At 39.1% G+C, this 144,179-nt stretch overlaps 5 protein-coding genes across 7 annotated transcripts in view; 3 read left to right on the top strand and 2 right to left on the bottom strand.

Moving 5' to 3' along the window:
- The first annotated feature begins 28,146 nt into the window (after positions 1 to 28,146).
- On the top strand, positions 28,147 to 67,044 carry LOC108671635 (plasma membrane calcium-transporting ATPase 2-like). The gene is given in 22 exon segments (XM_047881069.1): positions 28,147 to 28,297; positions 30,978 to 31,052; positions 31,793 to 32,017; positions 32,582 to 32,779; positions 37,197 to 37,546; positions 38,144 to 38,177; positions 38,650 to 38,784; positions 41,541 to 41,600; positions 43,302 to 43,514; positions 44,258 to 44,466; positions 44,932 to 45,092; positions 46,143 to 46,257; positions 46,453 to 46,661; positions 46,857 to 47,301; positions 51,272 to 51,466; positions 52,000 to 52,206; positions 52,968 to 53,186; positions 53,188 to 53,403; positions 53,702 to 53,856; positions 53,981 to 54,116; positions 61,392 to 61,665; positions 66,966 to 67,044. Coding segments are annotated over 20 exon segments (3,702 nt in total). The 5' UTR covers positions 28,147 to 28,297; positions 30,978 to 31,052; positions 31,793 to 31,860; the 3' UTR covers positions 66,980 to 67,044.
- Positions 67,045 to 70,011: 2,967 nt separating this feature from the next.
- Positions 70,012 to 84,387, bottom strand: LOC108671634 (inorganic pyrophosphatase). 2 transcript variants are annotated; one of them, XM_018159203.2, is made up of 7 exons: positions 84,201 to 84,387; positions 72,774 to 72,889; positions 72,207 to 72,326; positions 71,384 to 71,503; positions 70,820 to 71,056; positions 70,414 to 70,594; positions 70,012 to 70,249 (listed from the first exon to the last, which is right to left on the bottom strand). In XM_018159203.2, exons 1-7 carry the CDS (start codon positions 84,379 to 84,381, stop codon positions 70,218 to 70,220), a joined length of 987 nt encoding a protein of 328 aa, XP_018014692.2. In that variant the 5' UTR covers positions 84,382 to 84,387; the 3' UTR covers positions 70,012 to 70,217. The 2 variants fall into 2 exon arrangements, with proteins under 2 accessions (XP_018014692.2, XP_018014691.1); XM_018159202.2 differs by lacking the exon at positions 84,201 to 84,387 and adding an exon at positions 75,488 to 76,353.
- A 4,473-nt stretch (positions 84,388 to 88,860) lies between these two features.
- On the bottom strand, positions 88,861 to 104,259 carry LOC108671639 (serine/threonine-protein kinase Pak). 2 transcript variants are annotated; one of them, XM_018159208.2, is made up of 11 exons: positions 104,115 to 104,259; positions 103,514 to 103,712; positions 98,447 to 98,612; positions 97,611 to 97,741; positions 95,988 to 96,310; positions 95,630 to 95,779; positions 94,492 to 94,767; positions 94,046 to 94,149; positions 93,223 to 93,384; positions 92,649 to 92,821; positions 88,861 to 92,038 (listed from the first exon to the last, which is right to left on the bottom strand). In XM_018159208.2, exons 1-11 carry the CDS (start codon positions 104,192 to 104,194, stop codon positions 91,955 to 91,957), a joined length of 1,848 nt encoding a protein of 615 aa, XP_018014697.1. In that variant the 5' UTR covers positions 104,195 to 104,259; the 3' UTR covers positions 88,861 to 91,954. The 2 variants fall into 2 exon arrangements, with proteins under 2 accessions (XP_018014697.1, XP_047737024.1); XM_047881068.1 differs by having other exon boundaries at positions 103,514 to 103,705; positions 104,138 to 104,259.
- Positions 104,260 to 133,935: 29,676 nt separating this feature from the next.
- LOC108671633 (serine/threonine-protein kinase Pak) lies at positions 133,936 to 140,909 on the top strand. Its single transcript, XM_018159201.2, has 9 exons — positions 133,936 to 133,946; positions 134,932 to 135,007; positions 135,638 to 135,842; positions 136,320 to 136,467; positions 137,514 to 137,704; positions 138,532 to 138,608; positions 138,884 to 139,045; positions 139,581 to 139,773; positions 140,850 to 140,909. The coding sequence occupies exons 2-9, from the start codon at positions 134,946 to 134,948 to the stop codon at positions 140,907 to 140,909; spliced, it is 1,098 nt and encodes a 365-aa protein (XP_018014690.1). The 5' UTR covers positions 133,936 to 133,946; positions 134,932 to 134,945.
- A 631-nt stretch (positions 140,910 to 141,540) lies between these two features.
- Positions 141,541 to 144,179, top strand: part of LOC108671640 (serine/threonine-protein kinase PAK 2) — a 3,650-nt gene continuing 1,011 nt past the window's right edge. Inside the window, exons 1-4 of the mRNA XM_018159209.2 lie at positions 141,541 to 141,664; positions 142,088 to 142,249; positions 142,969 to 143,141; positions 143,716 to 144,179. The exon at positions 143,716 to 144,179 is cut by the window's right edge and continues 1,011 nt beyond it. Of these exons, the coding sequence (XP_018014698.2) occupies positions 141,541 to 141,664; positions 142,088 to 142,249; positions 142,969 to 143,141; positions 143,716 to 143,805 (549 nt within the window). The 3' untranslated portion in view covers positions 143,806 to 144,179. The remainder of the gene's footprint in view (positions 141,665 to 142,087; positions 142,250 to 142,968; positions 143,142 to 143,715) is intronic.

Raw genomic sequence — 144,179 nt, 5'->3', positions numbered from 1 at the left:
GTGAAACCATGAAATTGTGAAAATTTTCTGCAAAGGCTGACATATTTTTTTCTATTTTTGAACATATTCATTGCAAAAATTTGTCAGATACAGATAAATGACTAGTGAATGTAATCGAGGGAGGCGTCATTGATACAGTATTGAAGATCAAACCACGCGCAATATTGGAAGAACAACAGTTTCTGATGAGCTCAGTGCATCAATTGTCAATGCAGTGGTAGGTGTGACAAGGTAGGTTTTTCAATCCATTTTCCTATGTTAATGTGAGGATATNTAACACGTAACTTGAGTATCTTGGCTATGAGAAATATCTTTATATAGCACGCGCGCTGTCAGAGGGAGTTTTTTGGCTGTCCTGAAAACCTCCAACCTATCTCCTCCTTGAAGCTACAGCAATGAGACATATACCATTTGATTTGTAACAAAAAGATCTACAAAGTTGCGCGGGTGTTTTTCTAATTTTGTTATAGTCTGGATTTTATTTTGCAAAAAGAGGAGTTGGAAGGGGGAGGTAAAATTGAAAATTTTTCAAAAAATTTATAAAAATTGCCCCCACACCCACAAAAATGAAAATTTCAAAAAAGGCCTACGCAAATTTGTAAATTTGGCCTTTACGCATCAAATGATATTTGTCTCAATGTAGTAGCTTGAAAATTCTAGGAATAGATTTCTACAATACCCCTTTTTTGGCTGTTTTCTAAGAATTTCATGTTTTCTTTCATTTTTTCGAAAAAATCACATGATCAAAAAAGTCTTAGATTTCCATTTTACATAGATGTATTAAATTTTGAAGCGATCATCTGTAAATAAAAAAGTTTTTTGGACCAAGACGCTCCCCTTAATACAGTTCGCCAACCATTTATTAAGAATCAAGTTCATAGCCTTTGGGATGTCAGGATGACAATTTTACCATTGTACCTCTGATGCTAATTTTTACCGGCTGCAGCTGTAAAATAAAATTAAGAAAAATATTAATTTAAATTTTAATTAAAATTTTTGAATAAAAAATTAAATCTTATTAAATTAATTACATTATTTGTAATTAAATTACATTAATTACCCTCATGGTGCATGAATAAGCACTAAATAGTTTTTTTAATGCAATAATTACCACTTCTAAAGACACAAGATGTTTGAAAACTTGCAATGGGAGACTAAATCATTAAGAATCTGAAGTGAAGTTATTTAGACAATATTGACAAAGAAGGCAAAAAAATGAAAAAATTCATGTCTGGATATGTATCAGTAGGTGTTTTAATTTTGAAAACACTTTCCATCATTTAAATCTCAGTTGGAAAGTGGATCAAATCTATTTATTGTGAAATCAAACTTGACATTACCAAAACAAAGTGTGTGATGCCATCTTGTCAAATGTTCACATGACAGCAATATGTGCTATACGCCATGAAAGATTTGCAATTTATTCTATCATTTCATGTGGTTTTGAAAACTTTATTGGTATAGGTGAAACCATGAAATTGTGAAAATTTTCTGCAAAGGCTGACATATTTTTTTCTATTTTTGAACATATTCATTGCAAAAATTTGTCAGATACAGATAAATGACTAGTGAATGTAATCGAGGGAGGCGTCATTGATACAGTATTGAAGATCAAACCACGCGCAATATTGGAAGAACAACAGTTTCTGATGAGCTCTGTGCATCAATTGTCAATGCAGTGGTAGGTGTAACAAGGTAGGTTTTTCAATCCATTTTCCTATGTTAATGTGAGGATATATTACCTACCCAGAATTCTACACTGAGACCAGGTGCCCTTCACCAAGACTGAAAAGTACTGCAAATTCTAGAATTCCACCATGTCCAGGCTTCAGCCTTCCAAATCTGGTCCTGGTTCCAGTTGGAAGTTGGGCAGTTAGCCAGTTGCTACCATACCAGGGTGCAAAAAGCGGGTGAATATCGAAAGATATTTGGCGACGCATCGGCAGCAAAATTTATGCCTTCAGAAGAACTTGCTGACACATTTGGATTGAAATTGTTGCATTTTAGAATTTTTTTAAATTATTGCAAATCTGAAAGACTGCAAGCACACACAGTAAGGTTTCTGGTATGTTGGATGAATCGGGATGCAGTAAAGCTTGTCCAGAAATCAGTTGCAGTGAGTGTAAGCGTTGCAGTGCCTGAAGAAAAAGCGATATACTTTCAAAAATGTTTGCAGCATTTTCTTATTGAAAATTACCCAGCAAAGCTCCTTGAAAATGGCTGGTGATGCTTTGGGCTAAAAATCCATATCATGGCGTCTGGCGACGCTGCTCGCACGCTGCACCCTCTGCCATAGTGGCAAACCACAGCTTTTTTAGAATCAGTTCATTTTTCATTTCCTCATTTACCCAAGATTTAAATCAATTTCTTATGCATGATACTGCTGGTATCCAGGATATAGTCAGATGGGGTAAGACGGGACCAAAATCACTAACAAGCCTATAGCATCTATACCATGAATAACTAAAAAAACCCTAAACCTATCACAAAGTTTAGTTATGCAATGGGCTTCTAAGCTACAACTCAGACGATTTGCATCTAACATAGTTTTCTGTACAGATTAAAAAAAGTGAGCTGGTCCTATCTTACCCAATTGGGGTAAGATGGGACCAGGCTGGGTAAGACAGGACCAACTGGTAATTCTTATGTTACAAGGTTTTTAATAAAAGTACAAATCTGATATTCAATATTATCCATCTAGAAACACATTATTTGATTAAACAACCACTTGTTACTGTTTTGTGTTGCAGGAAGTCAACTCTAATATTAGGCACATTGAAGTTTTTGTCACAAGAAAACTTTGTCAAGCATAGTAATAGTGGGTTGGCTTTGGTTCATTGTAGAGCACTGCTAAATGCTTTATGTATATTCCATTAGTGTCATTGTCTGAAAAATTTATCAAATTGGTAATAAAACCAATGGATAATAACTTAAGTGTCAGATATCATGTGCTTTCTTGCTAACTGCATTTGTGGTGCACTTCTTCAAACATAGCTCATGCCCTCTCACAGAGTTGTGATCATAATTATTTTTTATGTTTCATACAATGATATTCCCCCCAGCCAATCTTGCACATAGTTCTGCAGCTCACTAATGGGAATAGACATCCCTATTTTTTATATCCCTTTGATGCAATTTAAAATAGTGCACCTACTTTCTCTAATTAAAAAAGCTAACAAGTTATAATAAAGCTTGAGCAAAAGATAACAATTTTGACCAAAATAATCTATGTACTACACAATAATATATTCATTTGAAAACTATTTTTGATAAACTGTAGGGTAATAGAGGACCATTTGTGGGGTAAGATAGGACCACTTGGGTGGTGAAACAGGATCATTTAGTGGTCCCGTCTTACCNATACCCATACCAGAAACCTTACTGTGTGTGTTTGCGGTCTTTCGGATTTTCAGCTATTCTCAAAATAGTTGGCCAAAGAGTCAAACAGTAAAAGATTAGCGAATATCTGAAATGCAATAATTTCAATTCAAATGTTTCAGCAAGATCTTCTGAAGCATAACTTTTGCTGCTGATGTGTCAACAAAGATCTTGTAATGGTTCATTTTGCAAAGATCTTTTTGTGCCCTGGCATTGCTTCATGGGCTCACAGCCATGAAATACAAATCCTCACATTTTTTCCATCGAGTCAATCAAGAAAGCGGTTTTTGTAGTAAATGGTATCTAAATACTTCATGTGTATGACAATAGGCTCATATGCTCATTATAGTTATACTAATACCTTAGTGGGCCTATACTTTAAAAAAAAGTTAAAAGATTGTAAGTTCATCAGCCAGAGCCAATCATTGACTTTGACTGCCTTTCGACTTTGAGTTTGAGCAAAATCCACCAATCATAGACAAGACATAAGAGCGTAAGTACTTATGTTCGCTTAGCGAGTTTTGAAAGTATGACCCCTGATGCGCAAACTTGTACTTAGTCTTAAATTGAGAGATGAGTTTTTAAAAAACTCATCTCTCAACGACCTTCATCGACGGTCAACTGAATTTCAGGGAGCAATAACAACAATTGTCGAAACAGCTGATTTAAACAAAGAGGCCGGGAAGGGGAAACTCCCAATCCACACGCTCGGACATCTTGAGATAAATTTAATTTTGATTTTTAAATTTTGGAATAAATTGTTTGAATGTTTAAAGATTCAATACCAGAGCTGATTGTCGCGAAAAACATGCTTATTATTATTATTCTACGGAGCAGTTATCAAAGTGTCTGGTCCAAACGAACATTGATGGCACGTTACACATAAGTTAAATAACATGCAAAAAATAGACAGACACAAGAAAGGATGAGAACGGATAAAAATGACTAAGCACCTATTTCATAGGCTGTACAAAATAGCTCAGCCTCTAGACGTCGGCGAAACACCTGCAACGAAGGACCCGATGTTAGGGAGGCCGGCAGACTGTTCCAGGCTCTGGCGGCGGCGACCGGGAACGCTTTGTCCCGACGGTAGATAGACGTGTAGATGGAACGTTGATGTCCGCTGTTGATGAAGAGCTCAATCGTTTTCTAGAATTCAGATCCGATAAATGGTGCAGACATTACGTGTGATAAGGAGGCGATAGACAGTGAAGGCATTGGAACGTCAGAACAGCAACCTTGAACTGCGTGCGCTACTGCGTGCGCAGCCAGTGAAGATCACACAATACTGGCGTCACGTGGTCAACTTTTTGCTGCAGCGTTCATTACACCTTGCAGTTATTTAGTACAGTGGTTGGAAATCAATTGAGTGTGGCATTACCATAGTCCAATCAGGTCAGAACGAGCACTTCTACGAGGGCCTCCTGGACCAGCCTCGAGAGACGCTACGTATTTGTCGCACAGCGACAAAACAAGCGGTGGTGACTTTAGCAATGTGATTGTTTATAGAAAATTCCAAGTCCAATAGAATGACCAGGTTACGAACCGAAGACGCAGGCTGCTCGATGACAGACTCGCTGCTCGATGCATTGAGCTGGAGCCGGTTGGAGAACAACAACTTTGAGACGTTGTCCATGCAGACATCCGGTCCTGCAACATTGCAGCATCTGACGGCTCCTTGTAAACACAAATTTGTTGCCGTCGGCGAACATATGCAGATTCAAACCATGTGAATCGATTACGTCTAATACGGCGACAGTATTTAACAGGAAGAGGATCGGGCCGAGAACTGATCCCTGTGGTACACCGCATGTGACCAACGATAGCGTATTGGAGGAGTTCTCGCATCGAACACACTAGAATCTATTGCTGAGATAGGGCTCGAACCAACGCAGCACCCTGCCGTACAGGCGGTATAATACGTCAAGTTGACGCAATAAAATGGCGTTGTCGACAATGCCCAACGCAGTCGACATGTCGAGTAAAGCTAGTGTCCGCGTGTGCCTATCCCAGACGCTCGCAGATGGGTGTCAATGAAGCAGACTTATCATCTTATATTGAGTCCATCTTCACAAGAAGTGCTCTGCAAAACAGAGAAGCATAAGAAGGCAGAACTTATATTAGTCTTAATGGTAATTCCTCTGAACGTAAGTCGGCAACGACTGAGCAATTCAAGACGCTTTAGGATTATTCAGATTTCTATCTAGGCGGCAACGTGAAAATATTTGTCAATGAAAAGTTCCGTTCAGGGTTATACAGTACAAACTGCCTAGTTAAGTTACACGAAAGGAAATTTTAAATAGTGATTGATTCATAAATCATAGACAATTAGATTAATTCGCACAATCATGTTGGTATTGCTGTAAGCTAGAAAATCAGTCTCAGAAAACACAAACACACGTTATAAATGGGGCAAAACTGCTAGGAAATGACGACATATCAGGATCATTCAAGAGAGTTTAACCGGATTCAATGACGCAGCACATAGTTTCCAAGCCGTGCGTTGTGATGAGATATAAGAAAATGTAACAGTAAATAATGCTTGAACATCCTGCTCATATCACTGACAAATCAGGTAAAATTGCACCTAAAATGATGCAAAATCAGGAAGTGACTAACTTACATTCGTGTTATCATGAGAACTTAACACCAGAATTCTTATTAATTACAGGTCACATATGCTAATTCTTAATACTGCATAGGACAAGTTGAGCTACTGGCCAGGAGGATTCTATCAATTTATTGTTAGGTAGAAACGAGTTTGCTGAGTCACATTACAGACAATTTGCTACGAGGACACTTCAAGAACGTAAAAAGGAAGGAACGTAAAAGTCACCATAAAATTACTCGCACTTTACCTTCCCTACGTGTCCCGTTGTCTGTTTATCCCGGTAACAGGGGACCCAGCTTTTTTTCTTCTTTGCAGGGTGTCCACTTGGAGTGGACTTAGAGCCGCAGGTCTGCCGGATTGATGACCGTTGGGCCTGAGAGCTTATAGGTTGGGGTTTTCAGCTTCTTTGTATATGAAATTAATTGCTGCCGTCTTGTGAGGTTGTCTGACATAAGCTCAGTACAGAATTGGGTAGGAGTCTACAGGGAACATATTTCAGTAAATGGAATGAGTTACTGCTAATGTAATTTAGATAAGTAAGGGCTGCTAATGTAACAACCTTGATAAAAAAATACCTAGATGATCTACTTGCTAAATCGAAACATATATCAGAAGTTGCCATGCATTGACAATTCAATCATGCTTGCATATATATAGCATTACAAGGCGCTCATCTAAAGATCACTTAGCCTACCTGACTTTAAAATAAATACATTGAAAAATTGAGAGATTTTCTGTGATACCTTATCACTAAAGTAACCTCCCCCCAGGAGATTAGAAAGATTAAGTTCTACATTGATACTTCTCAAGTTACTCAGTAGCTCCTGTTTTGGTAGTACATGACGCTTACAGTCCATAAAAAAGTGAACAATTGTGTCTGTTGCGTTGCAGGTGGGGCACTGATCAGAATTACTCATTTTGAACCTCTGCAGATAGCTCCTGACACCTGCATGCCCAATTCTAATTCTTGCAGATGCAAATTCTAGCTTGCGGGACTTCAGGCAAAGCCAAGGGCGAAGTCGCGGTTCCAGTTCCTAGTACAGCACTTGTGTAGTTTCTCCCTCAGGACAGCAAGTGGTACCTCTATGCTTAGGGTGCTCATAGCAGAAAATGCATTCTGATGGCTCATGTTAGCTGCCCGGTCTGCAATCTCATTGCCTTCCACCCCTGAGNCCTCAGAACAGCAAGTGGTACCTCTATGCTTAAGGTGCTCATAGCAGAAAATGATGGCCCATGTTAGCTGCCCGGTCTGCAATCTCATTGCCTTCCAACCCTGAGTGGCCTCTCGCCCATTGCAGTACAGTTGGGGCTTGCCTTTCTAGTACAACGTCTTGGATTTTGTGGACGTACTCCTTGTATGAGGGTTTCTGATGGCTTGCAAGGCCGACTGGGAGTCGGTCAACAGTAGGATGTCCCGCGTTCTTAGTCTTGGGTCCAGACAACAAATCTGCAGAGCTTTCGGTATTGCAAAGAGCTCTGCACCAAGAACTGTGTGTGTTGGGTTCAACTTCCATGTCGTGGTGACTTGCAGACTCGGTGCATACATAGCTGCAGCTGTGGAACCGTCGCTGAGTTTTGATCCGTAAGTATACACATGCACATGGGAAGGTTAGTTATTATGGCAGAACTCCTTGAACAACCCCCTATTTTTGCCAGGGGGGCAACCCGGCTACATGTGCATCGGGTGGAGAGTTGGATATGAGATTCAAATTGTAATAAGGTGGAACAGGTGAAATGTTGTGCGTTGGGATTCTTTTAAAGCCAGGAATGGCCACGTCGGATAGGAGAATTCTGCCTCTTGTAGAGAAGAAGCTCGAGCCAAAGTTGCACACAGAGACACCAGTCTCATGGCAAATTTCTAGTCTGGATTGGCTTTTATTGCAGCGCAGGGTTTTCAGGTACCATTTTAAAAAAAGGTAGTCAAACCTGATCTCTAAGGGAGGTATATGGGTTTCAATCTCCAGTGATGTAATAGGGAAAGTGTTACGGGTGTTAAGTTTTCACTTGTGACGGCATGATAGTCTTACGGTTGTGGGATTGAATGAAAGCTAAGTCTTCTGCTAAGGTTTACTTCAACACCGAAAGAGAGAGCAACCTGCTCGAGCCGAAGACCAGAAGCTAGAGAGCGATAGGAGAAGCAGGTGCTTCCTCTTACAAGGAAATAAGGCAAGAGACATAAAAGGTACGCTAGAATCCGACAACTCGCAGTACATGTTGCAGGTAGGTGATACGTTTATTCTAACAACGGGCACCAAGGATAATTCTAAGTGCACCTGACTGTATTACTCTAAGTTTCTGAGTGTATTTTGTAGAAATGTCGCTAAGTTTGAATAGAATGCTGCCATACTCAAGTTTTCTGCGAATGAAGCAAATGTATAATTGTCTGAGCAGACATCAGGAAGCACCCCAGCTGCTGCCAGAGAGTGCCCGAAGTGGTGCCAGTTTGCGGAGCCCATAACTCTTTAGATGAGAAATGGGTGCATGAAATTTATGTTTTGGGGCGTAAAAAATGACACCCGAAGCCCTTTGCACAGGCACGCTTCTGATTGGTTGATCTGCGACAAGCACACTAGCTGGAGGTATGTTACGTTTCCGCGTAAAGAGTTGGAGTGAGCACTTTAGTGGGTTGATGGTGAACTGCCACTTCTCAAGCCAATTGCCCAGCCAGTTGAGATATAATTGCATCAACTCCTCAAAAGCTGCCATAGAGCTAGAGACAAAAGCCAAAGTTATATCATCGGCATATGAGAGGACCTTTACTTGAGGAGTTCTTGTTAGATCACTTAGCATTACATTGAAAAGAGTTGGGGATAGTACAGCACCCTGGGGGAGCCCTCTGCCTAGGTACTGGCCTCCGGAGTTCCTGTCGCCTATCTGCACTGAGGTTGTCCTGTCTTTTAGATAATGATATGACCACTTGATCACTTGCGAGTCCAGCTGCATATTAATCATCTTGCACAGAAGTCCATGGTGCCATACACAGTCAAAAGCCTCCTGAATGTCCAGATAGATCATCAAAGCGTAACTGCCATCCATAGCTGCTTGTCTAATAGTCTGAGTCAGTGTGGCCAAAAGGTCAATGGTGCTCCTGCCATGACGATATCCAGTTTGAGTGGGAGGTAATGCATGGTTGGCCTCGATGTGATATTCAATTCTTTTTAACACGTTTTTCTTTACTCAGATTCGCGTTTGTTTGTTTGTTTGTTGTTAACATTGACAACAAAAATTAGCCCACTTCTGATTGCTCTAGAGATCTGAAATTCGGCATGCAGGCTAATTTCGCCTATCAATTTCAGATACAATAATAAAAACTAGCAATTAGAGACCTAAATTAGCTTAATTGAGTAAAGTATATATATTATATATATATATAGTATGGCGTGCGGGCGATCACGTTATAGACGAGCAGGCGCTGACGCTGCGTATCATCGATATACGTACGTCAATTAAAGTAAATTGGCTCGCAACAACGTTTTTCATGTGTAGCAACGGACTAAAAAGGAGAAAATAAAATACTAAAAAAAACTTTAAAAAAAAACACGTTTTTCTTGTGGACTAAAAAGTAGAAAATAAATTATGGCTCGCCCCAAAAAACGTGTGTCGGGCAGATTTATGATTAAAGCGAAAAGCACACAACACACGAATTTTGGAAATTTGATGGTGAATGTGCAGCCCGACCCACGTTTTTGGGGCGAGCCATAATTTATTTTCTACTTTTTAGTCCACAAGAAAAACGTGTTTTTTTAAAAAGTTTTTTTTTTAAGTATTTTATTTTCTACTTTTTAGTCCACAAGAAAAACGTGGTTTTTTAAAAAGTTTTTTTAAGTATTTTATTTGAATAATTCTTTCCATTAGTTTGCCAATACAGGACAGCAAGGTTATGGGCCTATAAGACTTGACCTCTGTTGGATCTTTCCCAGGATTTAGTATTGGGCATATGACCCTATGCTTCCAAGCCATTGGGACTGTTCCACAGAAGAAGCTGGTATTGTATAGGTTGAGGAGCTCCATCTTTATGTGATCCGGGCTCCTGGTAAGGAAGACATTAACAATGAGATCACTTCCAGGTGATTTGTTCTTTGGCATCTGCATGCACTTTTGGAGCTCATGAAAACTATATTAGGCATTGTGGCTTAATATCTTGTGGCACAAAACTCTCAACTCTATCCCCTCCTGGTCTTTTCCTGGTCTCTGGATGAGACCATGTTGCCAGTGAAGTGTTTGAGAAAAAGGTCAGCAATTTTATGATTTGGGGTGTTGTGGTTACCTATTGGGAAATTCCTGTCACAATGTTTCCCACCAATGCTTTCTATTGTGCGCCAAACCTTAGAAGTGGTTGTTGTGCTGCTAAGTGACTCAGTAAACTTGATCCAGTTTTCCCTTTTCTTTTTCAGTGCCAGGTATTTTGCTACTGCAACACATCTTTTATAGTTAATCAGATTTGAGAAGCTGGATGGCTCCAGAGTTTGTTTTTTGCCTTTTTCTGTTTTCTGCAGCATCTTTGCACTCTTGATCCCACCATGAAGTAGTTCGGTTACATTGTGTGATGCCAGATGTTTTTGGGATGCATTCTTTTGCTATTTCAGTGATTTTTTGGTGATACAATGATTGTGGGTTTCAACATCAAGAGGAAAGTACATGTCAGTCAATGGTTCATTGTTTTGCTGGAACAGGGTAGTCCATTTGCCAGTTGGCTCGTTTTAAGTCCCATTTTTTTCGAGGTCCAATGCTCCGCTTAGCGCACCCAAAGCCAAATGTTGCCTCAATGGGGAAGTGATAACTGCCCATGTCACCACCCCACTTCAGCTCTCCAAGGATACCCAAGCTATGAGTTGCCATGCATAGGTCAAGACATGAAGCTGAACCGGTACGGTTATCTATGTAGGTTGGGGTGTCCGAGCCATTAAGCAGTATAAGATTGCGAGTTTCTATCAACTTCTCTATGCTCTGACCAGTGTGGTTGTGCCTTTTTCGGGGGTCCCACAGAGGTGAGTGTCCTTTCAGATCACCAATGACAATAAAACTATTTGCAAGTTGGTCAGTGTAATGCTGAAGTTCTTCTATTTTTGCATGAGTTATATACATTTAAAATGCTAATACTGCAATAGTTGGTATACATTTCAATGGATTGGTACTCTAGGAAGCCAGCTGGGAATGGGATCACCTGTTTTTGTTTAAAAGCAACATCCTCCCTCACCAAAAATCCCAATCCCTCTCTCTCACCAGGTCTGTGCATCCACAAGGACTGATATCCGAGGAATTTGGGTTCATTTTTCTTTATCTAGGTTTCACATAAGCGCATTATTTCAGGTTTTTTAGTGTAGACATAAATGTTAAGCTCAGATACTTTGCCCATAAGACCATTGCACTTTAACTGATATATTTCTAGCTGAGACTCTAGTGCAGTGGGTCGCTGAATGGGATTCAAGTTTGAGTAGGCCATTAATTATTTCTTTTTGGAGGTCCTTGCTGTTGTTTGTCTCTTTTTGAGGGTTTAGATTTGTTCCAGGTCAGTTGGTCCCTTTGTGCGCATCTCCAGTTCTGGGCAGCTACTGTTTTTGTTGCTCACATCCACAGTCGTGGCGGTGGGGCCAGGGCAATTGGGTGTGCAAGCAATGGCAGTCTCTGTATGCAGCTCCCCCAGCAATGCTTCAGCAACCTCACTACCAAAGTGTTTCCTGGTTGCACTAATGGTCAGTAAATCTTTCCCTTTTTTATTTTCTTTTGACAAGTCTGTGAGGACAATTTATTTTAGAAACTTGCAAATTGATATGCTGAGCTTCTGAATTTCTTTTCTGATAAAGTTTTTAAGTGTGGCATTAGCATCTTTCATTGAGTGATTTTCTGAGGTTGCAGTGGTGGGCTCCTGATTTGATATTTGTGTCAGAGTTTACTTGGTCACTTGACTGTAGGTATTTCCAGTAGTTGGTATGATGTTTATGCTGGGTGAACTGCTTAGGTAGGAACCTTGTGACCTATGTACTTCTGCTTCAGTGGTATTGATCTTATGATTGCTTTCCTTTGGTTTTCCAAGCATGTTTTGTAGTTGATCAGTGGCCTGGCAGCTTTGATTTATTTGTGGATCTCTTCCTGGATGAGGACTGGCATATGAAAGGTTGGTTTGCTTTTGGGCTAGGTCGTAGACTATTCCACCTCTTTTCAGTGCTTCTATGGCCTTTGCTTGAGCATTGTACCGGCAGTCTCAGTTGCTGGCAATATGTTGTCCTTCGCAATTAGCACATTTGAGTTTGGCTGACCTGCATACGTCTTTGGAGTGATTTCCAGCACATCGAAGGCAACGTTCAGGAGCAGTGCATACACTAGAGAGGTATCCTGGTCGCTGACATTTGTAGCGTCTGAGAGGTGGTGGATTGTAGGTTCTCACTCTGTATGAGAGAAAGCCATAAATTGCTTTTTCTGGTATCTGATTACCTTGGAAGTCTAATTTAAGGACCAGGGAGTCTTCTTTTGAGGCTCCAGAAAATTTTGGGAGCCTAGAGATATTGACAATTTTGCAGGCTTGTCTTTGCATATTCAGTAGATCATTAAGGTCAACTTCGTGTCCAACTGATCCAATGACCCCTGAGCATATGTTTCCATGGTCAGGTGCTGGCATGTGGCATTCAATTTGCCATTTCGCATGTGTAGAGCTAGAGAGTAAGGTTTTCATTGCCTCTTCTTCATTGGCTTTGAATTCTACAGCTACAAGGTTTCGCCTTCTATTGATGCGCACATCTTTGATTGAAGATTCTTTAATTATGTTGTTTAGTTCCTTTGCCACCAAGATTGGGTTTGGAGAAATCTTGTTGATGTCTAGGGACAGTTGTTTGATTAGTATGGTGTTTTCTTGCCCAGATGACTGAATAGTAGCATTTAAAGGAAAAAGTTTGTGCGGTTTATGATTTGCAGATGTTCTGACAAGTTTGGGTTTGGCTGCTGCTGCAGGGCTGGTTGTATCATTTAGCTCTTCTTCGGATTCCGTGCTTTTCTGTCGCTTACGGCTGGTCAAGTTTTTGGACTTTGTCACCTGGTCTGTGCCAGATCTGGCAATGATGTTCTCATTAGGTCCGGTCGATTGTAATTAATTGGTTTCCATATCTCTCATTAGTGGAAGGCTAGGCTGAAGGGGCACATTGACGTCGCTGTTTTGTGATAGCGTTTCTGGGATTATGTCCTCGTCATCCTCGGCATGTCAGAGTCAGTTTCTGACATAGTCTTGGTGCAGGTAGGGTAGTGGTAGTGGCCACAATCCAGGACAGGAAAGACTCTTAGTAGATTATAGAAGTGACACAGCTATTAAGTTATATTGACAAGAGTTTTGAACATACAAATAAAAACATGATGACAAAGATAATGAACACGCACACACAATAACTTTTCAACAAAAAGGGACACAGTTAATNGTTTTTTGTAAACAATACGTACATGTTTACTGTTAACAATACGTACATGTTTACTGTTAACAATACGTACATGTTTACTGTTAAAAATACGTACATGTTACTCCGACTGTCACCACGTAACTTAAGTTTCGTTTTATGTTGATAAATTTTTGAACATATATTCTTTTAACAGATATCATAGATATATGTTCAACTTTTTCTTTAAAGATCTGAATGATCTTGTGATAATTTTCAACCACAGCTCATTTTGAATCTCAATTGTAATTGTTTATTTTGAACTCCACTTTTGTGATTGATGGAAAATTCTACAAACAAAAATACGGTTTGGGCATCGCTGCTCTCCTCGATCCTCCTAAGTCTGGGAATATTTTCACTTGTTTCCATGACTTTAAGCTCACATATTGCAAATAAATTCCTAGGACCATACTTTCAAAACTCGTTAAGTGAACGTAAGTACTTACGCTCTAATTTCTTGTCTATGATTGGTGGATTTTGCTTGAAAGGCCGTCAATGATTGGCTGATGAACTTAAGATCTCTTAACTTTTTTTTGAAAGTATGGGCCCTAATCTGTAAGTATTTCGCTTATGTGGACCTTTTCTTCGGTAATCTTAACTTGAAACACAACTCGTTCAAATTTATTATAGAGCTGGAAGCTAATAGTTTGTCGTTTGAGACAGAAATTTCATTAAATCCAATTTTTATCGCACTTTCTCATTTATGAAAAAATATAACTCAGTACTCACTGCAGTGAGTGACAGAGAGCGCATTTTCTCGTCGACGCAAATTTTTTATAGAGCTGGAAGCTAATAGTTTGTCGTTTGAGACAGAAATTTCATTAAATCCAATTTTTATCGCACTTTCTCATTTATGAAAAAATATAATTCAGTACTCACTGCAGTGAGTGACAGAGAGCGCATTTTCTCGTCGACGAAAACTTGAGGTCACGGACAGACGGACAGACAGACGGACGGACGGACATGGCGAGCACAATAGTGCATTTTTTCCATAAATGAGAAAATGCGCTAAAAAGAGGCGCTATTGTGCTCGCTATGTCCGTCCGTCCGTCCGTCTGTCCGTCCGTGACTTCAGTAGGTAGGATACCTTACATTAATTAATTTATTATGTAGGTAGGATACCTTACATTAAGTTATTACGTAGGTAGGTTTCCTTACATTAAGTTATTATGTAAGTAGGATTCCTTACATTAAGTTATTACGTAGGTAGGATTCCTTACATTAAGTTATTATGTAAGTAGGATTCCTTGCATCAAGTTATTATGTAGGTAGCTTTTCTTACATTAAGGTATTATGTAGGTAGGATTCCTTACATTAAGTTATTACGTATGTAGGTAAGATTCCTTACATCAAGTTATTATGTAGGTAGGGTTCCTTACATTAAGTTATTATGTAGGTATCTGTCCCTCCTTGTCACCTGTCCCTCCTTGTCACCTGTCCCTCCTTGCCACCTGTCCCTCTTTGTCACCTGTCCCTCCTTGTCACCTGTCCCTCCTTGCCACTTGTTCCTCCTTGTCACTTGTCGCTCCTTGTCACCTGTTCCTCCCTGTCACTTCGTCTCTTTGAGATGCTAACGCTGCTTCCTTCGAGCCAGCTTCATCGGGCTGGACAATTGAGACCTTTCGCCCCTTGTGGGTGATGATTAATAATATGAGATTTTGAATAATTGAGACCTTCCACCTCGCTGTCGATGTTATATTTTGAAATAGCTTGATAGCTGAAGCACTAGAAAACCATTATACTATTACTACTACTTGTGCTAATTATTTTGAGAAGTAAAGACTGTAATCTTAAAATATGTTACTAAGTACCAACGATAATGAGATTGTTGCTGTAGGTTGATAGTAGAAACATTAATATTGCATATTTGTGAAGGTAAGCCTTGCCTTCAAAAAACGTATAGTTCATATTCGTTTTTTTAGCCATCGGATTTTCACGTTACTTCAGTTATAATCACTAATGATATATTCTCTTTTATTTAAATTAAGTCATCAGTTTACCTGTACGTGTGCGTCGCAGCTGATGATAGAGCTACGTCTCCAATTAAGATGTTTTTGCTGCAAATCAAGTGAATTTTAAAATGTCAAGAATAATTTTCAATATGGAAATGAAGTGAATACGAATTTTTATCATTTTATTTCCTTGCCCTTACAATGTCTTCAATTTGAAATATAATTTTACAATTACAAAAAGCTTGGAGACGCTATGAACTGCCTTTTCTGATAGCCCCTTATGACCAGTTTTAAGTGATAATTAATGTATCTTAGATCAAGTAAAAAATCTAGCAAAAAATGCTGGAAAATGAGTCCAAGAAACCGTAACACTCACGATTGTTTAACAAGATTCCACAAGTATCACATCACGGGAATTTGTGTATTCGGACGCTGTTCAAAAAATGCCGAGTTGGCTTGTTGCGTATCCAACATTGTACTGAAAAACGGTACGGGACTGTTGTCGAGCGGTTTTTCAGACGGCAATATTGCATATCTGTGACAAATATTTCCGTAATACAAACTGATCAAACCTCATAAACAGGATAGATTGCAAGTGAAAAAAGGAAAGCTGAGCTACAACTTTTTTATTTTCCGAGGTCAGCATCTACGAAAGAGCTGAGAGACGCTTACGACGTTTATACTAATAATATATAATAGCGGTTTCAGCGTTTATTAGGCCGTAGGCCTGTCGCCAATTCTAAGCATCGCATAATATTCACAGCTTGTTGCGGTCTCGAACTCGCAACTCAGTGCTACAATTCTGCTATGCTTAACCGCCCGGCCTCCTCGCCGATTCTGACCAGAAACTGGCGCACAGAGCTGGGATCGAACCCGCGCCTCTCTGCGCCAATCTTGGTACTCTGAACTGTAACCACTGGGCACTGTAAAGATTTATGGGAGAATTAAATCTTGCCCGCTCGACCAAGTGGAAAAACTTTATGTTTCCCGACTCCATTTTCGCCGTAAATTTCATCGAGCCACTGAACAAATGGTATCTTGTGTTGGTTTTGAACGGATAATATGATTTAATGCTGAATTATTTAGCATTTTTAGCAGAAAGCTGCTACGTGTAACTAGGCCGCTACGTGAACAAAAACTTTGATGAACGAGCACTTGGTAAATAAATTCGAAGGCAAGCAAAGTATGATTGAAACCACGGCTGAAGCAATCTTTGATTTACTGAAAAACCACAAGATGACGGATATTGCCATCAGTTTCAATAAATGGCTCTAAACTGCCTGAGTGAAATGAAATTAAGTAGCGGCCCCTCTTCAACGTAGGTGAAGGGGCAACGGAGCCGCAGCTCGCTCACGCGTCTGTTCCACCCGTAAATTCTGAAGAATTAAAAAACGGTGGTCAAGTAAAGCACAAAGTTAGATCGGACGTGGAAAGTTAAAGCTCGATTCGGTAAAAGGTCATTGGAGACAAAATTCGCGAATCTTGGTTCATAAAACGCCGAGCAAGTGCAAATTCTTTCCACACGTTCTATATTTGTCTCTTATACACATCTAGATGTGTATAAGAGACAGGATTAAGGCAATACGCATTTATGAATGCAAAAATTATATATTGAATGACACAATGAAATTATATCAAATTGACTCAAATTTTTGATGCAATTAAAAGGTATTCCAGTCTGATTTGGTCATAGTGTAATTAAGCAAGGAAGCAATATTGGCCCAGATCGGTCTTATCAGAGATTAGTCACAACATGCGATTAGTAATGTTTATTGATGTATTTAAATATTTATTCCTAATCAAATGGGCCAATCTTAAGAAGTATTATATCATGCAATGGCGATATAAATGATTCAATCTAATTAATAGAATNTCCTGCACTTGTAATCCTGCACTTGTAATCCTGCACTTGTAATCCTGCACTTGTAATCCTGCTCTTGTAATCCTGCACTTGTAATCCTGCACTTGTAATCCTGCACTTGTTTACGTCAGGCAGCTGCAGTTATGTCAACATTTGATAATGTTATTCACTATTCATATTGTTTCATGTAATGTCATATAACGGTTGAATGTTTTTTAATGTTAGACGTAATTTTATTGAATCACATTTAAGCACCTTTTGATTTAGCTTATGTGATATGTGCGTGAATTTAGACCGAATGAAAATGTATGGTTTCTATGAACGTTTTTGCTACTGACCTGAAATTTGGTGGATGAACTTATACCTACCTGAGCAAACGCTGAAAGATAATGGGGTTTATTTTTTATCATAAACAAACTGAAAATATGAAGAAGTATTCTAAATAAGTAATCTAATCAGCACAAGACGACGAACATATGAAAATATGATAAAGTAATATAAATATGAAACCTAAATCAAATGCAGGACAACGAACATGTTAAAAATATGAAGAAATAATCTAAATAAGTAATTTAAATCAATACAGGAAGACGAACATATTAAAATATGAAAAAAGTAATCACATCGAAGACAACAAAATGCGCATTAGAGAATGTTATGCTAACATGCAGCTATGTGATGAGGGCATGTATATATACACATCAACATTTTCCGACCTTGTAAGATAACATCGTCGTATGAGTGCCGGAGCAGCGCTGCGTGAAGGCAAACTCTAACAAAATTGTCACGAGCTAAACATCAGCGTTAGGAGGTTAGGTTTGTGTTTTCAAAATTTCGTTCAAATCTGTTTAATTGTTTGGAAGAAATTTAGTACCAATGCCCTCTACCGCCTGACATGAGTAACCGGAAGAATATTAGTAAAATAATAATATTACTAATATTATTATTATAAATTATAATACTATTACTAATATATAATAAAATTAGTAACCGGAATTAGAGTGACATACGGCGGTAGAGGGTTAACTTTAAAGTTATGTTCCCGGAGAGAGACATACGGCGGTCGAGGGTTAAGTGCAGTAATCCGTATTGATATACAACTATATAATAATACTGTGGTGGCGTCACTGACATTTATTAAATAATGATATAGGTAATTATAAGGTATACAATATCATAATTATTCTTCATAAATTTGCACCCTGCTGTACCTTATATACAATAAATGTGCTCTATGTTTAACTAAAACTTGAAGTGTATGAAGTGTTGAGTCGAAAAGTAATTCTTTTTACTCTAATTTGAAGTCATTAGCCGCGAACTTGGTATGAACGGTGATTAGGGGCAGAAAACAGGATGTTATTGCAGCACACAACATCCGTTACACGTAGTAACGGATGCTGACCAGCCTGCACTTGGAAAACAAACATCGCAGTTTCAACACNATGTCCTTTTGAATTATTTATTGTGCCACTGACGAATCATTAACTCTGTCAACTGGATGAAACATTCCAATATTGTAGTGAGAGTTGAATTTCGGTGGCCCTGACGCACGTAAAACAATGCAAGTCTCCACGTAATGGGGCTCTTGAAATTAAGTTGTGATGGCGGTGGATGAACAGAAGCCAGTAAATCTGCCTCGGCGCTAATAATAAATAATATTCCTGTGCGAGTTTTTTATACTAGCGTATAACTTTTTATTTTTAGTATAACTTTTTATACTCGCGTCGTGACACAACTTCGTGCGTGAGCACAGCGAGCGAGCTGTACGCTTGTTATCCGCATGCTGCGCACCAGGAAATTGGTTAAGGCTGTAGTGAGAAAAGTCAATAGTACGCTTTTATTTGACGTTCGATGATGCCTGTTGAGTAGCTCGTAAACTGAATATTTACGTTGCATTTATTTCTTGCTATCGAGAAGTTCCTTCGTCGCTGTACATCCCCGCTCCCACTCCGGCTGTGATGGCTTGTCGCTGAGCATATGGCTAATGGCATATGGCATGACCCTCTGCTAATGGCTAATGGCATATGGTATGACCCTCTGCCAATGGCTAATGGCATATGGGATGACCCTCTACTAATGGCTAATGGCATATGGGATGACCCTCTGCTAATGGCTAATGGCATATGGGATGACCCTCTGCTAATGGCTAATGGCATATGGGAGACCCTCTACCAATGGCTAATGGCAGCCTGCTGATCAAGCTAGGGGGTAACTCCATGAAGCTGACCTGAATTATACTGTCTTAAACCTTTGAAATTTGTCTAATCTAACTGGTAATTGAACAACGCTTCTCCATTGACTAATGACATCGTACCTCGCTAATGGTAATGGCACCGCGCTCCATTAATGAGTAATGTCAGCTCGCTAATGGTACAAATGTCAGCACGCTAATGGTACAAATGTCAGCTTCCCCTCATTCAGCCCTCCTTTCCCCTCGTTCAGCCCTCCGTTCCCCTCATTCAGCCCCCTGTCCCTCGTTGCGCGTGGTGTGCCAATCGATGAGCTCGTGTGTACCGATACGTCGCGCCGAGGGCATCCTTCCCTGACGAGGCATCAGTACAAACCTCGTCGCATCGTCCCTATACCATTATCTTTTTTTTTAATCGTAGTTTTTGACTCCGTTTCCCTCTATTGCCTTGATCGCCCCATTCTTTAATTGCTCTTCATCTTGATTGCACTACTCTTCACCTGGCAGTTTAATAATGAAATCTTCTAATTACACCTTTTTCTCCTGTCTCTTAATCGCCCAGTTTGACCTCTTCTTTCCTGCCTTTCCGTAAACTAGAACTTTTTCACCCTACTTCACTATTCGTGAGACAACTCAACATCTTCCAGCTCACAACTCGACCGCTCGCATTGCTATGACTCTTTACGTTCAAAAATAATTTGTCTTAGTGCATATCTCCGTCGGCCAGTAACTGACAGCTTTTCAAGCTAGACCCGCCAATCACAGACGAGAAATTGGCCGCTACCTGTGCTTGGGTCGTTACGTGTACTTAGGCCGCTACCTGTTCTTGGGTCGGTACGTGTACTTAGGCCGCTACGTGTACTTGGGTCGTTACGTATACTTGCGCTGTCACGTGTGCTCCGGACGTTACTTGTACTTATGTCGCAGCAGTAACGCATTGTCTAAGCATTCTTATATCCTCGAAGACGAAGGGAGCTTTTAAGTGTTGTGTATAGCGTTGCTGTTGGCGGCACAACAGCAGCAGCAGCAGCGGTAAGTGACACTCTGGCCAGAAGCCAGCAGCTGTCGCGAGGGCGCACGAGGGGAGGAGGCGTCTTCTCTCTCTCTCCCCTCTCAAGGATGAGCTTCTTTTGATCTCTAATTCACGATCTTGAGTCATAAGACTTTTCGCTGAGCCGCTCTCAAAACGCCCGCTCTTTTTTCTCGCCATTTATAGCCTTTACGATCGCCATTAATTCATTTATTCACATGCACGATTTTTTTTAACCTACACAATGGTCTTTTTTATGAACCTTGCTACAGCTTACCATGTTTAGGACTTTCTATTTGGGGCTTGAAATTGATCGTTCTAGTCAACTATCCTTAGACAAACTGATCGTCCGTGGATAGTTTATTAATTCATTAGGTCTCCAATTTACAATCTTTTGAACCGTTATTCAAGCAGTTTCATTTATTGCACGTATTCCATAAATCAAGCTATGTTAAACCCACAAATGTTATTATTTCAGATTAATAGCGCTTATCTACGTCATTAATTTCGTCTTGCCATTCATTTCCCTTGATCATTAAACTAACGGTAAGTTAAAATGAGTTTGCCAAAGTGGATAACCGCGAGATAATCGAATGCCGGGTGACAGTTTAGATGACGTATCAGCCACACGTGTGCACGTGTGTTGTGTGGAGCATTTAGTGCCTCAGTGGCAGCTGAATGCAGCTGTTGCTGCCAGTTAGCCGCCTGCAGCTGCAGCGAATGCAGCTGTTGCTGCCAGTCAGCCGCCTGCAGCTGCAGCGAATGCAGCTGTTGCTGCCAGTCAGTCGCCTGCAGCTGCAGCTGAATGCAGCTGTTGCTGCCAGTCAGCCGCCTGCAGCTGCAGTGAATGCAGCTGTTGCTGCCAGTCAGTCGCCTGCAGCTGCAGCTGAATGCAGCTGTTGCTGCCAGCCACCTACCTGCAGCTGTAGCGAATGCAGCTGAGCTGTTGCTGCCCTTTAGCTGCAGCGAATGCAGCTGTTGCTGCCAGTCACTACCTGCTGCTGCAGCGAATGCAGCTGTTGCTCCTCGTTAACTGCAGCCAAAGCAGCTGTTGTCCCTACATTTAACCTGACAGATTTAGATGCTATTTGATTTTTTCGGGCAACCGCGCTCGTCGCCAGGTAATCTTTATTGGGTCCATTACTTCGTCTTCATAGCAATACTCTTCTGAAGATTATTTGACGGTACGTAACGTAACGTAAATTTTCATCGTCATGGTAATTTACTAACGATTATGCAAAGTTTCTCACTTTTTTTTCTTGGTAAAATATCAGCAAATATCTATTTTGAAATCTTTTCCACTTCCAGATAAATAAGGGTTTCAACGTGTTTTTCAGATAAATTTTCCTACAATTGCTGACTTTAACTATTTTTTTCTTATATTTGCATTTTTTTATCTTAATCTTTTTAAATAATTGAATGATATTTTCGTTAAACTAAGGTTACATAACAACAAATTTTCCAGGATAACATCTTTTCAAACAATTTAAATGAATTGGAAAACAAATTTCTTCATGAAATGCTACACGCAGTTTCGCAATTTAGTTACTAATAAGATCATTATTGAGACCACAGACGCCGACAATAAATTCTAAGCGACCCCTGTACACGCACTCGCATAGCGCTGGTGCTGCGTAAAGCTGTGCCAGTGACGCTACAACTAATACATGTGTCAGGCTTACTTTAGCCTTGTCGCATTGCATATAGGTACAAGTGTACCTATACTCAGTGTCATTATGATAGAGTTTAATTATGCAGTCTGACAATGAGCATAGGTACAACTGTACCTTAACTCGGTATCATTATAATGGAGTTTAATTATGCAGTCTGACAATGAGCATAGGTACAACTGTACCTATGCTCGGTATCATTATAATGGACTTAAATTATGCAGTCTGACAATGAGCATAGGTACAACTGTACCTATGCTCGGTATCATTATAATGGAGTTTAAGTATGCAGTCTGACAATAATTAAGCCAACTTGTAGCTATGATCCCTTGCAATCATTTGAATAATTATATTCAAAAAATTTATCTCTATTGCTACCGCCAATCTTAAACGGCATTAGAATGTGCGCCCTCTATTTATTGATGATTTTATTTTCAGGGGTAAAATGTTGTCCATTTATAACGCGCGTCGTGTTTGTGCAGTACATATGAAAATGTATGGAAACTTCCGAAAACATTCTGTTTAAAGTACATCGAAATGTTATTTGAAGTTGAATTGTTATTGTCATGTTAATTTGAGGTTAAAGTGAGTCGGGGTTAACTGGGCTTGCACATATTATTGCAGCACCATTTCCATGTGGTAATTTTTATCGAGTTGCCATTTGTGTGCGCGAATTATTGCATTTTTCTTGACGACTGTAAACTTATAAACAATTCAAAGTAAGCAACATATGCTCGCATTACAGTCTTTTTATAGTCTATTGTAGCATGAGGAACTCAATGCCAATGTGCATATACTGCTGGAAAATATTTGAGGTAATAACTGTCCAGCGATATTAAAACAGAATTAAACTGCTCCCGTGTCTCATATGTCTCGAAGCTCCCTCTCCATATATAGTTATATTTATGAATGTTAATTAATGGGCAGTTAGTTCAAGAGTATCGAGGTACTGTACTGTTCGCTCTGCAGTTTTATTGTCGGGAAATTGCGCCGAGCTTTTGGCTCTATCAGCCTGTACATTTCACTGTGATCGAGTTAGTGCTATTTGAAGCCGTGAGTGCGTGGGTATTTGAGGTTTGTTGTCCAGGGCCTATACTTTCAAAAAGGTTAAGAGAGCGCAAGTTCATGAGCCAATCATTGACGGCCTTCCAAGCAAAATCCACCAATCATAGACAAGAATATAGAACGTAAGTACTTACGTTCACTTAGCGAGTTTTGAAAGTATGGCCCCAGTGACGCAATAATATCAAAACCTGGAGCTACTTAAAATTATGTTAGAAATTTCCCCTTCGATATGATGTCCTTCTGTCGAGAAAATGTTAAGTGATCCGAAATACTAATAAAGTGATATACTTCTGTTAAGAAAAATGTAAGCCACTCAAAACATTATTTAATGGCTTGTTCTTCTTAATGATGTACCTACTTTCTGTTTAGAAATATTTAAGCGATATAAATAATAATTGAGGGCTGTCTGCTCTATATGATAATCTCCTCGACTAGTTGTACTTCTATCAACCATAGTAAAGGTTGTATCAACCTCAGTAAAATACTAATTAAGAGCGGTCTGATAAATGATAAGCGTCTCGACAGGTGTCGCAATGACTGTTTTTTCTTCACCATGACTCGCGAGTTAAGCATCACTGAATGACGGCATAATGTGCCGCCTCTCTCGTCTGTCTACTAATGGCCTTTTTTAAATTCAATTTTTTTTTCTAAATTATTGAAGATTTTTACCGGGCCGTCAATATTTCTCGCATAGCTGCGCTTTCTTGTGCACTTTTAGCCAAAATTGTAGCCGTGCTGTGGTTTTTCTTTTTTCGCCGTTTCATGTTTTATTTCAAGGCTCACACCGAGGTTATTTTCTCTCAATTCTCATACTTTACTTTTAAACTCAATACATTTTACTCATTACTAAATTATGCTTTAAATATGCTTTTATTATAAACTCACTGATTATTATTGTTGCTTCATTAGCATTCTACCTTGGATAACTGATTTGCGAATGAGACGTGTATTTTGCTTTCGGGGCATAAAAATTAAGTGCTCTAGGCTGTTGAAATTTGACAGGAGTTTCCTCTACTTTTTCCGGCTCCGCTATTGCGCTAAAGTTGTGTGCTAGTCTGGCAATTTCTTCAGCCTTCTGGCGCTGCCAGTCATGTCGTCGGTCACTGACACCCTAGCTGCCGGAGCCTCAAGAATAACGTTCAGAAAAGTCTCGATATCGACACAATAAAAATTCTTAGGAGAAAGTTTGCGATGCCTTTAATGTCGCCTCTGTTCGGCAGCTATGGATTTATTCAATTTTGAAGAGGTTTATTGATCAACGTTCATTTCTGGGTAACCTACGCAAGCCGTGCAATGCCAAAGCTAGGTTTGGCAAATGTTCGTCATAGTCTAATAATAATTACAAATTATGTCCTGAGTATTCAGGTGCAATATTGCATTGAAAAGTGTGACACTGATTTCCCTTAACAGGTATAGTGTACTTTTTCTTATTACACTTCCGATTGTTTAGCGGTTAATAGCTATTCTGGTTCCTTCCTGTTCAATGGTTTAAATATTCAACGTCTGTATGAGGAGTCATTTCCTTCGAATTTAGGTTCGATGCTTCCTTAATATTAAGCTATTTTAGAAACTGACTGAACTCACCTCACCCAACTTCCATACATGATCTCATGTTTGAGTCAACAGATATGGTTTGTTTGACAACTGTATTCCTGTGAGTGCCCAATATCTACGTTGTTATTCATGAACCTTTATATTACGTGTGTGAATTACTTAGTTAATAAGATTATTTCACGTCATACAGGCATAACTAAATGCTTCGTGCGCTTGACTGTAGTGACTTGAACAATATCTACGTTGTTATTCGTGAACCTTCATATTACGTGTGTGTATTACTTAGTTAATTAATTATTTCACGTCATACAGGCATAAATGCTTCGTACGTATGACTGTAAGTGACTTGAATACCATTTGATAGCTGAGACTTCTTGGAAGGCTCGTGACACACGTATACCTCCGTCACATGGATGTCAATGATGACGTACACAAGACGTCACTTCCTGCACTCTGCGGATGCCAGCTTACCATGCGCTGTCTCTCAGTGACGGACCGAGTGTCAGCAAGACTGTGTTGTATAACGTCTCGTGCGCGATATAGCGTCCATATGTTGGCGTTATGATGCTGTGTGTCAGTGTCTTTGTTTCAGTACATTTTAGATTAAGTGCGTGATTATCCAAGGACTATTTATTTATTGTTTGTTTATGTAGTTTGGTTTATGTCAGTGTCTTTGTTTGGCTACTGTTGGAATTCAGCGTGCGATTCTTTTGTATATGAGAGTGAGAGTCACTTTATCACTGTTTGTTAACATAACGAGATGCGTGTCATATGGTATAAGCGTCAGTGTTTAGTTATAGATTGCAATGGACGGTTTCCTGTAAATTTGAATGAGACTCAGTATATGTTTAAGTTGGTTTACACACCGGAAATCACAACGCTTTTAAGTTGCTAAAACAATGCAAATATTATAATACTTTGTTAACGCTTTGGTTTAAGCTTAATATTGTGTAAACGTTTACAGTTGAGTTAAAGAAGAGACGAAATCTTGTTGGAATCTAAAATTGCGTAACAACCCGCACATCTGTGATTTGCTCGTAATTATAGTAATTTTCAGCTCAGTTCTTTACTTTCGTACAATGGTGAGTTGGATTCTATCAAACCAATGTTTTATGAAAAACAACGTTTCATGCTTTTACTCTATGGTTATGAATGAACCTGTACTGTCCTGTAGCGTTGGGTTCGTTTTAGCTCGGATCATTTCAATGGAGTTGTAACGTTTTAATAATCTTGAAAGCTGGGCTACTCATGAATTTGTATTCACTCAACATCAGCTATCATTGCGAATCATGACATTAATCTATGGTGAGTGTTGCTCGCGTCATTTCGGTGCAGCATATAATGAAGCCATCAATCTCGATGCATGTCTCCCATCCATGAATCTACGTACGAATGATTTAGCTCGTATAATAAATCTCGTTGTAGCTCGGTGAAAAAATCTGCACCATAAATCGGCCGGCAGCAATGCAAGCTACGTGCTGCTGCCATCAGTTTCGCTCCACGGCCGCAAGTTGCGAGAGTCTTCGCGCCGTCTTGCAACATGTAACCTAGATAGCTATTAAAAATTCGACGATTTTTTTTATAAATTCAACGAATATTTAAATTCAACGGGCTAATACATCGCCGCAACTCGGCGCTCTGCGCGTCACAAAGCGTCGTTTGCGTTACCATTTTTTCTCGCACGTGTGCACAGGCGAAAAATTTGCTGGGAATTCAAAATATTCTCGATTTTAAATGGCAGAATTATTATTTCTCGTCTATGATGAATTTTGCCAGGCGTCCCTGAGCGATGTATTTGTATCTGTTATGTCGTGATGGCTTGAAACTTCGTGGCTTAATACTCTTCAGAGATGTGTCTCCATGAACACGAGTTTGTTGCATCGGCTGAAAATTACTAGAAATCGTATTGCTTCCCTAACCTCCTGTTTATTACAACCCCCTTAGATGGTTTACAATGCAACAATATAATATCAATAAATTCAATACTGGTATTCTTCTTAAAACATTTACGGGTAACTGCTTGCCTATAGTAACTGTCATCTGTTGGGGCATTTCTTTTAATTTAAAATTTCTGCTCATTATCTTCAATAATCATAGGATATTTTAGATTGTTTATTGATTTATACATCGTATACACACTTAGAATATTTCCCATTCGTCGCGATGTCGATTACTCGTGTAATTTATGTTATGGTATGTAACTGAATAGAATTCGAAAAAGATGTCAGTTATTAGAGCACGTTCTAATGTTAGTTTTCCACTTGCTTTTAATTGGTGTACTCGATTTGATCGCTAAAGAATCGCTGGAAGTTGATCCGCATGCATTTTGAACTGCCTCAAAACTGGCATATGACTAACGTTTTTAATCCTCGGCCATAACTTGTTAGGCTTATCCAGGCCTGTTACTCAACAGCACTCAGGACGCCCACTTACACCGACGCAGTTCTGGTGCCTGACAAAAAAAAACTCATGTCCCACACCCGCCGTGGCGTTCAACATACCACTCGAAACTGCGATCGATGTGCGCATGAAATCGCTTTTTTTAAGAGCGGAGGGAAAGTGCGAAGTGAGCGCTTTTTTATAATGTGGGAAATTTTAAGATCTCTAAGCAGCAAATGTTTTTCATCTTATTTTCATGACGAGAAAACGAATAGTGTCATTTCTTTGGTAGAAATAGCGACGTTTCTATTTCGTCCATATTTGCTCTAAGCTCGTATAACTGGCTTGATTATTTGAGGTTGTACCTGGGACCAGTGCGCCGGATTTCCGCTAAACAGTGTCCCTTCTCCAATAATAAAACGATTATGGGAGCTTAGAGTTGAACTAAACAGGGTGATTAATTATTCTATAATAATTGTAATACATATAATATGAACTGCTTCGACATTACGGCTGTTGTGGTGTTGCTAATTACCATGCAAAAATTATTCATTGCTGCGTAGTGCGCTCCGACGGTTTTCTTTAAATTTTTGCCTTTTAAATGACTTCGACTTTTCAACGCCGCCTTACCATTATAGCACCGACGTAGATAGCCGTATACCATGGCATGTTCGCATGCTGAGTGCCATCAACATAGCTTGTTGTCTGAGTGTCTTCGAAATGACGTGTTGCGTGTTTCATCACGTTAGTGTATCACGACACACTAAAATGAAATTGTCGTATTTCCATTACCCGATTATTTACAGGTCTCCTGCCGTAATTGTGTCACGATTATATTTTGCTGAAGTACGGTTCTCGCCTCATAACTAATGTGGAAAACTCCTCTGCAGTAGTCCCAATAATAACAGTTTTTTCAAAAGTACGAGACTAAAATTTGTTCAAATGTTGCGAGGAAACCTACCGTGCTGACATGGTTCTATTTAATTATAATTTTGTGTTTTTTTTGTAAATTTTTTAATTTTCTTTTAAAAGTTGCAATGGAGCTGATGAATTAACTAGTGGAACCCTAACGTACAGCCATGGTTAATTGTAATCTTGATTTTGTGTTGTTGCAGAGCACGGTACCAGGATACATGTATGAGCGATAACACCTGGTGTGAGGGTGAGTATATACGCAACTGCATGACGAGAGTGAGTATAGTAGATTTATCCGTAATTTTCATGTTATTTTCACATGCCGTTCATGTTATTTTCACATGCCGTGCAATAATTGTTTTGTTAATATAGATTATTGATTATTGTATAGCTACATGTGGTGGTTACAAAAATCATCATATTGAATTTAAATGATATGGACATTATTGAATTCATTGATTTGTTCTCAGGATTTATGACGTACATACAATCTGTCTATTATGCTATCCAAATTTCTCTCAAAAGTTTTGATTGTCAATAGTTTAATTGTTACTTGCTATGCCTGTTGAAACTTCTAAGTTCTCATTAGGTAGGATGTTATGAAATAGGTTTTTATGATAAACTGCTACGTGTATTAAATTCCATTCGTATACTTATTAATATTAACATTTGAGATGAAGGGCACGGTGAATTCATTCTGTGTTGGACGCGACCTCTGCTCATTAAGTAGCAAGCGACCTCTGCTCATTAAGTAGCAAGCGACCTCAGCTCATTAAGTAGCAAGCGACCTCTGCTCATTCATTAAGTAGCAATGAGGGTTAAGTGCAGTAATCCGTATTGATATACAACTATATAATTATACTGTGGTGGCGTCACTGACATTTATTAAATAATGATATAAGTAATTATAAGATATACAATATCATAATTATTCTTCATAAATTTGCACCCTGCTGTACCTTATATACAATAAATGTGCTCTATGTTTAACTAAAACTTGAAGTGTTTGAAGTGTTGAGTCGAAAAGTAATTCTTTTTACTCTAATTTGAAGTCATTAGCCGCGAACTTGGTATGAACGGTGATTAGGGGCAGCATACAGGATGTTATTGCAGAACACAACATCCGTTATACGTAGAAACGGATGCTCACCAGCCTGCACTTGGAAAACAAACATCGCAGTTTCAACACATCTCAGTTAGAGTTCATAAAGTTTAAAATTCGTTATAAGAATTCTTTCTCTAACATATCGCATGAACGAAATATTCGACTGTCTATTTAAACCGGCAAGTAAACATAATCGGATTTGTTCTGTTGCACTAATGACCTCTTCTTTATCAGAAGAGCAGAAAACAAAGGAAGCTGGAAGCTGTTTTCACTTGCAGTTTTGCTACCAGTGCTACGGTTGCTGGTGTAAGGTTCTGAATGTTCTCAACACAAGCTTGTGAGTAGTGTAATGTTTACTGCTGTATAGGTTTTTATTTCATCTATAATCATAATGCAATAATTCCACTTGCCGCTCATTCTTCATTTTCGACTTTGGTGTGTCTTGTGTTTTGAGTCAAAAATGAAGAGTTTAGAACAAATGAACGCTGCTTTCTCTCAGCGCTATACTCCCGTGACGCGATGGTCTTCTCACGTAGTTGACATTTCGCGATATGTGAAAATTTCAATTATTTGCAGTTACCCTGGTCAATTTAACATTATCCGTTAAACTGATTTTTATGAGCTAGTTCACTGAAAACCAAAAACTAATTTTGGTTCTAGCGCCATCTTGGGCAAGAGCACATTTGTTCAAAATGAATCTCTAAATTTAGCCGTCATATTAATGTCTGTCGGAACATTTATTTATGAACGTGGAGGCTCAGTTAAGGAAACTCCATGCTAGTTCTAATCATGTGATCTGCATTTTAAATTAGACTTAATTTAATAATAATAATTTAATAATTTGTCATTGGGGATTCTAAGCGCCTAGACTATTGATCAATACATTGAACGAAACTCGCTAATATCCCTGATAGTTTTGACCGTGGGATGTGCTCGAGGAAGGAGGTTTCTTAGAGATTATAAGACTGGAATTCACTTAGTTTAAAATTCATTCCTCAATACGATCTTTAATAGTGGTCTTTTGAGCTTCAATTATGAAAGAACCTTTGCATCATGTCCTTTTGAATTATTTATTGTGCCACTGACGAATCATTAACTCTGTCAACTGGATGAAACATTCCAATATTGTAGTGAGAGTTGAATTTCTGTGGCCCTGACGCACGTTAAGCAATTCAAGTCTCCACGTAATGGGGCTCTTGAAATTAAGTTGTGATGGCGGTGGATGAACAGAAGCCAGTAAATCTGCCTCGGCGCTAATAATAAATAATATTCCTGTGCGAGTTTTTTATACTAGCGTATAACTTTTTATTTTTAGTATAACTTTTTATACTCGCGTCGTGACACAACTTCGTGCGTGAGCACAGCGAGCGAGCTGTACGCTTGTTATCCGCATGCTGCGCACCAGGAAATTGGTTAAGGCTGTAGTGAGAAAAGTCAATAGTACGCTTATATTTGACGTTCGATGATGCCTGTTGAGTAGCTAGTAAACTGAATATTTACGTTGCATTTATTTCTTGCTATCGAGAAGTTCCTTCGTCGCTGTACATCCCCGCGCCCACTCCGGCTGTGATGGCTTGTCGCTGAGCATATGGCTAATGGCATATGGCATGACCCTCTGCTAATGGCTAATGGCATATGGTGCTAGTGGCACCGCGCCCCGCTAGTGGCACCGCGCCCCGCTAGTGGCACCGCGCCCCGCTAGTGGCACCGCGCCTCGCTAGTGGCACCGCGCCCCATTAATGGCAATGTCAGCACGCTATAATGGCAATAATGGCACCGCGCTAATGGCAATAATGTCATCGCGCTAATGGTATAAATGGCACCGCGCTAATGGGATGTTGCGTGCTGCAGGCGAGCTCCCCCAGCGAGCGGCGGTCGGGCAGGCGTCGGTAGCTCCGGCGGCGACGCGCGGGGGCGCCGTACAGCGTGAGTCCTGGGGCGCCATACATGATGAATGTCTTGAATGAATTGTATTGCGGGAGCCCTGTTGTGTGTCATTCATGATGGCTACACAGGTGTTTGAAGGGCAGAATTACGGACAAGTGGGGTTTTTAGGTTTCAACCATGGGCCCTTTAGGGTTGAACAATTAGGTTTCAGCCATGGGCCCATTGGGCAATTAATTTTTGTATAGTTTTTTTTTAATTCTGTGTGAGGGCCGTTATCTTTGTTGTTTCGTGCGTAACTCATTTATGTGCGCACAATGAATTCCTTTATGAAAGACCGGTCCTGCTTATAATTAATCAAAATTAAAAGAAACGTTAGTAAATACATTATATATTCCGCTAGCCAAATCGTGCCGGAGGCTATAGCTGCATCATCAGCTCAAAAATATAGGTAATACAAGTACAATATTTTCCTGAGCTGATGATGGGGCTGGACTTCTTCGGTTAAGATATGATGAATTTGCTGGGCGGTGGCTTTGCTTCATATTCTTTGTGAAGAACGAATGATACAAGTAGTGATGATTAAATTACGTCCAGGGATTTAAGTTCAAGAGGCAATGAAAGCGTAGAAAAAAGATGGGGCTAAATCATGCTGTATTGATATGAATTCATTCCTTGCAAATTAGTGTCTATCACAGGAAAATACATTTGCCACGATGCGACACTAAGATAATAATTTAAATATTTTCATTTATTTGACTGGTTGTTTTAATTATTTACAGGAAGAGGTGAAGGAGAAGGAGCGTGAAGAAGTAGAAGAAGAAGAAGAAGAGTTGACACTATCTCGATAATGGCGACGATAGACGGCAGACCAGCTCTCTACGAGCTCTCTCTCAAGCAGCTCAGAGAGCTCATGGAAGAGAGAGGGCCCACTGCCGTAGAAATGGTCAAGGAATATGGCGGCTGCGCTGAAATATGTAGGAAATTACACTCGAACCCACAGAGAGGTGAGACTAGTACAACATTATCATATAACATTGTTTTGTTAGGCTGTGGTCAGTCTTGCTCAACATCATCCCATTGCATCACTTGAACAATTATGTTATTTTATGTCTTTGAAAGAACTCTTTTGTTTGCCTACGCTATATGGATGGTCTCGCTTTAAGCAGTGCAGGAAATAAGGTTTCTTCAATACTTCAACAACATTAATAGTGAAGTTATTCGTCTTTGGCCGGTGACATGCCTCGCGCCGTGCTTACATCGCATCAATATGCATATTTATTCGTTGATCAATATTGCATGGCAGAATTTTTCCGTTGAAACAAGTTAGATTGAAGACCAGAGAATAAATTCATTAATATATGATGCTTACAGTATTGATATTAATTCGAAGTTCTATGAACGGATTTTTTTCACTTAAAACATTCAAACTAACGTATATCATTGATGCACCATTCATCAGACGATTGTATTTCTTGCTTGATAATTTATCGCTGACTTGATGATTGTTGTTATGGTTTCATCCTAAACATAAAGCCATGCATTTTCCTAACGCATGACATGTTGTGCAGGCTTGAGCGGTGACTCCGCTGATATTCAACATCGTCGCGAAGTATTTGGTTCTAACGTGATCCCGCCCAAGGCTGCGAAAACCTTCCTTATGTTAGTGTGGGAGGCGCTACAAGACGCTACCCTCATCATTCTGCAAGTCGCTGCTCTCATCTCATTAGGATTATCATTCTATAAGCCCCCAGAAAGCGATGATGCAGGTTTGTACATAGAATTAACCTGTAACTTGCTTCCTAATCTCAATTCTTTTCTAACTTACTTCTTAATCTCAATTAACTTGGCTGCTTCCGTTTTGTTTGTTTACAGATGTCGTTGCAGCGAACGTCTCATCTTGGGGTTGGGGCTGTAGTTAATCAAATTAACTCGCATTGAGCTTAATTTTATGACAATGCACTTGTGTAATGCGTGTAAAATTCCTTCGTCTTGTCGTCTCCAGGAATATATATTCCTTATATACGTTTATGCAGAATACCGGTGACAGCATTGTTGCGTACTTCCGTCCTAATAATATCAATCATCTGAACCTTAAATGGCCTGTGTTTTGATGAGAAAAAGAATTGCGTTCAAATTCATCCTTAATTTGCGGTTTGAACTATGGCCGTGGTGCACGAAGTATATGCTGGCTTGTCGCAGAATTCAATTTTGCGTTGTGTGCCTGGAATAAGTTCCTCTCATTTAGGCCGTCGGTGTGTCCTTGCATTTATGTCCACACTCGCAGTCCCTATAGTCGAGACATTGTTCACTCTACTATTACTGATCTATTTCTTCTTCCGTTGAGTTCACTCTGTACAAGTGGGCTATAAAGTCGACTCGAAATTTGTTTTGAACTCGACAGAAGCTTTTTTTTACGTCAGATTAGCGAAATAAATAGCTCGAATATAATAATTTTATGAATCTATTTTCGCTGTTTACAACTAAAAGAAACGGATTTTTGTGGAGCTCCGGGAACAGTAGGTTTGCTTACGTTAGAGTTGTGATCTGTTCTTGAAGATTTACTCACGTTACTAAGAGCGTTATGCGCGATTAACTCGTTATAACGCTCGCCGGTCTCGCCATTCTCTAAGGTTGGAATACGAAGAGCCACACAAGTTCGATATATCCTTTGTCTGATGATTGATGTTGTTTGTTATTGCCATCTGCCGGGACCACAGACGAAGGTGAGGCATAATCACCTCTAACAACTCACCCGCTCTTTCTCTTCCAAATTCTCTAAAGTATTTATCATGTGTAACGTTCTTCCCGTTCACTCAAACGTTCGTTTGCTGTCGTTGCTCAGATCTCAGTAGTTCTAAACTCTAAAGTGCGAATGAGTTATCTAACATCAACTGTACATATTAATTGAAGTACGATTCATTTGAGTTAAAATGTCTTCGTCCTAAATGAAAAATATTAAACGTGCATTGCGCATGTCGTTAATGTACCTACATTGTTTAATCAATGACTTAGGAAGGCTTGAGGATACAGTTTCATTTAATTGCGGGTTTTTTTGAACATTGCATAATGCGCTTTTTTCTAGCTTAGTAGGAAGGCCATAGTAGGAAGTAGCTCGTATACTAGCCATACGAGTTACGGAAAAACTCATTTTTCAAAATAGCACTATAATTTGAACAACTTCAATTATTATAGTTCAGTTCAAATCTGAACAAAGTTGGATGCCGAAGCTTCGTAATGTTAAAAAGTAAATTAAGAATAATGATGAGCTGGTCTCTTAGCGAATTTTTTTTTTTTTTTTTTTTTTTAAATTTCGCCGCGATTTCTCGCTAAATAGCGAATTGTCTTTTTCTGGGGAACTCTCTAGAATTGAAGGCATTTGTCTGTCAAGATTGTGATTAATTTAGTCAAGTTCAATAATGACTGAATTATTTACTGCTGTATTCTGCAGCGATTAGGATTTCATCCATGCTCAATTAAATTATTAAAATGTATTCATTCATGCTAAATTAAAATGTACGCGAATGATGGATATTATCCAAATCGATCCGTAAATAAGAAGTGCTAATGAGAAATTCTAAAGATCTGTGCAGTGTATTATTCCTGATCTATGTGGACTGTTTTATGTTTAACTTTATGTAGAACTTAGACTCGATCTTGTGGTTGTTTTTGCACTTTCTCTTGCTGTACGGTGTTTACAATGAATCTTATAAATCAATAACCTCATTGGAGTTGACATTTATGTTCGTTACCGATCGAACGATTTCGGTTTGTCAAGCCAAAGGTTTCGTAAGAAAACCAGTTTTTCAAATTTAGTGCTAAGTGGTTTCTTTAACCGTTTATAACCAGTATTCTGCAGTATTGAGAGACATTGTAAATATTTTAACGTTTTAACTGTGAAAGTATCTTTCGGTTATAAGTGATAAATTTCGAAGTGAATAAATTTATTGCCAAAAATATATATATTTTCACTTGTATACATTACTATAAATATTACTATCTCACAAGTCTGAAGGCGTGAATAAATATATTGCGAGAGAGGTTCCAATTGCTTGGAATGCCACGCTGCTCACATCATCCAACGTATCATGTTTCCCGCTATAAGTTATATACAGAACAATGAATGGGTCATCTTGTCCTAATATTTACACACCTTCGGCACACGCAGCACTCACACGCCCTTTCTCCAAACTTTTCTGCCAAAATGAGTCAGGCTGACCCACATAAGAACGAAAAGTTAATCGGTATTTTAAGCACCAAGTCCCATATCGATTAAATAGTCCCATAACATCGCAACGGTCTTCGTATAGACGGTGGAATTTTGCTCTGCAGAAAATTTTTTATTTTGTGTTTCTGCGAAAATTTTCGAAAATCTGCAATTTTTTCCTTGTAAAAATGAAACTCGCATTCTTTTAATATTGAACATTCTCATAATGTTGAGCATTCTCGTAATGTTCAACATAAAGTGGCATATAAATTCATAGCCTCGAATAAAACTGTCGTATATAAAGTTGCTAAAATTACAATTTACCGAATCTTATATCATCACGATTCTCTATATAATTACTATTGCTTACTCTTCGCGGTATGCACAGGATATTATATTAATACTTTAGTCGTCTGCTCATGTTGTAGGGATACGTTGATCCTCTTAAATTTCTGTGTGTTTGCTCTGTTTCGTGATGTGCAAATAACGCTTCTAATTAAAAGTTTATTATTTTTAGTTAGTGCAAAATCTAACAAATAATAGTCCAGTGTATAATGTCTCTAGAGATCAAAATATTCGCTTAACGAACACTCATCTTATCTATGAACATATTTTCCCCGGGCACCTAGTGAGTTAATGAACCAGGGGCCATACTTTCAAAAAAAGTTAGGAGGTCGTAAGTTCATCAGCCAATCATTGACGGCCTTCAAAGGAAAATCCACCAATCATAGACAAGAAAATAGAGCGTAAGTACTTACGTTCACTTAGTGAATTTTGAAAGTATGGCCCCAGTGTTTTAGGCTGAAGTGTTACTTGCTGGTGCTTTTAATTCCATCTATAGGATTAGAATTACCGGATATTTTTTATTGATAGAATAACATGATCACTGTATCTAATGCACAACTTAGTTCGTAACCACGCACTATTATTAAATGGATCACTTATCTATTATGTCAGTGGGACTTGTGTGAGTTTGTTAACACTTATTGTCTTATCTGGAAGCGTTCTGCACTAGGCAGTCACAACTCGGGTTAAAATCCTCCCATAACACCTGTATTGTTCGTGCAATTTTTTCAATGTGTTCAACATTTCGCTCCTGTACATTGTACCGTATTCCCTTAAATAACTTTTCCTAACGGCCTTGACAAAATCAATATTTTAGTATTAACCTAATTTTATTCAGATATTAAAAAATAAACCCTAACAAAATTAACAAAGCTTTCCACGTGTTTCACGTAAAATTATATACAATATTATATCGTCGTCCGTTATTAATGTTCATGTTATGTTTTGGACATGAGCTTCATTAAAGGTCATGTATATTAAGTTTTGTGTTTTTGTGGATCTATCATCGGTGCTCCATATCCATATCATATCTATCATTGGTGCTCCGACACGCGATAAATTATCTTTTCTTATATATCAACACTACACAAATCATCGATGAGAATCTGATCCTATTTTCCAAAAAAAAAACGGTCAATTTCATTCAAATGAAAAATTTCCATTGTTTCTGAGCGGCTTCAAAATGTTCTCTGGATTTCCGATTTTCAAATGGTTTTGTTTACGGTTGATCATGGTTGACTGCACACACGACTAGACTGTGACGTGTTGTCATTACGTTACTACGATAATTTCATCGACGTGACCATTAACCATGACATGTTTACCACGTTATAATATTACTATCTCTAATTGCAGACGAGACTAACATCCACCGAGACGTTTATTGTTACACTTGTTTCTATATTATTATCATAATTACAGACGCCACCAAGTGACCATTAACAATGACATGTTATTACCACGTTATAATATTATTATCATAATTACACGCGTGACGATGGACCGTGACGTGCTACGTCACTATATTGATTATTGTATTACCATTACAGATATAACGGTTCTGTTATACAATTGCAGATATAACTGTTCTGTTATACCATTGCAGATATAACTGTTCTGTTATACCATTGCAGATATAACGGTTCACCACGACCCGGGCGAGGAGAAGGCAGGCTGGATAGAAGGCGTGGCGATCTACGTGTCTGTGGTGGTGGTTGTGCTGGTCACGGCCTTCAGTGACTACACCAAAGAGCGGCAGTTCCGCGGCCTGCAAAACAGGATAGAAGGCGAACACAAGTTTGCTGTCATCCGCAACGGCGAAGTGCAGCAGATCAACGTGGGCGATATCGTCGTGGGTGACATTTGTCAGGTGAGTGACTCTGATGGTGGGTGAATGTTTTGGTTAGTTACTGGTTGTGGGTTAACGAGTCAGACTAGTGCGTGTAACAACGAGTCAGGCTAGTGACATGTGACAACTAGTCAGGCTAGTGCGTGTAACAACGAGTCAGGCTAGTGNAGGCTAGTGACATATTAGGTTAAAGACATGTTTCAGATAAGTGCGGTAGTGTTCAGCGTGTCAGGAAATTTGTGACAAATGAGACGTTAGATGCGTCCTTTTAGTGACATATGTATGTTAAATTAGTTAAATATGTCTTGCTAGTGACATATTTCACTAGGTTTACCGGTAGCGGATCGTTCCAGGTACCGGTAGCGTAGTAAAAAAATTGTTCCATTAGTAGTGATACGTACAGAACTGAGTTCAATAGCGTATATTATTGCATGTTCTTCAATTTACACAGACTTGCTGCGGAAATTTGTGTTGAAACGTGCCGAGTGAAGTCTACTCCTGATCTTTGCAAACTGATCTAAGAACTTTACTTCGCCTATTTATTCAAATGAAAATGTTCCTTTACTGCTGGATACGTTGCTAGTGTTTCAAATGCGTGGACTTAAATTTTTATTTCATTTCAGGAATATCATCTCCGTATTTTGTTGACGTTGCTAGTGTTTCAAATGCGTGGACTTAAAATTTTATTTCATTTCATAAATTTCATCTCCGTATTTTTGTTGACGTTGCTAGTGNTATTTCATTTGTGACCCTATGCTGCTCTCCGGTGCGTCTTTCTCTTGCGTGCTAGAATATTAATATTTCTGATATATAAGCTTCATCTTTCTTCCATTTGCTTTATTTCATTTGTGACCCTATGCTGCTCTCCGGTGCGTCTCTCTCTTGCTACTTTCGCTCTCAGAGTATAATTCAAAATCAAAATACTCTCTAAACTTTCTCGCATCAAAACCTCACTGAACTTAGGCTGCTCTTAAGTTGCAAATGAACACGAATTGCATTTTATGAGATGTATATGATCTGCGTTCAGTGTTCGTGTGTTGGTGATGATCTTGCAGTCAGCATTTGCATTGACGACTGCAGGCACGTACGTCATGGAAAATTCAGGCTTTGGTTATGCTTGTATACTCATGTCATTTATCGTGCGTATAGAATACTATTATTAATGAATAAATAAGATGATTATCAAGTTGAGATTATCAAAATTATCATTTAGGTACTAATAAGACTAACGACTGCAGGCACGCACGTTATGGAAGGCTCCGGCAAGGTGCTCGTGACGGCTGTAGGCATCAACTCTCAGGCTGGCATCATCTTCACTCTGCTCGGTGCTGCCGTGGATGAGGAGGCTGCAGAGGCTAAGAAGAAGAGGAAGGGTGAGTCTATCTTTACCATCATCTTTTATTATTTACTTATTATTTGTGCATTGCCCGCTCCTCTGTACCTGTCAGAGTCCGTACCCTTCCAGGTCAATCGTTACCGAGCAAACAGAGCTCGATTCCTTTCACCAATACCCAAGAAATAGAATGCAATACCCTATCACGTCCGTAATTTTTATGCAAAATAGATCATCATTCCCTTCCCAAAGTAAATTGTTTGACAGTGATATTATTATTTCAGAGTCGATCGATAATGAGCAAATATTATTGCTTTCGTCTCAAATTTTTGTGGTGTGAAACGTTTTTTTCAGTCCCTTACTTAACACGAACAAAAACGTTGCACCAAAACGTTTTGGTCTTTGGGCTTAAAAATGATTGTTTTTGGAAGAGGGCAATGCAGTTAAGGAGCTACAGCCCTACAATTTTTATTATAACGCAGCCAATAGATTTTTGTGTGACACCAAGACTCCGCGTGACGCTTCTCTCTGAAGACTCCACTCAAAGAAATATAAACGGTAACGTTATGATTGCTACGCTACAGTACTTTTTATCTCGTTTAAATATCAAGCTCCACGGCATTCGCATTCTAAGACCTAGCGTAGACTAGTCTGAGCCGCACTCTTAATACTCAACATTACGAGAAACTAAATAGTTATTACCGCCATGCACTTACTTAAAGACGAGCGTGGCCTGGGACTGCTACGTCCGATACGCTTACCAATGTTAAAAATATAGGCGCGCCTTGGGCGGCCAGTGCTCATAAATAGCCTAGTGCATCCGCTAGTGAAGATGCTGTTCTTTTTATTGTTTTGCGCTATGTCATAGTGCTAGATTTTGATGCTGAATGCAAGTCTATACATTGTTTTTACCCTCCTTTAATGCATGATTCTTCACTGGCCCTGTAAATAATCTCATATCCTCCCCAATGGGTTAACTTATCTTTCTCCCAAAGCGTTTTTTTATCTCGTTCATCCAATTATCCCAGTTCTTGTCTTGATCGCCTTAGTGTTTATATAATATTCCGATAAGCAAATATTTCTATTTCATTTCCATGTGGTGTTGTGTCTTTAAGGTTTATTCTAAATCATTTTTAAAATCAATGATTGAAGTGTTATTATTCATCCGTGAGTTAATACCGGCCCGAATGAAATCTAGGTTGTCTCAAACCAAGATTTTGTGGTGTTTTGAGTTTGAAATTCATGATTTCAGTACTATTCCAATTAATTTATTTATATTTAGTGTTTTTTTTCGACCGTCATTTTACTAACACTTGTAATTTTCAAATTTTGTGACCAAAAGTTGATCATTTTTATTTCTTGTGACGCATAATATCTTGGATCTCCATACCGACAAAAATCGGAATCACAACATATTTTCAGTTCAATGTTTGTTGGTACGTTTATAAATGGTCAACATTATCACCATTACAGCATATTTTACTAATATTTATACCAGTGACTAATTTTATGGTTCTCTCCCCATGGTATTTTATGTTTGTTCTCTTACAATATAATCTATCTAAAACTTCCCCTGAATTTGAAAATAACGAAATTATCGCACGGTCTAGTCTCCCCAGGATTAAATTATGCTGAATAATATATTATCTTGCCATGATATTAATTACAATAATATAATATTCCCCCAACCCAATTCGAATATCCTTTTTCATCGCTAAACTTGTTTGAATGCCTGCAGGAATTGAGGGTTTAGTGAACTAAAATATTCCTATATTCCTCGCCAAGCGTGGCTACGCCGCTACATGAAGCAGTGATCTCGCTTGCGCTTTATAAAACTAATTCGTAAAACAATGTTCAGAAATTAATTTCATTGGACAATATGAGCTCCTAAAATATTAGTTCATTTCTTAGCTTCATGCTAGTAATTAAATATTTTTGGCTCTTTATTACTTTTTTTAAAGCGACTGTTGCAGTGAAACAAACTAGACATTTGCCACTCACCACTGTGAAGTCATTGCCACTAGCCTACATCAGCGATGTTCACTGCTTCATGGGAGCCACGCTAAAGATGTTTGGTCTTGGATGTGGCGTGTCCGTGGCCACATGATGCTGGTGATCATGCCATGTCACTTGAAATTGGCCGCTTGCAGCACCCGAAAATGTATCTTCTTTAATGAGTAAAATTTTCACGAATAAGGAACATTTGGATTAATGATGACAGTATTTATCAATGCTATGACATATTCTCAGAGCTCATTATTAAATGCTTATAAATTAAAGGATGGTAATTTAATTGAGTTCTTAACACGGCATATTTTCCAGCATTGCTTGGCTTGACATTTTGGCTTGAGTTACTGAGCGCGGGCAACCTCGCTATCACACCCAGAGATATGAGTGAGACATTGTCCAAATAGCCGTGCACTTTTTGCCTTTGTGTGGGTTTGTCCAAGTTTGGCCCGGCAAAAGGGCGTATCAGTGAGTGCTGCGTGCAGAAAGTGTGTCACTATTTGAACAAGATGACCCACTCGTTTGTCTGAGTGCAGGGCAGCAGCGGTAAAAGAAATTCTTGCTTGGCTCTCTAGACTAGCTCGGTAGAGCCTCTTTTAAAGTTTCATTGTTTTGAGTGTTTGGTCTTTTTTTGCATGTGTCCTGTCTGTTGTTCCTCCACTGGTGCTGCAACCTTCCACCATCACCACCACAATCCCTCTACCACCATCACCATAAATGATGATGGTGATCACCACCGCCCGTCCGCTGCCGCCATTATTTCCTCGCTAAAAAAAATCGGCGCTGCAGAAGCTAAAAAGCAACGTAAGAAGCAACAGAAAGCTGCTGCTGCTGCCGCCGCTGATCAAGGTGATATAATTTACTGTTATACCTCGTGTCTCTATTCTATTCTTTCTGGTGTTATTCAATGTTATTCATTTATCCATTCTATTTTGAACTGTATTCTCTAACTCCATTTATTTCTTCTGTTCCGTGAACTACGGTCGCCGTATTATGTTCATGTCAAATTGTAATGGTATTTTTTGGTGCCAATTAGTTGTTCGTCTCAGGGCTATATTCCTGCATTCCGTAAGTTTATACAACATTTTTAATTGTCAAAATATTCCTGGTACATATATTAAATTTATTTCGTGATGTGCAACATTTACGTTTATATTTTACATAAACGTCTCCTAGTTACACGTCTAATTAAACTTCCAATGGTCGTTCTGGTAGTAAATATATTTTTTCCGGTGACTTTGAATGTTCGTGGTATGTTCCGTGCTGTAGTCTTTGTTCATTGCTTCGTGTCGTTAGAGCTTCTTATAATATTATTGCCTTAGATATTTACTTTTAATATTCTCAAGTCCCGCACTCGGAGCTTGCGGGATTACCTCGGCACTTTATAAGTTTATTCATAAACTTATTTATAATTAAATATAAATCATACAGCAAGTGTAATTTAATGGAAGCAAATTTGTAGCCACTAAACTCTGGTTCGGCAGTCATGATCTGTAAAGCAGTTGACATTATTTATGTTTATTCCGTACCAATATTTCATGAACTTGTCATAATCTTCGTATTGGGCTGGAAGCTATTTTCCACCTACTTTGTCCACAAAATTTTTTTTATTTACATTAACTTCTACCTTAAACTGGTTTTACATTTCATTCTGCTCGTAATATAACTAGACGAAAAATTTTTTTATTTACATTGACTTCTACCATAAACTGGTTTTACATTTCATTCTGCTCGTAATATAACTAGACGAGATCGCGGTGCAAGTTCACCTTTTTTTGGTAAGACCAAGAAATTGTTGCCACAGAAATGCTCAAGTGCACGTTGTTGCTTAAGTGCGCATATCGTCCTCAGTAGCGGCAGATTTCTCGTCTGTGATTGGTGAGTTTAGCTTGTAAAGCCGTCATTGATTGGTTTATAGTTATGACCTCGTAAATATTTTTGATTGTATGGTTCCAGGCTAGGATGCACACTTTAAAACTTTGAAGCCTTGCATCTTCTTGCGTGTGAGATTCAAAGGAAGTTTGTAAATCATCTCAACGAGTGACTTGGTCTATTTTGTTTTCCATTTTTTCCCTCCTAATTTTATTGACTTACTTGTGTTCTCCATCATCACAAATACGGGACTAGCGATAAAATGTTCTGATATCAATACGTTATTATTTATTCTGTAGAATTACTTAAGCTAATTAGCCTGGGGAATATGTAAACTAATTCCGTTGTATCCAAATTAAACTTTAAATTACCTTTTACATTGTTTTCAAACTAAAAGCTTGAAAGGTCACAGAACGCAAACTAGAGTCGTTAAGTAAGATAAGTTCTCATATAATTGAACTCCTTCTGTTAATACTCGTATTTTTTGCATTAATTTACAATACGAACTTTGCTTCTTTTGAGGACATTTAGTGAACGCAAAAAATAAAATACGTTTCTCTAGCGCGTTCACCTTGCATCTTTTTGAGGACATTCAGTGAGGTGAAGGACCTATATAAATTTTTTGAGGACAATCCTAATTTTTTTGGTGACATTTCCTGATCGTGATGATGCCACCAGGTGCCGCGGCTACCGCTACTGCCGCCGATGCCACTGGCAACTCGCATGCGAACTCTGCCGGCGTCGCCGACGGTGACATGAAGCACAAGAGCGACGACGGCAAGGCTCCTTCAGAGGAGAGAGAAGGCGCTAGCAGCGGCGGTGGTGGCATGGGCGAGAAGAGTGTTCTGCAGGCCAAACTCACCAAACTCGCCATACAAATCGGTTACACTGGTTAGTGCAATTAGTATGAAGATCTAGTATTAGTATGAAGATCATACAATTAGTATGAAGATCAATTAGTATGAAGATTTTCAATCAAGATCTTCAAGCTCACTAAACTCGCCATACAAATTGGTTACGCTGGTTAGTGAAATTAGGATGTGAACTTGTTTTGTACCATTAATATGAGCTTATCGAGATAATGAAGAGATAATAATAATATTGAGGGAGAAGGGAAATATTTCGAGATAATACTTGAGACTTTTTCGGATTGCTTGTGGAAAAAAAAGATTATTTAACGTACTTAAGATTATTCAAATTATGATATTCTCAGTGAAAGCTGCTTATGCTCTAATATGTTTATTTACAAAGTGTTAACTTAGTTCAACAAAATGATAAATTTCACTTCTCCCGTTTTGGGTTGGCGCCGGAAACACTTCAGTGTTCAATATCGATATTATTATCTGTTTATTCCAATTAGCGAACATGCTGACAAATTTTCCTATAAAACTACTTGGCAAACTGTCCAAACAACTGACTGCAATGTTCGTCCTTTATATGAGCCCTCGTTACCGATATTTTATTGCTTAGCACTAGTCAATTTTTGGCGCATTTTCTCATTTATGGAAAATGCGCTATTGTGCTCGCGATGTCCGTCCGTCTGTCTGTCCATCCGTGACTTCACGTTTTCGTCGATGAGAAAATGCGCTCTCTGTCACTCACTGCAGTGAGTACTGAGTTACATTTTTTCGCAGGTTCCCTTATCGCCATCCTGACGGTTCTTATCCTGGTGCTGCGCTTCTGCATCCAGACGTTCGTTATAGACAAGAAGGAGTGGAGCGGCTACTACGCTAACCATCTCGTGCAGTACTTCATCATCGGCGTCACGGTGCTGGTCGTGGCTGTGGCTGTGTGGTGCAGCGTGCTTCTTGCCGTCACGCTCTCACTGGCATACTCTGTTAAGGTCTGGTGCTCTGCTCGTGCTCTCTGTTGTTCATATGTTGCTTGTCTGTTGCTCTTCTGTTGCTCTTCAGTTGTTCATATGGTGCTCTTCTCGTGCTTTTCTTTTGTTCATATGTTTCTCATCTGGTGCTCTTCTGTTGCTCATCTGTTGCTCAGCAATCGTCTGTTTTTCATCAAACTCCTATTGACCAACGCTCTTTTCCTCACTATCGTTGCTAGGCTTTCTGATACGAATAACATAAAGCACGGTTAATTTATCTGCAGCAAAAGCGTTAAACAAACTGTTTATCATTGGTAACTTTCAGATAACATTAGTATTAATTAAGATTATTGCGTCCGTATATAAATCATATACCTACTGCTCTGCATCTTTGCGCGTGTTCTGGTTGCTTAAGTATTACTGGAAAGTTGTTGTAGTGATGAGACATTGTAGATTTTTATTAAGTTTCGGTGTTTTAATTTACAGAAAATGATGAAGGATAACAACCTGGTGCGTCACTTGGATGCCTGCGAGACAATGGGCAACGCGACGTCCATTTGCTCCGACAAGACAGGCACGCTCACCACCAACCGCATGACGGTCGTGCAGAGCTACGTGGGTGGTGTCCACCACAAGACCACACCGCGGTAGGTCATACTCCGGTCCAAGCCGTACTCATAATTCATGATGTATGCAGAAATTCATTCATGATTTATGCAGAAATTCATTCATGATTTATGCAGAAATTCATTCATGATTTATGCAGAAATTCATTCATGATTTATGTAGAAATTCACAACGATTTATGCAGAAATTAACTCAGGATTTATGCAGAAATTAATTCAAGATTTATGCAGAAATTCATCATGATTTATGCAGAAATTCATTCATGATTTATGCAGAAATTCACAACGATTTATGCAGAAATTCATTCAGGATTTATGCAGAAATTCATTCAATATCTTTGCGCCTGTTCTTGTTGCTGAAGTATTACTTAATTTACAGAAAATGATGAAGGATAACAACCTGGTGCGTCACTTGGATGCCTGCGAGACGATGGGCAACGCGACTTCCATTTGCTGCGACAAGACGGGCACGCTCACCACCAACCGCATGACGGTCGTGCAGAGCTACGTCGGGGGCACCCACCACAAGACCACCCCACGGTCAGTCCTGCTCCGGTCAAAACCGTACTCATAATTCATGATTTACATCGAAATTCAATCACGCTACTCTTTTTTAATATATGCTTTACTTGTAGATTTACATACGAAATCACCACGTGAGAAGTTTCTTGGTAGATATAAGTTTATTTGAAGCTTCTTGCAGTTGCGGAAGAGGTTAACGCTTTGTTGCTGATGTAAGCGTGAGCATCGAGAGTGTAACTTGTTGCTCCATGTCTGATATCTCCAGTACTCGTACGCTATTCATTTGAAAGAGTAATGTTTTTTTCTACACCAAGTTAAGAACACAGTGTGTAGCAACATAGAAACACTATGTGTTTACCTCATCAGTATTATTATAATCTCAGTTACATTTTTTCTCATCACTAGCAGTATCACGAAGTTCCTGTATTCAACTTCACATTTTTTGTATTCTCCAACTGACATATGGAGATTTTATGTCTTATCTACTCCCTTATATGATCATGTTTATAATACCGTCTTTTTGAATGTATTGCCAACTGGTGCTCGCAGTTACGACGACCTGAACCGCAACCTGGCCGAGGTTCTGGTGACGGCGATCTCGATCAACTCCGCGTACACGTCGCGTGTGCTGCCCGGCGACAACCCTGGCGACCTGCCCAAGCAGGTACGCTCAACTACAATTGATTTTTTTCAGCCGCATTCGCCATGATGTAAGTAACAACATTTCAGAAAGATTCACATTTGTATGCTGGCATATTTAGTGGAGTATAAAGTTTAAAATCACTGACCTGTGTATTTTGTGACTATATTTTAAGCTGTTTATTTGGTATATTTTGTAATGACTGTGTATTTTGAGCAGCTCGGCAATAAAACGGAGTGCGCGCTGCTTGGCTTCGTGCTGGCGCTGGGTAAAAGCTATCAAGTTTACCGCGACGAGCTTCCTGAAGAATGCATCCATAAAGTCTACACTTTCAACTCCATACGCAAGTCAATGAGCACAGTCATCCCGCGCAAAGAAGGCGGATTTAGGATCTACACTAAGGGCGCTTCCGAGATGGTTATGAAAAAGTAAGTTACATTTCAAATTAAAACATACGGTTTTAAACGTTACCTGTTTGATGCAACATTTGATCTAAATTTGTTACTCATGTCGAAAGTCAATCTTGTGGAACTCGTTTTTCTGCTGCCAGTTTTCTTTTAACCTAGACATCCAGCATGAAGTTCACCGTAAAAATGTTTTAACCATGAATATTTCTGCTGCAGATGTTCCTTCATCTACGGCAAGAACGGCAAGCTTGAGAACTTCACGAAGCAGATGCAGGAACGTCTCATCAAAGACATTATTGAGCCAATGGCATGCGACGGCCTTCGTACAATTTCGGTGGCGTACAAAGACTTTGTCCCTGGCCACGCTGAAATCAACCAGGTCCATTTCGACACGGAACCAAACTGGGACGATGAAGACCGCATTATCAGCAACCTGACGTGTATCTGCGTCGTTGGTATCGAGGACCCAGTACGTCCAGAAGTGCCCGATGCCATCAAGAAATGCCAGAGAGCAGGCATTACCGTGCGCATGGTAACAGGCGACAACGTCAACACGGCACGATCCATTGCCTCTAAATGTGGCATCCTCAAACCCGGTGACAACTCCCTCGTTATTGAGGGCAAAGAGTTCAACAGTAGAATCAAAGACAACAATGGAAAGGTTAGCTCTTTTTTTATACTTGTGTATAAATGTTATTGCAAAGGGATTTCTTTCATACACGGCGGGAGATATGTATTTCATTAGCTTGGATTGTTGAAAAAAAATCACTAGAAAATATTTCAGCTGACTTAGATATCAGCTTGAGATCCATCCTCTTTTTTCTATAGCTTGAGTTCATACATTTTCCTTTGGAATCACAATAGGTATGCATTTTCGTCAGGTGCTTCATTCAGTTAACCTCTGTAGTCTTGTTAACATGCGTTTTCTCATGTTCATGCGCTTCATTCGCATGTATCTTGGTATCTTCGTATTTGTTTTGGACGTAGCAGTCCCAGTCCGCGATGGATCGCCGCCTCTGATTATCGTTCATCCGCCCTCATTTGGGCCACCTGATGCACGATGCTGTTGCTTGCTTCTCGCCGCTGGTAGTGTTGCAGGGGAGGTTGATCTGGGATTGTGCCCAGGAACACGTCCAGTTGTCTCTTGAAGGTCTCCAGGGGGAACTACCCCTCTCTTAGATCCCTTGTTGAACAGCCTTGGCCCTGCCACGGAAAGTGATCCTTCCCGCAGGGATTGAAATCTGACTGTGGATCTGTTACGTAGAGAGGGGAATCTTCCACAGTCTCTCCCTTCTCTCGTTGTGATATGTCTCAATCATGAAGGTCTCGCTCTCGAAGTTTGGCACCATTCCGGTTTTCATTTTCCATGTGTACAGAATGACATACCTCTCCCGTCTCCTCTGCAGTGAGTACAGACCCAGGCGCCTCAACCTCTCGCAGTAGTTCAACTCTTCCATCCCTCTGATCCTGGAAGTGAAGATTCGCTGGACACCTTCCAGTTGCCGCACTGCGCCGAGAGTGAACGGGGTCCAGAGCTGGCAGCAGTATTCAAGAATTGGTATTACAAGGGCTTTAAAGAGTGTGATCATCGGTTCCGCTTCTCTGGTTCTGAACGTTCGCCAGATCCACCCCATCTGTCGCCTACCTCTTGCGGTTATTGCCGTTATGTGATCACCAAAATTGACCTAACCTTCTGTATTTGACCCTCTGTATCTCAGAACCTCAAACTTGGTCCCGTTGAACTGCATGTTGTTCACTTGGGCCCAGTCATATATTGCAGAGAGATCTTTTTGCAACCTCTCGCAGTCCCTCCAGTCCGTTATGGTCATTAGTATCCTGGTGTCGTCCGCGAATGACGATGCAGAGGCGTGGTTCACCGGCACATCTACGTCGGCGATGTGAATGAGGAAGAGGATTGGGCCGAGTACCGTTCCCAGTGGTACTCCACTCTTCACCCTAGCCTCGCTCGATCTCGAGCCTCCTACAACGACAGCTTGTAGTCTTTCTGTTAGGAAGCTGTGGATCCATGCCAGCAATTCACCTCCGACTCCCAGCAGTCATAATTTTCTGAAAAGCACTCCATGGTCAACTTTGTCAAACGCTTTCGCGAAGTCCAAATACACCACGTCCATCCCGGCCCCCTCCTCTAGCATGACCAGGATTTGGATGTGATGCTCCTGTAACTGAGACAAACAGGAATGATTTCGTGTAAAACCATGTCGCCTTCTGTTGAAAAGGTCAGCGTTTTCCATGTACTGCACCAACCTTCTGGCAACAACCTTCTCAAATACTTTGATTATTCGCACATGCCCTGGTCGTCTCCAACAAGGACATCGTTATTTTTCAGAGGCCCCACTGAGGCTCTGATTTTGGCCTTTGACTGGGCATATTTGTAGAAATATTTGGGATTCTCTCGAATGGCAGACACTGCTTGCGCCTCTGCAATTTGTTGCTCGGCCTCGTGTGAGTCCTGCAACTGTCGTTCAGTTTCCTTAATATTCTCCTTTAGATGTTCCAGCCTCCGCCTCTCCATATTCCTGGAGGCGGCCGTTATCTGATTGTTCAAGCTCGCTCGTTTTCTCATGAGGATCCGTCTGTCCCTCGGATTATGTGGCGTTTCGTTTGGGGGTCGTTTTTCCCGGCGTGTGACGCACGCATACCTGCAGTAATACCTCGCACAGCTTGTTGTACATTGTTTCGGCGTTCAATTCCAGGAATTCAGATCTCTAGTCAATTTCGAAGAGTTCGTTCCCAATGGCCTACCAGTCTGTTCTTCGATGATGAAAATTTAGCCCAGCTAGCCCCTCTAGAGGTGTAGGTCTTGGCCTGGTTCCCCTCTCAATTGTTGTCTTGACCGCCGCTAGTCGATGATCTGACAGTGTGGTCTCCTCAACACGAATATCAGTAACCAGTTCTTCATTTCCGGTGAAGAATAGATCCAGGATATTATGTTCTCTTTTTGGCATCAGAACCTGTTGACTTAGCAAGTGCTCCGTTGCGAATCGAGGTAGTTGTGTTGCCTGGTTTCTGGCCTGATTTCTGCGCCGTTCTAAACAGTCCAAGTTTGGCCATCGTATGAGTGGTAGGTTTAAATCTCCCGCAACCACAATATTTGAGGAAGGTTCACCTAAGTTGGCCACCTCTGTTTCTATTCTATCGAGAGTTTCATTGAATTTTTCAGGCGGGCAGTCAGGCGGTCGGTATACGATAGAGATGGAGATGGGGTATGTATCATGTATGGCATAACATGTTCCACATATCCATTCGAGCCTAAATGCAGGGGAACTGTTTTTGCCGCTAGGAAGTTTCAGAGGTAGACTATAACGCCTCCTTTTCTTCTCCCTTCTTTTCGGCCTGCTTGGTAATGTTGAAAGCCTTCCATCTCGATTTCTCCATCTTGGATATCCTCTCATAGGTGTGACTCGGTTAAGGCAAGCATGATTATTCCTTCTGTCTCAGCAATTTCTTTAATTACGCCAATCTTGTGGCGTTTCTTCTTGGGAAGAGCCCCTCTATGTTGGCTATCATGATGCCAGACTCTTCCTTTCCTTGTGTTCTTAGTTGCTGTAACACTGCACTGCCAGGGGTCTCTGGCTCAGCAGTTGTTGCATTTGTTGCTGTGATTTCTGATGTTGTTCGTGCAATGTCAACAGCTGCCGCATTTTTTGTTGAATCTGATCTACTTGCTCTGTAGGTCTAAAAATTTGCTGCGCTCGATATCGAGTCGCTGTAGGAGCTGTAGGAGCCACTCGATATCGAATGTAGGAGCTGTTTGTTCTTCTTCACTCCGGTAGGTTGTGTTGGCCGGTGCGTAAATTTTTGGGACTGCCCTGTTCCTTTGATTACGATAGATTCGCCCTTCCCAGAACTGATTTTTTTTACCGTGTAATTCCTTTCTGATGTTTTGAGTTTGGCAGTAGAATCTATCCTGTGTTCCGAGAAGAAACTCAGGTCCCGTCACTCTTCGGCATTACCTCTCAACTGCAGGTTGAGTTTAAGGTGGTGAAACCGACAGGAATCTCGTTTGCAAGCTACATTTTTAATAGTATTCCAGCACAAGAATGGATCGTAATATTGACAGTCTCTCCTGTTTTTGCATCCGCGTTGGTTTTTGCTTCCAAAATGTTGCAAATTTGTGACAGATCTTAGGGTGAGAATAGTTACAGTTAATTTCTTCATTCTCCCAATCGCACTTGCCCTGAAGATATCTCCAGCAAACGCGTTTCTTAACAGTTAAATGCCTCTTGTTCGAGGCATTTAAAGAGGAGAGGGGAGGGGTAACGCTCCGGTCATGAGTTGGGTAGGCGGAGTACAATGTCGGGCAGCAGTGAGGGATGCGGGGGGTTAGTAGAGAGAGTGAAGGGAGTTGAGGGAGTGAGGGGAGTTGAAGGTAATTGCGTCTTAGTCGAACAGAGAGACCCATACATGGTAGGCCTTGTTCTCTCGAACGCTTGAACTGCTTGCACAATCTCTATGCTTCCTTTCGCCCACCCTTCGTTTATAACGCATTTTCTACACATGAATGACGTCCTCGTTTTTAAATATCTTGCAAGTTGATAATCTGGAAGTAGTGAACATTCGAAGTGACATGTCCTTTGGAGTCTTGTCAATAATCGTTGTCTTTTGTTCAGGTGCAACAACACCTGCTCGACAAGGTGTGGCCCAGCCTGCGCGTACTGGCGCGCTCATCACCCACGGACAAGTGCACGTTAGTCAAGGGAATTATTGAGAGTAAAGTGAACGCCAACAGGGAGGTGGTCGCCGTCACAGGGGACGGCACCAACGATGGGCTTGCTCTCAAGATGGCTGATGTTGGCTTTGCTATGGTGAGATCCAATCAAAAACTTGATACGAATAGCACCATGAGATAATAAAATCGCCATGGTAAGCTTTAATCAATGATTCCATACAAATAACACAATGAAATAATTGATGAATACATTCTTATATTTCACAAAGATGCCTCAAGTTCTAAATGTAGGAGCTATGGTGAGCTCCAGATTTATTTGATACAAATAAAACCATGCGGGAATCGATTAATACATTCTTATATTTTACCAATAAGTCTTGATGTCACATTTCACAAAGTAGGAGTTTATCAATAGAAACGTTTGAACTGCAACAACTTTCTTCATTTCGGAAAAATTCTAAACATTGAGTTACTACTTTTGCTACAGCTCGTGTTCTTTCATCCACGGCACAAAATTATCATGTTATTATTAGGCTACCTAATAGCAAGTTCACCAGATCTTTGAACGTTTTCATCAAAGATGTGGTCACCTTGCTCGGCGTTTTCTCGGTCTTTAAATTTTTGGATGATCTTTTTTGTTGTTTTTTTAAACGATGTGGTTTTGGCCAGGGCATCGCTGGCACGGACGTCGCTAAGGAAGCCTCTGACATCATCCTGACGGAGGACAACTTCTCCTCGATCGTGAAGGCCGTGATGTGGGGGCGCAACGTGTACGATTCCATCGCCAAGTTCCTGCAGTTCCAACTCACCGTCAACGTCGTGGCCGTGGTCGTCGCCTTCGTAGGGGCTTGTGCCATCAACGACAGTCCATTGAAGGCGAGTGCTGTTATGCAACTCCGAATATTACCACCAAGAAGCTCTTATTTCTGTGTCTGAAGGCGAGTCCTGTTATTGCATTGCAAATATTCCCCCAAAAATCTTTTATTTGTATTACTGAAGGCGAGTTTTGATATACATTTGCGAATATTCACTCCTTCTAGTCCTGAATTATAGATATTCGCAGTGCAAAAATTCACTGATTTTTTGATGTCAATTTTTCTCGATATTGCTTCATTATTGTTTCGAAATTGATGGTTTCTTCTAACAAGACTGTTAAGAGCTGGAATTATTCTCTAATTATCCTGCATTACTTGTTTTATAAATTGGTTCAGGAATTTTTTTTATTTATTCGCCAGAGGTAATTTCTGAAATTGTGTTTTCCTCAGCAACGTTCTCAACGAAAGTTATTATAATGGCTTTATTCATTTACAATTTTTTTTTGTAACATCGGCTACTTTAGTGTATGTGTTGCGTCGTGGCCTCATAAAACTATGCGTTGAGCATTTGACTATTGTAATGTTAGCTCCTATCTTCTATTCTATTTTATTTTCTGTACACTTATAAACTTTTCATCAATTTTCTCAATATTTATAATACTGTCGAAGTTTTGCTGTGCCAGACATTATGATTATCTCTTTGTACAATAAATGAACAAAATAATCGTCGTCACGAAAATCTTAGTGCAATAAAATAATATTATGTTTGCAGACAAGAAATCACGATAATCTTCATAAAATAAAAGGAATGAATATTTGCAGGCTGTTCAAATGTTGTGGGTGAATTTGATCATGGACACGCTGGCGTCGTTGGCGCTGGCCACGGAGCCCCCAACTCCTGACCTGCTGCTCCGTAAGCCTTATGGTCGCACAAAGCCTCTCATTTCCAGGACCATGATGAAGAACATCCTAGGACAAGCTGTTTACATCATCTCCACTATCTTCATACTGCTCTTCTATGGTGAGCTTATTTACTACCGTTGCAGGAGACGTGCTTTTGGACATTGACAGCGGTCGCTGGGCTGATATCAGAGATCCGCCCTCGGTTCACTTCACGGTCATTTTCAACACATTTGTCATGATGACACTCTTCAACGAAATCAACGCCCGCATGATCCACGGCCAGCGAAACATTTTCCGTGGTATCTTCTCAAACCCCATCTTCTGTTGCATCTGGATCAGCACCTTTGTCGCTCAGGTAACACAAGTTCATAGTTCATTGAAGTCTACTGTTCGATACCGTCCACTCTTTCTTTTATGCCATTTTGATCATGTTAATGATTATTACCATGTTATTTATCGTACAACTCTTCAACCCTTTCTCATCAACATATTTTTACTCTTCAACACTCTAGACTCGACAGTATTGGTCCAAGGCTTCACATTGGTTGTACAAATATTCCTTGTACAATTTGGTGCTTTTTTCCTTATACCAGAAATATGATTCGATCATTTTATTGAACTTACGAGACTTTAAATTGGGCTTGTTTGTGCAGATCTTGATCGTACAAGTGGGCGGTGTGGCGTTCTCGACGGCCCCCTTGTCCCTGGAGCTGTGGTTCTGGTGCATCTTGTTTGGTGCCGCGACGCTCCTGTGGGGCCAGGTCATCACTAGCATCCCCACACACTCCCTGCCCAAAAATGTCTTCTCGTGAGTCTATTTTAATATACAACAAACATATGTATATATATATAAGTTGATATAATATAAGTTGATATGTATAATTGTTGATAAAATTTGCCATTTGTGGGCCTACAAAACGAACTTTCTCCAGATGGGGATCAGGAGAACCTGCCAGTGACCCCATCGCTGATCTCAACAACGACGACAAGACAGATTTTGACAACAAAGACAACAAGCGCACGGGACAAATTCTTTGGATCCGAGGCTTGACTCGTCTTCAAACTCAGGTACGATTATTATTATTATCGCAGCCGAGCATCCACCTATTCTATATGCGATCAATCGGCCTGTCGTTCATCTATTTCCTTGCCAACCCATTAGTAATTTTTACTATCTTGTTCTGATCTACTTTTAGTTTGATATCCTCACTGATTATTCTTTAGCTCGACATCTGACTGGTCTATTAACTGGTCAGGATAAATATCTTCTATTGATTCAACTTCTGGTCAAAGGGCAAACTGGTAGTTTAGCATTTAAATTATATTATTCAATCTCCAGAGTCAGCTGCTAATTTATTCTTTATTACAAATTGCTGATACATATTTGTACAACTTTATCAGTTCATCAGCACCTTATTAAACTCTATATCTAAGTTAGTGCATATCCACCCCTGGAAATGAGTTCATATTTTTCTTGAACTACGTTTGCACATCCAGCCAAAGTTCACTTATTCTAGTCCCGAGTCAGCCACGATCTGCTAAATTTACATATTTCTGCTTGAGGTTGAAACCTCTCCACGTGCTCCTTCAATTTCAGATTTCCTCTTTCAGTGCTCGACGATGTTGGTTTTGCTGCATCTCCTGAGTTTTTGAACAGATTTACAGCTCCAGTTCTGAGCTCGCTTCAAACTTTTCTTTTAGTTTCTCCCAATCGTAAATTTTCGCAATGCAGTTTCTCGCATATTTTTCGACTCGTTTATGGCCATATGAAAAATGGTCCGAGTATTTCTGATTTTATTGTCCCAGTTGAAAATTCTGGCGAAAATAATACAGGTCAGTTAAAGTCGATACATCATTTGATGAATCATAGCAAATCTTGCGCGAAGCACGAATTGGGATGAATATCATTCGCTTGGTACAGTACTTGACATTTTATTAATACATAGATTATATCGGTACCAATTTTTTGTTTACGAGCTCATCTCAAGTCTTCAATACACTTGCGTATAAATACGCTGTAGCTTAGCGTTCAGCGCGAAGGAACGATGCAGCGCGCCTGCCTAGCATCAAACAGTAAATGTTCACGAGAATTTCAATCGAGTTGCAGAAGCTCTACCTGGGATCCGGCGTCTCATTTGTGTTATTTCTTCAGCTCCCTCTTCCCTCAAAGGAATGTGATATTCTTTATTTAATATATTCGATGCTCGTTCCCTGACTATGTTTCGCTATCTGAATTAGTCTTCCTTGCTTGTTCTGTTCACGATCAACCCTTTAATTTGGATCTAATAATCCATTCACTGCCCCCTTTTGAAGATAATATTATTGAACATTTTGATGAACATGTTATTGAATGATTTTGACATGATAGTTTTTGTGATTCATAAACGTGATAAGTTTTGCGTAGGCAAATGTTCTAACACTGTCTTTTCCAGGGAAAAATTTTCAAAAATAATTTTTTGCCCGATTATTACGTTTTTATTTTTCGTAATTGCTGATTTTTCTTTTTCTGATTCAGTTTCGTTACCAGTTTTTCGCACCGTTCCTATATTTTTAGGAGGAAGTCTTACTCCTTCACGGGCATTTATCCTAAAAATTACACAAATTTTCCGTACATTTGTGCCAGGCTGTCTCTCCTCTCCTTACTCGTGACCACCAAACGACCGACTGACGAATCCAAACTTTGATAACCCAACCACAGACACTTTTTCGTCGCGGTGTTACGCATGTAAAAGAATTTGTCGTTACCTGAACCTAACCTCAGGTTTGTGAACTATCGTGAGTGTAATCATTTGCACACACTTGAACCACTAAACTGGGGCTAGGAGCGAATAACGACGATTTTTTTATTGTGCGAACACTGCAAACAAGCGCCAGACGCACGGCATCTGCATCAACAAAAACATTTAAAGCGGTCAATTAAGCAATGTTTTTTTATAGACGCTGCCGTGAGGCCTGTCTTTGGCAGCATTTTTGCTTATCCAGGCTTTTTTCGCTTTTGCGATGGACTGTGATCATTTGACGTCAGTTCCATGCTGGAAATATCTGCTAGAAGTTGCTAGTAGACAAAAAGCAATGCCTGAGAATATGAATGTTTTATTAATCAGATTTTTGCAAACAGTTTTTAATTTTCCATTCATGCGTCATTAAGTTCCAGGAAAAGCTACATTAATTTTTGATCCGATTCATTAATTTCTATAGCTCCACCACTTCATCGGATGCGTTTCAAAAACTTCCTTCTAATTCTATGTTAACTTGCCATTGGTGTAAAGTTGCCCAATTCAATTTCGATATCTTCATTAATTTTGAAGTTAATTTAACATTCAAAGTAATTCACACGAATCCTTTTGACTTCATTTCACGTTGTATTTTCTGCAATTATGAAAGGCCCTTCCGTGAAATTTTTTGATACCCATCGACCACAAACTATAATTTTGAAAATCCAGCCCAAAGGAAGGGAGCCCTGTGTATTTTTTGTATTTTATTTTCGTCACTAACTGTGGCAAAGGGATGGTCCCATTCAACTTCCCCTTCACGTTTGCCGCTACGGTACGTCTTCATCATCTGAATTAATAATTAATTCCCTAGAACTTTGCGGAAGATCTTCCAATCATTTCACGCTTGCCTCGTTCAGCCATATTATTGTTGTGCTACTGAATCTAATTTATTAGACTACGTTCTTCTGCATCAACTTCATATGGATTTCTTATGGATCATAGTGGATTAGTCTTGGGCAAATTTTTCTGTTATTATGAATGTTGCGTATCGTTACCTGATTTATGGATCATAAAAGAATGCTATTAGCTAGGCTACGAGGCAAGATGCAGGCTACGATGTTAGCTAATTTTGTACTTTAAGTCTATTTAAAATTAGTATATCTGTAAGCAAGAAATAGTGTTTATTTAATCATCACAGAAATGGTTGGGAATGAAAGGTCGTCAATTTTAATTAAATTCGAAAATGCACAGGTTCAAATGCAGTTTTATGTAACTTTTTTACTATAAACTCGGTGCCAATTCTATCAGTGAATTTAGAACATTTGCAGCTAATACGAGTGGGATGACTAGCTACTGCTTACAGTGTGATCACACTGTTACCATCGCCACAGTTTTTTTGGGGGAGGGGGGTAATTTTGGGCACGATTTTGACTGTTATCGATGTCCTAAAAATGTAATGCGGGCCTCTAATGCCACAAAGAAACGGCTCTTCAACGCGCGTCATCTTCTCATTCCCTGAAACGGCCAGAAGCGCAACACTTGACCGATCGTGAGCGTAGACTGAAGCTTATGCGTGATTCTAATAGATATTATTAGATTATTAATAAGTAAAATTTTTATTGTATTATATATAATCTTTTATATAATGCTTAGTTTTGCTTCAGCTCTTCTTTTTTAGTTTAAAAGTTATTTTGAGCCAATACGTTTGGTATCTCGTGAGAGTGTCGTAGATTAAACTAAGAGTGTTATAGATCATAGCTGCCGCGTGAGCCACTACACATGTTAGGTAAACTTGTGACGAACGACTGACTGCAGACTTAACAATGACCCGTACAGCCACATTAAAAATATTTCATCTTGATAATTATGTTATTCATAACACCTATCTTCCTGAGAGTAATCTGTGCAGATACCTTACCACTGTATTTTTCGTTCTTTACATCACCTAACACTCGTACAAAATTGCTAGTTTCTTCACAATAAGTTGAATGCCACTTGTCTATATAGAGTCGAAACCGTGTTTCAGACACCGTAGATTTACTATCAAATATTCGCAATAGGTTTTTTGACACAATCTTAGCATTTGAAGCTATGTAACTCCCACTAACTATGCTACAATCATCCTTCGACCCGCAATTCATGCAGATGTAACGAAGCGAATATCGTTACTTAAATAAGTGCAATGTCAGCAGCAGCGTTAACTCGTAGCATTGGCTTACGCAATAGCAACAATTTTGAAGACTCTATTTAATTCCTTGGCTTCGTCTCAGTTTCTGCGACCACGTTTTTGTAGAACGTACATTCTGAGTCATTGTGCCGTACGTCGGACACTATATAGCTGCTCAGACACTTAAATCGCATTGAACCGAGTTCCATTTCCTTCACTTGATGACAAGATCAAGTTTTTAGCTGTGATATTTCAGTACATGCTTTTAGTTGCTGTTTCTCACGTATCACGTAACATAAATTTGTGCACCAGTGTTGCGGAAATTGTAGGTAACTATGTTGAGTAATTTTTATCACGTCCTTACAAGAGCAGCTTTTACGGGTCTGTGAAGTCAGAAACGCCCAATGGCATAAAGCTTTTGTAAATTCTGTCATGACAACTGAACAGAAAGCATATCCCAGAGTTTTCCTAACGATACGAAGTCAATCATCTTCGCATTCTTTCAAGCTGGGGATGCAACTGCTTCAAGATCGTCCTCTCATAAGCCTTACACTGTTCTAACGTAGAGTTCTCCTTTCTCTTAAGCCTGAAGTTATAAAGGTCCTACAGATTTGAACCAGATTTTAAGTTCGTGCGGTGCCCGACTAACATCCCCGGAAATTTTTACGGTTCCAGTCAGATTTTTTGCGTCAGAAATACCAACGCTTGAAATGATTAGTAACCACTGTATGGGATACTCAAATAGAAGTAGCCTTTGATTTTGCCCTCTCCTTCTAATTTCTCTCCGTCAGTGATTCGTATAAATAATTTCCCTTTTCATTGATAAATAGATTTTGCTTCCACCTTTCCATATCTGCCTTCGGCTCGCTCTCGCTTACCAACCAGTACTCAATAGCCGCCATTTCCCCGAGTCTGCCTAGCACCATCTTTACTTTATTGAACTAAATTTGCTGTCTACACAATTCACTGTCACTTCATTCATCATTTCGCATCTCTTATTAAACAGCGTAAAGATAAAATTCATCTGTAGTCATTGGTTTGAGTCCGTTAGTTGACCAAGGAGCTGCCGGTTCCCCGACTTATTACCCTTTTTTAACTCGTTTCATCATTTCCGCCCATATATGACCTGCACATTTATACTTCTTCTGCACACACTAGTTAGCCAAGTTATTCAGTTCTTCAGTAATTCCATTGACTCTTTTACGAAACTTCGTAACTTATCACCTTTCGCCCTACAAACCTGAACCTGACATTCAAACACTGCATCGCCTCATCGCCTCTACTCTCACGCCTGCACTGCATGACCGTCTGCTCTGAAAGATAGTCAATTTTTAGATTTAGTCGAAGACTTCATCTTTAGTTCGTTATTTTAGTTGACTTTACTGCGCTCTGAGACTTGAGTAAATGGGTGAGTTTTATTTCCTCATTGAATGTCTAATTGCTTTTTTTTTCCGCAGCTACAGTAGTAGTCATAATCAGGCTTCTTCCTATTTTTTTCCTAACTTGACACCTTAGTTTTTCCCATTGTGTAGTGTAGCTGTGATATTTTCTGCGATTATTATTATTATTATAATTTTATCATTTTCTGCATGCTTCACACTTGTAACAGATTGATTTTCTTCGCAGCAGTTAATTAATTAATTGAGAAGTGCATGTACTGCAAGCGGCGCTCACTACAGCAGTGTTACTAGCGCACTCTTTCCCTCTGTTCTACGGGACCAAATACTCTTGATGACAATCCTTTGTGAGGAGCAAGTGTCATCATTTGGAAATTATGATGGGCAAGTGCCATCATCACTTGGAAGTGATGATTGGACCGATGCCATCATTATTTCGCCTCTCGATTCTCTCGTTACCACTCGGCGTTTCAATTACGACCGTGTCATGAAGACGTGACAGGAGGTGAAGGTATAATTTTAGCAAATGTTTCGCTGTTTATTTGCGTTAACGATTTGGTGAGTGAAATGTGTACCACGTGCACCATGACCTGGTTTTAGTCATGTCTTCTTGTGAATGATGGATGTTCTTGCAAAGATCGTGGCTGGATCCGGATGAATGTTTGATTATCGAGTGCAGTTTGGTGAGTGTGTTATCGCTTCTTCAACTTACATTCTTCTACTGATTCATGAATAATAGCAAGAATTTAAGCTTCACTTATCAATTGAAAGTATATTTTTCGATATTTCTTTCGAATTTTTAGTCATGACGTAGATTACTTCATTGAATATCCATGTAGATTGGTCGTAGGAATATACACCCAATGAACTCTGGCGTCATTTGTTTTAACTGTGCTCTATTTATTTCCATGTAATCCTCTCTCTCATCTTGGGTACATTATTCTAACAGGTTGGTACGCGTGTCGTCTCTTCTATTACAGGATCGTATCACTGTTCTTAGAGGACCCCCAATGTTCTATGTTCTTTCTAACTGTCTGTTCCTGTAGCCTTAACTGTACCTTCACGGTCTCTAGACGAGAGATGGTTGATCTGTAATTCCCTTGCCGTGAGTGGGAACTCTAAATCTCTAAGACCTTCATTAGTTACGAGAGCCCAGCTTCTTTCAGTGCACGATAAACTTAATATCTTTCGGAACAGATGAAACTCTTAGGAGCTAGTCGAAAAATAGGATGTTAGACTACGTTTTGATGTAATGTTTTTTTCAATAGTGCTGCTCTCTTAACAACACGAAGGTCCGAGAGAGTTATACCGGTGCGCATCCCGCTCATGGATTCCGCCTTCTCCTCTCCCTTCCTTGCTTTGGTTGGAGATGTTATGTATGTGTTCACCCGCTTAAGTTGTGTGTCTGTGCGCGCTGTTCGAAAGGCGCAATTCTTGTGTAAAAATCTTGACCGAACTTCGGTGGCCTAATTAACGCACTCCTTATAAGAGTCCAGAATTTTAAGTTGATGTCTGCTGCCTGGAGGGGTGGCCAAGATGTTTAAGATTAAGGTGGCCGGATTGCGGTGTTATTCCATTGTCGATGCCATGTTTATGTGTTCCGGCTTCTTTACCGAGGTGGGCTAAGTGTGCGTGATTGGGTGTGTTAGGCGAAACATTACCTGCATGGTAATAAACACGACGGATGTTACGTGGTACGCTAGGGGACTTTGTTGCGCCTGGTCTGTCGCGGCTGCTCCCGTCTTGACGGTTCTATTAAAATAATAATACCGTTCACGATGCTGCTCACGATACTGCTGTACGAGGTAGCTGCAACTGCATTAAATTGGGAGCGCTCAATTTTCCAGATACCCTTTCATATTATTCCATTTAAATTGCCATAACTGCTTTTCTAATGAGTTTGTTAGACTCATTTAACTGATTTTTTTTCTAATGAGTTTGTTTCATTTATTTTGTAACTGTAGGTGTTAGCTCCCGTTTAGTTGTTTGTTTTACTCCCTAACCAGTAATATCTGAACATTCTGTTTGCTCCAAGTTTCATATTAGTTATCCCATCCCATTGCAGTTGAGAGTTATTCGAGCATTCAAGTCGAACCTGGAAGATCTGGAAGAGCGCCGTTCAAGCCACAGTATTCAGGGATTACAGACCATACGCAACTCTCGGAACGCGCTCTACAACAGATCAGACCATCACTACACGAACACTGTGGGGCCCCAAAAATCGCCCTCTGCGGATGCTGGAGCATCTTCCGCTTCTGCAGCAGCTACTGCTGGTGGCGAGACCGAGCTACTAGTTCCACGCTCCCCACCCTCGTCTAATCCCTCTGCTACTACTCAAAGTACTAAACATCACCGACACCGCTATTCTTCCGCTGCTCTCTCTACTGAACACTTCAATAAGCTCGTCTCCCAATCTCTCCACCTCAACATGGCTGTACACTCGAACACACTCGAACCGACCTACCTTCCAGTTTTACCAGATTTTCCAAACATGGTCCAAGAGACCAGCATCTGACGCAACTTTCCACGCTTTGCTACGGGAATTTTGGCTTGTTAACGCACTCCCGCACGCCTTACTTTTTCTGATGTTCAGTTTGCCTTAGATCTCACAGTTATTGGATTTAACTTGGAGTTTGCTTCTTTTTGAATGCCCTTGTTTTAATATTTTCCTTATTTATTACTTTTAATGAATTTATCCAAATTTAAGTGAATTTTTTTTGTCTCCCAAAAAGTTTTTCTGAATTTGCGCCAATACTTCTTTACGTTTTGAGTTTTCTTCGCGTCCCCTATTCTTGTGGATTTTTTTTCAATTAATTTCTATTTCTACTTGTTTTCTCTCATCCTGAAGTATGCTTGTGACAGCTTCCTTCATATCACAACATTCTTGTAAGCTCAACCCGTGGCCCTGCAGACATTTATGCAACTGCTCTTATGACACATAATTGATGTAATATTTTCATGTTACGTGTAAATTTCTTAGGCTAGTTTTAATGTGTTCGTTATAACGTAAGACAAAGTTGTAAGCCAGAAATTTAGACTGGAAGAAACTCGAGCTTAGTGACAAATTTTCGTACGGAGGCTACAGACGTTGCAAATTGTACTGCTGTCGGGTTCGTTCTTGCACGAATATTCCCCAATGAGGCACCAACACAAGACGACTCCACTTCTGAAGCATTTCAAACACCACAACACTTCTTCTTGGAAGTGTTACCGTTGTACACTTCTACTCCAACTTAGCCTTCTCTCCACCTTCACTGCTACTCTACTACCTTCACTACTACTCTACTACCTGTCATTCTTCCTTAACCCGTGGATGTGGTGCGCTCTTCTTGCTAGCCTAGTCATGGTAACTAACACTAGATAATCGAACTTTCAGTTTTAAGACTGATTGTCTTCGTTTCTTTTATATGGTTGCCCGAGGCGTGGATAGCACTGCATGTGACTGCCTCTTTATTTAGATTGCCTCTTCATTTAGATTGCTTCTCTAGTGATGTTAGTTTGCATTCCTCTGTTCTGCTAATACCAAGTTTGAGGACCTGAACTGTGACTGACCTGCTCCACTTGATACTTCCCAACCTTTGCATCTCTGACCGAGTGTGGCTGGACTTGTATTAGGTAGAATTTTAGTGATGAACCGACATATGAGATACCAAGTAGCTCCCCGGGACCCTCCTCCGAGAATCAACTGATCTGAAAATGCGCGTCCCGACCATCCAGACTTGACTTGTCTAGCTGCTTGCGACACTTCCTGTAGAATTTATTGAATGAACCTTCTTTGTGCCAACGCATTCAACACTCTGTCATCGTCATCCACTCCACAAGAAAAACAAAACACGGCAAACACTTGATTTTGTTTACATCATGATTACAAAACATTGTTCCTCATTCTCTCATCAGTTACTTGTATACTTCATTAACTTGTGTGCAATTTATTTGGGCGTTTGAAATTTTCTTTTATTTCTCGTTAATTAACTGCATATCTGTGGTTGTTATTATTTCAAACTTAATTATTTTTGGAGTTTGTGTGTTCACGTCGCCGAGCTCTAAGTTACTTACCTACTTGGTTTCTCCATTGTAGCACACTAACAAAATTGACTTGTATTGCATCATCACGTCAGGTCTTGTGTCGCTGCGCCGCCCCTTTGTTCCTCATGATATTATCTAGCGATATAAATACCTGATGTTTTGTTTTTGGCCACTGCCGTGGTTCTGAGCAAATGCGTTTGTTATTCTCTTCGTTAGGAGGATGAGGAAGGCGTTACCCTTGAGGGTGGTGAGGTATGAAGCCCTGGCAAAACTAGCAGTACTTTCTGTCTCTCTCTCTCTCTCTACTCTTTCTCTGTTCATGAGCCCAAAGTAATCTTCGGATGTGAGTAGTTGTGTCACACCGAGGCGTTAATTTGACCCCGGCTACAGCGCTCCTTTTATAAATAAAAAGGCTTGACATTCCAGGCCCAATAACGGTCAACACCCGCTGCCTTGATATTCAATAAACAGTCGCTAGTCGTCCCACTGTAGCCTTCTACTTGCTGCGCTCATGTTTCCAATGGATTTTATTATTATCTTAGTTGGAGTTTGTGATCCTTGTGCATGAAGATGTGTTTCTTCTCCAACGGTCCTGGAGTCACACATATCGTGAGTCTTCTCCCCTTCACTTGCAGTCTTCTATTTTATTCTAAAACATTGATTGTCATTATTAACAGCTAATGAATGACTGCAATTTCGTGATAAAATAACCACGGAGTGTTCAATGTATAAAGAAAAGGTACTAAGGATACCATGGATTGGTAGTTAAGCGCAGCTTTGACTTCTTCTAAACCAACACCAAATGAAGTTCTGTAGCTAATAAGCGAAGTTCTAAACGCGAGTAGACTTGTTTGAATTATTTCCTATCTCCCCGCGCCCTTATGTAATTACTGCTCTTACTGTCGTCCTTTATTGAGTAGTAATCTATTTGTGACTCTATAAATATTTATAAATAGTTATAAATATAATATACATATTTTGCTTTTACCGCTAATCATTCATCAATTCCACTATCTGCCAATCATTCTAGCTGTGAGACCCTAGCACTTTAATTATTGTAAATACACACACGCACACTACGAGACTACGTCATCGTACCAGACGTAATGCCCTCCTCTCACCCTTTGTCCTCGTCTTCTTTGGTTTCCGCCATGTCGGGTCGGCGTGCCTTCATGTAATGACCTAACATAAGACAAGGAGAACCCGTGTCATATTATCTTCCTTTGAGAGTAAACTTCCTTTTAAACATTCATACAGGAGTTTGTATTTTTTTAAAGACTACTCATTAGAAGACAGACTCCTTATCTTTTGTTAAGTGTGAGTGAGAGAGTGTCATGTTTCAGCGTGCCCACTGTCGCCTCTTAGCTATTCTAACGCGTAGTGGTCAGGGCTCTAATGATTCTCATGGTTCAGGTGATCGGAGGCACGTTGCAGGAGCGTCTCATTCCCGTACCGTATAGCAAGACCTCCACTGACCAGGCTGTAAGCTCCTGTCTTTTATCCCAGGCTGCTTCTAATCTTCTACTCTTCTTTGATTTAGAGGCCAGCCAAGTGACTGCTCGATCACATCGCTGCCTCTCATTTCTCAATTTCATTCTATGCCTCTTGTCTTTTTTACGCCGCCGCTGCTGCTGCTCGTTTCTTTAAATCGTCCTAGCAATCATAGGCTTGCTCACGCCACTCTTTACCCATTTGAATGCCCACAATTTTTCATCTAGTATTGACGCCAAAATGAGGACTTGAGGACCGTCCTAGATCCTCTACCAGGCAGTCTCTTACACAATTATTATATCTCATGGGAAGTCAACTCATTTCCCTCATAAATGATTCATCACTGTTGTATTATTATGTAAAAAATCCCACTCTTATAAATTTTTCCCTCCTGCCCTGATTAATTCATTCGAGTTGAGCATGAGTACTCCCCTTGTACTTGTGTAAGAGGCCCCTAAATAGATGCCATCCTGAGCTTAGTTAGTATTGTTGCATGATTGGTTAGTTCAACTGTGTAACTCCAGTCGACTAGCCTATTATTAAGGAAATATTCATGGCTCTACATTTCTCTATTTCTTGTTGTCATTCGTGTTGTGTCGTATCTATATTGGTGTTTTTTTTCTAAACTAGGTATGTGTGCCTCTTAGATACTCTTTACAAGATGGAGATGTCTTATATTTGTGAAACCACCGGCCTGATGCATGCACATTTTACAACGTTACCATTTTAACGAAGCGTATTTGTGTGCTTTTTTTATATGCAAAACACGTCTAAAGTCGGAGTTATCGTCTGCATGTGACCATGGAATCCAAATAACGATTTTTACTGCGATTTTTTTTTTTTGAAGTGGGATGTGGGATTAACTGTTTTATTATACATGTCAATTTATTTTTTTCTCAAGCGCTGAAATTTCCCCTTTTTCATGAGAATTTCTTTACATGGGCTTGAGTCGTCAAAGTTTTTGAAAGACATGAAATTTTTTGTTTTTTTTTTTTTCGTTTTGTTTGGAGCGAGCTAATAACATCACACATTTGACACAAATTTTGAGCCGGATTAACATCACGCATTTCACACAAATTATGAGTCGGATTAACCTCACGCAGTTTTATTCAATTTCGAGTCGGATTGACATTAGATAAATGAAATCATTATTGACTCGGATTAACATCGCGCAGTTTTTGCACAGAGCTTTGTTCAAGCCAAAAATTTGGGGCAGACTATTCTACCATAGATGGGGGCGCGTCATACATGCGCATGGCATGACGGACTTCCTGGCATGTCTACACTCTTAAATGTTCTCTGTCGCGCTTGTTCTCGAGACAGTTTTCAGCCAGCTGCGTGCAGTACTCTCCCATGCTCCAATTCTTTAAAGAAATGCGATTAATTTCCATTAAAATTATTCCTGAGGTAAACTTTATTGTTCTTTCTTTCACGTGGGAATGATTATTAAAGTATCGCTCGGCTTCTCTCTCTTCGATTGAATTTTCCTGCAATTCTATTCTTTCTCGATTCTCTCCGGATTCACTGCTTCATAAACCATGTCATTCAAACGATAACCCTGCTGCTGTGCTCTTACCCTCCTCGTATTTGCGTTTTAGCTTACGAGTTTCATGTCTTATATATCTGTAAATATCATCACAGTTCCCACCATTATTAACCTTTTTCTTGAAAATACATAAATTTTTGAAACCACATGATTCTTAACTATGTGTGGTGAATATTTTTAACCAATTAATTTTAGTTGTGAGTGTATCTTAACGCATGCTAATGGAACTCTATGGAAGCATGTTTGCGTTGTGGGGTTGTACGGTGGTAATCACTGACAACTCGTAACGCTTTTAATTTCCCTGAATTTACTGTACTTGTCTTACAACCTAGTAATACGACATCCAATATATTGTCGATTGGTTATTTTAAAACTTTAGATTAATGACTGACTCGAATGAAATAGATGACGTAAAAATGCTTGAAAAAAAATCCTAGCTAATCTGACGCGCATGGACTGCTATCGTCCTTTTGATGAGGTCATATAGAATGTCGACGCTTTGAGTATAAAATGAGTTAATACAAAAAGCTAGCACTACTCCGTGCTCGTCTCATGAAACGTTTTCATCTTTTTCAGATTCGAGTTGTTAATGCGTTCCGACAGGGATTGGATGCGCGCCCATCGAACCCGAACTTGGCAGCGGTGCTGAGGAAGCAATCGTCGCTGAGCAAGCGGCTGTCCCAGGGCTCTTCTCTTGAGTACACTGACATGTGCCCTGAGCCTGAGGAGCTAACTGTGCCAGAAATCGACGTGGAGCGACTTTCTTCGCATAGTCACACGGAAACAGCTGTGTAAAAGTCGTCTTATTGAGGAAATTGATCAACTGCCTGTATAGTCTGAGCCAACATTGCCCGAATGTATTTAACGGTTTGAATCGTAATTTGATTGGCCCTCGCAACGAGTATCAAAGCTGCGACGTTCGCTGGTATTACAACTCGGTTTGTGAGAGAATGTGAACGATGTATTCAGTGTGACCCAGTATCGGAATTTGAAAAAATTGTGTCAGAGTATGTCTTACCTCAAAATGAATACCTTACTACTTCTGTCGTTAACGGACTATTATTACCTAACATAACTTTAACTACTTGGCTCTCAGTGTTCCACACTGCTTGGAGCTGCTGTATCTGCTCTGATGTCCTGAGTAATAACTGACATTCAAAAACTCTTGGTGAACGTCGAGCATGACTTTCGTTGCTTGCGATGCCCCTCCTTCTTCAGATACTCGTTTCGAGTATTATAACAACCCTGTTAGCATGCGAAACGGTGAATAAGATTATGTACTTACTTCCTGGCGTTAGTGTTATATCTTTGGTATGGGATGACGCCGCAGATCGTGCACCGGAGAGAAATTTGTTGGTGTTGAGCTTTCGCTGCACGACGCTGAACCGGGACTTGACTGTACAGCCAACCACAACCTTCGTTTCTCATGTCCCACTGTTAATAGTCTTGTGTATAGTAAGGGTTGTTATTGCATAGTCTACCAATTATAGTAATGGTAAAGGGTTTTCGCCAGAGGGTTAGATCTGTTGAATATTACTATGGACAAATTAATATACTTGTAGTGGTGGTAACCTACGTAACTTAAAAAAGAACTTGTGGACTTGTATATTTAAATGTTCTTGGTTCTTGTTTTCTAAAGCAAATCATGTTGGCTGTTCCTGATAGTCTATACAATTGTTTTGTTTATGTTTGTCAGTATTGTTTGGTATATTTGATGTGCGTTTGGGAATGACAGTGTTGTGGAGTTTTCACAGCGCAGGAAAATTATTTCTCTTGCGCCAGGCACTTGGCCTTTAATGGCTTTGCATTTATAATAGTAATATCCATCAATAACTATCTTATGAAGGATTTTTGAACTTAGTAGTTCGTTGATTGATGGCACTGAACATTCGATTGGCAACTTATACATCGGTATTCGTGTGTCACTTCGGCCATGATTAATTGGTATCGGTAAGGTATAAGTGCGGGTTATGATTGTGGTGGTAATGGTGATGTCTGACGTGGTGAGCCGTGTGGCTCTGTTGGTTTGATGTTAGGAACAGCATGAAATGATTGTTGAAAACTAAGAAAGAACGGAGCCGTGGGTGCGATTGTTGACTCAACTGCCTGCAGTATTTGCTCGATCGCAGTTACGAACGATGAAGTCTAGTTTCTAGATCACACTTCGTACGTTTGGTTGCGTTGCGACGATTTTCGTTTTTATTTTCGTGGTGAATTCTGTCTGCTTCGTGCGTGCGTTCGACCACTGGAGTCCTCGGTAGTCTCGTCGTTAGCTTAGCATTTGCAAAACTAGAGGTTCTGCAACGCTTCATTTTACCCTCGTTCTGCGTAAAAAGAAATCACTAACGTATAGCACAACTAATTTTTGAACGCCTATTTTAATTGTTAACTTCTTGCGGAGCGACTGTCATCCACATTCCAGCTTTCTGGAAATTGCTTATTCAAGTATAAATAAAGATCCCAGTTTAACAGCTATTTTAACATACTTTGACACCTCGTTAACTCGCGTTTGCGGAACTTTATAGCATTCACGAATTTTTCTATCCGATTTCTGTTCAGTAATTCAAGACGTGCAGCAGACAAGCTAGAAGGAAATGTTTCTTTTATTACCGAATCGGTCGCTTAGATTTATTATATGTTCATCCCATGTAGGTACAATCATTTGTGAAGGAAATCATTTTAATGTTTTATAATCTCTGCTAAGGATCTTTAATTTCGCTAAGAAGCAAAGGCCTCTGTGTCAACAACATATACGCTGATTTTAGTAGGTAATGTTTCTAATTCTAACTGTTCTTATCATGGTGAACGTAATCATAAGGAACTGGTTCGATCCATCGCGCACGATTCATATCTGCCGTTATTTTCAATTTACCCTTCCCATTACTCGGCCCCCGCCACCCCTGTCCCCTCGGAGTCCTGTTGTGTGATCCTCCTTCCCTTCTTGCCGAGGGTTCAATAATCCCCGCCCAAGTTTCCATTATCGCCGGCAGGTGTTGTCTACATGTGCGTGAGAGGCCGTTGAGCCCCATCTGAATAGGTGTGGCAAATATGCAGTAGATTTTAAGAGTTGTTCTGGGCTGTAAACCGATCTGTCTCACAGGAGTCAACAACTGTAGCAAATAGCGAGAGGTTACTTCCATTGTTTTCTCGTAGTCTTTCGAGCAACTGAAGTTTTATTCCAGTGTCGATTCAAATAGTTGGGATAATCGAAAATAAGGTAATATCATCTATGAACGTAAAAATCTCGTCTAATATTAATAGTAATATCCAACAGTTATCAGCCTCAACATCTATTGATATTGATTGTAGGCATCAATTAGGTTCCCCTTTGATGTGTAAAGGAAGTGAAAAACTTCTATTTTGAAGGGCTTTATATGAAGCAGCCAGCAGCTGTAATTTTCGCTGTCAGCTTCTAAATCGTGCCAGAGGCAGTACTATTTTCCCGTCTTTGCACGTGCCACACTAAAGCTACTAACAGCGCATGGCTATGGACCGGTTTGCTCTCTCCACTACTGCTGTCTTAAAGTTCAGTCCCTTCAAGTGAAAGGCTCCAACTCGCCTTGTTAGACACTTTTCGTGGATAAATACGGCTTCTATTGTTGATAGGAAAGAACATTACTTGTTGCGTTTGTTAACTTTAAAAATACAGATTTTCAAGAGTCAACTTTTACTTATTGCAACCTTTACAACGTAGAGACAATGTCTTATTTTAAAGGAAGAAATTTTCGTGGCTGCCCGAGTATTGAGGAGAGATGAAGGATGACTTTGATCCGCCTCTTACTACGGTTGTTCTAACGGAATTTGTAAGGCTGCTTCCTCGAGAGGCCTTTACTTCAAGTTCACGTAATGCCATTGGTCAACTGGAAAAGCAATTTTGCATTGATTCATCTAAAACAATTTGTGTCAATAAATCTCTTCAGCTGTTATCAACACAACTAAATCAAACAACATTGAAAAAACTAATAGCAATAAATTTATTCAAAGCAAACCTGAACGGAAACCAGCTATATCAACATCATCTTACCTTTAGGATCCACAGCAGCAGGTTCGCCATATTCTGCCGTCGATGTGATGATTTGAGAAGCTTCTTCAGCCGAGAGCGTCTGAGCGGCATATGGTACAGTCACAGCTCTGATGTCCAGTTCTCCTTTGTCCGACTTGCCAGACACCAAATCCCGCCATTGAACATGCGTGCCCAAGATTATCTGAACGCAAATAACAAATTTAGAAATCTGCAATGATTTTAAACGGATTTTAAAGCTTGGCAACGTAGAGGTAAGATACATATATATATATATATATAACAGAATTGCAATTTTCATCATTTCCGTAGTTGATCTAGCGAACGTGACTGAAAGTCAGCTACAGTCAGCTATCAATTTTTTTTTTCATTATTAATAACACGAATAACTGCTACTTCGATGCAACACCTGATGAGCAAATTCTCTATCCTTAGCCTCTCCGTTGAAGGCGAACTGGTTCTCAGGTTTGCCATCAGGAACTTTGTAGATTTTAAACCACTCGACGGTGGCCTTCATGAAGCCTGGCATGTGCAGCTCCACATCGCCGATGTCGCTGAGCTGGGGTGCCAGAGGGTCGTTCACGTCGATGGCGATCACTTTCCAGTCAGTCTCGCCCTCGTCCACCAATGCAATGATGCCCAGCACCTATAAAATTCACGCAATTATTAGCCGATATAATTACACGCCTGAAAGCCTTGTACCAGCATCTTCTATTCAATTCATCAACACCATACCACGGGATTTTGCAACTTCGGTAACACGAACCTTAATTCGAGAGCGGAACAAGAAAAAAACTTATGTGCAAGGCTATGTGGTAACATCACATCATCATGGGATTTCGCAATTTCAACATGGTAATACCCTAGACCGCATGGGAAACAAGATAGAATGATATAATTTATTACAAGTATTACAGGTTTATGGATACTAACGTTAAAAATTGACGCTGAAATTGCTATCTACACAACGAACCTTGACTTGAAGAACATCGCCGGGTTTAGCGATCCTGTAGCCGATCTCGCACACATCGATGGGGTCGTTGTCGCCCTTCTCTCCGGTGGACTCGTCTATGTGGCTTGGGTTTTCCCACGTCTGCAACCACAAAAATATTAACACAATCGTCCCTGATTTGCCTATCAGTAAATGGGGAAAAAATTTCATCATCAAATTTTAAGGAAGTAAATCACCAGAGGAATTAAGTCGTGAACCAATAACATTGAAGCGCCATTATTGGCATAACTCAAATGAACCTAGAATCATGCTCTAAGGAAATAAAATTTTACGACAGAAGATAAATCTAAAATTTGAAAGTTCATATCGAGCTATCACATTTAGAAGGTTCTTGTCTAACACCAAAGTTTTTTTTTCACAAAAAAAATCGGGTTGATTATGAGCACAATCGCATGGGAACCATGAAGCCAAAATTCATAAATTTTATCAAATTGCTAATGTCTAGACGTATAACCAGAGGCGGGCAGTAGCGCGCTACATGTAGAGGCCGCTACATTTTCAGTAGCGGTAGCGGCGCAGCATTTAAAGCAATGTAGCGGTAGTGGTAGCGCCCGCTACATTTAGAGCATGTAGCGGTAGCGATAGCGGCCGCTACATTTAAAAGTAGCGCTGCCCAGCTCTGCGTATAACTGTATGCTTCGAGTTAAGTTATAGTAGCTGATTTATCCTGACATGAAATTTATGTAAAGTGGAAGCCAGCTTTTACGGTATTAGTTCTCAAGTAGTCCAAATTGATTTATTTCGAGACCATGCAAACGCCATAATTATTATAATAAATTCAAACCTGCGGCAAAGCTCCGTAGTTCCAAATGTAGCCATGGTGCGGGAAGACGTTAGCAACGTAGCGCAGTTTGCCTTTCTTGATGTCTTGTTTAATCGGGTTCAAGGGCTCCTTGGTGGCGATCTGAGGAGAAAATAAATTCAAATTCTATGTTTGGCAATAAATGAAGCTTGTTAAATTGACCGGTTCTCCTAAGCAATTTTAAAACATATGACGATTTTATAGAACCTACGTTTGTTGGTCGTTCTATATCAAATTGATGGCACGAGCTTATAATTACAAGAAAATCTAATTTCCAGATTGTATCGTTAAAAGAAGGAATTCGGCTTCGCAATAAACTAGGCTTGGCAATGAACAAGATTGTTAAAACAACCGACTTTCCAACACGACTTCAGAACAACAAACGATAACAAGTTGCGATAAGCATGTGCAATATATCAATTGACAAAATATAAATTAAATAAAAAATATTAATTTAATTAACATAAAAATTATTTTAGTATAAAAACAATTTAACATAAAAAATCTACTGTCAACATTGTACTTTAAAAGAGAAATTTTGCATGGTACCTCCATCTTCGCATTAGTCCATCGCGGCACTTCGACCACCATGTTGAAGATCTTGTTGCCTTCGTTCGCAAAGAGAGGAATGTCGTGCATGGGTGAGATGGGGCCATTCTCGCCTTCTGTCATGACAAATAAGTCACGTCACAAAAATAAAATAAAATTTTCTAAATTCATAATCACTTTTGTAAAAATCAGACGGTTAATAAATAAATCACAAGTTTGTTAACATTAACGGCTGCTACAGGGCATATAATAAAATATTGATAAAATACAGATAATTAAACTAGGAAAATTCGGAATCGAAAGCATCGTGACATATCGGGAAAATAATATATTAATTATACAAAACTACATAAAGAGACTGCTGGAGCCTGGAGGTTATCAAGATGAAAGGGCATCATCCCATTCATTATTCTTATTGCAACTACCTATGTTAGTATTTTCTGACTGTACGAATAATTGTGTCTGAAGGCGTTTGAGAATTTCTACATGTCAAGTAGTAGTAGTAGTATAGTATAATGGTTTTCTAGCGCTTCAGCTATCAAGCTATTTCGCAACGGTGGTCAAAAGATAACATCGCCAGCAAGGCGGAAGGTCTCAATTATTTAGAGTCTCAAATTGTTCATCCCCACAAGGGGCGGGAGGTCTCAGATGTCCAGCCTGCTAAAGCTGGCTCGAAAGAAGAAGCGTTAGCATCTCAAGTAGACGAAGTGATAAGGAAGGACAGGTGACAAGGAGGGACAGGTGAAAAGCAACAGAAACTAAGACACGCAAACAAGAGGTCACTTACACGGGACGTCGGCTGCCCGCACGAGAGAGACAGAAGAGAAATGTAAGTAATCCTTCCTATATAATAACTTAATGTAAGGAATCCTACCTACATGATAACTTAATGTAAGGAATCCTACCTACATAATAACTTAATGTAAGGAATCCTACCTACATGATAACTTAATGTAAGGAATCCTACCTACATAATAACTTAACCCCACAACTGAGATCTGCAGTCAGACACCACGAGCTCAGTGGTGGGGCGCTCAGGAACAATCCCCCTAGGAGCGCGAAATCCTATATATAGGACTTCTGACGAGCACAGACACGCGTCAGAAGTCCCCCCTGCGGGGTCTACATGTCAAAACATTTTGAAAATCCATTTTGTTCTGAAAATGTAGTGCTATTTTTCCTATTATATACAGCTTAGTTCATTCAATTCTTGGGTTAATACATTCATTAATTTTCGAGTGATTCAGGAAAACAATGAAAATAAAGGGGTGTACGAATAATTGTGTCGCTAACTGTAGAGGTTTCACGCTAGCCAGAAAACGTCATCAAGAACGCGTCTCAAATTTGTCCAACTTAAAACCAGACGATCGGTGCGAACTTAATAAAGTTTTAAAGTACCGGTAACGAAGCTTGGGTTTCAGACCTGCAGGTAACATATTGTGTTTTTGGCTTTTCCAGCGAGCAAGGAGAACGACAGCAGATGACAAACCTTAGCTTAGTTGATTTTAAACTGTGAATTCAATTCGCACCGATCCTCTGGTTTCAAAGGTGGAATAATCAAGACGCGTTGTGGTTCTGGCCCCGTGTTTTTAGAGAGTGCGAAACATTACTAAAGGCAATACATCTTAAGAACATTACAAGCACATACTATATACACAATCATTCTGCCAAAAATACCTAGACGGATATTGCATCTACTGTTGTTTATAAATTGACAAAATTATTAAGGTAAAGCTCAGAGAGAGACTAGTACTGAATTTCATCTTGAATCTTATCGTTTATCCCCTCAACATTTATCTGACAAAGGGACTGCAGAAAAGTCCTTCAAAATTAATTATCCGATTCGTTCGTAAATTTCTAATCAAACGAGGAACAAAACAGAAATAGTAACAAAAGGATGTAAGACAAGGAACTTTTCTTCGATTAACTATCAGTCAATAACGCGGATCGATGTCGAGCAGGTTTATAGAGCCTTCTGCATGTCAAGCAACAGAATGTAGGACATAATTAGAATCTCACGTGTTTGTAGCGATATTCCTACAATCATAAGACAAACTACTTACAATATAAAATACTTTATACAATATGATTTTACCCTACAATCACAGTTTATACAGATAATTTATTACCGTGTTTTAAGCACGGTATCGACAAAACAATCAAGAAGTGAGCGCGCGTGCGGTCTCTATTGCTTAACATGAACGTGAGAGAGCGAATTGTGATACTTATACGAGTTGTGCATGCTATGTGTCGTCACTGTACCAGATCATGCGAGTCTTGTTTGCATTCCACGTACGCAAGAGTTTAATACGAAAATAAAAACATACTGAATAAGAATGAAAGTCCTGCTCTCTCTGGTCTAAAAAAAGCATGGATCACAGTAACGGGATAAGCGGGAATCGCATTTCGCAGGAGAAAGTGACTGAAAATGTCACATGCATTGCTGCACTGAGTGCGTCTTATGTGAGGGACAGGCTACTTGAACCGAAAAGATTTCTTGAAAATTAATAGAACAGCTTAGGCTATTCAATGCTCAAATTAAACGTAATGCAGCGCATAAATTGCGCCATCAAGATTAATGAAGCAAATAAAACTAATTCGATACCAAATGCATACGATAATATAGTCTGCAATCATTATCAGATACCATACCTAGGATTTTTTCAATGCACCATGCCCATTTAATCGAATTACGCGATGATCATATAACTTACTGTAATATATGGCGTATGACGTATCATGCATTCTCCCCCTTTCAATGGTATAAATTCCTGGGTCTACTCGAGACACTTTCGAAGTACTTTCCCAAGGTTGCCAGTATCCAAAATGGGGATGAAAACCATCATCGCCTCGCTGAGGAAACTTCCCTTGATATGATTTCGAAGTACGATCGCGGTCGGCTTGAACTGGCAAAGCGTTGCCGAGGCGAGACGAAAACGAAGTGCTGGATGCGGGCAGATGAGAGTTCAGTGCTCCATAAATCCCGCTGTTGTCATAGGCGCCGTCAAAGGCTTTCACTCTCCAGATGAAGTCTGAATCGTCTTCGTCGAAGTTCCAGTCAAAGTCATCGTCGCTCCAGGCATCGGGCAACGCCAACACAAACAAAACAGGAACGTAAATCGAAAGCAAGTAGGTGAACATTTTAAACGGGACACCAAAATTATGGAGTAAACAACAATTCAATAATAAAAACTTGTAACATTAGTTTGCTTTCGATGACGATGTGATGAATTTACTTGCCGTTTTCTTAGCTTTTAAATTCTTGGTGAATCAATCTGTGTAATATTTGTGAACGAGGCACCAGCAAACTGACTTATGTTTCTCACGGAGTCAATAACGGGATACGTGATTGAGACACGTAATCGCAATATGATAATTTAAACGGAAAATTTATGCACCGTCCTGACACGGTCAACACAAAATTGCTGGCAATTTAATCGTTACTAAATCACTGCAGACTGGCTGCCGCTAAGCGAAATTTAGACCTGACATTTTTCAAAGGCGAAAGAGACAGGAAATAGAGGCGCGACATGCGAGATGAGACAACATTCCACCACGACCGTCCACCAGCGAATGAAAGAGGCGCACCGCAACGTGCAGATTTATATTCTCGGCTGCAACAGAGCAGCCGGACGCGCACTCAGTCCGAACATCAGTAAAATATGTCATCCGGGAAATCGGAATTACCCATACAATAACAATTAATGTAACTTTAACTAGAATAATTGACTTGAATATGCGTTTTTTATCTTAACATTTAAAATAGAAACAAGCCGACGAAATATTATTCGCCTTATTATATTTTATTGAATCTACCTTATGAGCCTGCAAGCGGCAAAATGTACATTACGAAGAAGACGCTGAATAATTATTCTATCACTATTCGAATACTTTATGAGGCTCGGATGGTATTCGAAAATCTTCAATTTTTCCTAAAAAATAATAAGAAAATTCTATTTTCTCCTGAAATGCGACACAGCCAATCGGACACCCAGCAATTCAAAAATTTTCCCCCAAAATTATCGAAGTAGTCAATATAAAAATTACTACGATTATTAGATTAGCTACTATTTAAAAATCATAGTAGCAAATACTTTCTTAAGTACAAGCATATTCACTAAGATATAAAATCACGTTACATGTTGGGCTTGCGTGAAAAAGTGAAAAATATTCTAAGACCGTGTTTTACAACAAACAATTGTCATTTTGACAACCATTAGAACGAAGCTTTTCTTACACGTAACACGAGGACATTATTATAAAATTATGTTCAAGTAGAATGCCGAATATTATGAAATAATTTGTAAAACTAAATTGACCAGTAAAAAATTGACTATTAAAAACTAGTAAAACTGTGGGATAGGTTAACATAATTTTATAATGTTCGGGCACAATAAAATTATCAGTAACGAGTTAACCGCATGCACCCCGGAGACCAACGATTAGCAGTATGCGAGTTACGACAGTGATACCCAACCTCAAAGACAGGGCACACCGTGACATTAGAAACAAAGCCGTCCTTACTCAACATCGGAAACATCGTGCTCTGAACACAAGAGCCTAAAATATTATTCTGGTGATCCATTGTCATGTGATGACCATTGTTAGATGAATTTTTCAAGGCTACGGCACAATACAGAATAGACGAACTTCTTAGAATTCATTATTCATGGAGCCCACTTAATGCGGAAATCAGCGATCGTTGTTGAGCTACGAAACTATTCGCTTTTCAAAGGTTAGAAGCCTAGAGTTCTCCTTTATTGGGGCGTAACAGGACAGTTGAAGGCTACGCACAAGGTCACAGGACAACTTATTTATGAGCTTCGTAGGATTTAGCATACCAAAGGATAACCCAATGAAACGCACGCATCGATAAAAACGCAGCAACGAATAACAAACTCAACAAACAGGAACTTTAACATACACTATCGCAATGAAATAAATAGTGTGTATGATAGCAACTTTTATTAAAAACCTTATCAGAAAAAGTTTGCGTAAACGAAACGATGCATGCCAAATCACATCTAAATTCAGTTTATTTCTAATACATTTGAATAATCTGAAGAATCGATATCAAAACGTGATGGATGCAAGTCGACAGCAATTTGAATCCTGAAAATTTAAACTTCAAGCCTCAAAATTGGGCATACAAATTTCTTCCACAAGTTTCGCAAACAATTTAGTCCAAACGAAAATTAGCCCTTAGTCTACATATTGATTATCCATCAATTCAGCAATAGACATAATGGGCTCAGCTTCCACATATAGGGGCGCTACAGTTAAAAGTGGTGGTGAAAAGGACCATTGCCTACTCCGCCTCTCAGCCCCGTAAGGGTCAGAGAACAAAAAAATCTGAGCAGACGGTGAGGCCAAGAGTTCAGTTATCCCTTCCCGCCCTAAGGACAGGACCTAGCCTTGAAGTAAGGCGGTGCCTGGGTATCCTGAATACTAACGCGGAATGTTCTTCTGCGTACATGTTATATATATCAAATAAATAGTTAAGGGCGTTAGCACAAATTTATTTGTTTGTGAATGAAGCTTTAAAAATTAATTATGCGGACGTTCACGATTGGAAATTAATTTTTATAATTAAACTCAAGTACCCGTATAGTGGATAGGAATAAACAGTGTTTAGAAAATGTCGTGGATCCAAATGCACACATGTCGCATTTTGATTCATATAACACCATTAAAACGACTCAATTTCGCCCCCCACCTTCACCCAGGCCTGCAACTCATGAAAGGACAAGAGGCTATGCAGGTGTTAGTGCAGCTGCAATGATGTTGCATCAGGTGCAATTTTCGTTTCAACTGAAATAACAGCTTTCTCGAATTCTTCTTTTACTCTATGAAAGGTTGCACAAAACGAGTAGACGGTGGCAAAAATCGATGATTTCAAGTTGACGAGAATCAAGTGGTACTGTAATACATCTATTCCTTTATAGTAATATTCACTTGCTACATAATTTCGGGTCAGCTATAACTACGACTGACATTAAATATATTTCTATGTGATCACTTTCTCGAAAGCATCAGAACTAACGGAAGTATAAGCACAAAACAAACTTAGCCCTAAAAGAAACGTATCACCATTTATAACGCAAACTATTAAATATGAAACAAGAAGCCTTACGATTGTGAAAAAAAAATTATTAAATAGAGATTCTCCCAACTGGGGACACAAATGGAACGTTAACAAAGCGACCAGAAGAAGAAATTCCTCTGAAAGCGGCAGGACTAAAAACTCGATCAACACAAAACTTTCGCCTTCAGGAGAAACTAAGACGAGTTTATCCTCAGCAATAAAAGCAAGCAAAGCGAATTGCTTGCTAGCTTTGCTTACTCCTCAATCGCTACAAATGTGAAAAGCGATTAAGTTCTACTAGTCAAAACTAGAGAACCAATTAATTTGATTTTGAATCATGAATATAAAATTTGAACTCCAATGAAGTATCAACATCACTTCACGATAAAGCAACAAAAACCTCTGGCATCTTCGCAAAAGGATATGTATTTATTTATAGATTTTATCATGACGCAATAGCAGACCGTAGCCAAAAAGATGCGACTCGGCACATCCTGATGCAATTCTTCAAGAATAACTACGATAAATATACGAGGAGCAGTTCATATCATCGATAACAGATAAATTGCAGTGTAGTTAAATTATTAATTCAGACAATACATGTTATACTAGAAGTGACGTAAATAGACAATTCTATTTCTTCTTATAGAATAACACTTGGAATTTCTCATTTTTCATGAAGAAATAAAAACATCAATAATTACCCATGTCAGACGTTATGATCGTACCAAGTGTATATTTATACCTGTGCAATATATCAAGGACCAAAATTCTATAAATAGGCCCCAACACGATAAAATAAGCCTTCAGTAATAAAGAAAATAAACTTGATAAAAACTGCTCTGATGACAAAACAAGCATGCATAGTAGAGTAAACACGCAACTCCGGCACAGAGCCTCAATGGGCTCATTGATTCGTTGAGGTGCAGGCAAGAGGATTCTGTACACTACAAGAGGTGAACAGCATGATAGAGCTGCACAAGATGGAGCACATGCATGCTGCACTAGATGGAGCAGAGTGCTGCACTAGACGGAGCAGAGTGCTGCACTAGATGGAGCAGAGTGCTGCACTAGATGGAGCAGCATGCTGCACTAGATGGAGCAGAGTGCTGCACTAGATGGAACAGAGTGCTGCACTAGATGGAGCAGAGTGCTGCACTAGATGGAGCAGAGTGCTGCACTTGATGGAGCAGAGTGCTGCACTAGATGGAGCAGTGCTCAAGCTGGACATATTAGTTATGTACCCTCACAGAAAACAAATAAAGATATACATAGTTTACATATACATCGGGATTAGGTTGTATGCAGTTGCTTATCAAGGCTATCATAATGTTAAACTGCAGGTTTGTTTATTAACAAGACATTGAATGTATGGTTTCTGAGTCCCAAAGATTTTCTATCAGACAAGGGTAATATATATAATATGCATTTAAAAATTACTTTTTAAAGACAACACTTCTAAAGAGGCCAGTGTCTCTGATGTTGCACATGTGTGATGAATTTCTTATATTGTTTCTTATTATTAAAACAAATTAATTTTAAATTTTTTGTTAACATTAAAAAAATAATTTGTAAACATTTTTATAAATCATTCATTCAGTCAATTCATGCATTGTCTCCAACTTTACACAACTGTGCAAAATTTCAGATCGATTGGAGAGGTAGAAGTGTGTTAAATATTTATAATAAGATTTGTAGCAGACAAAAAAACAAACAAACAACAAGTGAAGTTAAAGAGAAGTGTTGTAAAAAAAATGAACTATTAATAACTAAATATACAAATTACTAAAAATATACACACGAGAGTAATAAGTTATTTATTGATATGGGAGTTCTTTTAAAAAAACATTAATCTCAGATAGATAAATTCAAATAAATGTCAAACATTTTATTGAATTTTGAAGTCTTAAAATTATTCTATCATAAACAATTTCACCCTCATGCATCATTACAGTTTGTGTTGGCTTTAACTGTTATCACTTGACTGATGTTTTAATTAAGTAGGGAATTTAGAGCTGTGCTCAGTATTGTTCTAATATTGAGAAGCAAGACATACATCCCAATTAATCTTAATTGCATTGAAACAGACTTGTGCTTTCATTTCCAGAAAAAACTATCCCTAGCACTTAAAAATGAATCAAAGTCATTGAATCAAGTCTTTTTGTAATGAAAAATAAAATATGCATTCCTAAGGATCTAAATAAATTACAAAGTAGAACCAATCATTCAATCATACAAGTCAAGGCCCCCATGGCCACTGATAGCAGCCAGCTTAAGAAAGATAAGACAATGCAGAGGGAGAAGATGACAGATAAGAAGCCTTCAGGGTCATGGAGAATTAGATGCAGAGCCAATGAGATATTGTGGTTATTTTAATGCCCTATGATAAGTGATAAGGATATCTTACTGCAGAATGACTAAACCTAAATGCAATGTCATCATGACAAACTAAAAATGATATGAACAGCATTGTAAAATAAATTTAAAAGATATAAATTAATATTACATTTACAGAAAACATAAAGGAAATAAACACAATTTGTCAAGTAACTGGAGATTCCAATTTAAAATTTTCAACCCCCGCACACAGCAAATATCTACAACAATTTTACTATTTTTGGCTTTGCTATTACTTTGGAACAAGTATTTACTGCATTTAAAATGTTAACAAAATTCATAGTAAATCATGACTTCCTCATAACCCTTCAGCATGTCAGCACAGAAAAAAAAACAGAAATTGAAATTGCTGAAAACAATTGCCTTAATTAATTTAATAAATATTGCCACTTACAGCTAAACAATGTATTAATCCTGTCTGCAGAAAGAACAACAATCAAATTGTCAAAGTAAAAACTTTCATTGAAATGCTCGTAGTTTAATTTTTGGGCATGGTAGGTGATGATGCTATTTATTATTCAATTGCTAGCATTGGCATTCACTTTACACAGGCATTCACTTTACACAGGCATTCACTTTACACAGGCATTCACTTTATACAGGCATTCACTTCACACAGGCATTCACTTCACACAGGCATTCACTTTATACAGGCATTCACTTCACACAGGCATTCACTTTATACAGGCATTCACTTCACAGTGGCATTTTCTTCACACAGGCATTCACTTCACAGTGGCATTTTCTTCACACAGGCATTCACTTCACACTTCAAGCCATAAAGGAGACATCATGAATTGGTAAGACAGCAAATAGCTGTCACTTTAGTTAACTGATAAGTTTCATCAAATGTTTTATGTAGTACCTAAACTCCATCTCTAAAACCATGAAAAATAATCAACATAGACAAATTAATTACAAGATAATCTCACTTGTATATTGATAACTACAAGTGATACAGAAGCAATTGTCTACCTTATGCCCTTAATAAAATAATTAGAACTGGATTATGAGCTTTCCAAGTGATTTCAAATACAAAAAACAATCATAATTAAGTATATAATTAAAATTTTATGTAAACAAAATCATTACCTTAGGGTCCAGGTAAAAAAAGACCTCCAAATCAATTATATATTTACCAAGAATATTGAGAAACTCAAAAAAAAATGTAATGAGTGAAGTTATCAGAGCTTGGCTTCTTCAGAGCTCAAAGTTGAGTAACCACATTAAAGGAATCACCAGCACTAGTACAATATAAAATTTTAAATTGCAAAGAAATATAAAGTACCAAGATCATGAGATCATACCATTTCCAATGTCAGGGGAATTTTTCAAAATTGCATGCAGAGAAAATTAATACCAATTGCACTTGGCAAATTTTTAATCAAATATGGTCATTAGGCTTAAAATTAAACAAACAAATAGTAAGATAAATTATCACAATACAATATGATAACATGATTAATATCAAGTTACTCATAATAATTGAGAATATTGCTTCATCCACATTTTTAAAAATGTGTCATAGTCAATTTTGCTATTCATGCCAAAAATTTATTTTAGATGATCAAAATAAGCATGTCAGTAGGGGAGGATATTGGACAAATCAAGATAATTTAGCCTCAAGCACAATCCAAGGGTGAAGGGATCATGCAATCATTTTTTGATGATGATTTTAAATTTCTAACATGATAACATGCCTGCTTAAGGGATAATTTTGGAAATTACTTTCTCTGCTTCTCATGTATTGGCAAAAGAAACAGTCCAGCAGCATTCATTCGATCTTAACAATGATTTAACAAAATTGAAATAAATAGCTTAAAATAAATAAAATACTATAAATCTAATATTAAGCAATATTTACCATTGAATTAAAACAAAATGTTATAATTTTTTCAAATAAGACTTTAAATTTAGAAATACAAGTATATTGACACTTGACAGCTCGGCAAATACGTTTAAGGCTTGGATTATTCTGTTTTGTCATAGTTCAGACTTCAGAAATCCATTGGGAAAATTGAGCAGAAGCCAACCTCAGCTGGAAAATTAGGCAGAAGCACTATTAAAATTAGAAGCCAACCATAAACAAGACAAAATCACTGGTCTTGTAGAGTTGTAGGTTGTAGTCACCCCAATTTAGAATATCCGGCAGAAATTTCCTAAAATTGAAGGCAAAAAACATTGTTACACAAGCAATTTTTGGAAATTGCAAATTAAAATGATATTTTTTCACTAAAGAAATAGGGAAAACTACACTACACTTACACAGAATTCAGAAGTGGCAGTGGCTGAACTGGGCCAGATTCAGATTATTGTCAGCCATCAAAGTGGCATCACTCAGGTCTCAGGGACAGGGCTCAGGATTATAACTTATAGGCTAAGTAAATGTCACTTTAAAACTAAGATAAATTTACCTAATATAGCACAGTTAATGATATTAATTAAATATGTTATTGTTAGGATCTTAGTTGACATTGCCTTAATAAAAGTAAGATAATTCATAAATCTAAGAAGAATTTATTAAGCTTTACAAAGGATTGAAAGGAACCTCGAGTTTACCTGTCAAACTACTTATGTTAGGCCCTAGGTGTTGCAAATACACATGTCATGACAATAAATGATGACATAGACATAAAGGTGACAGATCCATTAGGCTATCCATCAACCAAATCCCAATTGGATGTTGACTTTGTTGTTGATTCGTTGATAATATACAACTCTTTACCAAAAAGGAACTCAAACCAAAATATTAGAAGTTCTAAATACTAAACGAGATAATTTCTTGTGACTCAAAACATGCGGAATGACATTGTTATTTATTGGCTTACCGCCTTACCGGTATGTCTGGTTCAATCATTCAATGTCGTTAGGTTGCTCTAACGCTGCGTGCACCTGGACTGGGTCGGCGGGATCCGAAACACAAATGTTATTCTAGCTGTACTTACTTATAAAAATTCGATGGTCCAATGTGCAAGGGCTGCCACGTTCTACTACCGAGAAAGACATGCTTCTACTCTCCGCAGCTCCACTCAAGCGAATGCGCTTTGCAGCCGAAATCGTGAGTGGTGATAGCGAGACCCCTCCACGCAACAGCTTACTAGCTGACCGTACCACAGCAATTGCCATGCCTGCACTGGTATTGCATCATCCTTTGCATGATGGTAAAAACCGGATGTAACAATGGCTATCACTGTATGAGCCAGAATTCACCGGCATGCTTTATGTTTGGTTCATTTACTAAAAGATTAAACCTAATAAAGATAATTTTATTCAGACAAATACTAAACTACACGAAGATTTTGAGATTTTTAAAGCAAAAACTATTATGTGAATGACGATATTTTAAATGCGGTTTTCAGAATATCGAAACCATGGTTGAAATCCATTTCAACCATGAATATGGATTGAAATCCATTTCAATATTTCAACCATGAACGCAACCATGTGTGGAGGTGACTGAATCGGGCGAGTTCGCAGGTGGGTCAGGAGAAGTGTCGATTCAGTGTGGAGGTGGGTAGGTTTATATCAATAACTCACTCAATTATGTCCATATTATATACAAGAATGTCAGGTTTATTGTTTTTTTTTAAACTTTAAAGCCTCTCATGTCATCAAAACATCGACATTTTTTGTCTGATATTATGAAAATCACATTTATTCCAAGCTCACTCATTTGAATGGTACTTTAATTTTTCTTTCATGTTTTGAAATATCCAAATATTTTATTTTTAAAATATCTACATTTCATTTTGGTTCAATACTTGTGATTCCCATTATATTTCACAATGGGTCTTTAATCAAGGCTTTATCTAGAATACCATAAAAAAGTTTCCCTTTAATTCGCACTTCAGGAGCTCGCGATTTATAAGAAGTAGATTCAACCTTTTTTTCACGGTTTTAGAAGAGTGAATGGTTAATTAGGCATAAGTATCAATTATGAGAACGTTTGTGAAGAGGCAACATATTTTTCGAGGCACGTTAACTTCAGCAAGATGAAATTATCAGGAAAGCCCCGATTGATCTTCAACTCTAACGGACCTCGAGCATAATCATAAATGGTTTAATATGGCCTGTCAGGGAATGCGTTTACTTTCATCATCATACGACGCTTGATTTTACGGATAGGTGACGTTAAGTTTGTGAGAATCAATTAAGCTGCTATTGCAGCAAGTCTCATTCAACAGTCTAAATTCTGCCATCATCGATTTAATTACATTTTGCGGGAAGTATCTTATCTTTTTTTATTAACATGCATTTAACATTATTGAATTTCGAAGAATCTCAACGATTATATTCTTTTACCTCCATTACAGGGACATCAATACTTAGCGTTACATTTTTATAAAAATCAATTGTTGATAATTGTCCTAGATATTTATCATTTGTTTACACCTTATCATTAATCTTCATCATTATTTATCATCTTTATGGTGTCAAAAAACACCAACTGTCTGCTCAAGTTGTAGACAAACGCCTCCGAAGATCCAAGATTCTTCTTTCCCGCATTCATGATGGCACGCTGCCAAACCTCGTTTTCAGTGACGAGAAGATATACGTACATTGTTAAAATAGCGATGCAGTTTTTGACATTGTGTGGATCATTCTGACTCAGGATGGCCCTGTAAAAGGGCATATCCCAGTGATACGTCCGCTCTCTACTCATGCTCTGAGTAAAAAAGTGTGTCAATATTTGCACAATATGATATATGTCAGTTCATTTGTCAGGCCTCTCGAAAGATGCACATTGTATAATGTGCTTCTTTCGAGAGTCCTGACAAATGAACTGACATATATCATCTACTTAAATCAAATATTAAGAAATTTGAAGGAAGCCTAAATAAAGCAAATCCTTCGATGGAATTTTATTAAAAAAATCGGATAGAACGTTCTGTACATGAGAAGGAGGATAAGATACAAGTTTTGCGGGAGGCGCTGTTTACACAGTACATGGCGCTTCATTTGACCAGTGTCACGTACGGGCTAGAATGGCAGTTTTCATTCACAATATTCACACGAGTATTATATCAACAACAGACATCGTGCACAAACCAATGACTACGAGACTGTGAGCGTACAGCTTGTGAAAGCCGCAACGCTATTTCAGATGCGCAAGTTTCATACTAAGAAGAAAGGTAGAAAAAATGTTGAATATTCTCTGCACGTGTTTCAAAGTAGGGTAGATACAAGTCTGAACGTTTCTAAGTAAGAGAGAAGAGCAAGATTGATTGGCGAAAATTTTATGCAAAATAGAGATATAGCGAGTTATGGTTCGGACACTAAGGTCATTCACAAGATCTGAAACAACTCAAGGATTATAGACGAGCAAAAAAAAAAAAATTGCTGCAGGGTTCAATAAATTATCAAATGATGCACACTTTCGTACAAAAGATAAGTTTTCCCACTTGCAAAAATTCGTAAAAATTATAAAAAATACAAAGTAATTAAGTCAGATCATATAAAATTACACAGAAACGTAATAACCAAAGTCTCTGGTGCTAACAGTGCAGACTCTTAAAAAACACGCACAAAAATATAAAATTCGGAAACAAATTTAATGCAAATTCAGTTCTTATTCCCATCATAAAATAATAAAATTTATAATTTGCAAAAATTAAACTAGATTACATCGATCTAAGAATCAAGAATCCATGAAAGTTTTGAAAATACCTTATACGTTCCGAAATACTGTCAACGCAAAGACAGCACAACATCTACTGTTTAATATATTAATAAAATATTGAGGGAGTTATAAGCCCTGTCTTGAACGAAAATTACCGGTGCATTTATTACAAGTTGAAAACTTGTACACGCAAATAAAAATAGCAACCAGAATTTCCGTTAATATGAAGTGAATCTAAAAAGATCTGCTTTGTAGCCCCTAGTGCATTTTATGCGAGTGGATCTTCCACAATAAGTTTCTTAAAAATATCTGAATCTTCCAGAATAAGTGCGAGCGTCCACAATGAAAATTTTAGCGAGCGTTTACACTGTTTTGCTCACTCAACAATAAATCACTAAATCTGGCAAGAAACAGAAGCGACTCGACCACCAAGTACATGAATGAATATAGTATAGTATAAGATTCACTTCGCCAGAAAAAAGTATGAATGATTGACAGGAATTATTAAGCAACATTGATTTCAAGTTAACGGAAACTATGAGTAGGCAGGAACTAAACAGGTAGATTTTGCAAAATTCAATGAAATACTGAATTTGTGAGAGGGATTAGTAGTGTAACTTTTCGCCTAAAATATAGATCCAGAAAAAGTTATAATTTCACTTAAGGAAAAATAGAATTCTGCCAGCATACGGTTGCACTTTCAGGTCTTCTTACGTTCTGGAATAGAATGGTGTACATTGTACAAATGAATCCCTATGAATATTTAATTTTTGATGGTAATCCCTAGGAGAAAAGAAGCCCGAGGACATGAGGAGGAAAGTAAAAACGGTATTAAGTACAACTTAATTTCGCATGATATTTACTGAAAACATAATCCTCTAATGAGACTATAAATAATTTTGATTTCGGTCAGAAATTATTTGTGACGAAATAGAGGAATAGAGTTAAAGAACATGATCACATTGAGTTGAAGATAGTGATAAGTGATGTGCAGGGTCGATAATACTGCTTAATCCCGAATCCATTAAAGACCAATCATCTTCAAAACAACGCAAGTATGGAAAATCAAATTCGGTTCGGGCACAGCGCCATAACATTGAAATTATCTTATATGGAAATAAAAACGTGTAGAAGTCGCGTGAGATGCACAAAAAGAAAGACAAGAAGAACCAATGCAATGCATAGGTCCAAATAAAAAGAAAAGTGAAGGTTTCTTAGAATAACTGTACATGAAAATGTAGTCACTTAAAATAATGCGCGCACAGGACTAGCGACCACAATCTTGTAGATAGGCTGAACTGAGGCCAGCCTCAGATAGACGTTTGTTTGCAATCGAGTGCTGCTCAGTCCCCTAGAGCCAGGAGGTAACAGGATACGTGTTAGACTTGACAAAAGATATCCAGTATTAATTGAAAAACTGAGGCTCAAATTTGACATAGGGAATTTTATATCGGATCAGTAATGCATATAACAGACGTATTTAGGTGTCGTTCAAACTGAATTAACAAACAGAAGAGCGTTATAGGTACTTTGTTTACAGTTAATTGGTTTAGGGAATAGGTTGAAATCAGGACACATCAGTCACCTAAATATCGATATTAAAGTGAACCACAATCATTAAGAATATTCAGAGTATAACAACGACGTACAATTTAATTCGAAATAAAAGGCATAAAATGAACCGTCCCAAAAAATTCAAAGAATTTAAAAGGTCAATTCACAGAATCGACTTTCATCCATGCAATACAAACAACTGGAAACTTGAATTTTCCAGTAGCAACTGGAAAAATTTTCAGGTAGAAATTGAAAAAGCAAATTGAAAAACAAGGACTGAACCTGATGGGACTGAAAAATTGGTCGAAAATAAAAAAATGGCATCATAACGAGCTAAAAGTTAACGACATAGAAAAAATGGCTTCAAATCTGAGACAATGATTCGGTCAAGATATGCAAAATTATTCTGCACGATAATGTGTTCCTTATGGAACATAATTCATCTTCTATGCATAGTTATCATCACTGAAGCAATGAACATATGAATATAACTTTCAAATTTATGAAAAAATGAGCGTAGCAGTCAGAATTAAATTTCCTAAATATTAGTGCAGATTTTCCACAGCTTAGAAGAGTTATATTAACAAGAGAATCTAAGCAAAGGGGGATTTTTTGGTGCAACCTTCTCAAACTTGTCGCTTCATATCAACCAAAGTCCAGTAAAAGAAGGAGTGGCACTTAGAAGACTGACTCTAATAAAGAAAAAATATTGCGCCTGAGTCCTGAAATGCACTAAACGTTAGTCGACTCACTCATCACACGGCATTAGTGAAGAATAATATCTAGTATTTAGTATTAATTAGCTAGCTACCTAACAGCCTGACACCACAAGGGCTCGAAACAGCGCCAGCACCGAGCCAGCAACAAGGCGAGTATTACGCTACATAGTACACTGTACACCGCGAAGGGATTCCTAAGCATTACACTTATGCACAAATGATACGTGATCATTACACGAGCTTAAATTCAGACCAGTCAATTAATTCAGTTACATAGCGTGTCGTTATAGTTAAGAAATGCAGTGAAGGAAATATGAAGTCTGGACACAGAGAACGAGATGAGTTATGCTGCTGGTGGGGAAGTGAAATGTTTCAACCTATATAATATTTAGAGAAAAATTAGAACTTAGGAACAGCAAACTTATGGGATAGTTTTCTGCCTCCGTTTTCCCTCCATTTGGTCTTTCCCTCTTCTCCAAACTAAAACCCAAGAGTCCCTCCGTTTTCCGTAAAGCTTCGGGCTCAGTTTAGAGAGGATCGTGTTGGATGATATAACATAATGATGAGAGGATGAAGTTGATTGGATAAAACTACAACGCCGGTTAGGGATAACTAGTCAAACAGAGCTGCCACGAAATAATTAAGACTAAACAAGAATTAAAGCTGCTTGGGTTATCGCCATATTCGATATCATTAACGATGCATGCGATGAAAGAAACACGAATAAGTCTCCTGGTGAAGATTGAAATAAACTTGAAAATGGCATCGAATATAATGTAATAATGACATAAAATGAAGAAACACGAAGAAACGTGAAGCAATAGATCGTACAGAAGATTATTAAGAAATAATGAAGCATGGCTCAGTATTTTTTATCTTCCATACAGAACCTCGACGAGATAGCACGAGAACTGGCCAAAATGTTCAGCTACATCAGACGATCTATATTACCCATTCAGTGACACTATGTTATCTCGCTAGCCTCTTGTGTTCATACAGATTCCGAGCGAATAATAGAATGTTAAGCATAATAGAAACCTCGGGTTCAGAACGGCGAAAAAATCTTCATTGTGATTAGTAGATTTTAGAGATTGACAAACGAGCCCACAGAGCTCAATATTTGATGTAGGTTTTCACGGAAGCCCGACTGCCGATGAACACGTACGATAAGAGTTAAAGTTTGAAAAATTCTACACAAAAATACAAGAACTTGGCAAAGAAATCTCAAAGAAGCTCAAGTCTCCGCGGATGAACGATGATACTTTTTAAATGCAATCTCAAATTATTTACGCCTTCTGCATTAGTGGATAATAATAAAAATAAAAGAAACAGTTCAGATACTGGGCTCTGATACAGTAGCGATAAGTTAATTATACCAGTCGTTACTTCTCAAGCTAGAATATTCATGTAATTTAAGAAGGTTAATGTCTAAAGATATTCATCTCCTATTCAAGTTCATGCAATTTCGAGAAAGTTTCAGAATTGATTAAGTCTTGAGATTAAAGGTATCATCACAGACGTAAAACTCATTTTCTATAGAGAAGAGCATGAAAGAGACAACAAACTCAGATAAATGAGCGTGATATGGTCCAAATAGCAACCAACTTTTGCTGTTGTTTGGGTCATCCTGACCCAGTTCAGGTCGGCAAAATGCTGTAACAGTGATACTTTGGTGGACAACATAACCCACTCATTCTTCTGAGCGCTTGGAGATTTAATTTTAGGGCAAAAGCTCCGCCAAAGTTCAAGGAATTGTACAGACTTTAATGGCGAAATTTTAAGATGAAATAACGATGGCATGCCTATACACTTGCAACAGTACAAGAGGATAACACCATGCGATTCCATAAATAGTTTGACATATTTGTTTTATGGTAATCTAGTAAGCGATTATTATAGAAGCTAATGCAGAAGTTCCAATGCAGCACGTCATGCGAAGAGACTCGAATTCTCACCAGCCAACTGACGTTGAAATAACTTTGATTAGAGGTTGTTTCAACGACATTTGTCTCAATGCTTGGTCGTTCAGTTTATTTTAGTGAATAAGTTGTTTGCATAGTCATTATTCACACATACGCTCAGCAGTCACTATTCACACACGGCACCAACGTTATTCATGTATGGATTGTGTAAGCGCCAGTTACTTGACGTCGTGAAAATGTGCTGCAACTCATAAATCAATAAACGACTTCGTTTATATGGGTACCATTTTTGGCTGAAATTACACCGCATTGGTTTCTTTCATAACATTAAAAAACATTCATACAGCATTTCATGTCCTGGGATTTAAGTTTCACAATGAATAAGTTTGTTGAGCTGAACGTAAAATTATGTCGATGTTCAAATCTAATTAAGAATGTTTAATTGATATTCCAGCTTATAACGTACTTTGTAAATAAATCATAGAAATAGAAGAAAAAGTTGAATAATAATTTCTAGATTTAACAATTTTACACCGACCAGTACAACGTCGTTAACATAGGGCGAATTGATCAGAAAAAACTGCAAAGTTGGTTAGCCGTTAACGACCCGTGCCCTCCACTGCGATGTTCATAATCCATTCATAATAATTTCGTGAGAATCCTTTTTTTAATTTAGACAATTAATTTAACAGAAAAAGTGTTATGATAAAAGCTGCATCCATCTGGATGTTTGAGACGTGAACAAGTCAGTGATTCAGGCATCAATAAATGTAGGCGGTAGAGCTAGAGTTATCAGGGAGCGTTTTAATGGCTCTTGGCAGATCTAGTGTTACTGGGTAGCGTTTTAATGGTTCTTGGCAGACCTAATGTTGCTGGGCAGCGTTTTAATGACTCTTGGCAGCTTCCTTGGCAGCGACAATGAGGGGGTGGAGGCTGGAGAGAGGACGCGCCAGCTTTAGAAAGGGGTGCTGCAAGAAAAATAACATAATTTTATTAATTCAACTTCAGGTTGATAATACACAATAAAACTGCAATGTATCATTTAAATTACTCAAATGAGTCGGCACTAGCCACAAAAAAATTATTCACCTAAAATCCATAATAAAAGTAAGTATAAATTAAAAGTATGTACAACATAGAATATGCAAACATTATTCTGAATAAGCTGTAATGTACAAAGGGATATTTTTCATTAGAATAAATACAATTAAAAAATCCCACCCGGAAATCTACAAGTCACATTCTTCATCAGTCACCGATAACGCAATAACTAAAATATATGACGAACATATAACAACAAAAACATACTGATATAAGAATAATTTAAGACAAACAACACACACTAGATTTTAATACAAGCAACACACATATGAATTCAAGACAAAACCACACTAGAATTTAAGACAAGCAACACACACTAAAATTAAATTGAAGATTAAGACAGCTTAAGACAGTGTGTGTTTAAGTTTAAGACAGTTAAAGACAGACAACATTTACTAGAATTTATGACAAAGACAGTTTAAGACAGTGGATGTTTAAGTTCAAAACAGTCAAGATTTACTATAATTAATGCCAAACCTTCAGCAGCTGTGAAGCAGAAGCCCGGGCTTCGACCTTGACTTCGAGGCACTGGTCCAGGAAGTCCTGGAAAACGTGCGAGAGTTTCTCGCGCTCTTTGATCTCAGGCTTGCCGTTGGTCGCGATCAGGTACAGCGCTCGTAAGGGATTTTCGTTAAGGTACGGAGGCTCCCCTGAAAATAAACAAATAATCAGTAGTTGTAGAGAATATGAGTGATTTATTGTCAATTATTTAGAATACATATACAAGATTCTTACAAAGGAAATATGAAGGAACAAAATTCTTACACGATAAATGCAGCGAAAACACAGTCTTACTTCGGATGATTCCAATGTAATCATTAACCAGCCACTTCTCCACATCATTTCAATAGCTATGTTACTTTGCTATCTCCTGCTATCATGGACCACTCACCTTCTATCATTTCTATAGCCATGATACTTCTCTTCACCGCTGCTATCACTCACCTTCTATCATTTCTATAGCCATGATACTTCTCTTCACCCCTGCTACCACTCACCTTCTATCATTTCTATAGCCATGATACTTCTCTTCACCGCTGCTATCACTTACCTTCTATCATTTCTATAGCCATGATACCCAGGGACCAGACGTCCACGGTGGGGCCGTATTGCTTGCGGGTCACCACCTCCGGCGCCATCCAGTACGGCGTGCCTACCATCGTTGTTCGTTTGTTTTGCTCCGCGCTGATTTGGGCACAGAAGCCAAAGTCCGCTGCAGAATACATAAAAGTATTAGCCAAAGCTGCTGCAAAATATACGTGAACATATCCCAAAATTTGCAGCAAAATGCATAACAAGATTCCCGCTCAGTCAGGGTTATTTAATTAAAAAATAAAATAATCCTTCACAGATAGAAGTGAACAGTCAGTCTATGTCACTGAGTCCGGCTGGCGTCCTTCTCGATGCTGGTGATTTTATTTTGATACATAATAAAACAAAAAAAATGTTCTTACTCTCAATGTCCTTTCCTCAAATGAAAATCAAGTTCAAGAAAAAGTTGAAATTTAGATGAACAATAAAATATATATTTGCTGGAACATACCAGACAATGTCGCTTAAAGTAATCTTTTGCAAATTTAGATATGGAAGTATATTCTCGTGCAAATTTAGATAAGGAAGTATATTCTCGATTTCAATAAACGGACGTTCATCAATGAGAAGAAATAAATGTTTGTAGAAATATTATAAGAGCTTCTCAGAATAGCTGGTGGTGCAGAAAATACAAATCAGAAAAACCTAAAAAAAAACACGAACAAAAAGCGTTCAAGCATCCATCCAAAGAATAGAATTAAAAAGACTACGGACACATAAAAAATTATTTATTTAACTTTCAGCAAGAATAAGACACCGCGGATCAGTAGTGAAGCACTCACTGAGTTTGACGCTGCCGTCCATGCCCAGCAGGATATTGTCGCTCTTGATGTCTCTGTGGATGACGTGATTATAGTGCAGGAACTCCAGAGCCTGCAGCACCTCCCTGTAACGTTCATGGCGTCGTCAGAGACATCGCTCACCTAACTTAATACTGACATATTTCTTACTACTGACTTACTTACTACTACTTACTTATTAATACTACTTACTACCCATCTGCTATCACTAACTCGTTACTTACCTTACCACTACTTAGTACTTACTGCAACAAACTCGATACTAAGTTATCTTACCACTACTTACCACTTATGTGCTACTTTCAACTTACCATACAACTCATTTACACTATCTCTCACTTTAACTATAACCACAGAATAATATTACCCTGCTATAATTTAAGTCTGTTAAATATAATAGCCTAATAACAGGCGCATGAAAAACAAACCTGCACACTGCAGCAATTTGCCCCTCGTCCATACAAGTCTCGGTAACGACATCAGTTAGCGAGCCTCCAGGTAAATATTCCATGACGACCCATAGCTCCTCCCCCACCAGGAACGAGTCCAGGTAGTTCACAACGTTAGGATGTCTGTTTTCTTTCATTACGAGAATTTCATTAATTATGAGTTCTTTCTTCGGCTGTTGTGAGAGATTCATCTGTTTGATGGCCACCTCCATACCAGTGGCCGTCTCTATTGCAGTGTGCACTGTGCCAGATGCTCTGAAATTATATGAGTAAATTATAATGACTTTATTGCATAAACGAGAAACCTTCTGATAACAAATTTTTGTAACGTATTTCTCAGCCTATCCAATGATCCGCTGTTACCCAGACAAACAAACATAGCAAGCAAGATCGTTATATAGAAGACGTGTTACACATAAATATAAAATCAGGAGGTCCAAACACATGAAGATCTTTTTCCAAACGCATGAAGAACACATCATCTTTTGTCCAGCTATACAGCTCATCTTGCGTGATAGTGTCAACAAGGAAGTGGAAAACAATATAGATATACGGTACGTAGATATTAGAATATGAACTAATGGAACAGTTCTCCTCTGTTCCTCTAGTTGTCTTATGAGACCAAGCAGGCACATCGAAGTTACTGGCGCATTGATAAGTAATTTAGGTGATTAAAAAACGGCTTCATGAGTGCAAGGAATTACATAGGAATCATCAAAATGAGATCATTGAGATGAAATATACAACGACTGTGATTAATTATTGCTTTGGTTGTTCGGTTGGAACTGTAAGGTGTTTTTTTTTTTGCAAAGTATTGCAATAAAAATTCAAAAAATAATAAGACCAGTATGCAGAGTTGAAATCAAACCTAATCACGGTTGTACCTTTGCAGTTAAGGATTAAGCCTAAAACATGGAAGAAGAATACAAACATCAGATGCCGTGGCCGCAACAGCACCGCTCTCTCTAACCTTGCTCACTTTTTACCCTGGCTTTTACAGTCATCACGACTTACCCTTGTCCTATTTTCCCCATCTTTGTGTATTTTCTGTTAGGGTCGCCAACTGAGACTATACTGCGCACTTTTTACCCTGGCTTTTACAGTCATCAAGACTTACCCTTGTCCTATTTTCTCCATTTTTGTGTACTTTCTGTTAGGGTCGCCAACTGAGACTATACTGCGCAGGCGCTCTAAGATCTCCTCATCGCTGAGCTTCTTCTTCTTCTGCTTCTCAGCGGTGCGCTCTGCGGAGGTTGGCTGCTGAGACCTGCGACAACAGCAATAGTGTAGAATAGGAAAATATAATTCAAATAGAATAGAAAAATAGAATTAGAATAGAACAATAGAACTTGCAAGTTATGAATAGATAGCATTTAAAAACGCTGAAGGCATATTGAAGTAGCATTCACAGGCAGCTGAGACATATTGAAGTATATATCAAAGATAAGAACTTATTCCAATGAAGGACAACTGACGAAGGCGTGGAAGGCACAGCGGCGGCAGCAGCGGCCGCAAGGACAGGCGGGGCGGCCGCCGGCGGGCTGCTGGGCTGCGGGTTTCTATTCCTGTCCAGCTGGGTGCCGTTGGCGTTAGCCTCTATGGTGGTGGGCTGGGGGGTTATTTGGTGGTGGTGATGGTGGTGCAGAGTGGGTTGTGCTGTGATGTGATGGTGTACAGGAGAGGGTAGGGGTGGGGTCACTTCGACTACCTCCTCTAGAGGGCGAGTGTAGATGCTCTTAGTGCGTTCAGGGCGGGTGGGGGGAGGGGGTGGTTCTTCATCTTCTTCGTCGTCAGGCACCTGCAGAAATATGCTTGAGGTCAGCACAACATATATTATCAAGGTAAACAAAATATAGAAATATTTACTAGCTAAAAACTATAAATAAACAACATATGTTATCAAGGTAAACAAAATATAAAAATATTTACTAGCTAAAAACTATAAATAATATAAAGTTAAACAAATAAAATATTTACTAGCTAAAAACTATAAATAAACAACATATGTTATCAAGGTAAACAAAATATAAAAATATTTACTAGCTAAAAACTATAAATAATATAAAGTTAAACAAATAAATTATTTTCTAGGAAATAAATATAATTAATTATTCTAAATGAACATTATCCTGGCAAGCACAATATTTACTAGGTAAACACAATCAATATTTTTTAGGATATTTTCATGGTAAACATAGTATTAAATATTCATTAGGTTAACACAAAAAATATAATCGAGATAAAAAAAAAAAAGATTTTAAAGATAACATTAAATTATTTGCTGGGTAATCACAACAAATATTCTAGACGTAAACAAAATTTGCAAATTCAATAAGTTTTATAACTGATGGAGGCCGTGTGGTGGGAAAATGATATCCACTAATTATGTATACACTTCCAATCTCCACACTGCCAATCTCCACACTGCCAATCTCCACACTGCCATCTCCACACTGCCAATCTCCACACTGCCAATCTCCTTACTGCCATCTCTACACTTTGCAATTTTTCCATTAAAATCCATTATCATACTTCAATTGATGTGATTTTTGGTAAATAATTTCAACAAAAAATTTATTTTTGACCCAAATACTTAGTTAACCAGTAAACATTCTAAATTGAGCACCATAAACAAAATAGGATTCAGTCGGCATTTGATTACCTAGTTCTACTCGTAATAAACTCAACAAGAAAGAAATATACATGCGGTGACCAAAAACTCTGGCAAAAACAACCTAAATTTCAAGCCTTTTGTTACTTCAACAAGTTCAAAATAAATTTTAATATGAATATTTTCACGAACTAATGTCTAGGTTGATGAATAAGCTCAAAATAAGTTTTGGATCCAAACTCGAGTTTTTTGAGCGAACAAATGAATCTTTGGGATATGCATTTTAGGAATCTAGAGCTAATTTACTTCTAAAGCTACAAAATAATTCTTGGGGGAGCAGATTTGTAATTTTAGAGCTGCACGATCAGGGGAGAAAAATTGACCATTTATTGATCACAAAATTATAAACATAGACTTGCAGTCTCGACGAAACAAATTTATAATTCAAAGATGGCAAAGTCATAATATAACTGCAGTAATAACGCACGCTTAGCTCTGAGCATGTCTCTGGCGTGGAAGGAGAGCCTGACGACGCATCAGAGATTTTGTGAGGGGAAGGCGTGGCAGGATAGTTACTTAAACTCACGCCCCCCTGGTAGCTGGGCCGCGGTGAAGGATCTGCAATACAATAACACGTCATGGTAGGCAAGGTCCTGGCAAAGGACCTGCAATACAATAACACGTCATGGTAGGTAAGGTCCTGGTGAAGGAACTGCAATACAATAACACGTCATGGTAGGTAAGGTCCTGGTGAAGGAACTGCAATGCAGGCAATACGTCATGGTTAGTGAACATGAACATCATTTAATTCTCGGCTCATTTCTGCAAGTGCAAGCAGAAGAAATATTCTAATACTGGCAAAATGTTTGCAATTCTTTAGCAAGGTTACATGAAATTTGAGATATGAATAGACATAGACTTCTAGAGACACTACCGTACTTGTTCCTCAAATTAATTGTAATTGAATCATGAAGATTTGATGAACTACTGTACAATTACTACTATAAGTTAGTACATTTCTACTGCAACGAGCATTCTTGCATGACTTAAGTCATCAAACCAAACTTTACCTCCAGATGCAACAGGTTAAAAACTGTCTATGAGTTTGAATATTATGACTTATTGTCAGAACATTATAAGAAGACGTCTTGGTGGAAGAAATGAGACTTTAACCTTGAATTTATACATGAAAATCTACAGTCCATTATTTAAACTCCAACCTAATACATCATTTCCCTAATTATCAGAATATCTCCCAAATAATTTCAAAGCACATAATTTTTAATAACACATCATCTTTCATTAATGAAATTTACAGCAGACCTGAGACAGGTTTGGTGGCAACCCTCATGAACTTGGCAGGCTGGTTGTGCTTGGTAGAGGCGTCGTAGTAGTTGAGGACATCAAGCACCGCTTGCGGGTTGTTCTTCTGTTCCTGCTTTGTGATGTTCGACATGACCAGCAACTTGTTCCACGAGTCCGGCATGCCCTGTAATCAACGTAACACAATGATAAAAATAAATAACAATAGTAAAAATATGAAAAACTTGGGGCTTCAACAACAAACACAATAACAATACAGTATTAAAATATTAATTATTGATATTACAATATAAAGTTATATGTTGATGCTAAAGGATTTTATTGATAAATATTAGGAACTGTTGAATGGGAACCACAATGAACGTCAAATCGTTCATCAAAAGGATTTTAAACAACCGTTTGGAGGGTAAACATTCTAACAAAATAGTAGGTATTGATTCTGAAATTTGAATCAAAGATGATAATTCACTCGCAAATGAGTTATCAGACAAAACCCTTAACATTCTAAGTTATCCTTTCTGGATTTTACCTCAAAACTATTTAGAAGTTATTTATTTAACCAAGATGTTCCTATTCATTTTATATTAGTAAACTATGGAATTTTGGTTGTCAATACAACATCGTTCACTTTGCATTCCCATTACATAAGAGAAATCCATGCTACAAAAAAATTGTTAAACTTTTAATTCATTGAAATGAATGGAAATTATGCTAAAAATTAAGCAAATTTTTGCTAAAGAGGTAGGAATCCTAAACACATTACATGGCCTGATGAGGAAATATTTTCCTCTATGTCAACACTGAAAGAAATTAGAACACATACACCTGATCTTGTAAACTTTGTACGGAGGATTTGGAAGAAATTACTATTAAGCATTGATGACGAGATCACAAAGTAAAGTTTCATGTAGCAACAACTTGGAACCTAGAGTCATTTAAACAAAAGCATTAGAATAATGAGAACATATGTACAAAAATTGCACAATCTAAAGCAAGGTGAACAATTAATGCGGCAGATAAACTTCCAGTGAAATATATTTATTCATAAATACAATCCTCAAAGTTCATTACAATAGGATTTCTTACTGATAGCTTTCATCATTGGCACATTAATATCCAGTAGAATTCATATTCAACAGGTAGGGTTCATTTTTGGCAAGTTTAGGCAGAATCTTTGGCATGCTGTTTCAGAATTTATTTAATAATAGAAGAAAAGTAAGGTTATCATCACGTAGGTCAGGAAAAAATTTCATAGAATTTGTTAGAGTAACATGACTAGGCATGCTTGTCTCTTGGAGGCAGTCCAAAATTCTGAGTCAGAAATGGAAATGATGGTGAAGATGAGCCTATGAAAAAACAGCAAATGAAAATAAAGAACTTCTGACACTAACACTAAAACAAAATTTAAAAATTAGGAGACTGTAGTGACATCAAGATAAACACATAAACAGTAAAATCACACAACAAAAGAGTGTAGTTGACTTCATTGCATTGAGTGGACACTCTTAGAAAGAACCAATAAGAATACGATTAGATTTTTTTAAGTATGTCAATCTCACACTAGACGTTTTGCCCCATAATCAGGGCAATAGCTTGCACTTTTTCCACACTGGCATATTAGGGATTTTTAAGAAAACCTCCCACAATAGCGCAAAATTATACAACTAAGATTAAAGTCTGACATTTTAAATTTGTATTAATAATTATAACCACCGTAAATTATGAAACGCAGAATTTTTAAAATCATCACTTTGGTTCAAATCATTGTTTGAAGCATTAATTTTGGTGATTAGATACACAGAGATATGAAATTTCTGCTACATTAAAATTGCAGCACAGGAAGCACAATCATGCTACAGAGTTTTCATGTCACCACTAGAGTAATTCAAAACATCTTTCTTAACAACATTACAATCAGATTCAAAAGGTACCTGATCATTGGATATAATTTGCCAGTGTGAGATGACAAGCAAATTGTCTTAACGAAGGAGACGACAAAAAAAGAGTGTTTAATTAAACTGAAGTGCACCTGGCAACTGAGAGACTCTCCCGCAGGCTGCTGCATGGAACAACAGGAAAAGAAACAACAGTAACATAAATATATAAAAGTTGACCGACTGCTTCTTGATGAGAGTGAACAGGTGAAAATTTTGATAAATTTGAAATCTAGATATATATGACACTGAATACTTAACAAGTCATTAAACCCCCTTTAAAAACTTGGGACAATATCAAAAAGATATTGAACTATATACTAATTTCAACACCCAAAACTGGGGTGCTGAAATCTCAAAGAGGAGCCGAGGGATTATAATGCACAGGAATGCAATGCCACATTACCCATATCAACAACTATTACAAAATAAAATAATATGAACTTTTACAGCCTTCTTAATTGTTTTGTAAAGAATAAACTTCTTACAAATTCTGTATACTATTACAAACATAAAACAAGAAGTGATGTATGAATAGTTAGGAAGTATGTAGTATGTACTTATCAAGGTTGCTAGGTTCTCTTCTGTTTTCCACGTAATTCACTCCATTTTTCTTGTACATGTTGAGTATTTCAACCTAATTTGACTTATGTTTGAATTGAAAAATGAACACTTTTAAAATAATCATTTACAATTTGCCACAGAAAATGTATCAAATGAATTCCATTTGAAATACAACTTATTTTGTCAAATTATAAAATATTGATAGCTTGATGAAATGTCTCAAAGAAAACATGATCATCATCTAGCATTGAGCAGAAAACTATCACCACAAAGCTTACTTACTATTAAAATTTTCAAGGTTTGTCACTGAGTGCCAGTAGCCCCAGTTTAACTCTTTTGCGGGCAAGTTACCATACATGGTCACTTAAAATATCCTCCCAAAAAAAATCTGCTATGGCCCCCGGTTGTGCTTGAGGCTCCATTATCATGCCACTGCCCATTTCCAATCATCCAGCCATCATTTCGTACATAGCATCACCACCTACCATTCCAACAAATTTAAATAAGAGCATTAAAATGAAAGTTTTGACTCGGACAATGACATTGATGCTCTTTCCACAATTTTTTTGAGGATGGAAGTAGCAATATTTATTAAATTATATTTCAAATAACTTGATTGAATTGAATTCAATTTTATCTTGGATTGTTGCTCTTTCCATTGGTATGCCTGAATTTAAATTTCATGGAAAATTTTTTGATAGACCCATATTAAAAAAAATTTCAATGTAATTAACTATTACATTATGGAAATTTTTGAAGAATACATACAAGTAAATATACCTAATAATAGTTCACATTTTCTTATACTTGTTTCAGAAACCTAAATTTCTGGATATTACTATGCTTTCCCACATAAGGGTTAATAATTGTTAGTAACTAAGCAAACAATGGTATTATGGTAGATAAATTATATTAATGACTCTTACAGATGATAATAAAATCCTGGAAGCAAGTTTTGAACACTGCAAGAATCAGTGACGCAATATATGGCCTTATTTCCATGCCTACCAAACTATAGAATAAGGGCTTTTTCTGGTATTATATTACATAAGTTACACTTTAAATTCCAAGTTAGTGTGGGATATTTCATAGTTGACTTGTATTACCTTCTTCAACAGAAAGACATGATTAAATAATGATGAGTGATGTTATTAATTACTATGGACAAGAGCAAAACAAAATTCATTAAAGAAATATCGTAGGTCATAGAATTTTTTCCAAAAGAAAGAGTATAAATTGAATGATTGTGAGTGATGTAGTTTGTGATGTATGTAGTTCATGTGGCTAGTTAAGAAAAAATTAGTATCAGGAGCAACTCAAATTAGGTACCTAAAAGTCAGAAATGCAAAATAAAGGCATAAATTGAAAGTTAATTTATGAGATAGAGATGCACCGTCACTCAACACATGTTAAAATAGTAGATCAAATATGCACCAAACCAGAAAGCAACTCCAAGACTTGTATATATACCTACAAAGAAATTCAGAAGATTTTCATTAAGAGAAAATGTTGAAGATCAAGCATGGTTTGATTTTTTGATAGAAATGCTTTTTACTATATTATGTATTTAACCAACTAAAACCTGAAATTAGAGAATAATAAGACTAAAGCAAGATAAAGAAGCCTTGCCAAATGACAGGCTTGTAGTTGTAATGCAAGCAAATTACTAAAATTATGAATTGCAAATTGAAGTTGAAATGCTAAATGTTTATAAAATTGAGAATGAGGGACATGGGGGAGGAATGTTTGTTTGTAGGACAGGTACATATGATACAGTGAGAAATTTTCTTTTTTGTAAGTGTTAAAACAGGGTAGAAAACGATAAATTCCAGTGCACAAGGAACGAGTTGAGTTCTTTTGGCTTTAAACCAAACAAGCCAAACTGTGCACGAGGGCCAAAATGAGGCAAATTGATGATTATGCATGGGCAATGGCCACTTATAAGAAGGCAGATTGGAAAAGGAATGTCCGTAGACGCTAGGGGCTGTTAGGGACATTACAGTTGCCTCCAACAACGGCATCAACTTTGGAAAGACATCTGAATTTTCAAGACCTTTAGAGTCATCAACAGGGGCATTGGTGCAGCAGGTTTGGCTGCTGATGTATGATTGGTCAAAAATCTAAAGCAACAACCATGGAATGCATGATTTTAATCAAGGTACAGCTGCAATCTGTATAATGAAGTGGCAATAGCATCTAATAATGTGAAGGCTATCTCATAATTTAGGCAGACAATGATACTTATGATGATCATTTCAACCAAATTTTTGTCCATGGCAAGTCAAGATAGAAAAGCAAATTGAGTAGTTAATTCAAAAGCATTTGAAGCCAAACAACTTGAGCTAAAAATATGTCAAATGCTACAAAATGTGCATCTACTATAAATCACCACAACTCAAAAATCAGAAGATGCAGCCAAGAAAATGATCCACATAATGTGTCAAACATCATCCTTCAAAAAAAAAATGGTTTGATTTGCATACCACAACAAAAAATACATCTGATTACAGTTCGTCATAAAATTAAAATAAATATTGGATGCACTCATGCTCGCGATGCAAATGCTCACCGTGAACTCTCCAGTGATGGCATCAAAACCAACATGGATGGTGTGTTCAAAGTTGGTTGGGTAGGATATATTGGGCTTCTCAGCAACATGTTCTTTGTGATGCTGCCGGTGCTTTGGAGGCTTGCCTTTTGATTTCTTTTTCTCAGACTCTGGTTCTTTAGGGAGTGGCCGCATGTCCACCGATACAACAGGCTCACCTCTGAAAAGGAAAATGGGTATATTAAAATGGAGGATGAATTTTCACTTTAAAACACAGCATTGCAACTTATAAACAATTTTTATTAATTAAAACCTAAACCCAAGAACTAGAATGTTATCCTTCTGTATTGAAGAGAACCAACACTGATATAATGATACTAAGTACGTATTCTGGATGTGTTGATGCACTATAATAAACATTATTTGTAGGTACTAAAAAGAAGATATTGTAATAAATCCTGTTAATTATATATTTAACACTACTTCGATTCAATTATATATTTTACACTGTTAATCCAATAAAATTTGTGTGCAGATACTGGCATCCATGATACTTTACTGGTCTTAGAACTTAAGGAAGAGTCTAAAAAAGTCTCTACCTTGTCACTATAGATTGCCTTACCTGGCGGAGGTGAGCCGAACAGGAGGGGCTGGAGGTTTGTCATCGTCACACATCTTGTCATGAGGTTCAGGGCCTGGCATGCATGTTCAGATGTATACTATAGCTTCTAACATGTCTCACAAAATCATGTTGCTAACTCCATTCTGGAAAAAATCATTCAATACATTAAATAATAAAACATTTTTACAAGTAAAGCATATCAAATATATATATATATATATAATACATACCACATATTAAGTAATATATACAGGGGTTAGAAAGACCTACAGCTCCGAAGAGAAAAGTGCTGGCAAGATATTTTGGAGACAAAGATTTTATCCTCACACATTACTAAGCAGGAGTGAAATATGTTTACCTTTTGAGTCACAACTAGAGCATTTGCATTTTGCACCATTTTTGGAACCACAAGATCTCTTCTAGATGAATTACCTCTTATCAAATTGTTAATCATAGTGCATGTCAGGCTGTGAGATTCCAAATAAGGCGAATATTTGTTACTTTGGTGCTGCGATATTTTAGAAATAAGTAGGAAAATTGCAAACTTGTTGCTAAAAATCTTAAAATTGTGCACTTTTTTAACCTTTAGATTGTAGATAATTTTTGTAATGGGAGTCTTGCAGCTCCAAGTATGAGGGGTAAGCTCTAGTAATTTCTCGGAGACTTATAAAGTAGATTTATTCCATTCCTGTTGTTATATATGTTTTATACAAAATTCTTTAGGAAGAAATATCTTTTTAAGGTAACTTAGGCCAAAATGGAAAATCCAACAGAAGTTTCCTCTGTGTCCACTCCTGATTGGGACAAAAAAAATTGTAAACTGTTTATTTTCAAATTTAAATAACCCTTGCCTAATTCAGCTATAGAAAGTAAGAAAAAAGGCCCAATTATGCCCACAATTATTCCAATTTGGAATATTGAGCAAAAATTTTAAAATTATACGTAAAAATTATCATTTTTAGGATAAAAATTGCAATTGAAAATAAGCAGTTTTTTTTTCACTGAAAAAATTTGTGAAATATACCACAGGAACAGGTTGAATCATATTTGGAATAGGCGTCAAGCAGAAGTTTCCTAAAATTGCAGGTAAAATTTATTGTTTCATGGGTGATTTTCACAAATAGCAGATGAAAATAGTCCATTTTTCTCCTATTACATTAAAAAGAAAAGAAGTGTAAAAAGGCCATAGGAACTATTGGAATAGGCTACATTCAGAGGCATTTTGTTTGATTTACAGGTGGCTTCTGCCCATGGTGCAGTTCTGTAGTTAACCCTTTACCGCCAAATTGGACTTTCAAGTCACCTTTAAAAAATACCAGTTTTTAATTTTTTTAAAACTTTTCTAAAAATACTTGCTTTATGATGCATTGGGCAAGACACCACACATATCAAAAAATTGATGCATCATCAGTCATCACAAAATTGTGCACAGAATGTCATATATAGAATTGTGCACTGGGCATCATAGAATGAAAAGTAATTAGCCTAAACTATGATTCATTTCTCCAAAACATATGATGGTTGTTTCTAAAACATTCCTTTCTGTTTCAGGTATGTTTTTATGAGATTTTATAGCAAATTCTCTTGTCCCAATTTAAATGGTGTTAAATTACAAGCCATCCTGTAAGCTTACCGATACAGAAGAAATGCTATACGGCTGCTGATATGAAGCTTGCACTGGACAAGGTCATTGTAAATGCTCAATGTCATGTTTATGGATACGGTTGGCCCACTTCCTGGTCACCCACTCTGTCCTTGCCACTGCCATTCAAGAAAGCAAACTAACCGAGGCCTCAAACCCCCCTACCTTCCCTGGTTACACCTTGGTCCGTCGCAACAGACCCATAGGTCCTCGCACTGGCGGTGGCGATCTCTGTTTCATTGTGAATCACACCGTCTCATACTCCCCAATCCCTTCTGACCACCTGTTCCCAGGTGATTCCACAATGGAACACCATGCCATCTCCATCTCTATCGATGGTGCACAATTCCACCTTTATCCCACCACCCACTTCCTGCCCCCCTGGCTTCCCACCCTCCTTGACCCCACTGCTTGAGCTGGACGCCCATAACACCATCATTATGGGCAACTTCAACACCCACAACCCTGCGTGGTTCTCTGCTACTCATGTTGACCGTGCGGCTGCCTGAGGCGCAGTCTTAATCAACCAAATAGACTCCAGCCAGTTCATTCTCCTCAACCAAGACACCCCAACCAGGCTCCCGTTGCAAGGAGCCCCTTCGTCACCCGACCTCACCCTCATTAGGCCCCATCTGGCCCTAGAACACTGTCTGGACCTCACTTGCCCATCTCAACTCTGACTATCTTCCCATCTCCATCTCCTTGGACTCCCCCAGACTTACATCAACATCAGTCAAGCAGACTGGGAGGGCTACACTGCCGATACAGAGGCCACCTTTAGCGCTGCTGCTCCCCCCTCCTCCTGCTCCCAGGGAGAGATCCTCTTTAGAAGGATTCTCACCTTGGCGGCCTGCTGACACATCTCCCGTGGATGTAAAAGGGATTTCATTCTCAACCTCCCACCATCTGCCATCCCTCTCATTAAAGAGTGTGACAGAGCCCAAGCCCTGGACCCCAATCACCCCGGCCTACTGGACCTCAACAACAACATCTCAGCTGCCATTTCCACTCACTCCTGCACAACCTGGATCAAGAAAGTCCAGTCTACCAACCTGCAGAGGAATCCAGCCAAATTCTGGTCACTCCTGCACTCCCTCTCTGGCAAATCAGCCAGTCAAGCCCCCAACCAACCCATTTCCTTCAATAACTCTCATGTCACCACAGACCATATTACAGCCTCTTCATTCTGCCACCAATTTATGCTGGTTCCCCACCACCAACATGACCCCTCCTGCAGGTCCACCTACAGAGGCATCAAGCGCCGCAATCCTCTCTCCGACACACCCTGCGTTCACTCCGGTTCAAACCAGACCGGCAGTTTGGACCTCGGGTACCTCCACCGCCACCGGCCCGGACTTCCTCACCACCCTCCACCTCCATCATCTGGGTCCCAGAGGCATCCAGTACCTCACCAAACTTTTCAACCTGTTCCTTGCCAAGGCCAACATCCCTGCCATCTGGAAGTCAGCCACAATCATTGCCATCCCAAAGCCAGGCAAACCTCTGTCCATAAGCTCCTCATACTGACCCATCTCCCTCCTGTGCCCATCTGTAAAGGTGTTGGAGCATCTGCTCCTCCCCTCCCTCAATGCTGCACTTCCACTGGCGGACTCCCAGCATGGTTTCCGCTGTCTTCACTCCACAACATCTGCCCTACTTCCTCTAACCCAGGCCATAGCTACAGGCTTCAACCAGCCTTGCCCACCAACCAGGACAATAGCAATGGCCATTGACTTCAACAAGGCTTTTGACACCATGCCTCATGCCAATCTCATCTCTCACATTGCCTCCACTCCCTTCCATGTCAATTTCACCTGCTAGCTGATCTGCTACATCAGAGGCAGGTCAGCCAGGTGCTCCTACAACAGCTGCATCTCCTCCCCATGTCCGGTCCTCGCTGGAGTTCCACAAGGCTCAGTCATCTTCAACTCCTATTTTTTAGACTTCCCCCAGTCCGCCCCTCTAATCACCTCCTATGCAGACGATTTCACAGCCGCTGTGGGGGCCGTGCAGATTGCCAACGCGTCTGCAGTCCTCTCCTCCCACTCCTTGCATGTGGCTGCATGGGCTTGTCGGAAGGGGTTATCGGTGTCTATCCCCAAATCCCACACTACCCTCTTCACCTCTGGCACCCATCAATTACAAAAAGACCCTCATGTCAGCTGGGAGGGGTCTGACCTCCCACTTTGTCGAACCCTGAAGATCCTCGGGGTCACTTTCAACCCCCACTTCACCTTCTTGCCTTGCATCGCTGCAATATGCCAGAGAGCCTGCCCGTGCCTCAACATCCTCAAATCCCTTGCTGGAACCAGCTGGGAACAGCAGAAGGAAACCCTCTTGGTGACTTTCAAGGCTCTTATAAAGTCTCTCATCACTTATGCTGCCCCAGTGTGGTTCCCTAATGCCTCTCCTTTGGCAATCTCCAAGCTGCAAACCACCTAAAACTCTGCCCTCCACACAGCCACGGGATCTCTTATAATGGCCTTCGCTTCCCACCTGCACAGCGAAGCTGAAGTCTTACCCATTGCCGAACACCTCTCTTTACTCAGCTCACAGTTCCCTGCCAGTGCCCTTCATCTACACCATTCCAGCTACCCTATTATAACCCAGACATCAGGGCCCCATCCCATGAAGCACACGCTTCAGTCCCGCTTCCTCCCTTCAGTCTCTCACCTGCTGGAAGAGGGATCCCTCCCCCCCGACACCTACTCCGCTGCCCTCAGCAACCTGCACAGCTCCGCTGTCTCATCCTACCTGGCCTCAGCAGCTCCCAACAAGGTGTTGCTGACCCCTGCCCCCACTGTCTCATCCAGCAAGCTATCCCTCCCCAGGGTGGCCAGAAGCGCCCTTTCCCAGCTCCTCTCTGGCTACTCATCGCGACTCAATTCGTACCTTGCCCGCATCGGTGCAGCCAACAGCCCACTCTGCCCTGAGTGCGGCGCAATATACCACACCACCCATCACCTCTTCAGCTGCCCTTTGCATCCCACCTTGCTGACCCCACTGGACCCCTGGTCTAACCCTGGACCGACTGCGGCTTTCCTCTCCTTGCTCCCATCCTTCGCCGACATCCTTGGAGCGGAACCTCTGCTCCCCCCTCCCCCCAGAGCTGCCACCCCTTCGTGGGCGCCACCGAGCAGCAGTCCTTGGCAATTAACAACAACATGGATACGGTTATATCACATCAATAATACGGTAATGAATGAATAATGGTGACATCATATTAATAAAGGACAAAAAAGTAAAAAAAAAACAGAAATTTTCATTTATTCTACATCTACATCATCTACAATGAAAGACGAGGACTTCCGAGTACTGTTAGTAACGGATGAGTACAATATGCATGCTTCAAACATTTTAAAATTTAGTTTTATTTCAAGTGTCCCAGATTACCCCCTTTCCAGGGGTAATTTGGGACAGTTTTATTTTGCATCTGACACCTTACAAATAGCATATGGAATTTTCTAAGATGATGCCATTTGATAGCCCTTGCAAAGAGCTATAAAATGAGCATAAACTTGTTTATGAAATGTTTCATAGTAAGAAGTTATTAACAAAAAATGCTCAAAACCATCCCTTATTACCCCTTTTGATGGTAGTACAGAGAGAGTGTTGCAATAAAACACTGGTACATATATTAAGTTCACATCCTACATTGACAAAAATCGCTAGTTCATGAAAAAGGTAATCTGAACACAATCAAAATTGAAAACCTATCAGTTAACACCACTAAAATTTTCTACATTTACCAAAAAACTTTGAGCCTTAGAACGCTCCCATAGAATGGCATGACTCCCCCAACAACCGTACCTCATGCCCCCCTTTGCAGCTGTATTTCAAGTGGTGGTACTGCTGTTGTATCCTCACAACCCCTTTTACAGTTGCTCTTTCTTCAAAGCAGTTTTCACACACTACAGCAATGTCTCATGACCAGTCTAACCGTTGAATGTATGAAGACCATTTGAAATAGTGGTATGCAACTTTATAGTCAATATTACTCCAAGTTTGTTGCCGTACTGCGGTTGAAGATGACTGGGATCATACCGCTTCTTTTGATGAGAATTATGACCGTATCATATTGATGACCAGACTGAAGATAATTGTTGCTTGATGCTTGAAAACTTGAGTCTTCTGATAGCTGGTTTTTTAATCATTGTACAACTTGTGGTTCACTCGTGTTGTCTCACAACTGAGTTGCAGCTGTGTTGTTGATGTTGGCCGTACATTAAAATTTCAAAGTTGTGGCCATTCATTTTATACGTTCAACATACTTGCAGGAATCGGAGCTGCCTTGGTGAGTCTAAGTTTCTTGTGGCGGCCAAAGTTCAATAATGGCAAAACCGCTAGCCTCATGGCCATGGCTGTCACAACATCCGCAGACTGCAGACCGTAAATGCGTGACAGTCACCTCAGTGGAACAACCTTTAGTGTCAATTTTAAGGTCATTATATATGCTAGTGTTACCCAAACTCAAGCCTATATACCCTCAAAGTGACGCTGCAATGGTTTTGACTTCCACAACAGTTCCCTTTGATGGCCTTGCCATTCCAAAACTATATACAAACCCTTTGTCTCACAGTTTTCTTTCCTAACTTTGCAGTCAAGTGACATCCTGCCTATAATTGCTTAACATAGCTCAGTCTTTTTCCACATCACAACACAGCTATTTTCAATATTACAGTATATTATAGTCAGAATTAGGTACTCTTTATTCATGGAAGGTGCAATGCGTGCATTGGAGGTTTACTTCGGGATGTACACCAGTACGCCAGGGAAGAAAGTTTCCAGTATCCCTGCTAAAAAAACAAAAGTGCAACTCTAACTGATGTCTGATGATGGACTGAAATGCATGTGCTTTATGATCAATGTGACCAATGCCCAATGATCAACACTGATGCACGCACTTTATGATTGATGTAGTTGATGCCTGATGATCGAGAAGCATGAATGCATTTCACAATTGATTTGGCCAATGCCCAATAATTGATTCTGATGCTTCACGATCAATGGGCATATGAACAATAATCAGAGGCAGTGATCTATTGTGGCATGGGACTGCTACATCCCAAACAAATAGTAAGGAATCTAAGGAAACATCATAACATAGTACAGTATAACATAACATAACATAGTGTTACCGGAGGTTAAATTAGGCTACTGTTTAGCACAACCTTCATGTCTTTCTTTATCTGTAATCATATTTCTTTAGTTCTCAATCCAACTCAATTTAAATTATAGTCAAATGGGGTAAGACAGGATCGCAGCCTTCATGGGATAAGAAAGGACCGGCCCATGGCATGCATTCTAATTGCACTGAATTTAATTTGACAAAAGAATATGTTAGAGCAATCATTGCCTGTCATTTCAGTGCTTGTTTCAACAGACTTCTGCAAATAATGAATTTCTGGCTAATTTTCAAAGAAAACCTATGTAAAGAAGGGTCACAAAATAGTTAACCCTGTTTGGGAAATAAGCTCTGTCTAATGACAAAAAATTTTTTGGCCAGGTTTGTGGATGTAGGCAGGTAACCTCAAGTAATAAGCAACTTTTGAGACATACTAGGCATTCCTACCTGCTACCATCACTGCCTGACAACTATTCTAAAATGGGGTAAAAAAGGACCAGACATGGGGTAAGACAGGACCACTAAATGATCCTGTTTTACCACACAACTGCTCCTATCTTACCCCACAAATGGTCCTGTCTTACCCCACAAATGGTCCTCTTTTACCCCATAGTTTATCAAAAATAGCTTTTAAATGGATATATTATTGTGCATAAGTATACATGGAGTATTTTAGTCAAAATTTTCATCTTTTGCTTAAAATAACCATTCTAACTTGTTAGCTTTTTTAATAAGAAAACACATGACGTCTGACTCTTAAGTGATTATCCATTGGTTTTATTACCTATTTGATAAATTTTCAGACAATGACACTAATGGAATATACATGTAGCATTTGGCAGTGCTCTACAATGAACCAAAGCCAATCTACTATTACTATTCTTAACAAAGTTTTCTCATGGCAAAAACTCCAATGTGACTGATATTAGAGTTGACTTCCTGCAACACAAAACAGTAACAAGGGGTTGTTTAATCAAATAATGTGTTTCTAGATGGATAATATTGAATATCAGATTTATATTTTTACTAAAAACCTTGTAACATAAGAATTACCAGTTGGTCCTGTCTTACCCCAGCCTGCTGGGACCAGCTCACTTTTTTTTTATCTGTACAGAAAACTGGGTTGTATGCAAAAAGTCTGAGTTGTAGCTTTGAAGCCCATTGCATAACCACACCTTGTGGTAAGTTTTGGATTTTTTAGTTATTCATGGTATAGATGCTACATGCCTGTTAGTGATTTCGGTCCTGTCTTACCCCATCTGACTATATATAAATTCAATATTTTTATCCTTCCAGTGTAGATGACTAAAGTACAATTTGCAGACTTGAAGTAAAGTATCTTTCTTGAAGTATTTCTACTCAGCCTGGGCACTCAGTTGCACTGGTGAATGGCATAGAAATTTTTATCATTTATTCATTGATAATTTAGGTCAATTTTTGTCCTTGCTATTTTGCTAATTTCATTGATATTAACTTCTTGTGTTCCCTTGCATTTTACTTTGGTTGTGTTCACCTCTGACTGACATGATTTAGTTTGAAGAAGTTAATTTATCATATTGGATTATGATTATACTTGATTCCAGCATGCTATGTTCACAATTCATCTTGCGGTGTTCCTTTATTTATCTGTTCTCTTGTGATTCCTTTCAATTCAATCCTTGTTGAGTAGGTACTTATTAGTTTTAAATATAAATTCACAATATGGAGATGCGCTGCTACTAGTCTTATGGAGTTTAATGGTTCTTGCTTTGTTTACATTCTACATCCCATCAGGTTATCAGTCATTCATTATTTATATTTTTATTCTGTTCTTTCTGTTTGCAGTTAAATCTACTCATCTCCACCTGTCCATGCTCCTTACATCCAATTAACTAGCACATTTTCAGTACACTTTCCAAATTAATTCAATCAGTCTTTTGCAATTTTATTAAGTTGTGTGTTTATTTACTGTCCCATATTTTAATTCATTTTGCATTAGAACCAGTCTTTCATTTTCCTTCATTCAGAGTATGGTTGTTGCCAGTTAGTTGAACAAGCAGATAACAGGGTTATCTCACCTACAGCACAAGACATTTTAGACCAGGCAACAATAGCACAGTATAACAACAAAATGTAACACACTACATAGCACAGTATTGTTACACACATCACATAAACATAACACATTATAACACATCACAACACTTATAACAAATCTGAATATAATGCAACACATTATAACCTAGCATAATCTGTTGTTATATTTTCTTCTGTTGTGCTGTGTTAATTTGTGTTCTAATTTCTTTTGTTATGTTATGATGTATTCTATTATATTCTGTGTTTTATAATGTGTTCTGTTATATCATGTTGTGTTATACTGAAGGACTGGAAAAGTCCTATTTTTTCTGAAATATCACAGCTCTAATATGATATAATTTCAGTAAGTATGAAATTCCATGGCTATAATGTCATAATTTTTTTGTTTGATTGGAAAATCATTGTTTGCACTTTGCAAACATGTTGTTATCTAATATTTTCAACTTCCACAATCCACAGTATATATACTTCAATGCTCCTGCCTCCTGCCAAAATAACATGCAGAATGTAATAACATCAACAAAGAATCAACCCAAAATGTTTCCTTGAAGATCGCGTAGTTGCGGTCACGTCAGAGCAGACAGACTGCTATCACTTGTTCAGTTGCTGCTTAAGTGAAGACAAATGTTGGTGACTTTTTGGGGTAAAATTAGAGATGTTGCATAACATGTGCATGGCACTTGGTAAATAATAAGTTTGTGGCTTATAAATGGCTTTTCACAGCCAAGACATGGAATTCATGGCTCAAAGAAATGAAATCATGGCTGGCAAACCCATGAAACCATGGCTTGAAAAATCCAGCTGCAGCTTTTCAAGTAGATATTTTCCATGCCTGTTTTAATGTGCATTATATTTATAAGGCATTTAGAGTGCCACCATGGGCCGGTTAGGAAGAAGGGGGCGGTAGGGGGTACCAGCATTATCATACTTAGGAAATTGGTTTAAATCCTGAGTTATTGAGGAAATTAAAAATGAACTGATTCCAAAAAAGCTCTGGTTTGCCACCATGTTAATAATTATGTTTGAAAATTGAAACAATCATTATTACCATCAATTTTCAGAAAATTTTGCTTGATATTCCCTCTTCCTTTCAGAGAGACTATGACTATAGATTAAAAGCATTCATGTTTCATACAGATACCACTGAGCAGAGAGTGGATGAATATTGCAAGATCTTTGGCGATGCTTCAGTAGCAAAATTTACGCCTTCAGAAGATCTTGCTGACACATTTAGATTGAAATTCTTGCATTTAATACATTTGTCAGTCTTTGGCCAACTATTTATAAAAAAGTAAGGTTTCCAGGACGTTGGGTGGATAAGGATGCAGTGAAGCTTGTCCAGAAATCAGTTGCGATGAGTTTCCACCAAAATATCCTATGCAAATGTAAACGACAAGTTGACGATTGCATAGTTGCAGTCACATTAGAGCAGTCAGACTGCATTATCACATGTTCAATTGACAGTTGCTGTACAATCAGGAAGTTTTTAGGGTAAAATTAGTTATTTGGGGTAACATGTGTATGCAGCCTTGTAAATAACTTTGTGGCTTGTAAATATTTTTTCATTACTCAGCATAAATGGCTTTTCATTAAAAATTACCTGGCAATGCATCTTGAAAATGGTTGGCAACGCTTTGGGCTTAAAAACCCATATGGTATTGGTGATGCTGCTTCCACCCTCTGCACCCTGGTACAGATACAGTACCTAGGTATATTTTAAATGTAAATCAACTTGCATTCAAGGGTCAACAAAGTTTAAACATTAGATTCCTGGACTCCTGATAAAATTAGAACAAAATTTAATTCTCCTGATTTCTCCATAATATGTGTATCTCAGCAGCATAGTGACAGAGGAGAACATCTTTTTATTTCGGGGTCAACAAAGGTTTTCTAAACGAGAATTAAGCCCATGCTCTTACGCAAAAATGTTGGAACACTAATTTCAAATGGCAATTGTGCAACAACATTAAATAAAATAGATAATCTTATCACTTTCAACATTTTGTCAGACCAAGAAAGATTCTGATTGCTGACGTTTGGAGGGCTGACGCACGTCAACTAATCTTCATTGAATGCGGCTTGAGAGAGTTTTAACACCTAGATACTCACCTGACCAGAGCAGGATGTGCACTGAGACTAAATTGCTTACACACCATCAGCAGAGCTGCAGCTAGCCCTGTGGACAAGACATGCAGCGCACGTTCACTTGCTCTAGCTTCGAAGGCTTTAGAATCCGTTTAATTCCAAATGATTCTGAACAAAATTTATGATCTGCTTCTCTAAACCACAGAAAAATAACACCATTTCTCACTCCAAGAACCAATGGAAAAAATGATCTGATAGAAAATTTCTTACCCTTTACGATGAGCTAAGAATTTTGGTGTTTTTCATAACTTATCAACTATTTTACAAAAATGTCAACATTTTTCAGTAAAAATTGTTTGCCACTTGAGGCCTGAGCGAGCTCATTTTTGAATCTCTTGCAGCATGGAGCTTCTGCATGACTGCCTAGAGACGCAAACAGCTTTCAAAAATGTCATTTCAGAATTTTATTCATGGATTAATTTGAACATCATATACATTGATTCAGCATAGAAATATACACCAAGAAAAGCTTAGGTATTCATTCAAGCATTATCTATAAAATTATCTATCCAAAAATATGCTGTCAAGCAAATTCGTTTTTTCAGCATATTATATGATAATGATTATGGGTAAACAGATTCATTACACACTGTCATCATAATCATCATATATTTACCATAATTTTTTATGTACAATTCTCATCATTTCTTTGTTCACAAACGCTCGATTTTTATCGTATTCACTCATCCTCTATTGTTCACACGTTCTGCAGTGCCCCTAATTAACACATTCCCCATTATTCCTCTACTCTCATATTCTCTGTTCCCTGACATGGTCCCCGCTATTCCCTTACTCACATATTCTCTTATGCCTGCAATAAAATATTCTCTTATTCCTTTACCCACATATTCTCTGTTATGCCTTTAATCACATATTCTTTTGGTCTTTTCATAAATATTTTGCACTTATTCCTGTCGATTTCATTACTATACTATTACATAGCAGGTCATGTTTATTCAAATTCAAATGAATGACATTAATTTGGCAGTCCCATTCATTCGTTCATAAGAATATGGTGGATACTCCATAATCAAAGAAAAATGGCACTAACGGTTGCACGTATGCACATGAGGGCCCTTGGAGAAAGTTTCTATATATTGAGAACATGTAACATCATTTGAGAACGTATTAAAAATAAAAGGCAATGAAAAAGTTTCAGTTTTAGTCCACCCTCAACCAGCCTTGTATAGCTGACTGGAAGGCAGGTAGCAATGTTGCTGCCACAACATCGGCACTCAGGGAGTTCCATATTCTGATGGCCAAGGTGGGCGTAGGTGGACGTCGGTTCTGCTGTGTGGGACCTGCAACTTCTGTTGGTGCCCCTTTTTGTGCATGTGACTGGTTGGCACAATCCTGAAGGAGGTTGGACAGTGACTAGGCGATGCAGCATTTTGTAAAGCATGCATGCTTTGTCTGCTGTTCTCCTCAGATGGAGCTTCTTCAGCTTAAGTCTGGCTACCATCTCAGTGGCACTGGATGTGGGGCTAAAGTCTCCCAAAGTCTGCAGGCAGCTCTGCATTGTACAATCTCAAGGGAGGTTTTCACGAAGCTAATTACTGACCAGGTAAAAATTAGGGTTATTCTAGAATTCATTGTAATGGAGATGGAATGGAATGATATATTTATATTACATTAGTTTAGATTATGTTCATCATTTTGTGCATGCAATAATATTGCAATGTCAGGATCAGAACAGACGCACCCTGATGCTTTGCTATATTGCTCAGTGTTTTGGTTTACCGCTTTGACACTTTTGACACGAATTTTTTCACGGCCTTTCATAGCAGGCCTACTACGCATAAGAAAAGTGGTCTTGATCCACTTGGATTTTACCTAGCATGCTATGTGCTAATTTTTAGCAGGTTTTTCACGCATAACTTTGCCAAATCTAAACCCATCCTGAGCAAATTTAGGGAGAAGCTGCTCATTAACAATACACTACTGCGAGCTATTTCATAATTTTTTTACTTCATTTCTAGGTATAGCGCTAAAAGCCAAGTTCACACACACCTAACTTAGCGTTCCAAACCAGTGTTTGGACTGGAAAACCAGCTGAGAAAAACCATTAACAAGCTGTAGATGTTCTGCAATGTTAAGATTTGGCAACAGGACTAACAAACGCTGAAACCACTATAGTAGTTTATTTTGTATTGCAATTTATATTAATTAACAAAATAATAACTATAGTTGAAAGTAAAATTATGTTAATAAGTAACCTAACGTAATTAAATAAGCTTTAGAGTTCATGACATATGGCATTGAATATTGAACGCCTAAAGACTATAATGAACATTTCAAAACCATATTGTGTGTATTTTGACATTTATCTGAATTTATAACAATGTCTCCTTTCTCTTGAATTGACTTGAAATGAATGAATTACCCTAATTATTATTATACAAAGCATTTATTGTAGAGTCTGGTTCAAACAAACTTTGATGGCATGTTGCATATAAGATTAATATCAAGCAAAAAATAAATAGACACAAGCAAGGATGGGAATGGATAAAATGACTAAGCACTTGATTCATAGGCTCTATGAAATAGTTCTGTCTTTTGGCATTGACAAAACACCTGCAACAAAGGAGCTGGTGTAGCGGAAGCCGGAAGACTGTTCCAGGTTCCGGCAGTGGTGACCGGGAATGCTCTGTCGCTGACAGTAGATAGACATGTAGATGGTACATTGAGGTCCGCTGTTGATGACGAGAGCAATCGGCAGCCTCAGAATATACATCCTCAGACACTTAACAATGCCCAAATAAGAAAATTAAATAGGTAACTCATTGAAACCTCAAGGCAATGTTTATTGTTTATTATTGTTTATTTAGCAATGTTTATTATTTAGCCTGGGGTCATTTCTGCCATATTTCAGGTCCAGTAGGATTAATTAGTTTAATCAGCGTGCTAAATGCTAAGATTTAGCATGTCTTTCATGCACAATTTTGTCAATTAGAAGCATTTCTTGAAGTACTTAATAATGAGGCTATTTATTTAAAATACAATGTATAATGAAGGTATTACAATATACAATGGTTATTGGGATTATTTAGTCTGCTTTGTTTTCAAGTAGCGTGCTCAACGCTAAGTTTTAGCACCTCTTCCACGCTTTACCAATCAAGAGTTTAGCGCAATGAAGCGGACAGGAATAATTCCAACTACGATCATTCAAGCATGTCAATGCAAGCTACCTACATTTTAAATTAAGACCACGCTAGTTCAGATTTGATGAACTAATGCATGGCAAATGTGCTAGAAATTATCATTCAGCGCTACACTAAAAATTTTGGTGGCTAAAAAAATCTGAAGCTGCAACACCACAGGAGCGCTGCATCCCTCAGTGAGTGTGTCATAATGCCCCCGATCTCTGCCACGTCTTCGTCGTGGGGGTACCCTGGCCTACGTGTCAGCCGGTTACCCGGCATTCACGTGAGCCAGGCCAAACGGCAGAGGCCCCCCGCCCGGATCGCTACCGGACGGAGGCTCCTTCACTTTTTTCTGCTAAGGGCAGGGGAACCTTGGCCTCCTCTTCCCCCTACCCACACTTTTGGCCGCCTATCTTCCTAGGGGCTCCTTGTGCCCTGCTCTCCTCCCATCTCTTCTTCCTGCTTGTTCTTCTTCTCCTGGCCCAGGGTATACACCCCAACCCTGGCCCGCACCCCCCTCCTGCTTGGTCTGCTTTCTACCAGTCACATGGAGTGGACATTCGTTCTGGTGCACCTGGTGCGGTGCCTATATCCATAAGCGATGTTCCGGCCTGCGCTACATCAGACTCTACACCGAAGATTGGATCTGCCCTACATGCAGACGGTCTGTCCCGCCCCCAGCCAGACCCTCCTCCTCCTCCCCCTCCCACTCGCCCCCTGACCTCCCCCCCCTCCTCCCCGTCCCCCCCTTTGGCCCCCTCCTACCTTTGCCTCCTCCAGTTCAACTGCAACGGGATTCAATCCAGTGCGGTTGAACTGGCTACCTACCTCGCCTCCTACATGGCCACTCCACCATGGAGGCTATGGCAATCTCCATTCCCGTCAATGGTTCTCCTCTCCGCATCATTGTTTATGTCCCACCGGCCTCCTCCTGCCCCGCGGGATATTCCCCGGAACTGTCGGACATAGTCTCCTTACCGGGCAACTTTAACGCCCATCACCCTTCCTGGTTCTCCCACACGGACGACCAGAGAGCCGCAGCGCTTGGAGCCGCAGCGCGTGGAGCCGCAGTTGACAATATCGTTGCCAATTCCTCCCTCGCCTTCCTCAACGAGGATTCCCATACCCACCGCCCCTCACACGGCCCACCCTCCTCGCCGGACCTTGCAATCATCAGCGATCACCTTCTACTCAACACCTCCTGAACCCCTCAAGTTGCCCTGAACTCGGACCACCTGCCCATTCTGATTCACCTCCCTTCCTCCATCGACTCTTTGACCCCCAAGCTGCCCGCTCTTAAGTCAACTTCAAAAAGCTGACGGTCCCTCCCCCCACCTCGTGTGGCGGCGAGTCGACCTTGAGGGAAATCCTGATTGCTGCAGCCAGACAGCATATCCCTGCCAGCTTCCGCAAGGACTTCTCCCCCTTGGTCAACCCTGGCACCCGGTTGCTCATTGAGCAACGGGATGACATCAGGGCACGTGATCCAACAGACCCCCGGCTCCCAGATCTTAACTTGAAATAGTATTTCCATTCAGGCCCATGCCAGAGACAAATGGCAAACATACCTTGCGTCGTGCTGCAGACGCACGAACCAGTCCAAGCACTGGAATCTCCTACGCTCCCTAGCAGGAAAGCGTAACCGTCCTCCCCCCAATCAGCCAATCCAATTTGGTCTGAATACCCTCTCATCTCAGCGCAAGATCTCCTCTGCCTTCTGCAACTTGTTCACTTCACTTGCCCCCCACTCCCAGAGCCCCTCCACCAGCCGCCTCATATGTAGAATCCGGGCGGAACATCCCCCGGACAGGGACTTCTCCCCGCTCACACCCGACATGGTGAAGCTTGCTATTGCGGCTGCCAAGAACTCCTCCGCCCGAGGCCCGGACGGGCTCACGGTCCTGCATTTTAAGCACCTTGGACGATGCAGTATCCAATTCCTCACCTGCATTTTTAATATCTCCATTGCCACAGCCTCTATTCCATCCATTTGGAAAAATTCAATAATTATTCCAATCCTTAAACCGGGTAAACCCGGTAACCAGGGCTCTTCCTACCGCCCTATCTCCCTCCTCTGCCCTGCAGCCAAGATCCTAGAGCAACTTGTGCTCCCTTACATCTCGAGCTCTCTCACCACCGTCCCCTCGCAGTATGGTTTCAAGCCGGGACACTCCACTGTCACCGCCCTCCTCCCGCTTGCGCACCAGATCACGACGGGCTTAACTCGCGGCACCCTCCAGCCCGCACAGTCGCCGCGGCGGTCGACCTCTCAAAGGCATTCGACAGTGTCAACCACCCCCTCCTCCTGAGCATGATCGCGGCCTTGGACCTAAATCACAACCTGGTCCGCTGGCTGTGCTGCTACCTCTGAGGAAGGCAGGCATCCTGCCTCTATCTCCGGACCCAATCGCCTTGCAGAGCTATTCACTCAGGCGTTCCCCAGGGCTTGGTGATCTCGCCAGCCCTTTTTAATCACTTCATTTCAGACATCCCAGTACCTACCACCAATATTGCCTCATACGCGGACGACCTTACCATTTTCGTGTCGTCCCCGAGACTCGGCAATGCAGAGGCCGAGCTTGCCTCGCTCCTTCGTAACGTCTCTGACTGGTCGGCAGTCAAGAAACTGGCCGTGGCTCCTGGCAAGTCCTCGGTCACGCTCTTCACCCCAGATACGCACCAATCTCGTTACCACCCAGCTGCCACCATCTGCAATGGCATCATCCCACTGGACAAAACCCCCAAAATCCTAGGCGTCACCTGGGATACACACTTCACTTTCTCCCAGCATGCAAGAGCCATAGCCACGAAAGCGACGGGTTCTCTTTGCATATTAGAAGCCCTTGCTGGCACCAACTGGGGCTTCTCCAAGGAGGACATAGTTGCCACCTACCGTGCCATCACGCGCCCAATTCTCAACTACGCGGCCCCCCATCTGGTACCCTGTTGCCTCCCGTACAGCAGTTGCCAGCCTGCAGACCATACAGAATACCGCATTGAGACTAGCCACCGGCTGCCTCAAAATGGCCCCGATCTCCCATCTGCACCAGGAGACTGGCGTCCTCCCTTTGCCCGAGCACCTGGACCTGGCCTGCGCCCAGTTCCCCGCCAGCGCCCTCCAGTCCTCCCAGGCCTCCTTTCGCATGGTTTCTGCCCCTCTGGGTGACCGCCCTATGAAAGCCTCGATACAGTCAAGGTTCGGCCATCTTGTCACACCACTCTTGACAAATGGTATCCTGCCTGCCAGGACATACGGAGAAGCCAAGCGGTTTCTCCGCAGGGAGATCACCTCCCGCGTGGCGGCCACTGCCGCCATAAACGCTGTCCTTGCTGCCCTGCCGCTGCCGATTGCTTCAGAGGAGACCTCACTCCCTCGCCCCTACCGCTCAGCATTATCCCAGCTTCGTTCGGGATACTGCAGCTCCCTGGCGTCCTATTCCGCCAGGATCGGACGCTCCCCTAGCTCCACCTGGCCGGAATGCGGTGACCCCCTCCAATCTGTTCAGCACCTCTCTGTCTGCCCCGCCTTCCCCACGTCTCTCAGCTCCCCCCGGCGTGCGTGACGGTCACAACCAACAACAACAACAATATGTCATAATGAAGATTCCGCTGTTACCAGGTGTCTCTAGTGTGTGAGACTCGTGGTCTACTTGTGAATTGAGAGGTAACCATATGGGTGAAAGGATAATGAAACAACTGGTCTAAGAAATTAATCAAAGGGATCTTGTACTGTTAGGGGCTGCATTTAGGCAAATGAATGATTTAAATTAAGTGTTTCCAATTAATTCTCTCTTGTTTGTCCCCAGTGTTTGAATGTTTGATTGATTCAGCAGATCAGTGGAATACTAAAGCCAGTTGAAGTCATTTTTGTGCCAAGTCTTCTTCTTCATGGGTTGTTATTGACCAAGGCAGATTTGCTTTTCTGACCTAGTGCCTTTTGCTGACTAACCTGCTGCATTAAATGAACCTGCTTTCTGGTCATGCTGATATCAAGACTGACCTGTTGCTGAACTGCTGATAATGCTTTTCTTGGCTCTTTAAATAGGTGAGTAAAGGGAATACTCTTGCCACGCATTTCAGTCCTAAATTTTAATTATTGAATGTTATCAGTAAATGTTTGTACATATAATCAATCATCCCTTAAAATTGTGTTACAGTTTTGCATTAGGTAGATCAATTTGTTCTCATGTGTTCCTAGTGTACTTATGTTTCAACTTTCAAGTGTTATTGTTGGATAGGTTTTATGTGTTTTTGTTCCTGCACTTTTGCAGAGTGGCCAATGTGGGGCATATTCTGGGCCAATTTGGGGCGCATTCTGGCTTCCGGGCAAGTCTGGGACCAGTTTGAGACAAGTGACAGGCAAGCTTTGGGCTCACTGAGCCACATTGCAGTCAAGTCTTGGGCTGCTCTTCAGCTACTCGAGCCGACACTAGAGGCCAGCGTGGATGCCCTTCAAGTCCTGTCTAGCAACTCATGTCAGAGCTGCCCTAACGTGCCAGTTGTGTCTACCCCCACTGATACTCACAAGTAAGACCACCGTCATCTTGTTTCTTTGGTGCGGACACCACTTTATGGACCAGGCCTGACCCAGGGCCTGTTTTGAGCTCGTGATTCCTTTATTTCATTATTCTTGATTAGATTTAGGATACTGATCATTATTCTGGCCCAGTTTAGTTTATTTACCGTGTATTCTTGTCTATTCTTTACTGTTCAAACCAGTTTGGGCTGCTGGTTATTCATGTTCTAATGCTAGGTTCACCCCATCACTCACAGCCCCGGGCTGTCCCATCTTCACTAACCTACTAACCGTCATATTTCACCTTAATGTACAACTGATTCTATTTAATATATTTTTGCCTGGTTCTTCCTCTATTTCATCTCCTGAGTTTGTTTTTATTCTGTTCCCTGTGCTGGTACTATACCGGCCGGACCATTGACCTTTAGAGGGGCTGACCCCCAACAGTACTAAAGAGAACTCAGGTGACTGATATAAATGAACAAACTATACTCTGTAGTTGTAAGTTGAACGATGTGTAAATCATAAGTGATTTTACTGAAAATTAGAGCATGGGCAGGCAAGATAGAAATTGTTGCAGTTAACTAGACAATGGTTTTGCTTAATAGGATATTATCATCTTCAAAATTAGCTATTAATGGGAACAATTTGCACAGCTTTGGATTGCAGGCAATGGTGTTACGGTAATTTTCATTAGTGCTGGAACGAGACAAGAAACAGATGGCATTGTTAAATATGAATGCATCAGACAGTTTAAAATCAGGTGAATAAGTGAAGGCAGTAAGGGATATGCTACATCCTAGCTTAATTATGCCTCCCTGTAACACCGCCCTTGCCGGGAAGTATGGCTTCAGGGGTTGTCAAGAGTGCCACAAGAGTGTCCATTGCCACTACCTTGATGGACGGGCATATCTTGTCCACTGGAACAACCTATGAATGAAAAAATATTAGAATTTTTGTTCAGAAATCAGCCTGTAAGTTTATCCTAAAATTAAACATCTATTCATATCCAATTCATTTTAGTAAAACTTACAATTACGCACACAAATTCTGCATAATGAACATCAACCAAAAGTCACAATGGTGCAGGATATAGTGGTTTCAGCGTTTATTGCAGCCGTAGGCCTGTCACCAATTCTTAACATAGCAGAACATTCACAGCTTGTTGCAGTCTCAAACTCACAACTCACTGCTCCAATTCTGCTTTGCTTAACCGCCCAGCCTCCTCGCCAATTCTGCTTTGCTTAACCGCCCAGCCTCGTCGCCAATTCTGACCAGAAACTGGCGCACAGAGCTGGGTTCAAACCCGCACCTCTCTGCTCCAATCCTGATACTCTGAACTGTAACCACTGGGCTAAAATCCTGAAACTTAAAATTATGGAAAAGATACTACTTGAGAATACTTTTTTACATATCCACAAAATACTTGCCAGGAGTGGCAGGTCTAGGCAGCAGTGTCATCAAGGTAATGAACACGGGGGCCTTGTTCTTCAACGTAAAGCATCGTAATTTCCATTACGATTACTTCCATTGCTACTACCATGATGGGCGGACTGACCTTGTTCACTGGAACAACCATGGAATAAAGCAAGTTTTAAACTTTATACCAAAAACTTTGTAATTTTGTTCTAATAATAAAATGCATATTCAAAAGTCTAAACTCTAAAGGATTATCATGCACGAGTTTGCAATTTCTTATAAAAACCCATAAGAAATGGGCACTGAATCAATATTAAGAATGAGGAATATTAAATCATCTTTATAATATTTTCTATATATCCAGAGTAGTATTTCAATACCAGACATTATTTCCATGAACCTTTAAAAGCCATGTAATTTTTTGTACATTTTCAGCAATATTTTTAGTTTGTTATGACCTCAACCAAAAATTTGATCACAATTGCAAAAGGGTCAAATTTGTGAAACAAATGGGGAAAAATTTCATGATTAGAAGCATATGTTTTCTGTTATAAATGACCAATAGGGTAAATGCAGTATATTCTGACATTGTGGGTAATTCCGACACTTCTCAACTTTTTCCTTTATATTAAGCTTTGTCTTAGTTCCACGCATTTGTTGATGGTTGAAATAGTGACGTCATACTATTGCATGCAATACTATTGCCAAAACACTAGGTCTGGGCTGTCTGGTGGGAAAATGTCAAGATCCAAAGAGAGACAGAGCACGTCAGCCAGTGAGAACATCGAAAAATGTGTCAAAGTTAATAGTTGACCTTGCCTTACCAAATAGTGATAAACTGTTAGTGTAGAAAGAATATTATGGTTTGATACTTTTAAACAAGTCTGTGAATATATTAGGAATCCTTTAAGTATACTTGCATTTGCTGATTTATGTGGTAGGTAAATAATTTAATAGATGATTAAGTTAAGCAACGGTTTAGACACATAAAAACTAATTCCAACATCAGTGTGGAATTCCAGAGGGGTAATACAGTATATTAACTGGTAAACATAGCAAATCGGAAAGCAGGACCCAAAAATCTGGAACGTCCAGCACACTTCCACTTTCAGTCCATCATCATCACTGATGAGTCTCTGCAAGATGCCACAGCTGTTTCATTGAAAAAACAATGCTTGCATCATCACAGTAACAAGAATCCAATCAACGCGTTGTGGTGCCCAAGTGGCAACACTGGCAACAGGCAACACTGCATTACACTTGAAATCAGAGAACCGCTATCTAGACAGAGATTGTAAGACCAGTCGTCACCGGGGTCGGACATAAGGCCGCCTCCTAGTGGTAGCGTAGCAGTCTTTCAATGTTATTTTTGCAGTTAATTATTCTGATAGTTATTTATTCTTTTTGTTGCAGATTCTGTTTATTGATACTGTTTATTAAAAATTCCCCGATAAATTCAGTACAGACCTCATCTGAGGTGAGTTCCATTATTTCCACTTGTTAAAATATGATTGTTAGCAAACTGTCATATTGTAATAGCTAATAAGATATCTTTATTTATTTGTAATAAAACTTGTATCCTCTACAGGTCTAAGAAGTAGGAGGAGTAATTAAAACTCAAATAAAAATATTATGAAACTTGGAACACGTATTCATCAGAACCTAACGGTGATGTTAGCTCGTAACTTTTTTTTTTAATTTCACCTTCATTCGTGAGTTACGCGTATATTGCGAAACAGGCCGAAATTCGCAGTGATCAAAGATTTTCTTCCAAATATTGAACAGATTTGAACGAAACTTTGAATATACATGCCTAACTACAAACGGTAATTTTTAGCTTATAAAATTTTTTTTCGATTTTACCTTCGTTTCCGATTTTTTTTTCATTTCACCGTCATTCTTGATTTCACACTTCCTTATATTCGGCCCGTATCGCCGGGTAATTTATCACTTAAATTCGCGGCGATCGAGAAATTTCTTCTAAACTACTGAACAGATTTCAAGGAAACTTTGTATATAATTACCTAACCTCTCAACTCTGATGTTTAGCTGGTGACAATGTTTATTTTGCTTTCGTTCGCGAGTTATACAGATATCGGAGGAACGACCGGCTTTTCTACAGGCCGGTTTAACCAAGAGCCGGATACGTATAGCCGTATAACTCGCAAACAAAGGCAAAACGAAAAAATTTTAACGAGCTAAACATCACCGTAGCTGAGGTTAAGTATTTAAATACTAAATTTCGCTCAAATCTGTTCAGCAGTTTGGAAAAATTTATTGATTACTGTGAATTTAAACACGTATTGCTGTTTAAATCACTAATGAAAGGGAAATGAAAAAAAACTCGAACGAAGGCACAATCGAAAAAATTTTCAGGAGCTAAACATTACCGTTCGGTAGTTAGGACTGCAAATTCAAAATTTCGTTCAAATCTGTTCAATAGTTTTGAAGAAATTACTTGATAACTGTGAATTTAGGCCCGTATTGCCATATAACTCAGGCAAAAACAAACGATGGCAAAATTCAAACAATTTTCACGAGCTAAATATTACCGCTAGGTCCCAATGAATACGTGTAGGTACTAAGTTTCATCGAGTTAAGTTCATTAGTTTGAGAGGCATTCCTTGATCATCGAATTTGGAAATTTGTCGTGAGACCGGCCGCGAGTCCGACCGTTAATTTGTCTGAGACGTAAACACAGGAGAGGTTAAAAACAGATCTGGGTGACAAAACCTTAGCTGGGAGTCATATGCTGCACGTGTTGTGTACAAATCGTCAAACAAACGTTCGAAATTCTGACTTCGACTTCGGACTATCGCCCCCCTACCGCCTTCTTCTTCCTTACCGCCCCCAAAATCTTTCCACCGCCCCTAGGGGGGCGATATCGCCCACTTTGGGAACCACTGTTCTATATGGATGATATCCTCGTATTTTCTGTCGACCATGATCAACACCTGAAGGACCTGGAAGAAGTATTAAGCATATTAAGCAGGAACAATTTGAAAATTTCTCAAGACAAGTGTTTATTCTTCAAAAGCGATCTGGACTTCCTGCCAGTTCCTGGGCTGCAACATATCCGTCAAAGGACTTGAGCCGACACGCTCCAAAATGAAAGAAATAGAAGAGTTTCCTGAACCAACTGATTCTAAATCCTTACGTCGTTTCTTGGGAATGATAGGATTTTATAGAAGATTAGTTCCAAAATTTGCAGATCTCGTTTTCCCGCTGACTGAAACTATAAAACATAACCCAAACTCAAAGTGTCTCCAATTAACACCTGAAGAAAAAAAAGCGTTTGGGACGTAAGAGGCGTGCTAGCAGAATTGACCGCGCTGGCGCATCCTGTCAGGGGGACAACATATTACCAATTAGTTACTGATAGTTCAAGCTATGCAATGGGAGCGGCTCTGCACCAAGTTATGGATGGACAGCCTATACCTATTGGATTTTATTCAAAAAAGTTGAGCGACGCTCAGAAAAGGTTGTCCACGTTCGATCGTGAGCTGTTCGCCGCTTTCCAAGCAGTTATACATTTCAAAGCACAAATTGAAGGCCGTCAAGTCACGCTTCTAACGGACCATCGTCCATTGGTCAGCGCCTACCGGAAAGCCACACCACTTAAATCGGACAAGCAACAGCGCTACATGTCTTTAATATCAGAATACGTCACGGACGTAATGTACATAAGAGGAAATCAGAATGTGGTGGCAGATTGTTTGTCGCGCGCCACAAATGCCGTCATGGTTGACATATGTGACCTGCCTGCCATTGCAGCCCAACAGAAGAACGACGAGGAATTAAAGACTTTTACCGAAAGACTACCATTCCCAATTGACACTGACAGCCTTTTATGTGACACATCTACTCCATACCCTCGTCCGTACATTCCATTAGTCTCGCGTAAAGCTATATTTTCGTCCCTTCATAACATTTCGCACCCAGGTGTCAAAGCGTCTTTGAAACTGATTAAGTCTCGTTTCTTTTGGCCAAATATGGATAAAGATATTCGTGTGTGGACAAGAGAGTGCGTGGATTGCCAGCGTTCCAAGGTAACCAGACACACAAAAGCCTAAGTTCATCAATTTAACTTGCTTTCCGACCGATTTCAATGCGTCCACCTCGACATCGTGGGCCCACTTACGCCCACTCGTACCGATACCTCTTAACTTGCATTGATCGAGCTACGAGATGGATCGAAGCAGCACCCATGATTGACATCACCGCATCAACCGTAGCCGTAACCATCATGGAGATGTGGGTTTCGAGATTTGGAGTTCCTCTATACGTCGTTACGGATAGAGGCTCACAATTCGAGTCGGAACTGTTCAAGGAGCTGTCTACTTTGGTGGGATTCTGCCGCCTTCGCACAACAGCATTTCACGCTCAAGCAAACGGAATGATTGAACGACAACACAGAGTTCTGAAAAATTCAATAATGGCAAGAAAACAAAATTGGCTAAGAGCTTTACCAATCGTCCTCCTGGGTATGCGCGCACTCCCAAATGAGTCTGGTTAATGGCGCCGGGACCCCGAAAGAATTTCGAAGAAACACTTAGATTCAGATCCGCATTCAGATTTTGATTTTGACTTTACGTCCTGGTCCTCGCCGTATTGGTACCTACGTGAAATCGACACTTTTAGACCCACTTTCGTACTTCCAGCCCTGCTACGAAGATGAAATTTTGGCCCATAATAGAGCCTGATTTTAGATTGACGAATCAAAAGTCGGATCCTCAAAATTCCCCATGGGGAAGACACAAATCCCAAAAAACGAATAATTTTTTCAAAAATTCACCAAAAATCAGCCGTTGCTTGCACGCGCCTTTATTTTGGCTCCTTTTCTTCTCATTAGTTGGGGCAAGTTTCCAGAAATTCCTGGCCAGATCCGCTCAAAAAAACGCCCCCCAGGGGGGGAAAAGCAAAAAAATTATCAAAAATTTGACAATTTTTTAAAAATCGTGTCCAACGTAACAGTCACAAGAATCCAATCAACGCTTGAACGCGTCCAACGTACTGTCACAGGGATCCAATCATCGCTAGAATGTGTGCAACGTCACAGCCACTGGAATGCAAGCAGCAATAGAAAGCTAGAAGGGACCGCCTCAAATGCACACAATGTTAATGCACTGATGCTAACTTAATGCGTAATGCTACAATTCTTATTTCAAAAGTGTAATACAATAGTGTAGTTATGTCATTATTGATGGAAATCGCAAAGAATAACATTTTTGCTCTGTACACTCACTCACAAATACATGAAAAACTGCCTATGATTCAATCGACAAATACAAAACTGACCACTGATGCAATAAGCTGAGACATGAAAACTCCTACCGTTACGATCAGGATTACCAACTTAATGAAAAACATAAACAAAGAAGGTACAGCAGGCCGCAGGGACACCAACCATCAATATACTCATTTGAAAAAAATGATTGATAGATACGAATTCTTCTATATTACAAATTTATCAGTAACTGGCATTCAACAGAATGGTTTAATAACCTGTGTAAATCGTAAATGTTATACATGCAGAATCAATCGCGTTCAACAGCCAAAGTGGCAGGAATGATGGTTAATGCTTACTGTTTACTTGTTAGTTCTCGTTAAGCAATCGGTGTGTGAGGTAACTGAATTAACTGCAGATAAAGCTCCCAAACTTGGAGACGATAATTGAGTGAAAACTTTATGATTACGTGATATATTGTGAGCCTTCTAAAGTTTTAATAATGAAGAAATCACAAGGTTCACAGAATCTAAAGGTTTGAATGCTAAATTTTTGACTTTCGAGTACTCTATTGACTATTGAGTCAATTTAGTCAGTCAACTGTGAAGTGTCATGTTGTGCATTGCCTTTTCTTCGAGAAGTTTCTCCAACTGCCTATGAGTTTCTCCTCAATTTGAAAGCTGAGGTAATGAATAGGTGCCATAAATGTTTTTTTTTATATTTAATTTGAAACTATTATGTTGGGACTTGGGAGTAAATAGTATTTCCTTCTGTAGATCCAACCCTCTTGCTCATCTGTGAGTGACGCGTGCAATTAACAATCTTGCATGGGACCTTCTCTGTGTTGCCTGACTTGACGTTCATACGATCATAGCTACCGTAACCAAAGCCTATTTCTGACGGCCGCAAACATGTTTCTAGTTGCCTGGAATTTTTTTCTAAGGTGGAATGCTTTTTTTATGTGAACCACGAATTTTAGAATTCCAGCCTGTCTAACATAGCTTGAAAGTAGACACACACTGCTCGTTCCTAGCTGTGTCCAAAAATTAAAATTTTCTTAATTAAAAGCTTAATAGGTCTCAATTAAAAGCTTAATTAAAAAATTAAAAATTTTCAGTTAAGCTCGTTCCTAGCTGTGTTGTATTCCAATACAGCTCACACAAGGTAGGAATTCTAACACAGGGCACCGGAAATCCGGAATTACAAATTAATAGAGTTTGAAGCGCTGTCGGTGCCGAAATTAGTCTCACAATATGCCAAATTTAGTCACACTCACACACAGTGTCGGAACTTAGGGATTTTATAGGTTTGAAACTCAAGTTGCGCATACGGTGACATTTTTTTAATTTCTTGCTACGTCCTTAATGTGTTGGAATATACCCTGTTTACTCTAAATGAGCAAAAGCAAATTTATCTTCCAAAAATATTCATTAGCTATGATGTGTTTTTTTAATCAAGCAAATGAATCCTAGTCCTTAAATTAGTGTTGGTTCATTTTTGCATTTGAATGTTTAATAGTGAAGCGCCAGAAGCGGCCTTGGTAATAAAACAGTGGTAGCCTATGACACTACCAGCTAAGTGACTTGTAACGTGTTTACTTTACATTACAAGCCATCATAGTGACAAACCAGAGATTTTTTAGAATCAGTTCATTTTTAATTTTCTCATTTACTCAAGATTTGAACTAGGGTAAACGCGGTATATTCCGACACATTAAGGATGCATCGAGAAATGAAAAACTCTAAAAAAAACGTATGCCTTACGTAAGTTCTGTTGCCTTCACGTGACTCTCAAAACACTTCACTACGCGTCAGCAACGATGAAACGTCATAAAATGTTGCCATATTTATTAAAAAGCCTTTAGAATGGAAACCTACCAAATCCCTATATTCCGTCACTGTGTGTGGCAATATTCGACACGTCGTGAGTCGTATTGCGTCATTGCTTCAAATTTAACTGACATGTAATGCCGACATCCACGTGTTCAAATTCCGTTCGCTGTGTGAGCTGTATTGGGATACAACACGGCTTTGAATTAGAACACTAACGAATATTGAACACTACTTAATTACGTTTTAATTAACAGCTATTAGGCTTTTAATTAAGCAAATTTCAATTTTTGTACAAAGCTTTGAACGATCTGTGTGTGTCCAATTCAAGTTGTGTCAGAATTAGTTTTCATGTGTCTAAATCCATTTCTCAACTTCATCATCTATTAATTTATTTACGACTTGAAATCAGCGAATACTAGTATACTTAAAGGATTCCTAATACATTCACAGACGTATTTAAAAGTCTCAAACCATAATATTCTTCCTATAAAAACAGTTATTCACTATTTGGTAGAGCAAGGTCAACTGTCAAATTTGACACATTTTTCGATGATCTCACCAGGTGGCATGCATTGTCTCTCTTTGGATCTCAATATTTTCCCACTAGAGTCTAGATGGCCAAGACCTAGTGTTTTGGCAGTATTTTGACGCGCAAATGTATGACATCACCATTTCAACCATCAACAAACGCATGGAACTAAAACAAAGCTTAATATAAAGGAAAAGCTGGAGAGGTGAAGGAATTACCTACGCTGTCGGAATATACCGCGTTTACCCTCATAGTGACAAACCAGAGATTTTTTAGAATCAGTTCATTTTTAACTTCCTCATTTACCTAAGATTTAACCAATTTCTTATGTATGATAAGGCTGGTATCCAGGATACTTTACTGGTCTACTTATGGGACTCAAAAATGAACTTGAGGGAGAGTCTAAAAAACTCTCTGCTTTGCCACTATGTTTACCCTTGTTTCTTATGTATGATAATGCTGGTATCCATGATACTTTACTTGTCTACTTATAGGACTCAAAAAATGAACTTGAGGGAGAGTCTAAAAAACTCTCTGCTTTGCCACTATGCAAGCCATTTAAGTCGTCAAGATCGAACCGCTTTAACAAGTTTAAGGTCTCCTTTTTCCTGCCTCTTTAATCTTTATTTCAATTTTAATTGTTGGATCGAAATTAGACCACAGGTGGATCGAAATTTAATATATGAACCCTAAAAATTAGAATTCCATCCTGCGAGCCAAGCCAATGTGTTTACATTAAAAGATGTGATAAAATATTCATAAAATAAAAAGGTAAACATTGAAAACATTAAGCTATGAACTGTTATTTGTAAACAGACTATTATTTTAACTGCAGGAGCCTCACAGGAAAGTAAAAAGAAAATGTGAACATAGGCTAAATTTTATTTTATGAACAATCTAAACATGAGACTTAGGTATGGAAAAAATTAGATTGCCACCCTGCCACAGTGACAAAGCAGAGAGTTTTTTAGACTCTCCCTCAAGTTCATTTTTGAGTCCTATAAATAGACCAGTAAAGTATCATGGATACCAGCTTTATCATACATAAGAAATTAGGTTTAAATCTTGAGTAAATGAGGAAATTAAAAATGAACTGATTCTAAAAAATCTCTGGTTTGCCACTATGCACCCTGCAGTAGGCTAGCTGGTAGCTGCTAGGCTGCTCAGCAGACTGCAGTTAACCTACCTACTCTCCTGTGGGCCCTGCTCCCTAATTAGAGTAGAGATAAAGCACTCAAAATTTGCATACTGTAAGACACAGAAGTGACAGAACTTTGATAAAAGAGTTCATTTTATGTTCAAGGAACAGTATTAGGCTAGTTTATTTATTTTGGACAGCTATGACGAATCACTTCTAATTTATAGACACTACAAAACCACATATAACGAATTGCCTTCCAATAAAAATTACATCTTCTTAGATGCAAGATTTTGAAGCACAACTGCTTCCATTAATGAATGAATGGTAGTTATGGTACAAACGGAAGGCGCATCCTTCAATTACTCTCTGACTTATATCAACAGGATGGGCAACAATAATGACGTCACGCCTCCGAGGAAACGGTCGAAATGTGAAAGTGAACGTTGGAAGCACTCCATATGCTTGGCTTTAATAACATACACATGAATTAAGACCAGTTATAAATAATTTACTGACAAATATCATCATTTGTATCATTTATATATTCAAACTTGAATTTTTTCGGACATTATCGAGTCTTCACTGTCTGATTTATTTCGAAAAATTGTTATATTCATGGCAAAAAATCTCAATTGTCAATAAACATGTTTAATATTCTGGAACTCATGCATGTGCATAGATAAATTCCTTTTACTAATATCCCAAAAAGCATAAATATTAGGTTGTGAACCTGCTCTGTCATACAATCAGTATAGGTCCTTATTAATAGGAGTTTTTGTTTTATGCATGCAATTGACTTGAGAACCAAATCGAATTTCGATAGTATTCACTAATGCAGCGAGCAGGATATAACTTTAAAATCATCATTATAAATTTTCAATATAATAGGAAGTAATATTTGAATAGTTTACATTTAAAAATCTTAAAAACAGTCGCGATTGTCAAAGTAACTTCATGTGATATCTCTTATCTTATCATAAGTTAGTACCTTACGTTTAAAGACGCACAACAGCAGTGTCAAGCTGAAGACATTAGAGGTAAGTCACGTGAAGATAGTCAAACAATTTGTGTGCAGTTTCAAATGGTGTATTGCTTTTCTTTATAAGTATAGCTGCAGTTTACTCAACCATACCAACTCTTTTAGACGAACTTATATTTTTAAATAACATCATTATTTTCTCCTGACTAATTCATGTTCGACATTTGAAACCGCCAGAAGAAAAATTTATCGAACAATTGCATTTTCTATCATTTGGCTTAACCACCAACCAAATTTATTGGTTGAGAATGCAATTAAAATAAATTATCAGATGTTAAAATCAATGATGTATAGAAAATAACAAGTGACAACATATACGTTAAAATTAACATTTTCAGCGAAAATAAATAGCTTGAAGTTCCGGCAATGGTAAAAATTAGTTAATTTTCCATATCATATCATATCGCATCAGAGTGATGTCGGCGCAGAAAAATAGGCCTGATGTGGCCTGTCGCTGATTCATCACTGCTTTTAAATTGTTTACAAATTATATTCACGTTGATACAGATGTTTGAGGAGACAGTAAAACTATTTCTTAGCATGTGCACATTTCATTTACCCATTCATGTTACCAATAATTAAATCATGCTTCGATTCAATGGCAAAGATACCCAACAAAGTCTAAAATCAAACTGGAGTGACGAATCGATGACTTTCATTTGGTATCACAGAGACGGGACCAAAATCGTGATAATTTTTAACTTAAAATTTAAATTTAGATCATTAACTACAATTTGAGATCATGACAAACTTTTTTGTGCGCACAGTAACAGCTAATGAATATTAAATTATATTACTAGTTACTAAAAGGAGGTAAATACTAATAATAGTATAATTAATCACCCGATTAACTTTATTTTTTTCTCGCGTTACAATGAATTAATCACATTCAGCACGACTCAAGATAAATACTAATAATAGTATAATCAATCACCCGATTAACTTTATTTTTTCTCGCGTTACAATGAATCCATCACATTCAGCACGACTCAAGAAGATGCCTGATTCAGAGGACAGTAACTCAGGGCCACAGCCTCCTGAGCGTCGCGCATCGATTGCGTAAGTTTATTTATAAGTACGCTGATTGTGGTAGTTTCGACACACAGAAAAATGAGCATGAGTTTGTTCGAATGGCTATGTGCTTTCTGCACTTGTGTGGGTCATCCTGACCCAGTTTAGTCGTTTAAAAAGTGCCAGTTTAGTCAGTGCCATGTTCACTCTCTGCTCGTGCTGCGGGTAAGAGGGTGGGTCAATATTTGGACAATATGACTCATTCAATTTTCTGAGTGCAGAAATTGTCTCAATTACTCGTATTTCTACAATAATTTTACGTGCGTGTCGGACAAGGTTGGATTTCGAGCAACCATGTCCAAACTAAATTGTATCTCTGAGATCCGACATGTTAATTAAATAATATGAGGATATTATCATAAGATTCATCATTAGCGATTATCATAACTAATCCAAGATAATTCAATTTTTTATTGAATGATAGTCCTGACCATGAAATTCTCAAAATAGAAGTACTGGACAGCGCTAGAAAACGTATAACCAAACTCAAAGGTTCCCTTCACAGCTGCTTGGTTGGTATATTGCAATCAGACGGAGTAACGTGTATTAATAATATATCACATATTTATAAATTATTCAGATTTATTGCTAAATCCATTAATTTTATCGTCGATGCAGGGACACGCACGAGTCGGTCTCGCGTGAAAATTCCCTATCTTTTGACAAGCCGCTCCCCACAACTCCCCAGACGCAGCGAAAGAAGAAAGCTAAGGACATACTGGGACGAAAATCTTCCTTCAAGTCGGTGAAGAAAATATCCACGCCTACGAACGTGAAACATGTCGTGCACGTTGTCAACGATCCCATCACAGGCAAATTGTATGTGAGTAGACATTATTTGTGCATTGAAACTGTCCTCAAATTATATGCGAGTTGAATTTCGCGTTACGATCATAAATGCCTCAAGATTTGTACTGAAATTGTCCACAAACAGTGAGTTGAATTTCGCGTTGAGATTGTAGGTGCTACAGTATGATTTATGGGTTGACACCATACACGTTGTAGAACCAAACTCGTTGAAGAACTATACACTCCTATAAGAATCATATAAGTTATAGAAACAAACTCGGTGAAGAACTATTCACACCTATAAGAACCATATAAGTTATAGAAACAAACTTGTTGAAGAATCATGCACACCTGTAAAAATAATACAGGTTGAAGAACCACATGCATATACGTTTAAGATTAGAATACGTCTGTAAGAACCACACACGCTGAAGAATCATACACGTCTATATAACAACCCCCCGCGTTCTATGTATATATTTAAACATTCATTCAATTTTCCGTCATTCAGGGCCTACCGAAGGAATGGCAACAGCGGCTAGACCTGGCGAATATTTCCGAGGAGGAGCAAAGCAAGAACCCCGACGCTGTAGTCACTGCCCTGCAAGTTGTCTTTGAAGAAAAAACCGAGAAGTTCATCACTGGCGTCGAGGAAGGAGGTGAGAGTCCGGCTGCCAAATGCAGCGGGAAATACAAATACTGTGCAGTCAGAAAAATGAATGGGCAATTATGTTGAAATAGGGACACACTTTAATAACCCAAAGTACGGGCAGGGAGCGAACGTATAGCCTCTGATACGCCCTTTTGTCGGGCCATATGCGTCAGGATGACCCATATACATGGGCAAAAGTGCATCGTTATTTGGACAATATCTACTCAGTTTTATAACCAGAGGGACAAAATAGTAAAAAAATATAACTCAGTACTCACTGCAGTGAGTGCCAGAGAGCGCATTTTCTCGCCGACGAAAACTTGAGGTCACGGACGGACAGACGGACAGACATGGCGAGCACAATAGGGCATTTTTCCATAAATGCGAAAATGAGCTAAAAAGGGTGATTTGAAACGACAAAAGAAGTAAAGTGACAGTAAATGAATAATAATGGATAATTTTAAAGTTAGTTGCTTCCACAAAACGGACCAAATTAAATAGATTACGTATAATAATTGTTTTACGAGGTCAAAGGTCAACAATTTGTGGGTTCATGATAAAAATAATTGTAGCTTTAACTACGTTATAAGAATAAAGTGTACGCAAACTTGCGAAGATAGTATTTGTTTGAAAATGTAATTTTTTCGTGCAAAAATTGCATTAAAAATGTCTCTGACTCACCTTGTATTACAAAGGACGTCGCTTCTTCGTCAAATGTGAATGTCATATACATGTTCAACCAGTCGGGTTGAAGCTCCCACGATTATCTATTGACAATCTTCTAACATATTCATTAATCTTAAGCTCCACCTATTGTTTATTGTTAATCCTCTAACATATTCATTTACCTCAAGCTCCCACGATTATTTATTGATAATCTTCTAAATTATTCATTATTCTTAAGCTCACTATTATCTATTTGTAATCCGCTAACATATCCATTTATCTCAAGCACCCACGATTATCTATTGATAATCTTGTTTATTATTCATTATTCTTAAGCTTACTATTATCTATTGTTAATCCTCTAACATATCTATTTATCTTGTGCAGATTACGATGACTTGCCAGACGGACCTCCAAGGCCTGTTGACGATGTCTATGGCTCCATGGAGCTGCCACCTCCATTACCCACGAAATTGTCCAGAAAAGAACCCACCGACTCCTTTGAAGACTACGCTTCGCCGCGTGGGGGCTTGTGTGACATCAGAGAGTCTAGGGAGGTGTCCACCTTCCAACGCGATGTGCGTGAGATAATCTATACTAAGTCTAGGGAGGTGTCTACCTTCCAACGCGATGTGCGTGAGATAATCTATACTAAGTCTAGGGAGGTGTCTACCTTCCAACGCGATGTGCGTGAGATAATCTATACAAAGCATTTCAGTGCTCATGTTCATAAATTATTTATTTAAGATCTAAACTGTCGATTCACTGAAACTGTTACGATATATGCTAGGCATTTATGATATACGATAAACAGACTATGCAAGCATTTGACGCCACCTAATAAAAACATTTTAATATACGAATATTAATCATCTAAGATCTAAACTGTGCTGACGATGATCTTTAAATTGATGTACATATGAATTATCTTTGATCTAAATTGATGTTTCACCGAAAATGTTTGGAGGCATTAGTAATCTAAGATCCACTTAAATTGTCGAGTAAAGTATATGAGACGACGTATCCATGGAATATCTCCATGTTCATATTCATGAATTATTTAGGATATGAACTGCAGACTCAATAAAAAACCAATGATCTATGTCATTTATACCTCGGCCCACACTCATGAATTATCCATGATATGAGAACTCCAAGGCGTTCATATGAGAACGCCAAGCAAATTCATCATATCGTCATTGAAAACGTTCAGAGAACAGTTCATCATCAGTTCAACAATAATAATGGAGCTGTAGTCTCCACAATGTTTTTGAAGATTTGGTGAAGCGTTTATTGGCTAATAAATTCTCGGTAAACTTGCAATTTAAGCTGACTAATGACATAGGTAACAGACTAATGAAATAGGTACGTATTTTGTGTTTAATTGTATTACTCAATTGTTCAGGACGAGGCAGATGCACCAGCGATTCCTGCGAGACCTGAGAGGACCATGTCAGTTTACACGCGTCCAGTCGAGAACCAGTAAGTGATCCAACACGGGACATGTGAACCAACAAGGGACCTCTGTATCAATTGTTAACAAATAATCGATCAATAGCAGAATATTGATCAGTGGCGAGAATTATTGATCAGAGGTTGATTATTGATCAGTGGCGAGTACATATAGATTTACCAGAAAGATTGAAGTCATGTATATTATGCTATCCCATGAAATGCCATTCATACTGCTATCAAATAAAAATATTACCCTCTCACTCAATTTTACCACCACTGAAACTGATGAACCCATTTTCCAGGACCGACGGAAGCCCGAAAGTCGGCCCCGCGCCGGCGCCGAAGCCCGGCGGTAACGCGACTAAGAAGATCGACAAGCAAGAGGTGATGAACAAACTACGTACAGTTGTCGACTTCGGAGACCCAAAGAAGAAATACGATCTAAGGCAGCAGATCGGACAGGGGTAACATTTGTAGTGATTTGTGCTTTAATTTTGTTCTAACTCTAGCTTTGACCTTCGATATTTTATCTTTTCCAGAAATTTTCAGTACTAGCCACGTGAAATTTTCAGTTTCAGCAATCCTACCACGTGAGTTTCGCGGTGAACTCTTCGAGTTCATGAAAGAAGTTTTTTTATGCACAGATTTACTTTTTAACGTAACTTTAAGATTTTTCAAACGCGCTCATCATATCTTGAATTTGAGTTTTTTTTTTGCTTTTAAATTCTTGGTGACCTTGCTATATATGCAAATTAAAAAAAAAGAGACATTTTGCCAAATGCTGACAAACTTTCTGCACGTAGCAGTGATACGCTTTTTCACTTTGCCAAACTGAATCAGAATGATCCCCACAAGTGCTTGAAGTGCATCGCTATTTGGATAAATGTCACTCATTTCTCTGAGTGAGTTATATGATAATAGTATAATGATAACATAAATTCATTTTTATTTATTTAAATTAATTAAAAAAGTAATTTTTTATGTAAAAAAATCGCGCAGAGCATCAGGCCAGGTGCACCTAGCAACAGATCGCTCGACAGGCGAGACGGTGGCCATTAAGATGATGATAATTGATGCCCAGCCGCGACCTGAACTCATCCTTACAGAGATAAACGTCATGAAGAGAACACGTCACCCTAACATCGTCAACTACATCGGCTCCTACCTCGTCGATAATGCTACGTCGCTCTGGGTATGTAAGTGGCATTAGCTACATCCAGAGAAATGAGTGGGACTTTGTCAATATAGCGATGCACCTTATGTCCTTATGATGCAAGGTGGCCCAGTGGTTACAGTTCAGAGTAGCAAGATTGGAGAAGAGAGGTGCGGGTTCGATCCCAGCTCTGTGCGCCAGTTTCTGGTCAGAATCGGCGAGGAGGCCGGGCTGTTGAGCAAAAAAAATTTAAGCAGCGAGTTGCGAGTTCGAGACCGCAACAAGCTGAGAATGTTCTGCGGTGTTAAGAATCGGCGACAGGCCTACGGTTTTCTGAACACTGAAACCGCTATTATTATATTTCATTATTAGGTCCTTATGTGCTTTAATAAGGGAATGTCCTCATCGGCTCGTACATCGTTGAGTACGTCACTTAACTGTGGGTTTATGCGCCATTCAGAAAAATGTATGGAACATATCGTCCAAATAATGTCACACTTGCTGCGCGCAGCACTAATACGCCCTTTTTATGGGCCAATGTGAGTCAAATTGACCCACATGAGGTCAAATGTGCATCGTCACTCAGACAAAGTATAATAAATTTCTACACGAGTGTCAGGCAACCGCTAAAGTCAGAGAAATAAGTGAAACTATATATCAAAACATCGATGCACATTTTGTTCTTGTGTGGTACAGCCACACCTAGTTTTGCTCGGCGGAAGAACCTATCAGTATTATAACCCCTCTATTCTAGTGCAGTGGGGAAGAGAGTGTGTCACTATTTGAACAATATGACCCCACAATTTTTCTTAAAGTTTTATGAAAAATCCTAGAGACGTTGCTTGGACGTTCCTACGTAAAAATTTCTATGTAGTCTTGCCTGGAGCCCAAACTAACTGAGAAAATCCATACAACATGTACATGAGGGTCTTAAATTAAAATATCGGTTCATTCTATTCCACTATATTCCAATAAACTATTTTCCAATAAGCTAAACTATATTCCAATAAACTAAACTATTTTCCAATAATTTTTATTGACGTTGAACGGACACATCTTATTTATTTTTTATTCGTTCTTCCTTTTTTCTAGTTCTTATTCTCTTTTTTATTCAGTTCTTCTATGGATGTCATCAGGACAACATTTCATCATCACTGGTTCAGCCATCAACATAAACCTACTCACGAACGTTGATATTGTTCCCATACAAACTTCTATGCATCATTGTTTTCGTCAATTACACGATGAAGGTTATCATCACGTCGTGTCAAATTAAATTAAACTAAAAATCTATTTTTACAACGGAAGCACGAGAAATCCATGATAGATTTACGTCAACTCTTCAAATAGATAAATTGAGATCATTTGCTTATAATTCCAACGAATTTATATATAAAGTATCAGAAATCTCCAATATTGGGGAATCTTCACTTCATTAGCTAACGAAAAATAAAATTTTTTAATTAAGATATCTATCGCTAAGAAGTAGTTATACATATGACTTTATTTTATTGGCTTTAACACCAATTTTTGAATGACCACGTTAAAAGACTTTTGTAAATGACTACGTAACACGAGTTTGTTAAATAACTACGTTACACGACTTTTTTTAATGATTTCTTTACATGACTTTTTTGATTGACTACGTTACTTGACTTTTTTTTTAATTATTTCGTTACGTGGCTCGTTCAAATAATTAAGCTACAAGATTTTTCTTAATATATTCCTTTTTATAAAAAACTGAGATTTGCATTAATATATTTGTCTTCATCAAAATAACTTAGATTTGCATGTAAACTAGACTGGATGTTTGGATTGGTGCGCAGGGAGATGTTGCAGGCGCTGGTGTTCCTGCATGAGCGCAACATCATCCACCGAGACATCAAGAGCGACAACGTCCTGGTCGGCCAGAACGGAGAGATCAAAATGAGTGAGGGGCGGTAGTGAGGGGCGGTAGTGAGGGGCGGTAGTGAGGGGCGGTAGTGAGGGGTGGTAGTGAGGGGTGGTAGTGAGGGGTGGTAGTGAGGGGTGGTAGTGAGGGGTGGTAGTGAGGGGTGGTAGTGAGGGGTGGTAGTGAGGGGTGGTAGTGAGGGGTGGTAGTGAGGGGTGGTAGTGAGGGGTGGTAGTGAGGGGTGGTAGTGAGGGGTGGTAGTGAGGGGCAGTAGTGAGGGGTGGTAGTGAGGGGCGGTAGTGAGGGGTGGCAGTGAGGGGCGATACGAAAAATTCACGAGGTGCGATAGACAGTACCCATCCGATGAGTTAGTGAGCGGCAATAGTGAATCAAATTACAGTGTAATTACATTAATATGAAATTCAATTCATAATCAACTCATAAATGGTTAAATTTGATCAGCGGACTTCGGGTTCTGCGCGCAACTGACGCCGGAGAAGTCGCAGCGCCAGACGATGGTCGGCACGCCATACTGGATGGCGCCCGAGCTCATCGGCCGCAAGGACTACGGTCCTGAGGTGGACATTTGGTCCCTGGGCATCATGGCGCTCGAGATGAAAGACGGTATGACCTAAGCCTTTACCGCCGTATATCACTCTCCGGGAACATAACTTTCAACTTAAATTATACGTAAACTATTGAGTGCAGCAACTGGAGGACGTTTGTACGCAACAGAGAACAGTTTAAAGTTGTCGTACGTGGCGGCAACCATCAGTGCAAGTCATTTTACGCTCACTAGAACGTATCCTTTTTGGGAAGTAGGCTTGTGACAATATTGCTCCGGTTACTCCTGTCAGGCAGTAGAGGGTTAAGGGGATCAGTGTTTATTATGTTATTTAGGTAATAGAGCAAATGAATATACATTAATAGGGATAGACGGCATGCAAAGATATAAGGTGAGCAGTTTTTATTGTGCCATATGCAGCCATTATGTTAATAGAACAAATGAAATCCCCCCTACCTGCATGCACGAGGACCAGGCGCGCTACAGAAGGCTAGTCATGACTCACCTAACTCACTCCTGACTCACCTAACTAACTCCTGACTCACCTAACTCACTCCTGACTCACCTAACTCACTCCTGACTCACCTAACTCACTCCTGACTCACCCAACTCACTCCTAACTCACCTAACTCACTCCTGACTCACCCAACTCACTCCTGACTCACCCAACTCACTCCTGACTCACCCAACTCACTCCTGACTCACCTAACTCACTCCTGACTCACCTACCTCACTATTGACTCACTCCTGCCTCACCAATGACTCACTTATCCTGCAGGGGAGCCGCCCTACCTGCACGAGGACCAGGTGCGCGCCCTGTACCTCATCGTGACCAGAGGCAAGCCCCCCATCAAGAACCACGACAAGCTCTCCCCCGAGTTCCGGGACTTCCTCGACCGCTGCCTCGAGGTCGAGAAAACAAAGCGTGCCTCTGCCGCCGTCATGATACAGGTATCATTAATTGTTTAATATATAATTATAATTATATAATTCGCTATATCAATTATTATTATATTTATTATAATTTTGCAATAATAATTATATTTATATATATTATAATTTCGCTATAACAATTCCCTAACAAAATTTAGAGTCGCCCCAGCTTCTGATTTGGGGTACCAGAAGCTGGGACGACTCTAAATTTTGATAGGGTTATAATTATATATGTTATAATTATAAGCTTCACAGTAACTCTAATCACTAGACCTTCTCTCGTGAATAGGCGTAGAATATCTAGGCTCCAAATCAGGATAACAAAGACGACAATTATAAGAATGAGTTACAAAATAGTTTACCCTTTAGTCTACTAATGGTAGCTCCAAAATATGTTAAACTATATATGTCTGGTGATGATAAATCCGAACAGGTTAACTTTATATCTACTGTTTGTGACTCCAGATACCTGGCGTTGACGAACGTTTTTTCAATTCCAAGTTTCATTTTACGAAGAGATATATATGTGTAATACTCTTAATTATTGTTAATTATTTAATCTTAGTAATGATTAATTTTGTTTATTTTACAGCACCCATTTTTGAACAAGGCCCGGCCTCTGGTCGACCTCCAACGGCTCGTGGAGGAGACGAAGCAGGCGACAAAACGATTGTCCGATTAAATTTACGGACAGACTTTCAATTAAATTCTTTACATTAATTCATTAACTATTGATTTATCAATAACAACCATCGCCGATACAGATGATTTTTTCATAAATTGTTTATGATAATAACACCTTCACAATTTAAAATCTATAATATTTTATATTTGGAACAGAAATATTAAATAAATTTAATTTTCATTGCATGCTGACGCTCGAATTCTTATTATCAAATGAGATTTTAATTTATTAAATAATTCGCTACAGATTGTTATTGATTGCTAATGAAAAAAACTGTCCGTTTATAAGCATATTGATACAAGTTATTTACAAAATTAAGCTCAAAATATTGTATTCTCTCGGATACATTGAACCTCGTGTAAGATCACAAG

The sequence above is a fragment of the Hyalella azteca genome, unplaced genomic scaffold, assembly GCF_000764305.2.
Source record: "Hyalella azteca isolate HAZT.00-mixed unplaced genomic scaffold, Hazt_2.0.2 contig6947, whole genome shotgun sequence".
NCBI lineage: Eukaryota > Metazoa > Arthropoda > Malacostraca > Amphipoda > Hyalellidae > Hyalella > Hyalella azteca.
The sequence above is the reverse complement of the archived record's forward strand: the minus strand, read 5'-3'. Positions and strand labels throughout refer to the sequence as shown.

Coding starts and splice junctions, on each gene's coding strand:
- LOC108671639 (XM_018159208.2), bottom strand. CDS start 104,194: ATGCCAGGCCCTGAACCTCATGACAAGATGTGTGACGATGACAAACCT. Junction 95,780..95,987: donor GCTGTGCCTTCCACGCCTTC/GTCAGTTGTCCT, acceptor CTGTTGTCGCAG/GTCTCAGCAGCCAACCTCCG. Junction 92,822..93,222: donor GGCTATAGAAATGATAGAAG/GTAAGTGATAGC, acceptor GTTTATTTTCAG/GGGAGCCTCCGTACCTTAAC.
- LOC108671633 (XM_018159201.2), top strand. CDS start 134,946: ATGCCTGATTCAGAGGACAGTAACTCAGGGCCACAGCCTCCTGAGCGT. Junction 135,843..136,319: donor CCATCACAGGCAAATTGTAT/GTGAGTAGACAT, acceptor TCCGTCATTCAG/GGCCTACCGAAGGAATGGCA. Junction 138,609..138,883: donor ACGCGTCCAGTCGAGAACCA/GTAAGTGATCCA, acceptor CCCATTTTCCAG/GACCGACGGAAGCCCGAAAG.
- LOC108671634 (XM_018159202.2), bottom strand. CDS start 75,914: ATGTTCACCTACTTGCTTTCGATTTACGTTCCTGTTTTGTTTGTGTTG. Junction 72,327..72,773: donor GGACTAATGCGAAGATGGAG/GTACCATGCAAA, acceptor TTTTCTCCTCAG/ATCGCCACCAAGGAGCCCTT. Junction 71,057..71,383: donor GCGATGTTCTTCAAGTCAAG/GTTCGTTGTGTA, acceptor TGAATTTTATAG/GTGCTGGGCATCATTGCATT.